Source organism: Notechis scutatus, chromosome 3, assembly GCF_049901735.1.
Source record: "Notechis scutatus isolate UNSWTSFEM ecotype Mainland chromosome 3, rNotScu1.2, whole genome shotgun sequence".
NCBI lineage: Eukaryota > Metazoa > Chordata > Lepidosauria > Squamata > Elapidae > Notechis > Notechis scutatus.
The window spans coordinates 170,348,813-170,471,170 of record NC_142011.1 but is presented as its reverse complement, the minus strand read 5'-3'; the positions used below and the strand labels follow the sequence as shown (position 1 = coordinate 170,471,170).

Here is a 122,358-nt window from a genome sequence, read left to right as displayed (position 1 = left end):
AGGAACCTCTTAGTGCTGTGCTTGGATGGAGCGCCGAGATTCAAGTGATCCCGAGCGAGGGCGCGGTTCCCAAAAAGTTGCTCGGCCGGCATCTTTAGCGGCGAGGGAGAAACAATGGGAAATGACGCCTCACTCTCGAAGCGCTTGAGAGATGCAAAGGCCCAGGGAAGGCTCCCCGCTGGTCTCTGAGGTTCGATAAATTAGTTTGATCTGAAAAAAGGGCTTTTTCCTCTCGGGCCGCTGCAGCTTCGGAAAGGGCTGCCAGACTCCATTATTGCAGCTTTTAAGGAAGCCCTTTCTATCTCTTCCTCTCAAGTCTTTCATTGCTATTTCCTGTTCCTGGCAGAAACTTTCCATCTGTGGAAATTGCAGGTTTTATTTATGTTTGTATGCCTATGATTTTATCTGTCAAAATTGCCTTGAACAAGTTTCTGCCTACCAATATTTTAAACTCGAGTGAAAGGGCATCCTGGTTGGGGATTATGGGAGTTCATATGCAATACCTCTGAAAGCCTTGACCCGCTTCTGAGTTAAATATAACTTTTTTGCAGTTGTGGTCTCCCTTGACAAATTCGTGGAATGTGGACAATTTTCAGGATATGGAAATAGCTTGATACCTATTGCAACAATGACAGCTACTTAATAATTGTTGCATCCAGGGCCAATGTTAAGAAGCTGTTTTTCTATCCCATTGCTTTTTTAGTTTTAAACAGAAGAGAACTAATATGAATTCATTTTCTGTTGGGCAAGACAATCTGACCTGGGTCATGGAATTACTGAACAGTATCAATATGTCTCCACATAATATCATAAACGGTTTCACGGATTACTCAGCATACTTTTTCTGGGTGTCAGTACTGTTCCTACTTCTCTTTTCTCCTGTTTTAATAATTCTTGGTTTTATTTATTTTTCTAATTTTCTCTTGCATATTTACAAGAGAAAAGTTAACTTAAAGGAACATTATCTCAGTCAATCATGGGACAATGGACGGAGGGCTGTGGCTCACCTTTGGGACATGTATGGTACAGTGTGGCATGGTAAGTTTAATCTGCTTGATCTACACGTTGATATGGCTTTGTTGACAATACCACAGTGGTTTATAATAACTTTAAATGGCACAGGAGAACAACATGCAGCAATCATGTGATCTTCAGAACCCTCCATAAATGTCATGCATTGTTTAATTATGTGTGGGGAATAATCATATCACTGCACTTAATGTGAAATATTTAGATAATGTAAGTGCATTTACAACATACCATACCAACCAAGTATTGTTATTTTGCAAAGCACAGAAAAGTAATAAGAAATAATAAAAACTGCACTGCATGTGACTTATTGGAGGAATGCAGGTAACAAGATGTTGGCTTGCAAAAAAAAAAAAGACCAGAAACCCTATCTTGTTAGAAAAGCATGAACATGCTTGTGGTAAAATTGTTTTGGTTGACTCATACCAGAGGTGGTATTCAACAGGTTCTGACCAGTTCTGGAGAACCGGTAGCAGAAATTTTGTGTAGTTCAGAGAACCAGCAAATACCACCTCTGACTGGAGATTTTACAGTATCCTTCCCCTGCCACGCCCACCAAGCCATGCCCACAGAACTGGTAGTAAAAAACTGGAATCCCACCACTGACTGATACCACCATATGCTAAAACTGATCAGTACTTTTCTTATTCTTAGCGGAGAGTGCTGCAGAAAAACAACTGAAACTGCTTTTTTATCTTGCTAAAATGTGTAGATAATATCAAATTTAGGTTTTGCTCTGGATAACTCCCTTTCAATGTCCAAATCCACTTACTTTTTGGCATATGTTTTAAAGTCCAATGCTACCTTTGGCCTGAAAAAAAAAGTGAAGAGAAATAATGATTTATTGAAGGCTCCTTGGTTACAAACTAGTGTATATTTCTTACAGATTTCAAGGGACTGCATTGCTTCATATCTGAAACCAGAAGTTTTGGAATAGGCATGTGTGTATATGCATAACTGTTGGAGTTTAAGAAGGTGCATTTTTTCCTGGGCTCATAGATAATTGTGCAGGGCCAGGAAACAATGCATTTGACTTAAGGAGACACTAGTAAGTAATAACGAAGTGCTTTGTGGGATTGGCACCAACTTAATTCAAAGTCATATTTTCCTTTCATGTGTTACTATTACTGCTACTATTTCCTGAATATGGGAATATTTGCTTATGGGGTTCCCATAGACATAGATACTTTTGAAATGAGCATTTGGCGCATAACCCAATGATCATGGGGTAGCTGTTGTATGTTATGTTTTATTTTAATTTTGGGTTGATTTCCATAGGAACTTTAAATGTATTATTTAATTATTTATTAACAATAATTATAGAAACACAAATCTGCATGAATCTGTGTGATGGATTAATATTCAAAAATATATACTTCCCAGAATAATCTGAATAGCTAGAATAGAAATTTACAAAAAAATAAAAAATAGGGCTGACTAATGCTTATTATATTTCTGAATGTTATGAAATGCCACTGTAGTGCCTTCTTCAATAATGTTTACTGATTGAAGACTTCCGGTTGCAAGGCTTCGGCGGCGGCAGGAATCCGCTTCTCTGCGGGTCCCTGCTGCACTCGCCGCTGAGGTACCCCCGATCCAACTGGATTTGGGGGTTGTCGCTACCCCGAAGGGGCAGCGGAAGACAGAGGAGATCCGGGCAGGGGTCTGGGGATATCGCACCCCCTTTCCCCAGCCGGCTAGACTCCTTTTTCCTGAGGCAGTGGAGCGGCTGTCAGAAATGGCAGCCACAAAGGAATCTTCAACTGGATAAGACTGTGCAGGAGGAAGAACCAGAAGGAGAAGTTTTCTTGGCTGAACCGGGACATTAAGTTACTTTTAAAACACCCTGGAAACCTGACTTTTGGATTGATACATTTGTTTCCAAAAGAAGTTGTTACAGCTGCGAAAGTGCTGAAAGGAAAGTTCACTCCCCTTCCTTACGGAGAAAGCAAATGAGCACAGAAAAACCTCCTTCTTTAAGGTAAAAATAAGCTAAAAAAAATCTTTAAAAATTTGTTCGAGGAGACGCCTTGAAGATTATAAGATCAGCAACCAACTGTAATACGGCTTTAAAATATATTTGGGATTTTGCCCCAGGAGGAAAAATTGCAAAGAGAAGAAGAGGAAATAATTTCTGTCTGTTTGGATTGTTTGATAACTTTGACATTTGGAAATCACTTTAAGATTAAAAACATCTGGGTTGTTCTTAAAAATTGACAATGGCACTATCTGTGAATGAATTAAAAATGGAATATGAAAAATTAAAAGAAAAAACAAAAAGGCAAGGATTCTTTGGGAGCTGTCTTCCACTTTTTAGAAATGGCGGTTTCTACATACCAGCAAATACTCGAGGAAGAAGGAGAAGGAGAAGAAGAAGAAGAAAAGGAAGAAGCCATTTTTAATGGACAAAAAAGTTCAATTAAGAAAGAAAATAGGAAGAGAGGAAGGAAAAATGAGAATTTAAGATTCAATAAAGCAACCAAGAAAAAGAAAAATAAGGTGAAAAAAAGGTACAATGTTAGAAAGCAATTGAAAAGAGAAATACAACAGAGAGGGGAAGTTAAAAAGGTGGAGGTTAGGAGGGGTGGGGGCAAAAAGACCAGACTGGAGAAGAAACGGAGAGAAAAAGGGGGAAAAAGCCACGGTCTGAAACAAGATGCCAAAAAGCAGATTTTTTTTTAGAGATAAAGGATAAAGGATAGTGTATAATTAAAGAAAGATTCTGCAAGAGTACATAAGATAGTATTGTAGTATTTTCATTTGAAATAGTTTACTGGAATATTATAAGATTTAACAAAATATTAAAATATTAAAATGTTTAATAATGATAGATCTCAATATTTAATAAAATATTAAATAGAATGTGTAAAATGATTAATGTTTAGTTATAGTTTAATTCGTTATTGTCTTAATGTTATTATAAACTTTCTATTTCATTTTCTTATTTTAAAATAATGTATGAATTAGAATTAGACTAGAATGGAAATTATATACTTAACTATATTATAAATTTATTATTCTTTTATTTTAAAATGCAACATGTAGAATGTACTAAGCAGAATCAGGACAGAAATTATGTATTATTTTAAGTGTTACTTTAGGGGAAAGATAGAAAGGCGTCACACTTTAAAAGTGATTACAGGGGAACTTTTTTGTTAAAGAGAAGAGATAAATAGACAATTGGAAAAGAACGGACAAAGGATACAAGCATAATGATTTTAAAATAAGATGAAATAAACAAAATATAATTAAGAGAGTAAAAAGAAGGGAGAAGTTATATAGAAAATATAGAATGGTTAATAAGATATGAATGGTATATAAGGTGAGCATGAATTTGATTTAGGTCTGTAAAAAAAGATGTAACCCGGGGCTAAGCCACTTTTCAAAAGAAGTTTTATGTTTTGTGTTTTGGTTAGCTATGTTTGATTGAGAATTAATAAAACCTTGGAGGAATAAAACTAAAGGGAGAGAAAAGACATGTACAAATGATAACTAAGGAGGTTTTATCTTTTTATGTCTTGTTTTATGTTTTGTATTTTGTGTGTTTATGTTTGATTGAGAATTAATAAAACCTTGATAGAAAGAAATATAATTGAATAAAAGTGAAGGGAGAAATAATGAGAAATTTGGAAAAAATATATAGGTGTTTAAATGGAAATGTGATAATTTGGAACTATGTTGTATAAATGTTTATATTCGATTGAGAATTAATAAAACTTTGATAGAAAGAAATATAATTGAATAAAAGTGAAGGGAGAAATAATGAGAAATTTGGAAAAGATATATATGTGCTTAAATGGAAATGTGATAATGTGGAACCATGCCTTAAAAAATAATGTTTTATTTGCCTTGTTAAAACTTATAAGTAATTTTTAGAAAGGAGGTTTTATGCTTTTATGTCCTATGTTTTGTTTGTCTTCAAAAAATCAATAAAGTTTGTTTTAAAAAAAAAATGTTTACTGATTGTTGTATAAATACAGAACACAGATTTCTGTGGTAGCATGATTCATTTATGAATATTCTGATATCCATTAAAGTAAAAGGCTGGTTAGCCAGTTATGTGATTATTACTATATGTGAGAGACCACTAGGAAATTCCAGGGCTATAGGCTGGATAAGTTCTTAAAAGTCCAAAAAAAATGCAATGGCAAACTTCTGCAAAAACTGATATGTAGTATAAGTATGTGCACTCACCAGAAGTTGAGTTAAATTTGACAGGGACTTATTTTATTACATTATTACTAAGTCCTTCCTTATGTGATAAATTAACTGTCTAGTCTAGTCTATGCTCCAGTCTAATGTATTGCTGTCAGCTGAAGTAGAGAATGCTTGTTATCATAGCAGAATTAACATTTATCTAATAATCTGTCATTTGGTATATATAAACCGAGGAAGACTGTCAATTTTACCTTTAGCAACAAATTGATCTCAACTGGCAAAAATCGATATATAAAGCTCATGTAACTAATGACTATAAAATAGAATAAAAAATGGTTTGGAATGATGTAGTGCTATAATAGAGAAGATACATAGCTCAGGGTTGAATTGTTGGGTTCTGAGCTTCTATTCTACACAAGCTTCATTACCAGGCTAGCTAATATCAACAATGCAGGGGAGTAAAGTTTGCTGGGTATTTATATATGGTAGCTTTGTTACCAGTGTTGATTGCCCTTGGGGTGAATATTGTTTCATCTTTGATCTTGTTTCTCTGCTATTGATTTCTTCTTATTTGGGTGTTGATTAACATGTTTGAGGTGAGGAAAGATATGTTACAGCTCTTTGTGTTTCCTTCGGCCTATACAGGGAATATTTGACCTATGACCATTTGTCCCATGAATTAGGATGGCACTGAATGAATGGTGGGTTACAACCAATCCTTGGAGTTCTGGCTATCCCAACACTACTGCAGTCATCTGAATGTCCTGCAATCATAACATCACCATTTGCAATCTTCCCTGCCAATTGCTCAAGAAAGTCAGTGGGACAGCTGTAGGACAAGGAAGATTGCAAGTTGCTGTGGTAAATCTTCCCCACTTGCCTCTCTGTCTCATGTACCCTCCCCAAATCCTTTGTACTCATGCTATGCTGGCCACTCATGCACCCCCATGAATTCTCCCAGACCCGCATTTCCCTTTCATCTCCTCAGACCCTCACTCACCCACCCTGACCCATGCTTCTCATGCATTCCTTGCAGCCTGCACAACTTCCCCAACCCATGTCTATAATGCACACTCTCTAGCATACCCCCTTACAGCCCTGTGTCCCCTTCCCAACCTGCATCAAGCCTCTCACACAGCCTCCCCAACCCACACATCTCATGCACCCTAGCACACTCTTCCCAACCTACACTGCATCTCTCATGGACCCTACTGCATTGCTCCCTGAAGTGTGATGTGCTTGTCCACATTTGCACATCCTCTCTAATGCTCTGTTGCACCCACCCCTGCACAAGTCTTGCTCCCTTGCCTATTTGACAGCACCTTCTATTCTACCTCCCAGCCTGGGGCTTTCTGCAAGCTTTCCCACTGACATTGCTTGTAAAAAGCCATCAGGAAATTGCCTCACCTTATGATTGTGGGATTCATTTAATGGGATTGTAAGGATTGCCATTGCTAAATGCTTTATGATCGCATCACTTAGTGACCAAAATTCCAGTCCCATTGTAAGTTGAGGACAACCTGTAGCTGCTTCCTTTCTTGAATATTTTGTAGATGGAACTTATCTCAGTGAATCTTCTCACAATTTTCTGCCTATTTGCCTAACCTAGGGATTTTCCGAGATCTTGCATCTGATATTGCATAGTTGTCTGTTTTATCCTCTTAGCTGTGTGCACATTGTTTTATGATGCTACCTAGTAACCATGTTTCTCATATAATAAGGCTGGGTCTTTTTTTTTTTTTTTGAGCCCTGAAAAAATGGCTAGGCCGTCTTTTCGGGGGTGACTTAATTCCCCCCCTTGCATCTTTGGGTGGGTGGGTGGCGACGGCTTGGATGTTGACCTCGGCGTTGGTGGTGCACTTCGTATCGGGGTCAACACAGGCAGCACCATATCCGGGTGTGCAACAAAAGTACTTCCTAATGGCAAGCCCCCCCACCATTCCCCCCCATTTCGCATGTTTTAATATAGGCCTTAATTTGGGGGGAGGGGCTTAATTTCATTTCATGCCTATAAAACCTGCTGGGACTTCCTATTGGGGGAGGCCGTATTGTTGGAGAAACAGGGTATATAAATTGTTGTTATTTTCTATTATGATGACTGTGTCCAAGAAAATCACTTTGCTGCTGTAACTATTTTCTTCTCTTGTAAATCTGATTCCATGAAAGCTGTTCATTTATCACCCACGTAAGAGATCCATATTTTGGACTATATCTCTGAGAGGACTATTGCTTCTGGAGGTTGCACTACTTTCTGTACTGTGAATCCTGAGATGGGCTTGAAAAGCTTAATCCTCTAATCTGTTTCTATATTTGTTCACCAAATTGGAAGTAGGTGATGAGGCTGAGATCTATCAGTCCCACAACTTTTGATATTTTGACAGTATAAATGCTGAAGAGGATTATAGGAAAGAGTTTAGCCTTGAATCAGTTTTTTTACCTCAACAACTATGCTTATATTGACTGCACTTTCTTCTAGGAGCCACTCTAATTTTCATCTTCATTGTATTAAAGCAATACTGAAATTCTTATATTTTATCCTTTAAACAGGTTATGAGATACATGGAATGGATAAAATACCAGAAGGACCAGGGCTTATCGTATTTTACCATGGAGCCTTTCCTCTAGACTATTACTACTTTGTATCTAGATTATATTTAAGAACAGGCAGATTTTGCTGCACAGTGGTTGATTACCATTTTTCCAAAATACCAGGTAAAATATATTGTCCATGCACAAACACTGTATTGCAAACCTTTAAAACAGACATAATTACAATTTATTTAAAAAAATTGCATAGGTCTTCTAAAATGCAGACTTATCTAGCTTCTTGAATTATCAATCAAATCTTGTAGCCTTTGACATTTTGATTGTCACTGAGTGTCACCATTTTTGTAGCCTGAGCCAGAAAAGCTTAGGTCTGTTACAATATTATTATCATCTTATTTTTTACACGCAACTTAGATAAAATATTTTTTTGGTTGGTTGAGAATGAAAAATGTTCAAGCAAACTATTGAACATTTTATGTTTCTCTTTGCTATATAATCAGAAAAAAATTCTTTATTTTAAATGATCTTCAAAACATACAATTTTCTATTTATACTGTTCCGCTCATTCAAATATCGTCTAACAAAATGCTTCCTAAAAATAAAAAGGTTTTCTCCTGTTGGTTTTGTCCAGATTTTTTAATTCCTCATCTATTGGGGAAATATCTTTTACAAATTTGTCTGCTTTTTGTATACTTTGTATCAATGCTTTGACTGAAAAACTAGTCTACTAGAAATGAACATCCTGCTCTGTCACAAAAATTTTACTGACAGTTATTTTAACCTTCTGTTAGTTATTATCTAAAGTCTCCATTCAGTAAGGCAGGCTGAATGTTGTATGGCAATAATGGGGAAATTTATTTATGTATTTATTTGTATCCCAATACAAATAATATACAAATAATTCAAGGCAGTGAACATATCCAACACATCTTCCTCCTATTTCCCCCATAACAAGCCTGTGAGATGCTCTGGGCTGAGAGAGAGTGACTGGCCCAAAGTCACCCAGCTGGTTTTCATGACTAAGAACCTAAGGTCTCTTGGTTTCTAGCCTGGTGCTTTAACCTCTAGATCAGGGATGTCAAACTCGATTTCATTGAGGGCTGCATTAGGGTTGTGTTTGACTTCAGAGGGCCGGAGGGGAATGGTAATGATGGGCGTGGCCAGCTCTACATTACTCATGTTGGGGGCACCTGTGGTGGCCAAGTGCTAAGGCAGGGCATTCCTGAGACCTTTCCTCACTCATTACAATCTTCCTTCCTTCCTTCCTTCCTCCCTCCCTCCCTCCCCTCCTTCCCTTCTTTTTCCTTCCCCTGATTCCTTCTTTTTCCTTCCTTGCTCTCTACCAATCTTTCCTTCTTTTTCTTTGTCTTCCTCTTTCCCTTTCTCCTTTCCAGTCCCTTTGTGCATGCTCAAATGTAAAAGGGGAAACATTCTGACACCCTATTTTCAGCTGAAAATGGGATGAAGGGTGTGTGTGTGCATGCTGCCCCTCTGAGCTTCATCTTTACTGACAAAGTCACCGTGAACTTTTGCTGTTTCTAGGCTGGCCCCACTGGCCAGATCTAAGCAACCTATGGGCTGGATTCGACTTGCGGGCCTTGAGTTTGACATCCCTGCTCTAGATCAAACTGGCTCTCTCCGTGCTATTCATAACAAAAGTGTAATGAATGATGTTAGTGCAGCAGGACATTATCTGTATCTGAATATGTGTAACTAATTACAGATATATTAGATAAGGTGCAGCTTTCTACTATTCCAGTTTTATATATTTTTACAGTCAGCAGGGTAATATAAGTCCTGCCAAACTTGTTTAATATGTATACTCTTTCTGACTATAAACGAGATGATGTTCTATTAAACATGTTGCTGAATATGCATGCAGAATTTTAGGTCCTATCATTTTAATCGAAATTTATTTGTAAATTATGTTTGGATCTGTCAGCCTTATGCAATGGACCAAACCAGGAAACCAATCCCACGGAGAGACTAGAACTTTTTAACTGCATTAAGATAGGCTATAGTAACAGAATCTTTCCAACCTGTCTAGAGGGGCAAGCCAGAACCTTGTAATACCACTTCCTTTTCCAGGATTTCGGGAATATGTGTGCCCTTGTTTCTGTATTGGTTTATGAATATTTCTTTCAAGGCCATCTCCATGGCTCCATACAGCATCCAAAGAATACATTGAAGTTTGGCTCTTTGGTAGAAAGCTATATTTAATAAGTAGCATTTCAGACAAAAATAAAATTATATACATATTGTAGGAAGCATTGCATGATCATTCAGAAGCACAGCAAGGCAGCTACATTCTTTAATAATTATGTTAAAAACAGTTATCAATATGTGTATATAATATTTGTTTCTTTATGTGCTCTCTTGACCATTGGTTCACAAGGATTTAATTTTATATATGATTTACAAAAGAGAACTCAAGAGAGGAATACCTTTATTTGTGTGTGTAAAGGATTTTTAGGTATAATACTGTATATATTCTAAAGATGCTTTTGTTGGTATCTTGTACAGGTATAAAACTGTTTTATAACGTGGAAGGCCTTACACATAATGGAAGGAGAGAATGTGCTGACATTCTGAAAAGGGGATACTTATTGGGAGTTTTACCAGGTGGAACCCGAGAAGCACTGTTTAGCGATGAGAACTATGACTTTTTATGGGGTAGCCGGACAGGCTTTGCTCATGTGGCTAGAGATGCAAAAGTGGTGAGTAGCTTTCTGCTATGCATCTAAAACATAATGACGGTTGCAATGGACACTGGATTAAATAGAAATCTATTTCAGCAGTCATTATTTCATGATTTCATATCATTTACATAATTCCAGCCATTGATCTAAGTTTTCTGCAAAACCACCTCCCCAAACAAAACAAAACCTGTGGATAACTTGGATGAATTGTGGAGTAAAAATTTTTGCCTTCTGGATAGTTGTGATTCTGGGCAACTTATACTTTAAAACAAACATAAAAATGGACAAACATATAGATCTCCAAAAGAGAATAGTAACTAAATGAAACAACAAAAACAACTTATAGGGGGTCAGCAGGCATACTATTCCAAGGAAAACAGTCAAGTTTTTGGAGTTGTATGAAACATCATTATGGTTGGGAGCCATATAGATCTCTTTAGAGGGTGTCTTCCAGAAGGCAAATGCCACAACAGAGAAGGCATGATATCTAGGTCCTGAGAAATAACATTGTTTAATTGAAGGAACCTGGAGGATGCCCAGGTACTCTGCTGATCTTACTAGATGGGCAGAAATGATGGAAGATAGTTCTGATAGTATGCCAGGAGGGCTTTAAACAAGCACCTTGAATTGCACCCCAAAGCCCACCCATCAGCAACCATTGAAGTTTGTGGGTAGCCCATTGGAATGCATTCCAGTAATAGCTTCTGAGTGGTCTTCAAAGGTACTTCATAATCAAAGGTGATGAGAACAAAAATGACCAACTAAAGAGTGATCTATGAGTAGGATGGTAATCTAATCACCAGGGCAGATCTATTAAATGTCTTTGCTTTCAAGAGAAAGTTTTTCTCAGACTCAAACCTAGGCTTCAGTTGGCAGGTTTTCAAAGCCCGGCCTAGGCTGTCAGCTGCTGCTGGTGAATGCTAAATTAGTCTGTAACAATGCTATCTTGATTTATGACTTAATTGTTGAAGAAAAGGCTGATTTGGCATGCATCATTGAAACTTGGCTGGGGGAAGAGGGTTCGGTTCCTCTCTCTGACATCTGCCTGGCTGGTTTCCACATTTGGCCAAAATCCCAAGGATTTTGAGGTAGAATGGCAGGATTGTCTGGGATCCTTGGCAAGCATTCAGGGTCTTGTTCCACAAATTGTTGGATGCGGGATGCTATTTCTTAAGTTGGGCACCAGGACAGGTCTATTAGCCTGTTGATGTTGTCTCAGCATCCCTATCTGACTTTCATGGCTGGGCTGGCAGTGGAATTTCCTAGATTTATGGTGCTGGGAGATTTCCATCCACCATCCCTAGGTGCAGGTCAGAGGTATTGGGAATTTATGGCTGTCATGGAGTTATGGACTTGACACAAGTCATCCAGGGCTCAATTCATAGTATTAGTAATTGGGGGAAGTTTTGATTTCTCCCTGCCATAAACAGACCATTCACTGGTGATCTTCAATTTTTCAGATGCTACCTCCCTCCGCAGGGAGACTAAGCTTATTGGATCAACCCACACCAGAAGAGTAATGAAACTAATTCGGTTCCAGAGGGAACTTGGGGTTATTCCAGAAACACTAATGTTCAGTCCAATTAAAACCTTGGTGGCTGCTTTGAATAACAAAGTGGCAGCGCCCTTAAATCAGATTGTGCCTGAGCAGTTTCTTTGCACCCAGAGTTCCTGAAATTTCCCATGGTACATGATGGAATAAAAAAAACATAAGTGGACTAAGAGATACCTAGAATGTCACTGGTGATGATAGTCAAACACAAGCTAGAGCCACTATTAAGGACTACCTCATGGCAATAAGGGTCGGGAAAGTACTTCTCTGCCATTATTGTGTCTGCTCATGGATGCTAAAGGCTCTGTTCTTGGTGACTTGGTCCCTCCTTGGAGAGAAAAATGCCAAAGTCTACCTAAAGGGTTACTATGAAGAATATACTACACATGCAGTGCAAATCAGCTGCATTCACTCTACGCTGGACTCCAACTTGAGAGCAAAGTCTATGGAGGCGATGGTGACCACATCTTGCAAAGTAATCTGTGAAGAGTTTGAGCCTGTTGAACCTGAAGAGGTGGGCAGGGCTCTCAGGTACTAATTTGATCACTTGTATGTTAGATCCATGTCCCTTCTGACTAAAGCCTTGCAGTGTTGAGTGGGTTTGGGTTAACTTTTCCTTGAGAGAGGAAGGGTGTTGCCAGCTTTTAAAGAGGTAGTGGTGCACCCCTTCCTCAAAGGACCACTACCTGACCAAGTAGCCTGGATAGTTTCTATACAGTCTCCAACCTGAACAGAGTGGTTGCATGGCAACTTCAGAGAACTCTGGAAGAAGCAAATTACTAGACCACTTTCAGTAGGGATTCAGTCCAGGAATTTGGACCTGAGATGGCATTGATTATGTTCATAGATGACCACTTGTGGGAGCGGATGGAGGTAATGCATCCATCCTGGCTTTTCTTGACTTCAGTGGCACTTGATACCATCAATCATGGTATAATTGCGTGCTGGCTTCAGGAATTGGTGGTAGGTGGCACTGTATTGTACTGGTTCTCCTTCCAAGGCCAGTTGATAGAAGGAGAAAAATCTAGACCATATGTCAGGGTTTAATCTCTCTTTCTATTCAATATTTTCATGAGGCCACTGGGTGAGGTGATCCATTGGTTTGTGGTGAGATATCATCAGTATACACATGACACCCAGCTTTATATCTCTGCCCAGGCCTGTTGAGTGATGCTCTGGACACCCTATCCCAATGTCAGAAGACTGTTGGGGATTGGATGGTAAAACGAGCTTTGACTCAACCCTAGCAAAATGGAGTGGCTGTGGGTATTTGGACTCCCCAGAGACATGGTTCTTCCATCTTTTCTGGATGGGGTTGCCGTGCCCCAAACAGACTTAGTACACAATCTGGAGCCCTCCTAGACTCACTGCTCCTGCTCAAAGAGCAGATGACAGCAGTGGGTAGGAAGGCCTTTGCACACTTCTGATTGCACCTATACCTGGACCAGGAGGCCTTGCTCACAGTAACTCATGCACCCATGTAACCTCCGGGTTAGACTAGAATGGGGTTTTCCTTGAAGGCTATTCAGAAACTCCAACTGGTGGTTGTTCAAGTAGTAAATGATGCCAGATATATGGCACATGTAATACCACTCTGGTTTGAGCTGTGCTGGTTATTGGTGTCTTTCTGGGTACAATTCTGGGTGCTTGTGGTTACCTGTAAAGCCTACATGGCTTGAGACTGGGGTACCTGAGGATTGTCTTTTTTCAAGAGTCTACCTTTCCAACTAGGTCAAGCAGAATGAGCATGCTGAAGATCCCATGAGCCAAAAAATGGCCCCTGCCTATATGGAATATCCTCTCTTCAGAGATCAGAATGGCCTTTACCTTGTTAGCCTTTCATAAGGCCTTAAAAACCTGGCTGTGTTCCTGAACTTAAGGTGTTGAATGTGCCAAGGGCCCAGTTTCCTGGCTATATTGCTAACCAGGATAAATACATTGCTCTTATGTATCTTAAACCGGATGTTTTTATTGTTTTAAAAGTTGTTTAAAATTTTAATATATGTAATATAAAATGTGTAATATATTTTATGAATTGTAAGCCACCAGAATCATTGACTGAAAGGTACAGCCATAAAAATTGAATTAATAAAATATGTAAATAGAAAAAAATCTAAAAGGCAAAAAACAATCCTCGGCCATAGAAAAAAATGGAAAAATAGTCACATAAATGGACACCAAAAGACAACTTCTCTGGTAAATAAATTTGTTAGGTAAAAAACATACTTCATATACATTACTGTTCAATAGTCATAATTTAATGAAACAAAAGAACCTTTATATTTCATTGATTTTTATGGGATGGTAATTCTTTCCCATTGAAAATCCTTGAGATTTACAAAAAAAAAAAAAATGACTTTAGGAAAAAATCATGTCTTATAATAACTGAAATATTCTTTTCCACCCAGAGTTGTAGTGTTAAAGTGCATGGTGATTCTGATCCATACCTGTATTACCACATGAATCTTTATCTCATTTCTTTATTTAATAAAATTTATATTTAAGAAAATTTATATTGTAAATTTTCATCTTGCCTGAAAAGTCCATATAAAATAGCTACACCATTATTTTAAAAACTTCTTCCATTTTTATAGCCATGACATAGTTTAAAGAAAAGGAATGGCTAAGTTTAAATTATGCTGAAATGCATTTTATTCTTGCATTAATAATCCTAAAATCCTTAGTGAAAAGATTAGCAGTTTTCATTTCCACCTCAACAAAAAGTAGGATATACTTATCTTTATAAAGTTGTTAGCTGCAATTCTGATTATTGAAAAGACAACATCAAAGCTCGAATTATGAATTGACTTATTTCAATAAACTATTGATGAATTGCCCCATTTCAGATTTAGATTGATGCTAAATTCAAGTGAAAGCTTAGAACTGCTACATTATGAATCTCCAGACATGAAGGTAGAAAGAGCCTATTCATTTCCATTGAATATTGTAGTTGAATTAATTCCTCAATTTCAGGTGGTTTTTTTCATGAATTAGATATTATGTGTTTTATTAGAAAGAGTTTTTAAAATGAGGTATCTTAAGGTATAATTTCCTTTGTGAATGGAGTTAATATTTATTGTATTAATTGTTTAATGCATGATGCTAATGCATGATCTTTAAATTGTAGAGGCTGAAATGCTGCCCTAATTCTGGCTACTTTTCTCCCACCTTTCTCAGCCTGTCATTCCTATATTTACAAAAAATCTACGAGAAGGATACAGAACACTTGGGAAAATATGTAAGAAAAATTCAACTTGCATCTATTCATTGTGCTGAAGCATATTTTATGGAAGAAAACCATATTGATTTCAACTGGATTTCTATCTAATTGTGTTTAGACTGTAGATCTTGGATTAAAAATATTCTAATTTTTCTGTTTTCATATATCCATCTATTTCTCCATCTCTTTCATTCTTGGCTTTGGACTTCAATCAAATTGACTTATCCTATTATTTTATGTTCTTATGTCTTTGCTGCTCTTTTTTATTTGTGATTCTTTTTGTTGTGTTTTCTTTAAATTTCTTCAGGTGTACAATAGTTGTGTGATAGATGCAGCTTTACTTTAGCTACAATTTAGTTGCATTTTTGTGAATTTATACTGATGGTAATTGACAAGACATAATGGCTAATTCTGTATAGAATTAGGACCTTGACATTTAACTGCATAATAACTGAGGCACACATTTCTATACAATTAAGATGCAACTGCATGGACTCCATTTTTTTTCTAATCAGGGCACTTTGAATACTGTTCAGCCCACCCCATGTTGTTGTTGTCGGAACATGACCATATTTTTGATTTTGCACACAGGGCCATTCAAATGGTTGTATGAACGTACCCGATGGCCAATTGTTCCTATATATGGTGGATTTCCTGTGAAATTTTGCACATATATAGGAGACCCCATTCCTTACGATCCAAATATATCAGCTGGAGAATTAGCTGAAAAGGTAATTTAAATGAACTGCAGAAACGTCAATTACAACACTTGTCATTACTGATATTATTATTTGTGAGTCTTTATACAGTATGTCCATGATAAAGAAAGTTTGTGACAGCAGGCACCCAAACCTCTGAAAAGAAGCTTGTTAATCTTTCTGTTCAAAATATCATAGTATACAATACTTTATACTTAATAATGTTTACATTTAATATTTACCTTTGGATTATATTCATTGCTTGTGAAATTACACCTTTTAAAAAATAAAGGCAAATATAATTAAAGTATAAATCCAGTTACAAATGTGATATTGTTCACTTCAGGACTTCATTGTTCACAGTAGCATTTAAAAAGTATAATATAAATGTAGCTTACATATTTTCCAGAGAAAGAAAATAAGATAATATAATTTTTTCTCTTGTTCTTTGCTCTTTTACAGACCAAAAGTGCAATAAAAGATCTCCGAGATAAATACCAAGAAATACCGGGTAGCATACAAAGAGCACTATTGGAAAGATTTGAGAAACACCTAGAGAAATGATGCCTTTCTGCTTGAGAATATGTAGACTCCATTTGCCCCCACCAAGAAATATATTGTGCTAGTGATTTGAGGTTTTTTTTTTAAGGAAAAAAAAAGTTCACTTCAGTCACTAAATTTTAATATACGTGTATTAAATATGCAAGTGGAATATCTGTTGCTTGTTTGCAATTTTAGATGTTAGATTTGTTGTGTATATTTTGCATATAGAAAAGAGATATAGGTTTGGTGACCTGAACTTCTTCACATAAATATCTTTAGTGAAGGCTAACCTTTTTGATGTATTTGCAATCATTTAATAAATATTGTTCTACTTAAAATTGAAAAAGAAAATATGCTCGAACTTCTTATCTTAGATTCAGTGGTGTTCGACTTCTTTTTATAGCACAGTAATGTGCAAATTCATACAAGTTCTAATTCATTATTCATATATAAGATTCTATTCAGATGTTACTCAGATTTTAAACTAATTCAGAATTTAATTGGATCACAGATTCAACTATAGGCTATAATGAAGAAATATTAAAACTCCTGCAGCTACTTCATATTTAATGATTAGTTAATTAGGCAGGAGAAAGAGAAAGACTTAGCAGAATAGAAGGCAGATGGCATCTGCTGCCCACTTGCTGTCTTCTTGTGGGCCATAAAGAAACAGACAGAAGCTCAGATTTGGCCTGGAAGCCATAGTTTACTGACCACTGCTATTAACATGGTATTTAAATCAGAACAAAATAAAAAAAATACAAGCTGTCAAGCACCCAAATTTTGCTCATGTGACCATGGAAGTGTTACAATCACATTAATTTCAGGGACTGAGCCTAAATTGCAATTGCTCAGTGCCATTGTAACTTCAAACAGCTGCTGAATAAGTCATCTAAATTTGAGGACTACTTTTTCAAACAATAAAATCACGGTTAACCACATACTCTAAATGAGCTATCCTTGAAGAGATTCTGTAGCTTCAGCATGTGCAAAATGCACTAGCACAACATTCAGATGTGTTCCTCCTGAATTATACCACCTCCACATGTTATACCTCTGCTCTGTGAACTGCCTTGGTTACCAGTTTGCTTTCAGGTTCAATTGAAGATGCTAATAACAACCTATAAATGTCTTTATGTCATGGGTCTGGATAATTTGAGGGCTTGCAATATCCCTAGTTACAGCTACTCATCCTATCAGATCTGGTAGAAAGGATGTATTATGTGTTGTGTTGGAAGACGGACACACCAGGCAGACACGGAGTTGAAGAATAACGTTTCTTTTATTTGAAGAGTAACAGGTTATCGTGGCTGCCCAGCTGGGCTGGCAGCCAGCTGGCTGGAGCAGCTGATGCCGTTTGACAGCTCCTTTTATAGTCTGCTGTCAAACGGCACCAACCAATGGGAACAGTCGGTGCTCCCGCTCAGAATGCGGACCAGATTGAAGACTTAGCTAGTCAGGGACACTACATTATGGATCCTTTTAGACAGGCCTTTTCTCTCATAGCCCATGTCCTTTGGGACATCATTCTCCTCAGACCGGTACTACTTGCTTTTGAAAAGGTTTAAAAGCAAGAGTTCCTAAATCTTTTGCCATCCCAGCTCTTAACCCTAACCCTTAATGTACACATCTCCTTTAAATATCAAAACAGTAAAATGGACACAAAAGAACAATGAAAACAATACAAAACTTTGGGAATAATGGATTTATTATGACCATGTTACTAAAATTTCTTCAATCTTCCTCCTGTCTTTGTCTACCTCATCTCACAGTTTAGGAAATACTGCACTTAAGACATGGTTGCATCAACAGGTCTGGGGATCTGGTCATGGTTTAGACCAGTGGTTCTCAAACTTTTTCAGTCCATCTCCCCCTTGGTGCTACAAACTCATCCTCGGTGCCCCCCACCCAGGGGTGGGATTCAAATTTCTGTGGGCATGGCCTAATTTGAGGGTGTGGCTTGGTCACGTGACTGGCTGGTGTGGCTTGCTGGCTTGCTGGTCACATGATGGGGTAGGTGTGATTTGGTGGTCATGTGACTGGGTGGGCGTGGCCAGGTGACACCGTCCCCTTGGTGTTACAAACTTATCCTCGGCACCCCCTACCCAGGGGTGGGATTGAAATTTCTGTGGGCGTGGTCTAATTTGAAAGTGTGGCTTGCTGGTTACATGACCGGGTACGTGTGGTTTGGTGGTCATGTGACTGGGTGGGCGTGGCCAGGTGACTGGCAAACCAAATACAAGTGGTCCTCACTTAATGGCTGGTTGTTTAGCAAGTGTTCTAATTTATGACTGGCCTCCCCAGAGATACTTGGAATTTTGACAGCCATGCACACACATACACACACACTCCCTTCTAACCCTGCTGGAGCAGGTCATTGCACTAGAATCGGCAAAGCATCTCTGATTAGATTCTAGCAGTGAATAAAATCTAATCAGAGATGCCTTGCTGATTTTTGTTGATTTGTTTTATTTGTATCTTATTATTTTATGTTGCTGAATTGCATTGACGTGTGTCCCTTCTTGTGTGCAACCCAGAAGCTTTTGTGATTCTTTGCAGCAAAAATGACCGACCTCTGGATTTGCTCTACTTTTCAAACATGCCGACACTGCTGCGTTCTAGGTGCCGGCCCCACAAGTCCACCCCATTGAGCCCACTGCATTGGAGGGACCTGCCCAAGCAGGTCAAGTCAATGGGGTGAGCCTGAGAGGAAAGAGAGAAAAAAAAGAGAGAGAGAGAGAAGGAAGAAAAGAAAGAAGAAAGGAAAGGAAAGAAAAGGACAAAGAAAGAGGGAAATGGAAGGAAGGGACAGAAAGAAAAAGAAATAAAGAGGGAGGAAGGGGGAGGAGAAAGATAATGAGATGTCTATTCTGGTCCAATCACCTGCTCCAGCAGGGTTAGAAGGTGTGTGTGTGTGTGTGTGTGTGTGTGTGTGTGTGTGTTCTCCTTGTAATTTACCAGTACATTTTGGTTTTGCCTTCTTCAGAATTGGCACTGTAATACATTGGGGAAAAGTAATTTTTAGGGTGGAGATCTGGTCCAATGGATCCTGTTTAAAGCCTCAACAAAATGTGTGAACTTCCTGATTATCTTGACCATGTTTTGTCCACAAAACCTTTAATAGAAGCCAAAGAGGTTTCAATGTGCTGGCAAAGATGTTTCAATGTGAAAAAGGGCCTCAGTCTAAACTAGGCCTCATTTCAATCAGATGCATCAGGTCTCTCTCTCTCTCTCTCTCCCTCTCCCTCTCCCTCTCCCTCCCTCCCTCCCTCCCAGACTGGCTTTGTTCTACTTTCCCAATGTGCCTGCGGGGCTGGCGCTTCAAACATGGATGGATGGATGGAGAGAGAGAGAGACAGACAGACAGAGAGAGACAGGTAGGTAGGTAGGTAAATAGACTGGTAGATAGATACCGTGTTTCTCATATAATAAGGCCAGGTCTTATTTTTTTTTGAGCCCCCCCCCCAAAATGGCTAGGCTGTCTTTTCGGGGTGACTTAATTCCCGCCCTTGCATCTTTGGGTGGGCAGGCAGCGGACGGCTTGGATGTTGACCTCGGCGTTGGTGGGGCACTTTGTATCGGGGTCAATGCAGGCAGCACCATATCAGGGTGTGCAACAAAGTATTTCCTAACGGCAAGCCCCCACCATCCCCCATTTCACATGTTTTAATATAGGCCTTAATTTGGGGGAGGGCTTAATTTCATTTCATGCCTATAAAACATGCTGGGATTTCCTATTGGGGGAGGCCGTATTGTTGGAGAAACCGGGTAGGTAGATAGGCAGGCAGGCAGGCAGACCTTTTGGATAAATGTGTGGATAGGTAGGTAGGTAAGTAGATTTGTAGATAAGTAGGTAGGTAGGTAGATCTATATTGGTAATAGGTAGGTGGGTAGACAGAAAGAGAGGTAGGCAGGCAGGTGAGGTGGGTAGGCAGGAAGGCAGGCAGGCAGGCAGACAGACATTTTGGATGGATGGATGGATGGATGGATGGATGGATGGATGGATGGATGGATGGATAGATAGATAGATAGATAGATAGATAGATAGATAGATAGATAGAGATAGATAGATAGATAGATAGATAGATAGATAGATAGATAGATGATAGATAGATCGATCTATATTGGTAGATAGATAAGTGGGTAGGTAGATAGGTAGACAGAAGGCAGGCAGACAGCCAGGCAGACCTTTTGTATGTATGGATGGATGGACAGAGAGACAAAAGAAAGAATCGACAGCGGTGGCACTTTGAGAAAGTAGAGCAAAGCCAGAGTGGGAATTGAAGTCCACACAAGTTGCCAAGGTTGAGAAACACGGGCTGAATATATCAACCCAGCCATTCTGGTTTAGAGTTTAGCATGCTGTTTGATTCCAGCTTAGTCAATGAATAAACCATGGCTAAGATCTTCCTGCCGCTCCCTGCAGCTGCCCTTCTGCCCCTTCTCCAGCCCCCTGCAGCTCCCCTCTGCCTTCTCCAGCCCCCTGCAGCTCCCCTCTGCCCCTTCTCCAGCTGTCCCCGCCCCTTCTCAGCCCCTGCAGCTGCCCCTCCGCCCCTCCTCCAGCCCCCTGCAGCTGTCCCTCCGCCCCTTCTCCAGCCCCTGCAGCTGCCCCTCTGCCCCTTCTCCAGCCCCCTGCAGCTCCCCCTCTGCCCCTTCTCCAGCCCCCTGCAGCTCCCCCTCTGCCCCTTCTCCAGCCCCTGCAGCTGTCCCTCCCCCCTCCTCCAGCCCCTGCAGCTGCCCCTCTGCCCCTTCTCCAGCCCCTGCAGCTCCCCCTCTGCCCCTTCTCCAGCCCCTGCAGCTCCCCCTCTCCCCTTCTCCGGCCCCCTGCAGCTGTCCCTCCGTCCCTCCTCCAGCCCCCTGCAGCTGCCCCTCTGCCCCTTCTCCACCCCCTGCAGCTCCCCTCCGCCCCTTCTCAGCCCCCTGCAGCTGCCCCTCTGCCCCTTCTCCAGCCCCCTGCAGCTGCCCCTCTGCCCCTTCTCCAGCTCCCTGCAGCTCCCCCTCCGCCCCTTCTCCAGCCCCCTGCAGCTCCCCTCCGCCCCTTCTCCAGCCCCTGCAGCTCCCCTCCGCCCCTTCTCCAGCTCCCTGCAGCTCCCTCCCCCTTCTCCAGCCCCCTGCAGCTCCCCCTCCGCCCCTTCTCCAGCCCCCTGCAGCTGCCCCTCTGCCCCTTCTCCAGCCCCCTGCAGCTCCCCCTCTGCCCCTTCTCCAGCCCCCTGCAGCTGCCCCTCTGCCCCTTCTCCAGCCCCCTGCAGCTGCCCCTCTGCCCTTCTCCAGCCCCCCTGCAGCTGTCCCTCCGCCCCTTCTCCAGCCCCCTGCAGCTCCCCCTCCGCCCCTTCTCCAGCCCCTGCAGCTCCCCCTCCGCCCCTTCTCCAGCCCCCTGCCGCTGTCCCTCTGCCCCTGATCCAGCCCCCTGCAGCTCCCCTCCGCCCCCCCTCCAGCCCCCTGCAGCTCCTGCCCCTCCGCCCCTTCTATCCAGCCCCCTGCAGCTGCCTCTGCCCCTGATCCAGCCCCCTGCAGCTCCCCCTCTGCCCCTTCTCCAGCCCCCTGCAGCTGCCCCTCTGCCCCTTCTCCAGCCCCCTGCAGCTCCCCCCTCCGGCCCCTTCTCCAGCCCCCTGCAGCTCCCCCTCCGCCCCTTCTCAGCCCCTGCAGCTGTCCCTCTGCCCCTGATCCAGCCCCTGCAGCTCCCCCCGCCCCTCCAGCCGCCTGCAGCTCCCCTCCAGCCCCTTCTCAGCCCCTGCAGCTGCCCTCTGCCCCTGATCCAGCCCCTGCAGCTCCTCCTCTGCCCCTTCTCCAGCCCCTGCAGCTGCCCCTCTGCCCTTCCAGCCCCCTGCAGCTGCCCTCTGCCCCTTCTCCAGCCCCCTGCAGCTGTCCCTCCCCTTCTCCAGCCCCCTGCAGCTCCCCTCCCTTCTCCAGCCCCCTGCAGCTCCCCCCTCCGCCCCTTCTCCAGCCCCTGCAGCTGTCCTCTGCCCCTGATCCAGCCCCTGCAGCTCCTCCGCCCCTCAGCCCCTGCAGCTGTCCCTCCGCCCCTTCTCCAGCCCCTGCAGCTGCCCCTCTGCCCCTGATCCAGCCCCTGCAGCTCCCCTCTGCCCCTTCTCCAGCCCCCTGCAGCTGCCCCTCTGCCCCTTCTCCAGCCCCCTGCAGCTCCCCCTCGCCCCTTCTCCAGCCCCCTGCAGCTCCCCCTCCGGCCCCTTCTCCAGCCCCCTGCAGCTGTCCCTCTGCCCCTGATCCAGCCCCCTGCAGCTCCCCTCCGCCCCTCCAGCCGCCTGCAGCTCCCCTCCGCCCCTTCTCAGCCCCCTGCAGCTGCCCCTCTGCCCCTGATCCAGCCCCTGCAGCTCCTCCTCTGCTCCCCTTCTCCAGCCCCTGCAGCTGCCCCTCTGCCCCTTCTCCAGCCCCCTGCAGCTGCCCCTCTGCCCCTGATCCAGCCCCCTGCAGCTGCCCCTCTGCCCCTTCTCAGCCCCTGCAGCTCCCCTCCGCCCCTTCTCCAGCCCCCTGCAGCTCCCCCTCAGCCCCTTCTCCAGCCCCTGCAGCTGCCCTCTGCCCCTGATCCAGCCCCTGCAGCTCCCCTCTGCCCCTTCTCCAGCCCCCTGCAGCTGTCCCCTCCGCCCCTGATCCAGCCCCTGCAGCTCCCCCTCCGCCCCTTCTCCAGCCCCCTGCAGCTCCCCTCCGCCCCTTCTCCAGCCCCCTGCAGCTGCCCCTCTGCCCCTGATCCAGCCCCCTGCAGCTGCCCCCTCTGCCCCTTCTCCAGCCCCCTGCAGCTGCCCCTCTGCCCCTTCTCCAGCCCTCTGCAGCTGCCCTCTGCCCCCTTCTCCAGCCCCCTGCAGCTCCCCTCCGCCCCCTCTCCAGCCCCTGCAGCTGTCCCTCCCGCCCTCCTCCAGCCCCCTGCAGCTGCCCTCTGCCCCTTCTCCACCCCTGCAGCTCCCCCTCCGCCCCTTCTCCAGCCTCCTGCAGCTGCCCTCTGCCCCTTCTCCAGCCTCCTGCAGCTGCCCCTCCGCCTCCCATTTCTTCTCCAGCTCCATTGCTGCAGCTCCCCTCATGCCCCTTCTCCAGCCCCCTGCAGCTGCCCCTCTGCCCCTTCTCCAGCCCCCTGCAGCTGCCCTCTGCCCCTTCTCCAGCCCCCTGCAGCTCCCCTCTGCCCCTTCTCCAGCCCCCTGCAGCTCCCCTCCCGCCCCTTCTCCAGCTCCCTGCAGCTGTCCCTCCAGCCTTCTCTCTCAGCCCCTGCAGCTCCCCTCCGCCCCTTCTCCAGCCCCCTGCAGCTCCCCTCTGCCCCTTATCCAGCCCCCTGCAGCTGCCCCTCTACCCCTTCTCCAGCCCCTGCAGCTGTCCCTCCCCTTCTCCAGCCCCCTGCAGCTCCCCTCCGCCCTTCTCCAGCCACCTGCAGCTCCCCTCCGCCCTTCTCCAGCCCCCGCAGCTGTCCCTCTGCCCTGATCCAGCCCCTGCAGCTCCCCCTCCGCCCCTTCTCCAGCCCCTGCAGCTCCCCTCTGCCCTGATCCAGCCCCCTGCAGCTCCTCCTCTGCCCCTTCTCCAGCCCCCTGCAGCTGCCCCTGCCCGCCTCCAGCCCCCTGCAGCTGCCTCTGCCCCTTCTCAGCCCCTGCAGCTGTCCCTCTGCCCCTTCTCCAGCCCCTGCAGCTGCCCCTCTGCCCCTTCTCCAGCCCCTGCAGCTGCCCTCTGCCCCTGGTCAGCCCTGCAGCTCCCCCTCTGCCTCTCCAGCCCCTGCAGCTGCCCCTCTGCCCCTTCTCCAGCCCTCGCAGCTGCCCCCTCTGCCCCTTCTCCAGCCCCCTGCAGCTCCCCTCTGCCCCTCTCCAGCCCCTGCAGCTGTCCCTCGCCCTCCTCCAGCCCCCTGCAGCTGCCCCCTCTGCCCCTTCTCCCAGCCCCCTGCAGCTCCCCCTCCGCCCCTTCTCCAGCCCCTGCAGCTGCCCTCTGCCCTTCTCCGGCCCCCTGCAGCTGCCCCTCCAGCCCCTCTCTCAGCCTCCCTGCAGCTCCCCTCCGCCCCTTCTCAGCCCCCTGCAGCTGCCCCTCTGCCCCTTCTCCAGCCCCTGCAGCTGCCCCTCTGCCCCTTCTCCAGCCCCCCTGCAGCTCCCCTCTGCCCCTTCTCCAGCCCCTGCAGCTGCCCCCTCCGCCCCTTCTCCAGCTCCCTGCAGCTGTCCCCCTCCGCGCCCTTCTCCCAGCCCCCTGCAGCTCCCCTCCCCCTTCTCCAGCCCCCTGCAGCTCCCCCTCTGCCTTAATCCAGCCCCCTGCAGCTGCCCTCTGCCCCTTCTCAGCCCCCTGCAGCTGTCCCTCCGCCCCTTCTCCAGCCCCCTGCAACCCCTCCGCCCCTTCTCCAGCCACCTGCAGCTCCCCCTCCCCCTTCTCAGACCCCTGCAGCTGTCCCTCTGCCCCTGATCCAGCCCCCTGCAGCTCCCCTCCGCCCCTTCTCCAGCCCCTGCAGCTCCCCCTCTGCCCCTGATCCAGCCCCTGCAGCTCCTCCTCTGCCCCTTCTCCAGCCCCCTGCAGCTGCCCCTCTGCCCCTTCTCCAGCCCCTGCATGCCCTCTGCCCCTTCGTCTCCCAGCCCCCCTGCAGCTGCCCTCTGCCTTCTCCAGCCCCCTGCAGCTGTCCCTCTGCCCCTTCTCCAGCCCCTGCAGCTGCCTCTGCCCCTTCTCCAGCCCCCTGCAGCCCTCTGCCCCTTCTCCAGCCCCCTGCAGCTGCCCCTCCGCCTTCCACAGCCCCCTGCAGCTGTCCCTCCACGGCCTTCTCCCAGCCCCTGCAGCTGAACCCCTCTGCCTTCTCCCAGCCCCTGCGGCTCCCCTCCTCGCCCCTTCTCAGCCCCCTGCAGGCTCCCCCTCGCCCCTTCTCAGCCCCTGCAGCTGTCCCTCCGCCCCTCCTCCAGCCCCCCTGCAGCTCCCCCTCTGCCTTCTCCAGCCCCCTGCAGCTCCCCTCCGCCCCCTTCTCCCCCAGCCCCCTGCAGCTGCCCCTCTGCCCCTTCTCCAGCCCCTGCAGCTGCCCCTCTGCCCCTTCTCCAGCTCCCTGCAGCTCCCCTCTGCCCTTCTCCAGCCCCTATCAGCTCCCCCCTCTGCCTTCTCCCAGCCCCCTGCCTATCCCCTCCGCCCCTTCTCCAGCCCCCTGCAGCTGCCCCTCTGCCCCTTCTCCAGCCCCCTGCAGCTGTCCCTCCGCCCCTTCTCCAGCAGCCCCTGCAGCTCCCCCCTCCGCCCCTTCTCCAGCCCCCTGCCCAGCTGTCCCTCCGCCCCTGATCCAGCCCCTGCAGCTGTCCCTCTGCCCCCCTGATCCAGCCCCTGCAGCTCCCCCCTCCGCCCCTTCTCCAGCCCCTGCAGCTCCCCTCTGCCCCTGATCCAGCCCCTGCAGCTGCCCCTCTGCCCCTTCTCCAGCCCCTGCAGCTCCCCCTCTGCCCCTTCTCCAGCCCCCTGCGGCTCCCCTCTGCCTTCTCATTGCCCCCTGCATCTCCCCTCCGGCCCCTTCTCCAGCCCCTGCATCTCCCCTCCGCCCCTTCTCCAGCCCCTGCAGCTCCCCTCTGCCCCTTCTCCAGCCCCCTACCATCTCCCCTCCGCCCCTTCTCCAGCCCCCTGCAGCTGCCCTCCATGTCTCCAGCCCCCTACAGCTGTCCCTCCGCCCTTCTCCAGCCCCTGCAGCTGCCCTCTGTCCTCCTCCAGCCCCTGCAGCTCCCCCTCAGCCTTCTCCAGCCCCCTGCAGCTCCCCACCTCTGCTTCTCCAGCCCCTGCAGCTCCCCTCCGCCCTTCTCCAGCCCCCTGCAGCTGCCTCCTCCGCCCTTCTCCAGCCCCCTGCAGCTCCCCCTCCGCCCCTTCTCAGCCCCCTATCAGCTCCCCCTCCAGGCCCCTTCTCCAGCCCCCTGCAGCTGCCCCTCCGCCTATCTCCAGCTCCTGCAGCTCCCCCTCTGCCCCTTCTCCCAGCCCCTTCAGCTCCCCCCGCCCCTTCTCCAGCCCCCTGCAGCTCCCCTCCGCCCCTTCTCCAGCCCCCTGCAGCTGCCCCTCTGCCCCTTCTCAGCCCCCTGCAGCTACCCCTCCGCCCCTTCTCCAGCCCCCTGCAGCTCCCCTCCGCCCCTTCTCCAGCCCCTGCAGCTGTCCCTCCGCCCCTGATCCAGGCCCCTGCAGCTGTCCCTCTGCCCCTGATCCAGCCCCCTGCAGCTCGCCCCCTCCGCCCCTTCTCCAGCCCCTGCAGCTCCCCCTCTGCCCCTTCTCCAGCCCCTGCAGCTCCTCCTCTGCCCCTTCTCCAGCCCCTGCAGCTGCCCCCTCTGCCCCTTCTCAGCCCCCTGCAGCTGCCCTCTGCTTCCCCTTCTCAGCCCCCTGCAGCTGTCCCTCTGCCCCTTCTCCAGCCCTCACAGCTGCCCCTCTGCCCCTTCTCCAGCCCCCTGCAGCTGCCCCTCTGCTTCCTTCTCCAGCCCCTGCGGCTGCTCCCTCTGCCCCTTCTCCAGCCCCCTGCAGCTGCCCCTCTGCCCCTTCTACCAGCCCCTGCAGCTGTCCCTCCGCCCCTTCTCCAGCCCTGCAGCTCCCCCCTCTAGCCCCTTCTCCAGCCCCCTGCAGCTCCCCCTCCGCCCCTTCTCCAGCCCCCTGCAGCTGTCCCTCTGCCCCTGATCCAGCCCCCTGCAGCTCCCCTCCGCCCCCTCCAGCCCCCTGCAGCTCCCCTCCGCCCCTTCTCCAGCCCCTGCAGCTGCCCTCTGCCCTGATCCAGCCCCTGCAGCTCCCCTCTGCCCCTTCTCCAGCCCCCTGCAGCTGCCCCTCTGCCCCTTCTCCAGCCCCCTGCAGCTCCCCTCCGCCCCTTCTCCAGCCCCCTGCAGCTCCCCTCCGCCCCTTCTCCAGCCCCTGCAGCTGTCCTCTGCCCCTGATCCAGCCCCCTGCAGCTCCCCCTCCGCCCCTCCAGCCGCCTGCAGCTCCCCTCCGCCCTTCTCCAGCCCCCTGCAGCTGCCCCCTCTGCCCCTGATCCAGCCCCTGCAGCTCCCCCCTCTGCCCCTTCTCCAGCCCCCTGCAGCTGCCCCTCTGCCCCCTTCTCCAGCCCCCTGCAGCTCCCCTCCGCCCCTTCTCCAGCCCCTGCAGCTCCCCCTCCGCCCCTTCTCAGCCCCCTGCAGCTGCCTGCCACTGATCCAGCCCCTGCAGCTCCCCCTCTGCCCCTTCTCCAGCCCCCTGCAGCCCTGCTCCCCTCCGCCCTTCTCCAGCCCCTGCAGCTCCCCCTCACGCCCCCTTCTCCAGCCCCCTGCAGCTCCCTCCTGCCTTCCCCTTCTCCAGCCCCCTGCAGCTGCCCCTCTGCCCCTGATCCTTCCCCCTGCAGCTCCCCCCTGCCCCTTCTCCAGCCCCTGCAGCTGCCCCTCTGCTCCTTCTCCAGCCCTCTGCAGCTGCACCCCTCTGCCCCTTCTCCAGCCCCCTGCAGCTCCCCCTCCGCCCCTTCTCCAGCCCCTGCAGCTCCCCTCCGCCCCTTCTCCAGCCCCCTGCAGCTGCCCTCTGCCCCTGATCCAGCCCCCTGCAGCTCCTCTCTGCCCCTTCTCCCAGCCCCCTGCAGCTGCCCCTCTGCCCCTTCTCCAGCCCTCTGCAGCTGCCCCTCTGCCCCTTCTCCAGCCCCCTGCAGCTCCCCTCAGCCCCTTCTCAGCCCCCCTGCAGCTGTCCCTCCGCCCCTCCTCCAGCCCCCTGCAGCTGCCCCTCTGCCCTTCTCCAACCCCCTGCAGCTCCCCCTCCGCCCCTTCTCCAGCCCCCTGCAGCTGCCCCTCTGCCCCTTCTCCCAGCCCCCTGCAGCTGCCCCTCCGCCCCTTCTCCAGCCCCCTGCAGCTCCCACTCCGCCCCTTCTCCAGCCCCCTGCAGCTGCCCTCTGCCCCTTCTCCCAGCCCCTGCTCCCCTCTGCCCTTCTCCAGGCCCCCTCCCGGCTCCCTCCTGCAGCCCCTTCTCCAGCTCCCTGCAGCTGTCCCTCCAGCCCTTCTCCAGCCCCCTGCAGCTCCCCTCTGCCCTTGTCTCCAGCCCCTGCAGCTCCCCCTCTGCCCCTTATCCAGCCCCCTGCAGCTGCCCCTCTACCCCTTCTCCAGCCCCCTGCAGCTGTCTCCCTCCGCCCTTCTCCAGCCCCTGCAGCTCCCCCCTCAGCCTTCTCCAGCCACCTGCAGCTCCCCCTCCGCCCCTTCTCCAGCCCCTGCAGCTGTCCCTCTGCCCTGATCCAGCCCCCTGCAGCTCCCCTCCCGCCCCTTCTCCAGCCCCCTGCAGCTCCCCCTCTGCCCCTGATCCAGCCCCCTGCCAGCTCCTCCCTCTGCCCCTTCTCCAGCCCCCTGCAGCTGCCCTCTGCCCCTTCTCAGCCCCTGCAGCTGCCCCTCTGCCCCTTCTCAGCCCCCTGCAGCTGCCCCTCTGCCCCTTCTCAGCCCCTGCAGCTGCCCCTCTGCCCCTTCTCCCAGCCCCTGCAGCTGCCCTCTGCCCCTTCTCCAGCCCCTGCAGCTGCCCTCTGCCCCTTCCCCAGCCCCCTGCAGCTGTCCCTCCGCCCTTCTCAGCCCCCTGCCCCTTCTCCAGCCCCCCCTGCTCCCCTCCGCCCCTTCTCCAGCCCCCCTGCAGCTCCCCCCTCCGCCTTCTCCAGCCCCCTGCAGCTGTCCCTCCGCCCCTCAGCAGCCCCTTCTCCAACCCCCTGCAGCTCCCCCTCCACTTCCCTTCTCCAGCCTGGGCTGCCTCTGCCCCTTCTCCAGCCCCCTGCAGCTGCCCCTCTGCCCCTTCTCCAGCTCCCTGCAGCTCCCCCTCTGCCTTCTCCAGCCCCTTCAGCTCCCCCTCTGCCCCTCTCAGCCCCCTGCAGCTCCCCCTCCGCCCCTTCTCCAGCCCCTGCAGCTGCCCTCTGCCCCTTCTCAGCCCCACTGCAGCTGTCCCTCAGCCCTCCAGCCCCCTGCAGCTCCCCTCCGCCCCTTCTCCAGCCCCCTGCAGCTGTCCCTCCGCCCCAGCAGCCCCTGCAGCTGTCCCTCTGCCCTGATCCAGCCCCTGCAGCTCCCCTCTGCCCCTTCTCCAGCCCCCTGCAGCTCCCCCTCTGCCCCTGATCCAGCCCCCCTGCAGCTGCCCCTCTGCCCCTTCTCCAGCCCCTGCAGCTCCCCCTCTGCCCCTTCTCCAGCCCCTGCAGCTCCCCCTCTGCCCCTTCTCCAGCCCCTGCATCTCCCCTCCGCCCCTTCTCCAGCCCTGCATCTCCCCCTCCGCCCCTTCTCAGCCCCCTGCAGCTCCCCTCTGCCCCTTCTCCAGCCCACCTGCATCTCCCCCTCAGCCCCTTCTCCAGCCCCCTGCAGCTGCCCCCCTCCGCCCCTTCTCCAGCCCCCTGCAGCTGTCCCTCCGCCCCTTCTCCAGCCCCCTGCAGCTACCCCTCTGTCCCCTCCTCCAGCCCCTGCAGCTCCCCCTCCGCCCCTTCTCCAGCCCCCTGCAGCTCCCCCCTCTGCCCCTTCTCCAGCCCCCTGCAGCTCCCCCCTCCGCCCCTTCTCAGCCCCCTGCAGCTGCCCTTCCGCCCCTTCTCCAGCCCTGGCTCCCTCCGCCCTTCTCAGCCCCCTGCAGCTCCCCTCTGCGCCTTCTCCAGCCCCCTGCAGCTGCCCCTCTGCCCCTTCTCCAGCCTCCTGCAGCTCCCCCCTCTGCCCTTCTCCAGCCCCTTCAGCTCCCCCTCTCTTCTCCAGCCCCTGCAGCTGCCCCTTCTCCAGCCCCTCCCCTCCGCCCCTTCTCCAGCCCCTGCAGCTCCCCTCTGCCCCTTCTCCAGCCCCCTGCAGCTCCCCCTCTCCCCTTCTCCAGCCCCCTGCAGCTGCCCCTCCGCCCCCTTCTCCTCAGCCCTGCCCCTCTGCCCCTTCTCCAGCCCCCTGCAGCCCCTTCCGCCCCTCTCCAGCCCCCTGCAGCTGCCCCCCCGGCCCTGATCCAGCCCCCTGCAGCTCCCCTCTGCCCCTTCTCCAGCCCCTGCAGTCCTCCCCTTCTCCAGCCCCCGCCCCTTCTCCCGGCCCCCTGCCTGCTCCCTCTGCCCCTGATCCAGCCCCTGCAGCTCCCCTCTGCCCCTTCTCCAGCCCCTGCAGCTCCCCCTCCGCCCTTCTCCAGCCCCCTGCAGCTGCCCTCTGCCCTTCTCCGGCCCCCTGCAGCTCCCCTCCTGCCCTTCTCCAGCCCCTCCAGCTGCCCCCTCCGCCCTTCTCCAGCCCCTGCAGCTCCCCCTCCGCCCTTCTCCAGCCCCTGCAGCTGCCCCTCTGCGCCCTTCTCCAGCCCCTGCAGCTGCCCTCCGCCCCTTCTCCAGCCCCCTGCAGCTCCCCCTCCGCCCCTTCTCCAGCCCCTGCAGCTGCCCCTCTGCCCTCGTCCAGCCCCCTGCAGCTCCCCCTCGCCCCTTCTCCAGCCCCCTGCAGCTGTCCCTCCGCCCCTTGTCCAGCCCCTGCAGCTCCCCTCTGCCCCTTCTCCAGCCCCTGCAGCTCCCCTCCCCCCTTCTCCAGCCCCCTGCAGCTCCCCCTCTGCCCCTTCTCCAGCCCCCTGCAGCTCCCCTCTGCCCCTTCTCCAGCCCCCTGCAGCTGTCCCTCTGCCCCTTCTCCAGCCCCCTGCAGCTGCCCTCCGCCCCTTCTCCAGCCCCCCTGCAGCTCCCCCTCCGCCCCTTCTCCAGCCCCTGCAGCTGTCCCTCTGCCCCTGCTCCAGCCCCTGCAGCTCCCCTCCTGCCCCTTCTCCAGCCCCCTGCAGCTCCCCTCCGCCCCTTCTCGGCCCTGCGCCCCTCTGCTTCTCCGGCCCCTGCAGCTCCCCTCTGCCCTTCTCCAGCCCCTGCAGCTGCCCTCTGCCCCTTCTCCAGCCCCTGCAGCCCCTGCCCCTTCTCCAGCCCCTGCAGCTCCCCTCCGCCCCTTCTCCAGCCCCTGCAGCTGCCCCTCTGCCCCTTCTCCAGCCCCCCTGCCCCAGCCGCCTCTGCCCCTCCTCCAGCCCCCTGCAGCTCCCCTCCGCCCCTTCTCCAGCCCCTGCAGCTCCCCTCCGCCCCTTCTCCAGCCCCCTGCAGCTGCCCCTCTGCCCCTTCTCACAACCCCTGCAGCTCCCCTCTGCCCTTCTCCAGCCCCTGCAGCTCCCCCTCCGCCCCTTCTCCAGCCCCCTGCAGCTCCCCTCTGCCCTTCTCCAGCCCCCTGCAGCTCCCCCTCCGCCCCTTCTCCAGCCCCCCCCAGCTGTCCCTCCGCCCCTCTCCAGCCCCCTGCAGCTCCCCTCTGCCCTTCTCCAGCCCCCTGCAGCTCCCCTCCGCCCCCCCTCCAGCTCCTCTGCCCCTTCTCCAGCCCCCTGCAGCTGCCCCTCTGCCCTTCTCCAGCCCCCTGCAGCTCCCCCTCTGCCCTTCTCCAGCCCCTGCAGCTCCCCTCTGCCCCTTCTCCAGCCCCCTGCAGCTGCCCCTCTGCCCCTTCTCCAGCCCCCCTGCAGCTCCCCTCTGCCCTTCTCCAGCCCCTGCAGCTGCCCCTCCGCCTTCTCCAGCCCCCTGCAGCTCCCCTCCGCCCCTTCTCCAGCCCCCTGCAGCTGCCCCTCCGCCCCTTCTCCAGCCCCCTGCAGCTCCCCCTCCGCCCCTTCTCCAGCCCCCTGCAGCTCCCCTCTGCCCCTTCTCCAGCCCCCTGCAGCTGCCCCTCTGCCCCTTCTCCAGCCCCCCTGCAGCCCCCTCCTCCGCCTTCTCCAGCCCCTGCAGCTCCCTCGCCCCTCCTGCCCCCTCCCCTCCAGCCCCTCCAGCTCCCCTCTGCCCTTCTCCAGCCCCCTGCAGCTGCCCCTCTGCCCTTCTCAGCCCCTGCAGCTCCCCCTCTGCCCCTTCCTCCAGCCCCCTGCAGCTCCCCCTCCGCCCCTTCTCCAGTCCCCCTGCAGCTCCCCCTCTGCCCCTTCTCCAGCCCCTGCAGCTCCCCTCTGCCCCTTCTCCAGCCCTCCAGCTGCCCCTCTGCCCTTCTCCAGCCCCCCTGCAGCTGTCCCTCTGCCCCTTCTCCAGCCCCTCCAGCTGCCCCTCCGCCCCTTCTCCAGCCCCTGCAGCTCCCCTCTGCCCCTTCTCCAGCCCCCTGCAGCTCCCCTCCCTCCGCTCCCCTTCTCCAGCCCCTGCAGCTGCCCCTCCGCCCCTTCTCCAGCCCCCTGCAGCTCCCCTCTGCCCCTTCTCCAGCCCCCCTGCAGCTCCCCTCTGCCCCTTCTCCAGCCCCCTGCAGCTGCCCCTTCTCCAGCCCCCTGCAGCTGCCCCTCTGCCCTCCTGCAGCTCCCCCTCTGCCCCTTCTCCAGCCCCCCTGCAGCCCCCTCTGCCCCTTCTCCAGCCCCCTGCAGCTCCCCCTCCGCCCCTTCTCCAGCCCCCTGCAGCTGTCCCTCCGCCCCTTCTCCAGCCCCTGCAGCTGTCCCCTCTGCCCTTCTCCAGCCCCTGCAGCTCCCCTCTGCCCCTTCTCCAGCCCCTGCAGCTCCCCTCTGCCCCTTCTCCAGCCCCCTGCAGCTGCCCTCTGCCCTTCTCCAGCCCCTGCAGCTGCCCTCCGCCCCTTCTCCAGCCCCCTGCAGCTCCCCTCGCCTTTCTCCCAGCCCCCAGCTGCCCCTCCGCCCTCTCCAGCCCCTGCAGCTGCCCCTCTGCCTTCTCCAGCCCCCTGCAGCTCCCCTCTGCCCCTTCTCCAGCCCCTGCAGCTCCCCCCCTCTGCCCCTTCTCCAGCCCCTGCAGCTCCCCTCCGCCCCTTCTCCAGCCCCCTGCAGCTGCCCTCCGCCCCTTCTCCAGCCCCTGCAGCTGCCCCTCTGCCCCTCCTCCAGCCCCTGCAGCCCCTCCGCCCCTCCAGCCCCTGCAGCCCCCTTCTCCAGCCCCCTGCAGCTCCCCTCCGCCCTTCTCCAGCCCCTGCAGCTGCCCCTCCCCCCCTTCTCCAGCCCCTGCAGCTGCCCCTCTGCCCTTCTCCAGCCCCCTGCAGCTCCCCTCCGCCCCTTCTCCAGCCCCTGCAGCTCCCCTCCGCCCCTTCTCCAGCCCCTGCAGCTCCCCTCCGCCCCTTCTCCAGCCCCTGAGCTCCCCTCTGCCTTCTCCAGCCCCCTGCAGCTCCCTCTGCCCCTTCCTCCAGCCCCTGCAGCTCCCCTCCCCCTTCTCCAGCCCCCTGCAGCCCCCTCCGCCCTTCTCCAGCCCCCTGCAGCTCCCCCTCCGCCCCTTCTCCAGCCCCCTGCAGCCCTCCGCCCCTTCTCCAGCCCCCCGCAGCCCCCTCCGCCCCTTCTCCAGCCCCTGCAGCTCCCCTCCGCCCCTTCTCCAGCCCCCTGCAGCTCCCCCTCCGCCCCTTCTCCAGCCCCCTGCAGCTCCCCCTCAGCCCTTCTCCAGCCCCTGCAGCTCCCCTCCGCCCTTCTCCAGCCCCCCTGCAGCTGCCCCTCTGCCCCTTCTCCAGCCCCCTGCAGCTGCCCCTCCGCCCCTTCTCCAGCCCCCTGCAGCTGCCCCTCCCCCTTCTCCAGCCCCCTGCAGCTGTCCCTCCCCCTTCTCCAGCCCCCCTGCAGCCCCCTCTGTGCCCTCCTCCAGCCCCCTGCAGCTGCCCCTCTGCCCCTTCTCCAGCCCCTGCAGCTGCCCCTCTGCCCCTTCTCCAGCCCCCAGCTGCCCCTCCGCCCTTCTCCAGCCCCCTGCACTGCCCCTCCGCCCCTTCTCCAGCCCCCTGCAGCCCCCCTTCTCCTCTCGCCCCTCCGCCCCTTCTCCAGCCTTGCAGCTGCCCCCGCCCCTTCTCCAGCCCCTCAGCTGTCCCTCCGCCCTTCTCCAGCCCCCTGCAGCTGCCCTCTGCCCCTTCTCCCAGCCCCTGCAGCTGTCCTCTGCCCCTTCTCAGCCCCCTGCAGCTGCCCCTCTGCCCCTTCTCCAGCCCCCTGCAGCTGTCCCTCTGCCCCTCCTCCAGCCCCTGCAGCTCCCCTCCGCCCCTTCTCCAGCCCCCTGCAGCTGCCCTCCCCCCTTCTCCAGCCCCCTGCAGCTGCCCTTCCCCTCTCTCCAGCCCCTGCAGCTGTCCCTCCGCCCCTTCCTCCAGCCCCCTGCAGCTCCCCTCCGCCCTTCTCCAGCCCCCTGCAGCTGCCCCTCTGCCCTTCTCCAGCCCCCTGCAGCTGTCCCTCCGCCCCTTCTCCAGCCCCCTCACTGCCCTCTGCCCTTCTCCAGCCCCCTGCAGCTGCCCTCGCCCCTTCTCCAGCCCCTGCCTGCCCCCAGCTCCCCTCCGCCCTTCTCCAGCCCCCTGCAGCTCCCTCAGCCCTTCTCCAGCCCCCTGCACCTGTCTCCAGCCCCTCAGCCCCCTCCGCCCTTCTCCAGCCCCTGCAGCTGTCCCCTGCCCCTTCTCCAGCCCCCTGCAGCTGTCCCTCTGCCCCTTCTCCAGCCCCTGCAGCTCCCCCTCTGCCCCTTCTCCAGCCCCCTGCAGCTCCTCTGCCCCTTCTCCAGCCCCTGCAGCTGTCCCCCTTCCCCTCTCCAGCCCCTGCAGCCCTCCGCCTTCTCCAGCCCCCTGCAGCTCCCTCTCCCCTTCTCCAGCCCCTGCAGCTCCCCTCCGCTCCCTTCTCCAGCCCCTGCAGCCTCCCTCTGCCCCTTCCTCCAGCCCCTGCAGCTCCCCCTCTGCCCCTTCCTCCAGCCCCTCAGCCTTCTCCTCCCCCCTTCTCCCCTCAGCCCTCCCCAGCCCCCAGCTGTCCTCCGCCCCTTCTCCAGCCCCCTTAGCCCCTCTGCCCCTCCCCGCCCCTTCTCCAGCCCCTGCAGCTGTCCCTCCGCCCCTTCTCCAGCCCCTTCAGCTGCCCCTCCGTCCCTTCCTCCAGCCCCCTGCAGCTGCCCCTCCGCCCCTTCTCCAGCCCCGCAGCTGCCCTCCGCCTCCCCTGCCAGCCCCCTGAGCTCCCCTCCCCCTTCTCCAGCCCCCTGCAGCTACCTCCTGCCCTCTCCAGCCCCTCCAGCTCCTCCGCCCCTTCTCCAGCCCCTGCAGCTCCCCTCCGCCCTTCTCCAGCCCCCTGCAGCTGTCCCTCCGCCCTTCTCCAGCCCCCTGCAGCTGTGCCCTTCTCCCTCCCTCCGCCTCCAGCCCCTGCAGTACCCTCCTGCCCCTTCTCCAGCCCCTCCAGCTGTCCCTCCTGCCCCTTCTCCAGCCCCTGTAGCTCCCCTCTGCCCCTTCTCCAGCCCCTCCAGCTCCTCCTACGCGCCTTCTCCAGCCCCCTGCAGCTGCCCCTCCGCCCCTTCTCCAGCCCCCTGCAGCTGCCCCTCGCCCCTTCTCCAGCCCCTGCAGCTGCCCCTCTGCCCCTTCTCCAGCCCCTGCAGCTGTCCCTCTGCCCCTTCTCCAGCCCCCTGCAGCTGCCCCTCCGCCCTTCTCCAGCCCCTGCAGCTGCCCTCTGCCCCTTCTCCAGCCCCCCTGCAGCTGCCCCTCTGTCCCCCCTTCTCCAGCCCCCTGCAGCTGTCCTCCGCCCCTTCTCAGCCCCTGCAGCTGCCCCTCTGCCCCTTCTCCAGCCCCCCTGCAGCTCCCTCTGCCCCTTCTCCAGCCCCTGCAGCTGCCCCTCCCGCCCCTTCTCCAGCCCCCTGCAGCTGCCCCTCCGCCCTTCTCCAGGCCCCTGCAGCTGCCCACTCCGCCCCTTCTCCAGCCCCCTGCAGCTGTCCCCTCTCAGCCTTCTCCAGCTCCCTGCAGCTGTCCCTCCAGCCCTTCTCCAGCCCCTGCAGCTGTCCCTCCTTCTCCAGCCCCCTGCAGCTGCCCCTCCGCCCCTTCTCCAGCCCCCTGCAGCTGTCCCTCAGCCCTTCTCCCAGCCCCCTGCAGCTGCCCCACTCTGCCCCTTCTCCAGCCCCCTGCAGCTGTCCCCTCACCGCCCCTTCTCCAGCTCCCTGCAGCTGTCCCTCCAGCCCCTTCTCTACAGCCCCCTGCAGCTGCCCCTCCCGCCCCTTCTCCAGCCCCCTGCAGCTGCCCCTCCGCCCCTTCTCCAGCCCCCTGCAGCTGTCCCTCATACCCTTCTCCAGCCCCCTGCCGCTGCCCCTCCAGCCCCTTCTCCAGCCTCCTGTGCCCCTCCAGCCCCTTCTCCAGCCCCCTGCAGCTGCCCCTCTGCCCTTCCTTCCAGCCCCCCTGCAGCTGCCCCTCCGCCCTCCCTCTCCAGCCCCCTGCAGCTCCCCCTCTGCCCCTTCTCCAGCCCCTGCAGCCCCTTCCCTCCCCCCTGCAGCTGTCCCTCTTGCCCTTTCTCCAGCCCCCCTGCAGCTGCCCCTCCAGCCCTTCTCCAGCCCCCTGCAGCTCCCCCTCACGCCCCTTCTCCAGCCCCCTGCAGCTGCCCTCTGCTCCTTCTCCAGCCCCTGCAGCTGCCCCTCTGCCCCTTCTCCAGCCCCCTGCAGCCCCCTCCCCTTCTCCAGCCCCCTGCAGCTCCCCCCTCCAGCCCCTTCTCCAGCCCCCTGCAGCTCCCCCTCACGCCCTTCTCCAGCCCCCTGCAGCTCCCCTCCGCCCCTTCTCCAGCCCCCTGCAGCTGCCCTCCGCCCTTCTCCAGCCCCCTGCAGCTGTCCCTCCGCCCTTCTCCAGCCCCCTGCAGCTACCCCTCCGCCCCTTCCTCCAGCCCCTGCAGCTGCCCCTCTGCCCCTTCTCCAGCCCCCTGCAGCTGCCCCTCCGCCCCTTCTCCAGCCCCTGCAGCTGCCCCCTCCCCTTCTCTCAGCCCAGCTGCCCCCTCTGCCCCTTCTCCAGCCCCCTGCAGCTGCCCCTCCGCCCCTTCTCCAGCCCCCCTGCAGCTCCCCTCTGCCCTTCTCCAGCCCCCTGCTGGCTGCCCCTCTGCCCCCTTCTCCAGCCCCCTGCAGCTGTCCCCTCTGCCCCTTCTCCAGCCCCCTGCAGCTCCCTCCGCCCCTTCTCAGCCCCCTGCAGCTCCCTTCTCCAGCCCCTGCGGCTCCCCTCTGCCTCTCCAGCCCCCTGCAGCTGTCCCTCCGCCCTTCTCCAGCCCCCTGCAGCTCCCCTCTGCCCCTTCTCCAGCCCTGCAGCTGCCCTCACGCCCCTTCTCCAGCCCCCTGCAGCTGTCCCTCCGCCCCTTCCTCCAGCCCCCTGCAGCTGCCCCTCTGCCCCTTCTCCAGCCCCCTGCAGCTGCCCCCTCTGCCCCTTCTCCAGCCCCCTGCAGCTCCCCTCTGCCCTCTCTCCAGCCCCCTGCAGCTCCCCCTCTGCCCCTTCTCCAGCCCCCTGCAGCTCCCCCCTCTGCCCCTTCTCCAGCCCCCTGCAGCTGTCCCCTCTGCCCCTTCTCCAGCCCCCTGCAGCTGCCCCTCTGCCCCTTCTCCAGCCCCCTGCAGCTCCTCCTCTGCCCCTTCTCCAGCCCCCTGCAGCTCCCCCTCTGCCCCTTCTCCAGCCCCCTGCAGCTGCCCCTCCGCCCCTTCTCAGCCCCCTGCAGCTCCCCCTCTGCCCCTTCTCCAGCCCCCTGCAGCTCCCTCTGCCCCTTCTCCAGCCCCCTGCAGCTGCCCCTCTGCCCCTTCTCCAGCCCCTGCAGCTGCTGCCCCCATTCTCCAGCCTGCTCAGCCTGTCCCTCTGCCCCTTCTCCAGCCCCCTGCAGCTGCCTCTGCCATGCCCTTCTCCAGCCCCCTGCAGCTGCCCCTCTGCCCCTTCTCCAGCCCCTGCAGCTGCCCTCTGCCCCTCCTCCAGCCCCTGCAGCTCCCCTCTGCCCCTTCTCCAGCCCCTGCAGCTCCCCCTCTGCCCCTTCTCCAGCCCCCTGCAGCTCCCCCTCCGCCCCCTTCTCAGCAGCCCCTGCAGCTGCCCTCTGCCCCTTCTCCAGCCCCCTGCAGCTGTCCCTCTGCCCCTTCTCCAGCCCCCTGCAGCTCCCTCTGCTCCCTTCTTGATAATCAATAATAGCCCCCTGCAGCTCCCTCTCTGCCCCTTCTCCAGCCCCTGCAGCTATCATTATGCCTCCTGCCTTCTCCAACCCCCTGCAGCTCCCCCTCTGCCCCTTCTCCAGCCCCCTGCAGCTGCTATCTCAGCCCTTCTCCAGCCCCCTGCAGCTGTTTCCCTCTCGCCCCTTCTCCAGCCCCCTGCAGCTGTCCTCTCTGCCCTTCCTCCAGCCCCCTGCAGCTGCCCCTCTGCCCCTTCTCCACTCCGGCCCCCTGCAGCTGTCCCTCTGCCCCTTCTCCAGCCCCTGCAGCTACCCCTCAAGCCCCTTCTCCAGCCCCCTGCAGCTGCCCTCTCCCCTTCTCCAGCCCCCTGCAGCTGTCCCTCCGCCCTTCTCCAGCCCCCTGCAGCTGCCCCTCCGCCCCTTCTCCAGCCCCCTGCAGCTCCCCCTCGCCCCTTCTCCAGCCCCTGCAGCTCCCTCTGCTCCCTTCTCCAGCCCCTGCAGCTCCTCCGCCCCTTCTCCAGCCCCCTGCAGCTGCCCCTCCAACCCCTTCTCCAGCCCCCTGCAGCTCCCCCTCCCCTTCTCCAGCCCCCTGCAGCTCCCCTCCGGTAATGTCCTTCTCCAGCCCCCTGCAGCTCCCCTCCGCCCCTTCTCCAGCCCCTGCAGCTCCCCTCTGCCCCTTCTCCAGCCCCCTGCAGCTCCCCTCCGCCCCTTCTCCAGCCCCCTGCAGCTCCCCCTCCGCCCCCTTCTCCAGCCCCCTGCAGCTCCCCTCTGCCCTCCTCCAGCCCCCCAGCTCCCCTCTGCCCCCTTCTCCAACCCCCTGCACCCCCTGCTCATTCTCCAGTCCCCTGCGGCCCCCCGCCCCTTCTCCAGCCCCCTGCAGCTGTCCCTCCTCATGCCCCTTCTCCAGCCCCCTGCAGCTCCCCCTCTGCCCCTTCTCCAGCCCCTGCAGCTCCCCCTCTGCCCCTTCTCCAGCCCCCTGCAGCTGTCCCTCTGCCCCTTCTCCAGCCCCCTGCAGCTCCCCCTCTGCCCCCCTTCTCCAGCTCCCCCTCCTGCCCTTCTCCAGCCCCTGCAGCTGCCCCTCTGCCCCTTCTCCAGCTCCCCCCTGCAGCTCAGCCCCCTCCGCCCCTTCTCCAGCCCCCTGCAGCTGCCTCTGCCCCTTCGGCATCAATTTTGCAATGCCAACCTCCCTGGGACAGCGATGCAGCTGAGCTCACCCTCTTTGCTTCAACCCAAGGTCCACTTCCATCGGGCCAAGCAAGGGGAGGTACTCTGTACACGCTCAGAGACTCCCAACTTCAGTGAAGCGTTCCGCCCATCTTTATGCTCCGCCCGGGAAGCGGAAGGCATACGGAAGCAGCCCAGACCAGAGGAGGTGGAGGGGACGGTCGCTTGGAAACTAAGCAAGCAAGCAAGCAAGCAAGCGCAGGGCTCAGTCAGAAGAAATGGGCTTCAGAGGGAGGCTAGGTTCTAGGTCCGGGACGGCCACGTAGAGCCAAACGAACCGAGCAACGTGCCTTGGAGAGCCGCAGCTGCACCCACCCGCATCCTGCATGCAAGCCCAGCTGGCTGGAGAGGCGGAGGCCGGGCAGGTGCTGCACACTCCCCTGTTCTCCAGGGAAGGGGGCCCTAACGCCAGACCATCCAACCCTTCCACTGCGTACCTTGGGAGGGTTTTGCTTTCGGGCCTTCTGGCGCGCCTCTGCCACTTCCACTGGAGAGGGCAGCCTGCAAGCTAAGAGGTCCTCTTTCCACCACCTCCCACCTCTCCCCCCCAGGCTTGGCAAGGCTCACCGCATGCGGGTTCCGCATTCAAGGCGCCGGCTAAGGAGTGATGAAACAGTCAATGGGCTGCATAGCCGGCAGTCAGTGAGCCTGCGGGGCTGGCACCTCAAACGCTCCCCTGCCACATCTTAGCGACCCCCTGGCAGCCCCCTTGCTTCTTACCGCCCCCCCAAGGCATCCCACCAACCCCCAGGAGGCAGTACCGCCCACTTTGGGAACCCACTGGTTTCGACTAAAACCTGCCAAATGGCTATACTGATTGATCCATGACTTGCACTTGCCTAATTTTTGTTTCTTGGTTTTAAGATGGATATTTTAATTGCATTTTCAATGTAGAGCAGGGATGTCAAACTCATGTCATTATGGTGTTACATGACATATAATCACATGACATATCACAACTTCCCCTCCTTGCTAAATTGGGTGTGGGCGTGGCCAGGGTGTGACACATACGATCCGCAGGCCATGAGTTTGACAGCCCTGATGTAGGGGGACAATTGTTTTTTATTTATTTTTTACTAATTTCACTATTTTATTTATGGTTTGTGTTATTTGGTTGTTTTCAATTATGTGAGCCTATTTTATTTCTTTCTCTAACCTTTAGATTAATTTGTATCATCGTTTCCATTATTTTTAATGCCCAAATATTTTCTGAAATTTTAATGGTTTGTATGAAACGTGTCTTTGTGATTTTTTTATGATGATTTAGTTGGTCTGAGTGCAAGATGTAATTCTGGTTTTAGGTTAGCTATAAACTGTATGTATGTATGTATGTATGTATGTATGTATGTATGTATGTACCATATGTATATATAATAAAATATATGCTGAAGGAAAGTAATTCAGCTATTGTTTTAACAGTCACATATGCAGTCATGTTTTGTTAAATTCTGTCAAATGCCCCAATACTAAATATGCTCATAGACTCTTTCACAAATATACTCATGATAGCTTGGACCCTAGTAGACTTAGGATACTATAATTTCACACTGTTTCGGGACATTGTTTTAACTCAGCTTTTCTCACATTGCTTCTCATTGGATATGCTGTGTTTCAAATGTTAGGAATTCTACTCAATATGACAAGTTATCACTGCTGCCCAATACACTGAGTGCACCAAGCTGAATTAGGCTATTCTAACTTGATGGATCATAAAAGTTGAAAGTAAGTTAAAAGATTAGCTGATCAATGCAAGATTTATTTAGAAGAGTATTTCTTAATCTTTTCTCTCTCCCAGAAATGCTTTACACTTTAAAATTTATGGAGGACCTCAAAATTTATGGAGGACCTTATATGAGTTATATTTATTATTCTCTTTCTTTCCCTACCTCAACAAACCAAGGACTTGGGGGGGGGAATAAAAGGGGTCCTAACTATTTACTGTTATGCATTTTTATTTCTTTTTTGTTCATTGCTAGATCAGGATATATTGCAACACAGATATCTCTGTATTTCCATGTTATGTAGAGGGCTCCTATTCACACTAGTACTAACTTGTATTGTGGTTAATCTGTTTTCAGAAACTGTAATAACCATACCGATCCACTAGGGCTCAGTATTGTATATAAATCATACAATTGTGTCCTAGCCAACAAATTATAATTAATTTTGCCTGAAGATGATGTATGAATATGAGCAACAATGCTTATATAACAATGGATGTTAAATATGTTTCTGTAAATTATATCTTACCGTATAGTTTATGGGAGAGACACTCTCCATCTGTCTTCTCTGCAGAGACCAGTCCAGGATGGTTGAAGGTCTGGCATAGCTCTCGTGTTTGTCAGAGCAAACAAGCCCCATAACCACATCATATTTGTGCCTCACTGGGAGAATATTCTAATTTACCCAAAAAAGTGAAATCACAACTGCCAGTTCTTCAGCTTGTGTTGACCTTCATAACATCAAGTCCTTCCCAAGGACCTAGGAAATCATAATTTATCAGTATAGTAACTCAAAATAAAATATCTTTCCCCCCCCGTTTTTGACCCAATTTTGCAATAAAATGATTATAGTAAAAACAGAAATAGTTTGACACAATTATTTGTTATTTGGAAGTTACAACTGGTACAGAGTGTAGCAGCATGGGTTGTTTCAGGATAGCCTCTGTAACACCACTGCCCCATGAGCTGCATTGGTTACCAGTCTTCTTCCAGGTGCAATTCAAGATATTGGTAACCACCTTTAAAGCCCTTCATGGAATGGGTCCAGATTACTTCAGGGGCTTACTACTGGGCTTGGCCTACACCACTTGTGTCGGCAGGAGGCTCGATCATTCTGACTAGTGGGGTCCAGGTGGACGGCCTTCTCTGCTGTTGCTCCTCTGAAACATCTTGCCCCACCATGTGAGGTTGGCCCCAATCCTCCTATCTTTTAGTAAGAGCCTTACAGATGTGGCTTTTCCTGTCAGCTTGGGGCCCGAGTGGGAAACAGTACAACGGTGATGCTTGATGGTATAATAACATATTGCACTTAACCCCCCACTTCACCTCCACCCTCCCCATTTGTCTTTGGTTTTAATGTTTGTTTTTAACTTTTTATGTTTTAGCTTACATGTAACTATAAGCCACCCCAAGTTACCTTATGGTAAATGGACAGCCAATAAATTATACATAAATAAATAAATGAAAATTGAGGGAGAGAAAAACAGTAGGGCAATAAAGCAATATATCGAATTAAAAGATTTGCACAGTTGTATAATATGGTGAAGATATTTGTCCACCTGATATATGAATGTAAGGTTAGCATTCCTTAAAAAGAAACAATAAAATAGACATAAAATTTATCTGTATGGGTCTCATATTTTAAGATGTTGGAGGTGATCAGACCACACCTTGGGGTGTCGTCAGGGGTGGGTTTCAAAATTTTTAGCAACTGGTTCTTTGCCCGGTTGCTGGGTAGTGGTCATGGCCAACTGGGCCTCCTGCACCACAGTGGGGGAGGGGGGGGCATTTTTTGCCCTGCCTGGGCTCCAGAGACTTTCCTTGAGCCTCCAGGAGGGCGAAAATGGGCTTCCTGAGCTCCGGAGGCCCTCTGGAGGCCCAGCTTCTGGACCTTCCAGGAGGCCCATTTTTTGCCCTCTCCGAGCCTCCATGCGGGTCCTGCACTTACCTGGCATCCGAAACGGGCTGCGTGGAGACTCCTGGGAGGGGAGGGGTGAAGTGGAAGGGGCCAGCCAGGGGTGGGATTTGCTAGTTTGCCGAACTGATCATTTCAAATGATAAAATTAACTACTAGTTTGCCCAAACTGGGGCAAACTGGTAACAGCCCAGCCCTGGGTGTCATAGAAAGGACCCCGTATGAGAACATAAATGAGAATTTCTATTTCCCTGTATCCACAAGGGCAAAATCTTTGCAGATAAGGAGTTCCATGAAATCTTCTTTTTAGAGGTGATGGGAGGCCGCATAATGGACTCTGGAAAATGCCCATCTGTATTTGCTTAGGTAAAGTACCCTGCAGTAGAAGGCCTCTGATCGTCTTACATTTGGCAATAGAGTTCAGGGGCACTGGAGATTTCATTTTGATTATCAATATCCCTGATTCTCTCTTTTACTATTAATTTGGACTTCTCTAGGGTCAATTGGCCTAAATATTCGTGAAATAGGCCAAGACTGCAAAGTTCTGCTGCAGAGACAGCAATTCCAATGAAATTGATCATTCTATGGCAATAGCAGAGCCATCAGGCCTGTAAAATCATGGATGGTTTTAAATCCTGAAATTAGAATCGTAGTCCAGGCCTGAGCCTAAATATTTGGCATAATATTTTTTTTTAATGTGGTACTCTGTGTGCTGATAACCATGGGGCCACAATAGGCAACTAAGGCCATTATTGTTCAGCTTTGATTTTCAGATCTTGATACTTTGGGATCTTCTCCAATTATTCATTTCTTCTTCCTCCTCCTCCTGATCCTCCTCCTTCCTCTAATTCTAATAATCCTAATTCTTATTACTGTATGTAGTTAATCTACAGTTAAATTCAGAGCCTAAGACTATAGAAACTTAATAATTCAAGTCCTAACCAAGAATTATTAAGGTAACATCTAAGAATATAATTAGTTTCAAGCAGGGTGGGTTTTGTTTGCTTGCCTCATATTTTCCCCAAAACAACGACCCTGAGAGATGGGGTCAGAAACTGCCAGAAAGAAAGTGTCTGACCCCAAATAATCTTGACTGCTTTCATGCCTAAAATGATACCACAATCTCTGCTTTCTACCTCAGCACCTTCATCACTGCACCCAACTGGTTCTAATATGCTACTATGGTTCTCTTAAGATTTTCATTGTAAGAATATGACTATTTTACAAAACCAAAATCATAAGAAGTTAAAAGTGATCTAAACACCAGATGTTTAAGACATGAAATGCAATAGCCAGATTTACATATTACATAGTTAGAAAATTCAAAGAAATGTATTTCATTCCATGAATCAAGATGACACAACTTATAACTATTCAATACAGGCTTCAATTAATAAGATGTCTGCCCTCCCCTTTAATTATAACATCAGCTGTTTTCCTTTTTTTAGTGATCTCATCTCTGTATTCTACATGTCTTCAAATGAAATTCCATGTGATCTCTGCAACAAGAGTGAATAGTGTCCCAATTTTGGTTAGCAGGAGGTGTATCCTTACAAGAATTAACAATTTATGATTGATAGGAAAGAAAAATAAATCTAAAAATATATCACTATTTTTCAGAAAGAAGGCAAAGAATATATGATTAACTAAAAATAGGAATTCTTTGGCGTGTCCCCACAACAATCCAGGGAATCTACCCTATTAATAAAAAAGAATATTTGTAGGGTTATTCTGTGAAATCCTTGGTGTTCTCTGAGCTTGGTTGTTTTCTTGTGGATGTTTCATTACCAAACTAGGTAACATCATCAGTGCTAGATGTTTGCTCTCATTTAATGTACTAATGGTTTGCCCTGTTAGCATTGGTGGGAGTGAATTTGGTGGTTTCTTGATTAGGCTGTTGCTTACTTTAGCTTGTTTGTCTGAGTTAGTAGCTCCTTAATTGGGACACTGTTTAATTTTTTATTGTTGGACTAGCGTTAATCTTGATGTTAATTTCTGCTCATCTGGATTTTAGTTGCTGGTGGGAAGGTGTTTTGGTCTTTTTGTTTCCTTTTTGATGCTTTGATTGTCTCTTGAATAGTATGTAGATGTTGCTTATCTTTATGTGCCTGCTTATGCCAATCTGTCTGAGTGCCAAGCTTCTAGGCATTCTTTAGCCTTTTTGGACGTGTCTAAGATTCTCACAGTTGAAACTATGTTAGTGTATCCATATGTTGTATCTGTCCTTAATGCTGACAGGGAAAGCCACTAGTATATCCACAAGAAATCAATCAAGCTCAGAGAGCACCAAGGACCCCAAAGTTACCATATCTAAGTCACACTTTTCTTACAAGAATAAAAACTCAGGGCTCACAACATGTGAATACAAGGGTTTAAGAGAAAATTTCAGGAAAGAAAAGGAATCCAGCCTAAACTTAAAGTCCAATCCCTTACAAAGTATATTACATTCTACTTTCTAACATTTACAAATACAACTCCATCCTTCTATGTGAATGGAGAAAGTGCCCTCATTTCTATGAACAAAAATCTGTTATGTCTGAGACTAGGACAGGAGCTCTTATGCTTATAACAAAAATCCATTATCCTAAGAAGAAATTGAGAGAATTCAGGACAAATGATCTTCTACAGCTGCAACCAGTTTTTCTTGCTTGGATTGTTGGTTTGCTTCCCTCCCTCCTAAAGTTGGCTCTCAGCCATTGAGCTGAGCTTGATTGCTGGTGAATACATAGTTATCATAAGTGCAATTACAAGTATCACCACTCCCATAGTCTTACTAACACCAGAAGCAAGGATAAAATTTCCACATCCACTATGCAGATTGCAAATCATAGTTTCTGTTCCACTAAACCTGATCATCTAGAAACCTAAATGCCTCTTCAAAATGAAGCAACAAAACAATTTCATAACATTCTCTATGCAGGCCTACTTAGAAATGATTCTATTAGATTTAGTGCCCATAGTATTGTCTAAGATTCCAGTTTATGTAGAATTATGTAATAAATTCAATATAAAATATACAAAATAACACAGCAGCAGATTCTTCAAATCCACCTCCCACTTCTTTTCCCTATCCTACACAACATTTTTGATACAAAACTCATTTTCCTTTTGATGGATATGATAAATCACTAAACATTTTATAGAGAAAAAGTGTGTTTCAGCAGATGGAGTTATTTTGCATATTGGAGTCCCGTATGTGGTTATCATTATGAGAGTGAGCTTTCTAAAGAGAATTAAATAACAGAAGCAAACAAAACTCTTCAGCTAATGGTGAAAAAACATTTCACAGGAAATTCTAAATTTCCTTAATTGGAATGTACACCTTGGTGATACCAATAGTTTGATAACCTCCTGACATAAGTGATTGAAAAAGCAATCGCAAAATCTGAGTTATGATAAAAGTTTCAAGGCATTACTACATTTGAAATGTTCCCATCTTCATTTTAAACAGCACAACTTAAGATTCCTTTCATTTCCTATGCATATCCAGTGCCATTTGTCTTTCTTCCCCTTTTTGGTCAGAAAGGAAAAAGATGAAAAGGAGACCACTAATGAAGCACATAGAATATGGCAATATATTCACCAATTCAGAGTTCACAGCCTTATGGCAATGGGTTAGGAATTAGGTTACAGAATGTAAGGCAGCGTTGGGCTTCAGACTTTAAATGACTGTGGCCTGAACAACAAATTTTCTGACATCACATGTAGCCTTCAACTTACAATTGAGCCCCAAATTTATGTTGCTAAGTGAGACATTTGTTAGGTGACTTTAGCCCCATTTTATGACCTTTTTTGCCACTGTTGTTAAATGAATCACTGCAGTAGTTAAGTTACTAAACACAGTTGTTAGGTGAATCTGGTTCCCCATTGACTTTGCTTGGCAGAAGTTCTCAAAAGGTAGTCATGTGACTCTGGGACACTCCAACCATTACAAATATGAGTCAATTGCCAAGTGTTTGAATTTTGATCCTGTGACCATCCACAGGATGCTGCTGTAATGGTCCTAAGTGTGGGGGGAAAAAAGTCATATCACTTGTTTCAGTGCCGTAGTAACTTTGAATGGTCACTGAACAAACTATTGTAAGTCGAGGGTTACCTATATTCTGGTAACTGTGACCGGCATCTTCAGAGCCAAGTTGGTCTGTTCCTGTCATCTAAGTCAGTCCCTGTTCAGTTGCCCGTGGTTTGTTGCCCAACATTGCCCAACAGATGTTGAATGTGAAAGCCTATACCAGCATAGCTTACATAATGTTGGAAAAGGAATATGTATATTTCGCCATTGATTTCTCAGTAGTTATGTTAAGATGTGGCCTTCTTATTGCTTTATCTTTGTTCAATTGGTAAGATGAAATATTCATGTGTTCTTGTTCCACAATATTTGGAAATTATCGCTTCTATTCTCTCTGAATTTCATCACAGAGAGATTCATTATATAATACTAATGATACGTTTGAAAGATAGACATATTGTTCCTCCCAACCCTAACCGTAGCTATCGCTTACAGATTTTAGAAGCTCCCTGAAAGGGAATTAATAGAGGTTAAGCTGTAAAAAATAACCAGTCTGAGAATAATTAGCCTCAGACTGGGAAAACCTTAATTTCTTAGGTCTTCAGACTTTCCAGTAATAGTAATTCTTCCTTAAACCAATCTGACACATCAATAGATAAAGTTTTCACAATCAAAGGTACAGCTAAGTTTATCTGCACATATCTTGCCTCACATATTTTGTTAGCTTTGCAGTTAGTAAACTGCAACATATATTTTTATATTCCACAAACTCTTGGACACTGCAACTGTCATAAATTTGAGTCAGTTGTCAAGCATCTGAATGTAAATCACATGACCAAGAGGAGGCTGCAACATCATAAGTATGAAAATTGTCACAAGTCACTGTTTTTCAGTGCTGTTGTAACTTCAAATGGCTACTAAATACTGTTGTAAGTATAGGATTACCTGTAAATACTTTCAATGCATAATTTAGTAGTTAAAAGGCAGGGCAGGGCATGTTGCAAGCATCTAGTCATTAATCTCCAGGTCTATGCAATAACCAAGGATGTAGCTGAAATTACTGTTGCTCCATCAAATCCTATTTCATTCCATTTATGGCACATTGCATAAATAGCCAAATAAGTTTTGTCCAGCCTTTTCAGAAGCATTCTAGTTCATTGTTTGTGAACATTATTTGATCATTTTAGATATTCTTATATACTGAAATTATCAAGATCATATCTTTCCAGAAACAAAGAAAGAGGAGGTGAATAACTCTGGCACATGAGTATTTAGGATATTGCATGAGGGGCCTCCGATAACTCAGAGTCAGTACTGTGAGGGCTCTTATCTCAAGCAATTCCATCTTCCAAGAACACCAACCCAATTTCAGGTCCCATTGTGTATTTCTCCTGAGGTAGCAATAGACTTTTCCAGTAGGGGCAGTAAAGAAGGCAAGGCAAGAAGTCACAAGTTTCATCTAGCACTAACTAATCCACCTTCAGCACTATATTTATTTATTTTTTATTTTGTTATTCATTTTGTCAAACGCTTACAATATAATAGAAATAAGAATAAACATAAGTTTAAAACATGAAATAGGAACTAATAATTGGGGACAATGGGACAGGCACGATTTTGCACTTATGCACGCCCCTCTTAGGAATGGGGTGAGGTCAATAGAGGTTAGTTTGAGGTAAAAGAGTGGGGATTTGAGCCTGTGATAACAGAATCAGGTAGTGAGTTCCAGACATTGACCACTCTGTTGCTGAAATCGTACTTCCTGCAATTGAGTTTGGAGTGGTTTACATTTAGTTTATATCTCTGTGTGCTCTTGTGTTGTTGCGGTTAAAGCTAAAATATTCATTAACTGGTAAAGACATTGTAACATATGATTTTATGTACTATTGTTCTGACCCAAACCCTTTTCCAATAAAACAAACATGAACCAAAGGGAACAGAAACCTTTTAATGATTCTTATGAATCCCCGGTTAAAAGGCTGCTGCAAACTAATTAACTTTGATAAGCACGAGCTTTGCCAAAACTGTGTGAGACTGCCAAGAATAACAGATAAGAAATATTTCACAACACAAGAGTCTTCAAATACCAACTTAAGATATTGTAATGTCCACAAGTCTGAGTTTCAAAAGGTCTTTGCTTCCTACAAAGAATGTTCGCTTCACAGCTGGCTTTTATCTTCTTAAAGGAGGGGCCATTACCTTGCAGCCTTACTGCAACTGCTCTTTCCTGCGAGCAACCCTGCGTGCACGTGCACTTGGCACAGGCTCCCCGGGAACCTCTTCATTGCTGCTGCCAGCCCCCACAATCTCTGAAGGCTGCAGTCCACTCGCTATGGTCCTGGTCCCTCATCTGAGTCTTCGCTCAACTCAGCCGTCCGCACCTGCTGCCGGCTAACCACAACAACTATGCTTAAGTCCAATCTTAGCTGATGTAGTTGAAGGTTGTCTAAGCCTAGAATCTCAAGTCTGGTGGTGTAGGGTATTCTGTTGCAAACAGAGAAGTGTAGTACTCTTCTTGTAAAATACTTCTGGACTCGTTCAATTGTATTAATGTCTGATATACAGTGCATATTCCAGACAGTGGAGCTGTATTCAAATATTGGCCTAGCAAAGGTTGTGTATGCCCTAATTTGCAAATCAGTACTACCAGTGGAGAAGCTGCGTAAGATCAGATTTAGAACTCATAAAGCTTTTTTTGCGATGTTGTTGCAGTGAGCTCTGGTGCTTTGGTCATTCGATATGAGAACTCCAAGGTCTTTGACAGAGTGACGGTCATCAACGAGGTCATATCCGCCTAGTTTGTATTTGGTGTATTGATTTTTTTTACCAATGTGTAGGACAGAGCATTTGTTGGTTGAGATTTGGAGTTGCCATCTGTTTGACCATTCAGACACATAATCAAGGTCACTTTGAAGTATGGTGGCATTGTCAGTGATGTTGAATAGTTTTACATCATCAGCAAAGAGGATGCAGTCACTTATAAGATGATTACAAAGGTCATTTATATAGAGTGTAAAGAGTGTGGGTCCTAGAACGCTTCCTTGGGGAGACCACTGTTAACTGGTGCAGAGTTTGATAAGGCGTTTCCTATTTTTACTAATTGTTGTCTGCTTGACAGGAAGGCAGAAATCCACTTATGAAGGGATCTGGAAATGCCGTAAGATTTCAATTTTAATAGTAGTTTGTCATGTAGCACTGAGACAAAGGCTTTGCAGAAGTCTATGTAAATTACATCTATTGCTTTGCTCTGGTCAAGTAATGTAGTCCATATGTTTTTGCAGTGTAGAAGTTATAAAATGCAGGACAATTTTTTTCTGAAACCAAATTGTTTGTTGAAGAATAGATTGTTTGATTCTCAGTGGACGGTAATGCATTGATTAATAATTGATTCCATAACTTCATACGTGACACGATGAGATTGGTGTGTAGTTTTCAGTCAGGCAGGGGTCACCTTTTTTGAAGATAGGGATGACCGTTGCTAAAGACCATACGTTTGGTAATGAGCTGGTTCTGAATGATATCTCATATTTTTTTTGCTTAGGGATTCTGCTATGGCAGTGGAGAGCTTTTTTTAAAGAAGTATGCACATAAGCCATCAGGGCCAGTAGATAAGGATGATTTTAGGTGACGTAGTGCATTTTCTACATTATCTTCAGTAAAGTCAATATCATTGCAGATACTTGTGGTACGATTAGGAAAAGTGGGCATGAGCCATTACTATTTACAAAGACTGAACTGAAGAATGTGTTGAAGAGGTTTTCCTTAATGGCTTCATTGCTATAGTATTTCCCATTTGGTCCTTTTAGGGGTGGGATGGTTTTTGAGTCTTTAAGTTTGGTGTTTACAAAGTTATAGAAGGCGTGGGTGGATTTTGTGCGTAGAAGGTTTTCCTCTTGGTTGCAGTGGTAATTGGTGCATTCTGCCTTTATCTGTTGGTTTTTAAAGTTAGTTACATATTTACTTTTGTTTTTATACCATAAGGATTTTTTTTAGATTTTTTTTGTTTTGGGGGTTATTAAAGGAACATATAGTTTAATGATTCTTTCGAGTTCAAAGCAAGAAAGCGTTATAATGTTCTTCTGTAGTATTACATCCAGAATGTGCCAATCAAGAGATGATAATCGGTGGCTATGAGTTCATAATTGACTTTTTTAAAATTGTATTTTGGGGCTCCATCACTATGATCCTCTTTGAGATGTTGCAGATGATGAGGTCGAGGCAGTTGTTTAGACTAGTGTTGTTATATACTAATTGATGCAGTCCCAGTGTGGTAACGGCATTGTACAGGGTTGCAGGAATGGGTTCGGATATACATTCCTTTAGTGTCCAATTTGATGTCACCAAGAAAAATAAGAGGGGGTGGGCAAGAGGCAGTCCACATCAGTAGTGAGGTTAGCTTGTTTGCATGAATTATATCATAGTCAGGGGCTCGATAGCATAGTAAGAAGCAGATTGAGTATTTAAAGAGAGTTCACAGATGATAATCTCAGGAAGAGCGAGCTCTTGTATAATTTGAATCTTTTTTAGATTTAGAGACTTTTTATAGAATATAGCAACTCCACCTCCTCTATGGATTTCGTGATCAGACTGAGAACGTGATATTCTCTGACTGTGGTAGTGGAGTCGGGGAAAGATGCATTCAACCACATCTCACAGACAAACGTAATGTCGAATGTGGCTGTGTTTAGTAAGATGAGGAATTCATGCATTTTATTTGTGAGGCTTCTTGCATAGAGTAGTTTGCATTTAAGATATGAAGTAGTGGGTCTGGAGAAGTAAGGGGCATGCATCCCTAAAGTTGGATGTTTGGGTGATGGTTATTGGGATGTAGGTTGTGGCTCTTGCTTTTGATACAATCTGTACAGTAGTCAATGTATAGATTAGTATTATCTAAAATTTGATGAAGTAAGTCGTTATTTATATAATTTCTATGATATGAGCTCAATAAGGTTTACTTGACAATTGAGGGATCAAAGAGGAAATCTACTTCCTGCAATTTAGAAACTATATTTCTGTTAAAGCAGCTTAAAATTGTTTTTGCTTTCTGTTGTCTCAGTCTCTTGAACTACAATTCGATCCCCCCCCATTTAAAGTATTATTACTGGTCTAGGTATTTTATAATCCTATTCTTATGCATCTGAATTATCTTTGATTGCATGCAGTTGTATTAATATACGCTAAAATGTCATTTTCTGCTATTTCTGTACCCTATTAAATTTTTGTGAATTTGGTTTGTGTTTTTTAGATATGAATTATCCTACCCAGTCTTGAGATATCTGTAAATTTGTTAAAACATCCTTCATATAAGTTATTTATTAAATTGTTGAAGAGTACAGGATTCACAACTGAATATGATGTGATGCTCTGTATTTGATAAATGATGATAATTCTTTGAGGATAATTTTCAAGTCAACAGTGCACTCAATTAATCATCACGTAACCTATACATTAATATCCTGCTGCGCAGAATAAAATACTCTGTCAACTGCTTTGTAAAGAAAGCAAGATATATTAACTTCACAAAATTCCTACAGTCTACTAAGGAAGTTATCTAAAAATATTAGATAAGGCAAGTAATTGTTTTCAAAGTGTTTAATTATAAATCTTTTTATGATAACAATATGCAGTCTTACATTTTTCAAAGCATCGACATCAGAGTAACTGATCTATATTTATTTATTTATTTAATTTATTTTGTCAATCACTTACAAGATAATAGGTATAAGTATAAACATAATTATAAATACATGAAATAGATACATACAAGAAAAATAAAAAGAAACGAAAGGACAGGGACAGTAGGCACTTGGTGCACTTATGCATGCCCCCTACAGACCACTTAGGAAAGGGGTGGAGGTCAATAGTAGACAGTCTAAGGTTAAAGTTTTTGGGGTTTGGGGAAGAAACCATAGAGTCAGGTAGAGTATTCCAGACATTGACCACTCTGTTGCTGAAGTCGTATTTCCTGCAATCAAGTTTGGTGAGGTTTACCTTGAGTTTTTATCTATTGTGTGCTCTTCTGTTGTTATGGTTGAAGCTGAAGTATTCATTGACCGGTAGGACATTGCAATGTATGATTTTATATACTATACTTAGATCGGACAGAAGGCGGCATAGTTCTAAGTTTTCTAGGTCTAGAATTTCAAGTCTGGTGGCATAAGGTATTCTGCAATGAGTAAAGGAGTGGAGAACTCTTCTTGTGAAATATTTCTGGACTTTCTCAACTGTGTTAATATCAGATACGTAATGTGGGTTCTACATATTGTATATTGTATATATATTTTATATTTTATATATTGTATATGTTGCTGTGTTTTCTTTTTCTTCCTTTCTGAAGATTAGAATAACAGTTGGTCTTATCCAGTCATCTGCCAGTTCACCAGGATTTCTCAAACATAATTCATAAGGGTTTGGGGGGGAAAAATTATGCAATGCTGTTGGGATTTTAGGATGCAATTAAATCTGGTGTTGGAGACTTAAACTTATTGAAGAAACAAATGTTTTCACCCCATCTCAAACTTGCTCCAACATTTTGTTTTAAAAAAGTGCCTGATGGAACACATTGACTATACATACACATATATTAGCTACATATGCACATGTATTATCCACAGAGATTGTTGATGTTATATTACTATTTATCTTTGTTATGTGCTTCAAAACGTTGCCTAAGAGCATGCAATATGCTTCCTGGGATTTTCTGGTGTTTGTCCCGTAAATCTTCTATTGCCCTTTGAGCCTGTTGGAACAAGGGAATGGCATGCGGTGAGATGGAATGGGGGGCGGGGCGGGAGGGGGAAGACGGAAAAATGATTTAATTTATATTTATGGTTCAGGAACTATTGAGATAATATTCCAGAACTAAATATACAGTATATGGACTCTTTAATAGAGGATACTACATATTTAAACACATATGTATATGTGTGTGTGTGTGTGTGTGTGTGTGTGTGTATATATATATATATATATATATATATATATATATATATATATATATATATATATATATATATATATAATTCTAACTTGCTCTTCATTACAGTCTTTAACATACATTTGAAAACCAATGTTATCTTTGATTTTCTCTTATGGCAAATATTTTTCTCTCTCTCTTCCTACTCATGCTATACCATTCATAATCAGATAAATCACATTTCCTATAAATCTGTAAATATATGGTGTACAAGAGAGATGGTATTCAGTAGGTTCTGACCAGTTCTGGAAAAACAGTAGCAGAAATTTTAAGTAGTTCAGAGAACCAGCAAATGCCACTTCTGACTAGAGATTTTACAGTATCCTTCCCCTGCCACGCCCACCAAGCCACACCCACAGAATGGTGGTAAAAAAGTTTGAATCCCACCACTGGTGTACAACCATCCTTTTGTATACTGTTACCAACAGTAAATTCATATGGGTCAGAATAAAACCATGATAAATGGAGTTGAACATTTCCAGCAATGTCTAGTTAAAAAAATCCCTCCTTTGCACTGTGAAAAAACAAACCTTCATCCCTTTCACTTTCTTAGAAATGCCCCTGCAGAAGAGTTGGAATTCTGTAGTATGGCTAGAGATGTTGTTCAAGCCCTCTTCTACATACTCTCATCCTGACCTAGGCTAGACTGTCTGCTGCACACAGTAGTATAATTAAAAAGCAGAAAGCATGCTAATGCCTCTTATTTAATTTGCTCCTGACTGTAGTTTGTTGAATAAACCATAATTGGATGAATTGACCTTTTACTTGAAAATATAAACTTATTGGGTAAGAAGAGATTGAGCCTTTGGCCACTCCATGATGAAGCTTTAGGATGAGATATATATTTGATGGATATTTTTATTTATGTATGCTGTTAATTTATTTCTTTATTTATTGAATTTATATTGTGGCCTATTCACCCATGGCGACTCAAGGTAGCTTACAGAATATAAAACCACATTTAAAACAATAAAAACTAACAAAAGAATCAAACAATACAGTACAATATAACAAAATCAACCCCCATATCCCACCCACCCTGCCCAGGTGATTACACAAACCATTTAATGGGCTCTATCCTGCTCTGGGTTCCCCAACGTAATCATATTGTGTACTTTGAATAAGCTCTGTTTTAACAGTAAGGGATGGATGAATTATAATCTTACATTAACATTTATGTACCAAACACTCAACAATATTTCTGCACATCTAATTAATGTATTTTAATAACTGTTATTATAGTTATTATAGAGCTTAGGTAAAGATGAAAATTCCCCTCGCACATATGTGCTAGTCGTTTCTGGCTCTAGGGGGTGGTGCTCATCTCCGTTACAAAGCCAGTGCTGTCCAAAGATGTCTTCGTGGTCATGTGGCTGGCATGAATAAACACCGAAGGTGCACAGAATGCTGTTACCTTCCCACCAAAGTAATCCCTATTTTTCTACTTGCATTTTTTACATGGTTTCAAACTGCTAGGTTGGCAGAAGCTGGGACAAGTAACAGGAGCTTACTCAGTGCTAGGGATTCGAACCGCTGAACTGCCGACCTTTCTGATTGACAAGCTCAGCATCTGAGCAACTGAGCCACCCTGTCCCTTTTATAGAGCTTATCATTTCATAAAGAATGAAGTTTTATTTTCAGTGGATATTTTCCCCTTACAATAGAAATACACTTACCTTTTCAGCTAATTTTTCAGGAGTTATATCCGGATCATATGGAATTGGTTTTCCAATATGGGTTATAAGTTTAATTGGAAACATTCCACATACCGGAAAGGCTAGCCATCGGTTTCGCTCATATAACCATCTCATTGGTCCTGCGTACAAGTTTTAGAAAATCTCAGATATGCATATTAGCAGATTGCCAAGAATTTCATATTTGACTTTGTTAGAAGCCTATATTTAAATTCAATAATTAATACCAGCACTGGAATCAGCTAATGGAAAGTTTTTGCAGTGTACAGATACAAGAAAATAAGCCATCCTGTTTGGAGCTTTACAGTTTGCAAAACACAATTTAGACTAAAAAGTTGTGAAAAAATTAGAGTTAGGAGAAGCAAGCTAATCTTGACACATAAATAGACCCGCAAATACAAGTAACCTGACAAACAGCAGGCTGATAGCTGAGTAGACAGATAAACAGACAAGACAGGCAATATTTCCAGGAAAAATACCAATTCATTTACAGAATATGGATAACTTTACTGAATTTCCATAATTTCTGATCATAATTTGTAATTCCATGACATTATGTCAGTTATGGGAATTGTATTAAATAACCTTTTTCCACCAAAGCTCTGAGTTCTGGAGTATGCATGTATGCATCAGTGGTGCGAATCAATATTTTTTACTACTGGTTCTGTGGACGTGGCTTGGTGGGCATGCCAGGAGAAGGATACTGTAAAATCTCCAGAGGTGAAATCTCCAGGTTTGTCGGTTCTCCGAACTAATCAAAATTTCCGCTACCGGTTCTCCAGAACTGGTCAGAACCTGATGAATACCCCCTCTGGTATGCATGTATATGTACAGTATATGTGTATGTATATCTGTACATTTGTATGTCCATATCTGTATATTTATAGAGATAGATGGATATAAATATAGGTAGATATCCGAAGAGAGAGGATATATCGTCTTTTCTCATTGTAGAAGAAAACTCATATGTACCACCTCTTAAACAGTTTTCCTAACAATAAAATGAAAATAATCCCAAATTAATCTACCTCAATTATATTTCTATTTTACTTAGAACCCAGATTTAGCTATTCTTACTTGAATCATTCAAATTAAACATGGTAAGCAAAGATGCCCATGTACAAATTTATAGCATTAAATAAATAACATTCTCAAAAATACATGAAGTTTTACTTACTTGTATCTACATATGTCATATATCCTTCTCTAATATTTTGTGTAAACAAAGGAATGATTGGCTAGAAGAAATAAAACAAACAAATAATGGAATTCTTTTAGTTACAGTACATAAAAGGAATGAAATGTATTGGTTGGACATAAAATACACCAATTAAAAGGTTATTTTGATAAACTAATATGGACAATATATTGTATAAGATCATTGTACTGTTATGACGTCCTAACTGTTATTTTCAGCAGCTTTATTCTTGTACTAAATGTAGTTCAGCTACTGACATGCTGAACTTCTTTCCTTAGTGCTGAAATTTCATGCTCATGCATCCAAAAGATCCTGATTTATAAACTAATATTAAACTTCAGTTTTATTTTTCACATAACTAGTATGCCAAAGAAAGACAAAGGCAAGAGTTGAATGAAACCATAATGATTCTTTTTTTTTGTTGACCTTTACTACACTGTCCTATAACTTTGCCCGTATTTGTTACAGATAAATTGACTCCTTCAGATTAGTTATTGGCATCTAGCATCCTTGGGCAAATGCTGAATTTCAGTGTTCTCCATAAGACAGGGATCATCATGTGAGCTTCATTCTGCAACTTTTCAACTGTCACTTGGTTTTTCATACTTCTAGGCAAGGGAATAGTGTGACCATCTGTTATTTAAGATTTTGGTGGGAAATAGGTTATTCCTTCACGGAGTGGTAATTTGAGTGTTTGGCTGATTGCTTGCCTTAGTCGTGGCTTCAGCCATGAAGAATGAGTATGTGCACATGCTCTCATTTTTATATATTGTCATAAATCAAGGTATAATGCATATTTTATCTAGAAATGTATACCTTGTATTTTGGATTTTTTTAAAAAGTTCCTCACAGTCACATTCAAGATCCATGGATACTTAGATGCACCAGACAGAGCAGGGATTGGCAGGTAGATGGTGATTTCTGGCAAGTGAAATTTCTCCAGAAAAAGGAAAGAGCATGAGATTACTCACTTGCACTCAAAACAGTTGCTTCTTGTAAACAGACTGTAGGAACTGAGATTTTTGTGGTTGGCTAAAGTGTTTGAGAGATACAGCTAAATAGAGATTTTTTGAGTGGCAAAATAAAAATTCAATTGGTAAATTATTATGTTGTTGGGATTACAAAGGATTAAGAGGAGCAAAACCTTTTTAAGACTTACATTTTTTTGGCAAAAGTTTAATAAGCAGTCCATATAAGAAAGTTTAAAATGGATAAAGGGGGCAGGTATGGTATTTTGTAAGATTTTTTTGGTGGGGTGGGGGGGAATGCTTGTGAACAAATTGGAATTAAATTAGATTAATGACTTAGACCTTTGGGAGAAGGTGATGATTCAGAGGCAGAAACTTTCCAATGAGGTGGAAATTAACTAAAATTTCCATTTTTTTCTGCATTGCAGGTGCATTAGGGTTGAAAAGGTAGCTAGACGTAAGATCTGGACAACCAAAACTCTGTCTGGAATCGAGATCTGGAGTTTGCCCATATGTACACCATAAAACTACTTTTTGGGCAGAAATTGTCATTTTTGTAGCTACTTGCAATCAACTGGGAAGGTTCCATAGTGACTTGAACTGTAATGTAGCCTTTAAGGGTCTTCGAGGTTTGATAAAACCTCTTCTTTTTAATCATTTTGGAGTTTTACTGTTTATTGTTTCCAGGGGTGGATTCAAATTTCTTAACAACCGGTGTTGTGGGCATGGCCTAATCTGTGGGTGTGGCTTGGTGATCATGTGACTGGCTGGGCATGGCTTGTATGTAAATATTATAAATATTTATGTAAACATTGAATTTTTTATAAAAAAGAGCAACTTTTACCTAAAATCAGGCAAAGCAAGCATATTGGGTTGTTCACAGAAGCACAGATTCACTTAGAGATCTATGTTTCTGCAATCTGCTACCTGAGTCTATTACATAAAATTTGCTTGCAAGCAAACTCACAAAATGACAAAACTCACAAAACTCACACACCATGAATGTAAATAATGAATTTTTTATAAAACGAGCAACTTTTACCCAAAATCAGGCAAAGCAGGCAGGCAGATTGAGTTGCTCACAGAATCACAGATTCACTTAGAGATCTATGATTCTGCAATCTGCTACCTGAGTCTGCACTGAAAAATAGAAGCTTCAGTCCTAAGGAATGTTGAGCTCTGCTTTTAGATTAGCTAGAAAGCAAGAAATCCAACTATTTCTTGCTTTCTAGCTAATCTAAATCTCCCGGCACAGCAGAACAGCTGATGGTTGAGGGGGGGAGACAAATAGCAACTTACCAAATGCAGGCAAATTTGATGGCACATGCCAGGTAAAGAGTAAGTGGGTGGGGAGTGGAGGGGTGAGGTCAGCAAGTTGTGCGATTTGCCGGTTCTCCGAACTAGGCAGAATCATAACAATTCTATAGAACCGGACTGACCAGGTAGAATCCCATCCCGATTGAAAATCCTTCAGCACTTTAAGTTTACAATTTGCTGAATGAGTTAATCTTTAATCAATTTAAAAAGAAAAAAAATATTTCTTTCCAGCTTTATGAGATCTTTATTTGTTTGCATTTTTTTTCAACATACAGCAAAGTTGTGATTTTAGAGTCTTTTTGAAAAGTTTTTAAAATGTAAATATAGTAAATATAAATGTAAATATAGCGGCTAGGGTTTTGGTGCCATTGAAGTCGATGCTAGCACCAAAACCAAAACCCTAGCCACTATAGGAAACCCCAGCTACAGAATTATCAGAAAAGCCATAGAAGCCATTCTGGCACAGCAGTAGGCTAGCACCAAATTTAAAACAGAAACGGCTATGAAAGTCTGACTCACAGACGAACACAATACAGAAGCCTGATGAGGGCAGATGAGATTCTGCCGAAACGTTGCTACAACTTTAAAAGCACAACTATAATCACGTGGGAAAATACCCGAGCAAAGCTGAATACCAGATAGATAGATAGATAGATAGATAGATAGATAGATAGATAGATAGATAGATAGATAGATAGATAGAGAGTGTATTCAGCTTTGGGTATTGTTGTGAATCAATAAAAGTTGATATTCTAAATGCAAATCAGGGGTTGAAAACCTGCAGACTTGATTGGCCCTTGTACAACAACTTGGGATTGGGCCAGAACTAGACCCTGATTGGCCACTTTGGGAATACTTCTTATTGGTTAGTAGTTTGAACCTGTTGCAAGTTCATTGGTTAATAAGGTAGCAGCTAACCCTATAAAAGGGTTACTGCTGCCCATAGCTTTGCTCTGTTCCATTCTGATTCCTGTTATTATTAAAGAGTTGAAGTCACTGGTCAGATGTCTGGTCTCCTTATTCTCCAAACATAACACTGGCGACGAGGATGGGATACGGAGACCGAAGAGCTGACTAAACCTACAGAGCAACCTACAGAGCAAGTGGTCGAACACGCACCATCAACGGCAACATGGCCAGCGGTGCCGTACCACCCGCTCCATTCAACCCAGAAACCGAAGACTGGGAGGCCTACATGGATCGGTTCCAGATGTTTCTGGAAACCAACAATTTGAAAGATGCAACAACCGGCAAAAAAAAAAAAGAGCTATCTTTCTAACTCATTGTGGACCAACCATGTTTAAGATGGCAAAGTCGCTTGCCAAGCCAGCAGAGGTAAAAGAAATGGACTGGGACGTCCTCGAGCCGTTACTACGGGCTCACTACGCGCCCACCGTACCAACCCTAGTAAGAAGACACGAATATTACCAGAGGGACCAACGGAAGGGCGAAAGCCTTGCCAATTACATTCGCGGACCTCCGGAACCTAGGAGGCCTCTGCGGGTTCACAGACTTAGAAGAAGCCCTCCGGGACCGCCTGGTTCTGGGCCTAGAAGACGGCGCTATCCAGAGCAAAATTATGGCTAAGGGGGACATCAGCCTCACCGATGCCCTTAAAGAAGCCTCGGCAGCGGAGGCGACAAAGAAGTCGGCAGCCCAAATGCGCCGCACCAACGCACCGCTACGTAAACTCGCCACTGATACCTCGCCCGCTCAGAGAGACACCCGGTATCAACTCACCACGAAGACCTAGAGTCCCGTCCGACAGCGATGAGGAAGAGGTCAACCGACTTCGAACGGAGAGAGACCAATCCATACAACACTCATTTCGACCGTGTGCCGGCTGTGGAGCAAATCACCCACGATCCGGTTGCAAATTCCTTGACGCACTTTGCCGACATTGCGGGAGACGCGGTCACATCGCAAAGGTTTGCAGAAGCAAACAGAACTCCAAACCCCGACAGGCCGAATTCCAGTCTTCAGGATTCTTCGGCACACACCGAGAAAAATTGAACCACTCCTACAGAAACAAGCCGTCCACCACTTCCACCAGGCGTGAAGAAACCAGGCGGGAAGAGACCCACCAAACAATCACCATAGGCCACGCTACATCCCTTGATGCCGGGAAAATCCGAGTGAAGGTCGCCATCGAAAACAAACCTTGCGTGATGGAGGTAGACTCGGGATCTTCCCTCTCGATGGTGTCGTGGAAAACGCTCCAACAGCTCATTCCCGCGATCCGCCGCCAAGACCTTAACCCTCAAAGGGTTATAATCAAAGATTATCAGGGAAACAGAATTCCCATTATCGGGTCCCGCAGATTCCAGGTCTCATTCAAGGACCGCACCGTCGCACTACCACTGACTGTTGTGGATCGAGACAGGCCTAGTCTTCTAGGCCTTCAATGGTTCGGGCCGCTCGGAATCACTGTAGCCGGAGTCCACAAGGCCGAAAGCGTCGATTGGGAGGAAGACCTCGTGCAAGAATTCCAAGACGTTTTCGCGAACGGACTAGGCAAGTATAAGGGGACCCCAGTCTTGTTTAACTTGAACCCTGAAATAGCACCCATCCGCCTTAAGCCGCGTCGGGTGCCATTCGCCTTAAAGCCTAAAATCGACGAACAACTCGATAAGCTGATAGCGCAGGGCGTACTGGAACCCACCGACCACGCCCGTTGGGAAACCCCAATAGTGACGCCTATCAAGCCTGATGGGTCCTTAAGAATTTGCGGAGACTACCGGGCTACATTAAACCACGCACTACAGCAAAGTGCTTATCCAGTACCGGTAGTACAACATTTGCTCCATTCCCTGGGCGGCGGGAAAGTTTTCGCCAAACTAGATCTAGCCCAGGCATATCAACAATTGCCGGTAGACCCAACCACAGCTGAGGCACAAACGATCGTAACACATAGGGGCGCATTTAAATGCAACCGGCTCCAATTCGGGTAAGCGTCGCCCTGGAATCTTCCAGAGTTTAATGGAAAGGTTGTTACAGGGGATAAAAGGCGTTGTCCCATATTTCGACGATGTACTCATCGCCGCCCCTAACAGAGACATTCTAGAAAAAAGACTCAGAGAGGTTTTACGAAGATTCCAGAATGCAGGCCTCAGAGTAAAAAAGGATAAATGCCAGTTATGTACCGAAGAGTAGAATTTTTGGGATATCTCCTGGACAGCCAAGGAATTCATCCCACCGAAGACAAATTACGAGCAATTAAAAGGCACCCACTCCAAGGAACAAGGCAGACCTACAGGCGTTCCTTGGACTTATCAATTTCTATAATGTTTTTTTACCTCACAAAGCAACAGTAGCTGAACCATTGCATAGACTATTAGACAAAAAAGCAACGTGGGTTTGGGGGCAACGAGAACAACATGCTTTCCAACAAGTAAAGAAATTGCTAACTTCGGATTCAGTACTTATGCAGTACAACGAGACTCTGCCGCTCACTATCACGTGTGACGCGTCGCCTTTTGGGGTTGGGGCAATCCTGGCCCACGTGTTACCAAACGGAGCGGAAGCCCCCATCGCTTTTTTCACTAACCTTAGCTAAAGCTGAACGAAATTATAGTCAGCTGGACAAAGAAGCTTTAGCTATTGTTGCTGCAGTTAAAAGATTTCATGAATATGTTTATGGCCGTGCATTTACAATAATCACTGATCATAAACCGCTACTGGGGATCATTGCGGGTAATAAACCAACCCCGTATATATTGTCCCCCAGAATGACCCGATGGTCCGAATTCTTGGCGGCCTACAACTACCCCTTGCAACACCGCCCAGGGAAATCGATTCTCCACGCTGATGCATTGAGCAGAACACCGCTTCCAGACTCTGTTGTGGATCCAGCCCCAACCATCTCAACGCTCCAGATCGAAGCTCTACAGGCACCACCCTTGACGGCTAGAGACATTGCTTGTGAAACGAAACGCGACCCAGTTCTGCGACACATACTCCGCTGGGTTGAACGGGGGTGGCCGACGGACCAAATAGCACCTGAATGGGCGCCTTTCAAAGCCCGCCAAACCGAGCTGTTTTCCCCAAAAGGCTGTATCTTGTGGGGCGATCGAGTCGTAATCCCTGACAAATTGCAACAGACTGTTTTGGCGGTATTGCATGAGGGACATCCGGGTATTGTGCGGATGAAATCACTCGCACGCAGCTACGCTTGGTGGCTGGGAATCGACAAAAGAATCGAGGCCTGGGTCGCTACTTGCCAACATTGCCAGGACGTCAGCAACGCCCCACCTAAAGCAAGCCCAACCGAATGGGAAACGCCGAGGGGACCGTGGTCCCGTATTCATATTGACTTTGCGGGGCCTACCAAAGGGCACACTTTCCTGATTACTGTCAACGCCTATTCTAACTGGCTCGAGATTCAGCGAATGCACACAACTACAACAGACTCAGTTATTAATAAATTAAACAGACTATTTGCCACACACGGGTTTCCGGACGTGTTGGTCTCGGACAACGGCCCTCAGTTCACTGCATTGCCCTTTGAGCAATATCTTGCCGATCGGAGCATCCGCCATGCGTTAACCTCGCCCGCGCACCCTGCGGTGAATGGACGTGCAGAACGCATGGTACAATTCGTAAAAAAGACCCTTCACAAAATGGAATTTGGCAACATCGACGAGAAAATCAATCGAATTCTCTTGTTGCAACACATCACGCCTCACAGCGTGACCAACAAAACGCCCGCTGAACTTCTTATGGGGCGGAAACTCCGATCACACCTTGACCGGCTCCACCCCGCTTTCGCACCAGAAAAGCCCTTCGGTTCCAGCAGCAAATGCCGGGAATTTAAGGTAGGCGATTTAATCTTTGCCAAAAACTTTTCCGGTGACCCGCTATGGATACCCGCAACCGTTACCCACCTCACCGGGCCTAGATCTTACCGCCTGCTTACAGACGATGGGAGGGTGTGGAAACGCCACATAGACCAGCTCCGGTCGAGATTACCACCCAGCGGTCATGGCCCCCCGGGTTCTCCAACTCAAGGGGGAGGAAGCATCGAGGAGGGTGACTTTGATACAATCAATAGCGGGCCAACGGAGGCCCTACAGCCCAGCGAAACACCGGAGCGTGAAGCGGGAAGGGAGTTGACTTTTCCAGGGAACTTTAATACGGGGGAAACTGAACTGCTAAACCCCGAAGAAACACGGAGTAGCAGAGACAACCACAGCGAATGCAGCACGGAATCGCCGTGCAGTGAAATAGACTTTAATAAAGGTCATCCAAACGCTCCACCGGAACCGGACATTAGACAAAACCCGGTGGAGCCTCGGAAATCATCCAGGCAGACCAAACGGCCTGCCTATCTTGAGGATTTTATTACAGCTCCCCTCAAACGGAACCCAAGGGGGAGGGGTGTTGTGAATCAATAAAAGTTGATATTCTAAATGCAAATCAGGGGTTGAAAACCTGCAGACTTGATTGGCCCTTGTACAACAACTTGGGATTGGGCCAGAACTAGACCCTGATTGGCCACTTTGGGAATACTTCTTATTGGTTAGTAGTTTGAACCTGTTGCAAGTTCATTGGTTAATAAGGTAGCAGCTAACCCTATAAAAGGGTTACTGCTGCCCATAGCTTTGCTCTGTTCCATTCTGATTCCTGTTATTATTAAAGAGTTGAAGTCACTGGTCAGATGTCTGGTCTCCTTATTCTCCAAACATAACAGGTATTTTCCCACGTCATTGTAGTTGTGCTTTTAAAGTTGTAGCAACGTTTTGGCAGAATCTCATCTGCCATCATCAGGCTTTTTTATTGTGTTCGTCTGTGAGTCAGACTTTTACAGTGGTTTCAGATTTAAATTTGGGGCTAGCCTATTGATGTGCCAGAATGGTTTTTTCTTCATCCTGATTGGTTGGGAATCTTGGTCTGTGTTTATTGGTCTTGGAGTTTGTTGCGTTCTGCTTGATTGGTGTTTGTAATATCTTCTGTCTGTTTTGTGGCTCTTTTTGTATCTTGATTGGCTGGCAACATTGTGTTCCTTTATTGGAGGCCTTTAGTGCAGCTTGGCTCGGGGTAAATGGACAGCTATCATTTGTTAGGAAGCTAGGTTTCATCTGGGTGCCTGGTTGGGGTGTGTTTGAGCTGGAGGTATCAGGGGGGATCTGTTTGTGCCCAGGTGTTTGCCTGGCTAGTGGTGTGGCCATTCAATATATATATATTGAATAAAGTTTATTTTAAAATTAACAAGAAAAAAGAAATGAAGACAAATGGCTTACCACTTTGGCATCTATAGCTATATGTGCAAATCCTTTACGTTTTCTCCATATTATTTTATACAGGTTATTTCCATAGTTTTGCTCTCGTAGTCCTCCTGGTGCAATTCCAAGTAAGTGCCCTTGTTTCAGAATGTTTATACACCTTTCTCTTGTAGAACAATCACAGTGATGAACAGAAATGAATTGTTTTAGTCCTGCAAAAGCAGACCTAAGAAATAATTCTGTTCTTGCATAAAAGAAAACAGAATACATGTATTTCCATTATGACATAACTCAAAACAAGACTTTGAAGAAGAAAAATTGGACTTCACAAGTTAGTGAATCAATTTTATTAACCCTTCCCCACCAAAAAACCCTAAACATAATAATTTTTTTACCTGGTAAAAGTGAGAAAATATTATCTATCACAGAATAGCAGTGTTTCCCAGTGAGTCTATACAATCTTGCTACAAAACAGTGATAGTCAATTGGAAAGGCTCCATGATAATAGACAAGAATCGCTGGTCCTTTGGATAAATTTTCTAATCCAGAAATCTCATAACCTGTTAATGGGAGAACATTGAAATGGCTTCAGTTTTTTCCCCACAAGAGTTTCCTATAGAAGATCACAGAAAAATGGCATATTTTTTGTTATCAAACTAAAAAGTTTAAATCAAATGTGCTTTTTGGAACTATCATATTGATCATCAAAATAAAAGAAAATGAAAAAAAATAGAACCTTCTGAGAAATCAGTGTTTCTGCTTTTGTGATCCCGCACCTTCGGTCTAGTTTCCTATAAGTTACTTAGATTCATGTTACTTAGTGATATCAAACCTTTCCCACAAGTATCTATGTGTTCAGAGATTTTATCCATTCTAAAACCTCATTTTTAAAAAGACAGTTTTGACGCTCTGTTGACACTTTCCCAAATTCTTACAAACATATAGAATGTATGGGCCTCAGATATTGTAGCTTCTTCCAGCTTTAATCCAAAGGTATAGTTAATGGTAATGTTTAACCGACTAAGTACAATTTTGGGGGGGAAAGTTTAAATTAAAACAGCACATTTGGAGTTTAATATTAAGGGTTAGGATATTAGGATATTAAGGCACAGGAAAAATGTACATGGTAGAGGCAAGGATTAGCAGAAATATTCCTGATATAATCTGTTACTGTCAGACTTCTAGTTATTGGGCTTTGCCTATGAAATAAAATTCCAATTATTTTAATTGTCCAAAAGACAAGAACTACAGAATACTAAGTTGGATGTCTATTTTGTGCCAGGCCAAAACCAGGACAAATTATGTCTTAGCATAAAATGTAAAGCCAATGTGCTTCTAAGCAACTGAAACCTTAGAACAAAAGATAGTACAGGTAGTCATCTTCTTGTGACTATAATAGGAGAAACCATATGACCGCTTCATTCAATGACTGCTTTCCAAGTTACAGTCATTCAACAGAGCACTGGGGAGAAGGCCAGGTCTTTCTGGGGTTGCTACGCCAGTGAGGAGAGGCACATGCCTTCCCCTATACAAGGGAGATCCAGGGCCTGTTCCCTGCCCCACTAGGGAGAACATTCGCTAGTGTTTTTGCTAGAAGTGAGGTCATGTTCCTCCAATGTGCTAAATAATTTCTTCTTGGATTTTTTTTTACTTTTCCTAAGATGATGATATATTGTTTTTTATTTTTCTAATTCTGAATTTTTAGGAATATAATGATATGAAGATGTATATACCTAAATATTTCTGGTATTTTATGGTTAGGTAGCTCAGTGGCTAAGACACTGAGCTTGTCGATCAGAAAGATCGGCAGTTCGGTGGTTCGAATCTCTAGCACTGCATAATGGAGTGAGCTCCTGTTACTTGTCCCAGCTTCTGCCAAGCTAGCAGTTCGAAAGCATGTAAAAATGCAAGAAAAATAAGGACCACTTTGGTGGGAAAGTAACAGCGTTCCGTGTGCCTTTGGCATTTAGTCTTGCCAGCCACTTGACCACAGAGATGTCTTTGGACAGCGCTGGCTCTTTGGCTTTGTAACAGAAATAAGCACCACCTCCCTAGAGCTGGAAATGACTAGCACGTATGTGCGAGGAGAACCTTTATCTTTTACCTTACAGTACACATAAGGTTTATCTTATTATTATTATTATTTTAAAATTATGCATGTATGAGACTAAAGATGAAAAAGGCACATGCAGTGTGGACAAAAAGCCAGGAATCATGTCTTCTAGATTATAGAATCATAGAATCATAGTGATAGAAGAGACCTCGAAGCTCTTCTACACCAATCCCTCTTCTTCTCCAATCCCTATTCTACTCCAATCTCTTTTCTACTCCAACCCCCTGGCCAAAGTATGAAACATCTCAGTCAAATGATTTACCTGTTTATTTTTGAAAACCACCAGGAAATAGATAAGAAGGAACTAAGTTTTTAAGGAAACAAATACAAAAATGTCACCGGAATCAGACAAAAGAAGTTGGGTTGAGCACATGGAAAACCTTTCCCAAATCCCAGCAATAGCTATCAGATTTGAAAATCAACAGGACAAAAATAGCTGCTAGTCCTGAAAATCAACAAACCAAACACTTTGGGGGATGAAAGGGGTCCTAAGGCCTATGCATTCTTGAATTAAGTTTGGATCTATAATTGGTGGCTGCCATCCCTCTGACTAATACCTGGCAGCCTAGTTGAGAAGGATGTGACAAATGTGGATAAGTATCTGCATGCATGTGAGAAAGTGAAAATGTACATTACAAAACCAGTAAAGTTTTTCTCTTACTTTAAATTCTTCAGGTCTCTGCAAATTCCAAAGAACCAGCTGTAACCCAGTGTTTGGTTAAAAATGATTTAAGTATGGCTATTGACCTGGGCTGTGAGTGTGTGAAGTGATTGACCATAAGCAAACTTGATATTGTGTGTAATATCTGCAGTTATTCTCTTAAATTGAGGTTAAGACAGCTCCTTCATTCAGTTCTGCAGCCTTAGAGATTAAGGGAGTTTCTGGACAAATTGCAGAAGCATTTTTAAAAAGCAAATTATATATAAATTGGCAGGATGCAGCCTCAGTTTTCCCTTTATTTTCTACTATATTCTGATGAGGTTCCAAGATACAAATGACTGCAGATAAGGATTGGCCCCAAGAATTGATGTCTATGAGTGAAAATAAATTCCTTATCTCTGCCTTAAAGAATTAATGAAGAACATTTTACTTACTGTGTAGTATCTTTCCATACAAATCTGATATCAGTGAGTAAATTTTCCTTGGCACATCCCATTGTTTGCTATTTGTATCTTCTGGCAAATTACCAATTTTTTTCCACACATAATATATTAGACTAGTGGCATAGAACCAAGAAAATGCAAAAATAAGTGGATAATATAACAGTATCACTATCATTAAAACTGTTATGGGATATACCATAAAGCCTGCACATTCTTCCAAAATGTAAGTTGGCCAGATGGAATATTCTTTTCCAGGGGTATAGTATATATTTTCTGTAGTCATGTTTAAACTCGGACTACATGAATAAAGTCCAAAAATTCTTCCTTCCTGAAAAAAAATACAAATATGCTTTAATATAATTACTATTTGCAATATTGAGCTTTTAGAGAACAGCAGAATATCAGAATGAATACATTGTAATGACACTTTCAAATAGCCTTATGGAAAAGATTGGGCTGAGAGATGGTAAAAGAAATCAAAACTTAGTACAATCAATTGTACAACAATACTATTGATTCTTTTAATGAAATATTACTGGTGTAGTTAGAGGCTCTGATTAATCTTGTTTTTTTTAACCAACCAAGAAAGAAAAGGTTTGAATGGCCAGCCAAAGATGTCTATTCAGAAGGGAGACCTTGATTTTTGAAACAACTTGTGGTTTTTTTGTGCACACAAGACAAATCTGGAAATCCTTTGTTAAAAATCCGTCATGAAAACTTTTTCTTCTGGCTGATGTCCATTCTCTCCCTTAGCTTCTATCCCTCTCCTTTATTTTTACTACCGTGTTTCTCCAACAATACGGCCTCCACCAATAGGAAGGCCCAACATGTTGGCCCCGCCTGCCAAGCGAAAGAGCCGGGCCGACCCAAGCTTGGCTTCCTTCCCAAGTCCCTCCAGCCTGAACCTGAAGGGGCCACTGGGAGAGGCCGCCTGAGTTAGGGATAGCGCCCGAGTTAGTGATAGTGATAGTGATAGTTATAGGACAGGGATGCAAGGCGACGACCTGCGCCGCATCCTCCTCCGAGCTGAGCCCCACTGAGTCAGTGCCTCTGCCTGATGCCCATTCCGCTGCAGCGTTTGGAGCTGCCGGTGCAATTGGAGATGCGTGGGGATGGGGACGGGCTGGGCGAGGGGTGGAAAGGACGGGTGGCTTCGGGTTCTCTCTGCCGGCCAGGGAAGCAGCGCTGCCATCACCTTGCCTCCCTGACTGCAGATGGGTGGGTGCTATCACTGCCTCGGGCAGCCTCTCCCGATGGTCCCTTCGGGTTTGCGCTGGAGGGACTTGGGAAGGAAGCCAAGCTCAGTTCGGCCTGGCTCTTTTGCTTGGCAGGCGGGCACGCACCCGTTGTTCGCTTTCCTGGCTCTGCCCAGCCCGCACGGCTCTGCCGCGGCCCTGGTGGGATGAGCGGAGGGTCCGGCGGGGAGGCGCTTGCTGCCTTGGTGAGAGCTCTGCTGCCGGGAAGGAGGGCCTGCCTGTCAGCTGCGCTGGGCGCCCCAGGCGAAGCTCTTCGCGCTCTGCCCGGCGCCAGGCGCGGGATGGTGGCTGGTCGCTTCTCCTGAGGTGGGCTGATCCTGTGCTGCGGCCCCGGGAGATTCTCCTCCCCACGTGGGGTTGGACTGCCCTCTCGGGCAGGGGAGGCTTTGTTGTAGTAGGGCATCATTTTTAAAAGAATTGGATTTGCCTTTGAAGGCAAAGGGAAGGCGGCGACAGGAGCACCTGAAGCCGAGTGTCTCCGCCAGGCTCCGGTTGCAGGGAGGAGCTCTGGCTGGCCACGAGTGGCTGCACCAAACGTCACGGCATTGCTCTAAACACCGCCGCAGCAAGGGAGAAGGGAAAGCAATGGTGGCGGAAGGTCTCCCGATACGAAGTGCCCCACCAACACTGAGGTCAACATCCAACTTGTTGCTGTCCACCCACTCGAGGATGCAAGGGGGGGAATTAAGTCACCCCTGAAAAGACGGCCTAGCCGTTTTTTCGAGGGTGAAAAAAAAAAGGCCCGGCTTTATTTTGTGAGAAACATGGTAGAAAGGGATCAATTGTAGACTGCTTTGCAAGAAACCCGCCTTCTGTTAATCCCTTCTTCTAGAACCTGTTTCATTATAATAAGCATCTCCAAGGCAGAATGCAATTCAGGCAGGGATGGTAGTTCTGTTTGAGACACTAAACTTCAATTGGCAAGTTAGCTTCAATTAATACAAACAAATACTGAAACAGATTTGTGTCTGAGGACATTAATCTTCAGTTGACAAGTTAACTTCAAGACTTTCATCACCATAAATTCAAAAATACTCCTCTTGTAGTTGTTCTGCAGCTAAAATATCAGGGATGTTGTACAGCAAATCAGTCTCCATAGAGAATATAAAAACACTGTGCTACTCTAATGTAGCAAGTGTTTTACTGCCATTTAATATAGCTGTTCTTAAAAAAACATTGGTTACAAATCTAAACATTCTATAGCTTCTGAGTATTGGGGTTTGAGGGGAAAAATGTGTATGGAATCAGCCAGGACAGATGCCAAAGCAGCCATATAAGTGTGGAAAAAGGCACCACCTCTTTTGTCTTTTGCAATCTTTTGATCTTTTGCAATCTGTTAATAAGGAAACTCTCTGATTTACTGATAGAATGAATAATAAATTCATAATTCAGAATATAATTTTTCATTGTAGTAGTAGTAGTAATAACAAATGGAAATAGTAGAGAAAAGAGCAAAGAAGATGAAGAATTGGTCAGCGCCGGGTGAAGATGACCTGCATGGTTTTTGGTTAAAACATCTAACTGGTTTATTCCCACTCATTGCCAAGCAGCTTAACAACATAATACAAAGAGGTGAAATTGAAAAGTGGCTAACATCTGGCAAAACGTACCTGATAATGAAAGATCCACCAAAGGGCCAGCACCATGCAACTAAAGGCTAATTACCTGCTTACCAACAACTTTCAAATTGTTAACTGGTGTGGTAGCTGATGCAGTCCAATAGCATCTAGTTGAAAACAATCTTTTTCCAGCTGAACAGAAAGGAAACCACTCCAATAGCAGAGGAACAGAAGATCAACTCCTAATTGACAAAATGATTTTGGAAAACTGCAAGAGAAGGAAGACCAACCTGAATGTGGCATAGATTGACTACAAAAAGGCATGTGACTCTCTGCCACATGACTGGATAATCAAGTGCCTAGAAATAACAGGAGTCAGTAGAAACATCAGAAGCTTTGTGCAAAGATCGATAGCACAACAGAAGACATGTCAATAATGAGAGATTTGGAGAAAGTTAATATCAAGAGAAGAATATTTCAAGGGGATTCACTATCACCATTTCTATTTGTCATTGCATTGTTTCCTCTGTCAACAATACTGAATAACTCAGGCCATAGCTATCAAACATCAAAAACAACTGCCAGACTACCCCACCTCCTTTACATGGGTGATCTGAAGCTGTATGGAAAAACACCATCTGAAATAGAAGTGCTACTAAACACTGTTCATATATATATATAGCCAAGATATTGCAACGGAGTTTGGATTGGACCAATGTGCTACACTCATTATCAAATAAGGAAAAACAATGAAAACTGAAGGAATCAAGATGCCCCATGAAAATAACATTAAGAGTCTGGATGAAGATGATTACTACAAATACCTGGGTATCTTTCAAGCTGACACCATCAAGCACACTGAAGTCAAGAAAAAAAATAGAGGTGAATATATCAAGAGAATGAAAAAGATCTTAAAGTCCAAACTCAATGGAGGAAATACCATCAAGGCAATCAACACCTGGGCAATACCAGTCATTAGATATACAGCTGGAATAGTGAACTGGACTCAAACAGAATTAAAAGCAATGGATAGGAAGACCAGAAAAACAATGGCAATGAATCATGCCCTTTATTCTCACAGCGACTTTGACAGACTCTACATAGAAGGCAAATAGGTGGGTTGCAAGTACATCAGATAGTTGAAGAAGAAAAAAGGGCATTGGAAGAATATCTGAAGGACAATGAAGAAGATGCATTGAAGTTAATATGCCAGGAAGGCTTGCTGACTACCAGAGAGATCAAACTGGACTACAAGAAAGACCAAATGAAGAAGAGAATGGAGGCATGGGAAGACAAAGCACTACATGGACTCTACAGACGATAAAATAATAGCAGGAAAAGTAGATAATAACAAAACCTGACAGTGGCTAAGAGCAGGAAAGTTAAAGTAAAAGACCAAGAGATTAATTCTGGCTGAGCAAGACCTAGTCTTAAGGACAAATGTGTACAAAGCCAGAATTGAGAAGACAGAAACAGACAGTAAGTGCCTATGCAATGAAGCTGAAGAAACAGTGGACCACCTGGTAAGCTGCTGCAAGGAGATTGCACAAACTAACTACAAGCAGTGGCATGACAAAGTAGCAACAATTGTGCAATGGAAGATCTGCAATAGATATCATTTGCCTGTAAGCAAGAACTGGTGGGACCATAAAATAGAAAAAGTCACAGAAAATGAAAAAGTTAAATTACTCTGGGACTTCAGAATCCAGACAGACAGGCACATGACACCCCGGACTTAACAGTTGTCGATAAAAGACTCGATAGGTAGACAAAAATGCAAAACCCAGTCTGAACATTTTATTTTATTTTATTTATTTATTTGATTTGCCAATTGTTTACAAGATAATAAGTATAAATGTATACATAGTTGTGAATACATGAAATGGTTACATATAAGAAAAATAAAAGAATAAGAGAAACAATAGGACAGGGACGGTAGGCACGTTGGTGCGCTTATGCACGCCCCCTAATAATAATAATAATAATAATAATAATAATAATAATAATAATAATAATAATAATAATAATAATAATTTCATTACAGTACAGTTCTCTGACATGGTGTATTTCTGCCGCTTCTGAGGTTGTGTCACAACTACCATCTGCCTGTAGCAAAGAACTGGTGGGATCATAAGCCTGAAAAAGTGGTCAAAAATGAGCACGCAAAACTACTGTGGGACTTCCAAATAAAGACTGACAAAGTTTTGGAACACAATACTCTGGATATCATGATTGTGGAGAAGAAAAAAGTGTGGATAGTCGACATTGCCATAGCTGGTGACAGCAGAATCGACGAGAGACAACTTGAAAAAGTCACCAGATATCAGGACTTGAGAATTGAACTGCAGAGACTTTGGCATAAACCAGTGCAGGTGGTTCCAGTGGTAATCGGCACACTGGGTACTGTGCCTAAAGACCTAGGCAAGCACTTAAAAACAATTGGTGCTGACAAGATCACCATTGGTCATCTGCAGAAGGCCACCTTCCTGGGATCTGCTAGCATAATCCGCTGATACATCATGCAGTCCTAAACACTTGGGAAGTGTTCGACTAGTGATTTGTGATATGAAACCCAGCATGCTTATCTCGTTTGCTGTGTATACTGTCATCATCATCATCATCATCATCATCATAACAATAATAACAACAACAACAATTTATTGATATCATTGTATCCGGAGACACCAGAATCGAAGAAAAAGAACTAGAAAAAATCATGAAATATTGCAACCTGGCCATCGAAACTACCCGATTATGGATTAAACATGTGACAATGATACACATTGTCATCGGGGCACTTGGCACTATGTCCAAGAATTTTACACAGTACATCAAGAAATTACAGCTTCCTGCAATAATACCAACAGAACTACAAAAAACTGCGCTATTCGGAACATCGTCTATTTTCAGAAAATACTTAGTTGATACCTAAGATGCTGCAGCAACCCGTATCAACCATCAGTGCCAGTTAATAATATTTGTGATACATTTTTAATCAAAATCAATATAATGATGGTAAACAAAAGGGAAGAGGAAAACGACAGAGAAGGGAAGCCAGTAAGGCAGAGGCTAGAAGAAGGGGGGGTAGAAAGGTTTGTTGGGAGAAGAAAGAAAGGGAAAAGGTGGAGAAAAGCTACAAAGTTTTGAAATTAAATGGGAAAAAAGGAATCTTTTTTAGGGATAAAGGATAAGTATAATTTTTGCAAAGAGATTTTGCAAGGTACATAAGATGATATTGTAGTATTGTATTAGAAATAGAAAACTTAAATGGCTTAAGAGTTGATAAGAGATTAAAATGTTGAAATGTTAATAATGATTGGTTTTAAAATTTAATAATATGGGGGGAGATTTAGAACATTGAGCTTTAATTAAAGAGTTTAATAAGATTATGGTATTTATGTTATTATAAAATTTTTATTATAGTATTTGTTTTTAATATTTAGATTTATTGTTTAACTATGTATTTAATTATTCTGGATGTATTATTCAGTTAGAATGTACCAAGCAAAATCGGATTGGGTATTGGGTGTTATTTTAAAGATTAATTTGATTAATTTAGTGGGGAGATAGAAAGGCATCATACTCTGATTAGTGATTTCAGGAGAAATTTCTTTTTTTTTATAAGGAATGAGACAAAGGTATAATAAAGAATGGACAAAAGATACAAATATAATGACTCAAATTAAGATGATTAATTAAGATAGAATTAAAAAGAGTGAAATATGGGGAGAAGTTAATATAGAAGACTTAGAATGGTAAATAAAATAAGTAATGATATGTAATATGAGCATGAATATAGTTGAAGTCCATGAAGAAAGAGATACCTGGGTCCAAGTTACTTTCCAAAAAGATTTTTTTTAATGTTTTGTGTGTTGTGTATATATGTCTTTTTTTGGGGGGGAGAATTAATGAAACCTTGCAGAAATATAGAATGAGAATAATGGTAACTAAGTCAGAAAGAAATAGATGAAATAATAATAATAAAATGGAATAAGAGTAAAGAGAAATAAAGAGAAAATGGATAAGAGGTTTTTGTATGTTTATATGGAAATGGTTTAAAACAGAATTATAGTTCATCTGACTTGTTAAATTTATAATGGAAAAAGGTTGACTTGTGTGTTTTGAAAATTAATAAAACTTGTTTTTTAAAAAAAAGAAATTACAGCTTCCTGCAATAATACCAACAGAACTGCAAAAAACTGCGCTATTCGGAACATCGTCTATTTTCAGAAAATACTTGCTTGATACCTAGGATGCTGCAGCAAACCGTATCAACCATCAGTGCCAGTTAATAATATTTGTGATACATTTTTAAATGTTCAATTGACTGTGTTAATGCTTAATGAATAAAGTAAATAATAATAAATAAACATTTCCTGTCTTTGTTTTCTGTAAGCTAACCTGCTCAAAGAACTTCTAGCAGAACAAGATAGATAGAAGCAATAGCATAACACTATTCCATGCGCACCCTGATAGCTGGTATCACTATTAGCCTCTCTTCTTGGCTTTGTTCATAGATGGAATGATATAGCACTAATATTTCAGATTCTACAGATATTTGAGAAGCAACCTCAGAATGATCACAAAATCTTGGAACAATATTCAGCTTTCTGCAAAATGACCCTTCTAAGACCCTTCATCTGATGCCCAAAATCACTTAGAAAAGGTGATGAAAATAGATAATTCAACTAACCCATCACCACCCAACTTTTCTGCAATGAAAATATCACACTGAGGACAGTATCATAACATTAATAGAAAATTTGTAAATGTATAAAGAATCAGAATATTATTGATTAAAAATAGAAGGGACCCACCTCTCCTGGTATTCAAAAAAAGGAGATGAATTTCACGCACATACACAATCATTACCTCTTTCAAACAGCTTGCTTGGAAAATCAATTTTACTCTGATGAAAGATGGTTTTAAATGAACAAATGTTACATTCTCCTCCCCCAGAGGGTGGAGTGACAACAAACTCAATTTAATACCTAGAATTAACCATTCTTTTAGCCAGTGTCATCTAACATTCATCTTTAAGTGACGAATAAGCAGTTTAAGAAATGAGAATTAAGTCTGCTTTAATTGTTCTCGTGGTGCCTGTGTTTAATCAACCTTAGATGATTCCTGGTTTGGTGTTCTGCTGAGGCTGACATTCCATTTGGTTCAGCAGGAGCAGATTCATCTGAGTCCTGGGCCATGATACCATTTTGGGTCTATGATCTGATCTTATCTAATGCAGGAAGGGATTTTGTGGGGATGTTAGTTCCCATAATCATAGAACATCCCATAATCAGGGGAATGAGTATTTTCTGTTGTGACATCTACCCTTTGGAATTTCACTCTCCCTTAAAGAAAACATGTGCCGTCTCTTTCATTCAAGGATAATTGCATCAGTGTTCTTTTTATACACTTGCAAATTTTAACATTTTTCACTTGAAGTGCCTTGCCTACCCGTCTCTCAGCAGGAAGTCAGAACCAATCAGCATGATGGTGTGCTCTTCCACATAACATGCCTTTGGGATTTGGAAGGTATTTGCATTGGTCTGTCTGCAGCTCTTTGCAACTTCTGCTTATCTATCAGCCCCCTTTCAGCATAGGTTTGTAGCGATGGCTACTGGCAGTTGTACAACTCTTAATCAGCCTAGAGTCAGATTGGCTCCAATTTTGTGGCCTACCCGAAGGTTCCTGAAGACATGGGTTTTCCATTTAGCCTGGGATTTGGGCATGAGTATATGGCACCTGCAAAATGGCTGCATTGGTAGGGAAATTGAGTGCACCATCCAAAAGATTCTGTGGATTTAAAAAATGTTTCAAACTGAACTTTGTTGTAATGTATTTGGTCATTGTTATAATGTTCTGTGCCACTGAAAGTCACGCAGGTGAGATGGCAGCTAAATAAATTCAGCAAATAAATAAATAAGGAACAAGAAAAAGAACATTTGTAGCATAGAATAAGAGCCTCTACTGATGCCCGTTTATCCATAGAAGGGCAAATCTTCCTTCCTTCTTTCCTTCATTCCCCCTTCCTTTCTCCCCCCTCCCTCCCAAGAAATAATGTAATTCTTCTGAAAATGTAGATACCGTTCTCCCTCTAGAAATGAATTAATCTATTGATTTAAGAGCTGTTTGAAAAATATTTAACTTTAAATTTCAATATACATGACAGTAAATATGCAACTGGAATACATAACTGATTCTTGTTTACAAAGTTAGATTTGTGGATTTTTATTTGTGTTTATTTAGCATACAGAAAGGGATATGGACTTTATGATTTCTTCTTCAGGTAAATCTATTTAATGATGACAAATCTTTCTGAGGCATTGGCATCATTTAATAAAGTCGGGCTTTTTAAAAAATATTATAGAGATGTGCAAATCATACAAGATTTAATTCAAAATTCACATGTAAGGTTCTATTCATATGTTACTCAAATTTTAAACTGATTCAGAATTTGATTTGATCACGGATTCAATCATAGGGCATAATGAGGAAACATTAAAACTCCCACAGCTACTTTATATTTAATGATTAACTAATTAATTATGGTGGGGGGAGAAAGAGAAAGACAGCAGAATGGGGTGCAAATGGCATCTGCTGCCCACCTGCTGTCTGCTTGTGGGCCATATAGAAACAGACAGAAGCTCAGATTTGGCCCCAAAGCCATAGTTTGCTGATTTAGGCATTAAAACCAGAACAATGAATAAAACAAACAACAAGCTGTCAACCACCAAAATTTTGCTCATGTGACCATGGAGGTGATGCAGTGGCTGTAACTTCAGGGACCGAGCCTAAGTTGCATTTGCTCAAGACCATTACAACTTCAAACAGCTGCTGAATAGTTGTCTAAATTTGAGGACTACTTGTATAAACAATAAAATCACAGTTAATCACATACTCTAAATGGCTATCCTTACAGATGATCTGTAACTTCAACAGGTGCAAAATGCAGTGGCACAACATTCAGGTGCACTCTTTTAGTGCACATTACATCTCTGCTCTGTGAGCTGTGTTGGTGACCAGTTTGCTTCCAGGTTCAATTGAGGATGCTAATAATAACCTATAAGGATCTTTATGACATGGGTGTGAATTATTTGAGGGACTGCATCTCTCTGGTTACACGTGGCCATCCTATCTGGTCTGAAAGAAAGAACCCTATTATAGGGCCTGTGTATTATGGAGGGTTATTTGATGGGACCCAGGATGAAAGCGTTTTCTGTCATGTGCCCTTTGGAACATCATCCTCTAACATCACCAGGGGTTACATTGGCCCAACAGCATTTTTGGAATTTGTATTTAAGCTTTCTGAATAAAATAAATCTTTCTTAAAAAAGAAAATAATAAATTGAGGGAGAACCAACTAGAACTCTTCCTATACACTGAAAACAAAGTATAAGAATTGCTTAATAAAGCTAATATCTATAGAGTGATTGTTTAAGCTATATAATCTTAATGATGTTTTCATGCTAAAATGAGTTTAGTCTTTTGCTTCCTAGATCAGCACCTTTACCATAACATCAAACTGTCTCTAATAGGTTATTATGGTTCTTTTAATTTGTTACAGTTTTCATTGTAAAAGTGTATGACTTTATGTGAAAACAAAATCCAAAACAACTTGAAACTGATTAGTTTAAACCATGGAATGATTTACACATATGAATTGTACTAGAGCCAGTCATTGTTGATAGAAAATTCAGACAACTGCATTCTATTCCATAAACCAAGATAATAGAATTCATGACTATATAACACAGGCTTCAATTTGTTTGCTTGATGTACAGTAACGTCTTCCCCCTTCGGGTTCTATACCACACCAGTTGTTTTTCCTTTTTCAGGGATCTCATCCCAGTCTTCTACATGTCCTCACATGAAATTCCATGAAATCACTGCAATTTTGAATGGCAGGTGATTAACAGTTTGTGGATGATATGAAAGAAAAACAAAGTCTAAAAAATTCACACATATTTTCAAGTGGAAAGCAAATAATATGGAAGTTAATTAACAATTAAGAATTCTATAATGTGTTCCACAACAGCTTAAATTCATCCTAAACTCAAAATCCAACCTCTTACAATGCCTGTTACATTCTATTTCCTAAAATTTATACAACAGATACATCTCCATCCTTCCACATGTGGTACTGCCCAGTAAAGGATGAAATCCTACGAGTAAAGATTCATTGAGTTAGCCTGAGAAGAATAGACGCTCCCATATCATAGGAAAAACGCATTAGCATAAGAAGTACTTAGGAAAATTCAGGGCAAAAGCTCTCCTCCAGGTGTAACTTGTTTAGCTTGTTTGTTCCCTTCCTCCCTTTATAAAAGTTGATCCTCAGCCATTCAGCTGGGTTTAATTGCTGGTAAATACATATCACTTTCTCAATTGTCTTACTAAGACCAGAAGCAAGGGTAATATTTCCTCATCCACTATGGAGGTTGTAAATCAAAATTTTTGTTCCACTGAGCTGGATCATCTAGGAACCTTTCTCCTAAATATCTCCTCAAAATGAAGCAACAAAACCAATTTCATAACCTTCTATCTGCAGGCCTACTTATAAATAAATTTACGTGTACTACATTCAGTGCTCATAATATTGTCTAAGATTACAATCTTATTAGAAAGAAAGAAAACACAGCAGCACATTCTTCAATTCTGCCTCTTACTTTTTCCTGTCCTACACAAAATTATCCATACAAAACTGGGTTTCCCTTTAGAAGGATATGACAGAGAGAGAGAAAAAAGAGAAAGAAAATTCACAGAAAAGTCTAAACTTCCTTAGTTAAGATGTACAGTTTAGCCATATTCATTATAATCTGACATAAGTGATCATAGGCAATCTCAAAAAATGGCTTATCATCAAACTTCCAAGGCTTTTCTACCTTTGAAGCTTCATATCTTCCTTATAAATAGCACAGCTTAGGGCACAGGGACCCAAGTGATATGAAAAGTGGCTCTGCCTGCTCATACAACAATTTCCAAGGCTTATCCAGTTCCATTTGCCTATGATTCTCTGTTGGGGCAAAAGGGGAAATGAGAAGAAAAGGAGACTGCTAATGAAACACCATTAGAAAGTATCAGGTGGATCAGTGGTGTGCCAAACCAATCACACAGCTCCAGAAAACAGCAAAAATATCCAACTAATACTAGCAGGAATAAAAACTTATTCTGCAGGGACCAATCCAAAAATTCAGAGCTCCAGATGGCGTTGAACTCCTGTAGCAAGCTATAATGAATAAGGTAATATCTTCACAAATTCAGAGTTTGCAGCCTTATTGCAAAAAGTAGTGTGTGGAAAAGAAAAGGTTATGGAAAAGAATCAGTGTTGAATTTCAGGGTTTAGTGAGTGTGGTTTAGACCAGCGGTCTCTAACCTTGGCAACTTTAAGCCTGGCGGACCTCAACTCCCAGAATTCCCCAGACAGCTTTGCTTAAAAGGAATAATATTCCTGAGAATACATAAAGTTTTACTTACTTATATTTCCATATGCTATATGTCCTTCTCTAGTATTTTGTGTAAACACAGGGACGATTGGCTAGAAGAAATAAAAGAAAAAATAATGAGACCATTTTAGTCACTGTACATGAAAGGAATGAAATGCATTGTTCGGACATAAAGTAGATATATTAAAAGATCATTCTGAAAAAATTACATTGTCAATCTATGTTACTCAGGTCATTGCATCTTTTGACTTCCTATCAGATATGTGCTTCTGAGATTGCAAACACTGCAACAGTTGCACTATCTTACTAAATGTAGTTTGAACTCGGCTTCTGACATGCAGAACTGTCGTCCTTCATTCTTTCTTCAGTGCTGAATTCTCATGCATCTAATCGCACTCAGAATCCTTCAGCAAATGCTGGTTTTTACAGTTTCCTATAAGAGGTGGGATCATCATGGATCAACTTTCCAAGTGTCACTTCCTCTTTCACAGTTCATTCTAGGAAAGTGACATCGTGTGACCATCATTTAATTAAGATTTTGATGGGGAATAGGTTATTCCTTCATGGAGGAGAAACACAAGATGCCCACTTGCACTCCCAAAATCTTCTTCTTATGAACAGACTGCAAGGACTGAAGATTTTGTGACTGGCTTAGGAGCTGAAGTGGCTGGAAGTTGAGACAATGCAGTCAGGCTTAATCTCCCTTAATTTATCATATATGGACGCAAAGTTCACACAAACCTCATTTCTTAACCAATTCCAGATATAATTTATTTACAGCTAAAGAGAGAATTTAAATTCCACTTGATGAGTTATTACGTGGTTTGGAATGCAAATGACTAAAGGAGAGAAATGGTTTTAAAGACTTAGACATTTTTGGCAAAAGGTTAGAAAGAGTTGATAGAAGAGAATTTAATACAGATAAAAGGAACAGCTATTCCAAAATATTATTTTGTGGGTGAAAATATTTGTGAATAAACTTAAATTAATTAGATGAAGGAATTGGAATTTGTAGGAATTTGTACGAATGACATCTGCTTACAATCAACTGGAAATCAGAGGTTCCATCATTTTCCAAACCATAAAATCAGCTTTTAATGCATTTTGACCAAATCACATTTTTTAAAATCGCAATGGAATTTTACTTTTTCACTATTTCATTACGATTGAAAACCTTCAGAACTGTAGTCTTACCATTTTCCAAGTGAGTTAATCTTCAATCCATTTAAAAGGAAAGAAAACTATTTCTTCCAACTTTGTAATATATTTCGACTTTGCAATATTCAGCAAAGGCATGATTTGTATTAGAATTTTGCATGAAAGAAAAGAGGATTTTGAGTATAGAGATTAAAAAAGAACGCACTTTAATGGAGCAAATTGAATGGTATGAATTTTTTCTTTTGGTTAACTGTGTTTTCAATCTGTTCAGAAGGAAAGGGAAATCCTAAAAATATAAATAGGAATTGGACAGGAGTCAAATGAAAGTGTCACCGCAGACTACGCCAATCCAACATGCGCAAGAGGAAATTGAAAAAGATGATATTGAGCTAAGTATTACAGATATCAATTTTTCTAAACCTTTGGCTTGATTATATACAGTATTATAAATGCTTAATGTGGAATATAAATAGAGCAAATGTTCCTCATAAGAAAACACACACTGAAATAATTAAAAATATTTTTTTAAAAAAGAATTAAAGAATATATGGAAATAAGAACATAAATGTAGATCTAAAGTTGTCTAGAATTTAAGACACTAGAGCACTGTGAGTTCTAGTCCTGCCTTAGGATGAAAGCTGGATGGCTGACTTTGGCCAGTCACTCTCTCTAGACCAATTCACTTCACAGAGCAGTTGTGCAAAAAATTGGAGGATGAAAGAGTATAGAAATATTCAGCTAGTTGAATTATTTATAAAAATAATTAATGTAGTTTTAAATGTAAAAATCTTTATAAACATTTATTTTAGCAAGAAAAAAAAGAAATGGAGGTTTTTTGTGTATAAATATCCAACTAAAATTAAAACTTTTATTAAGGTTAAGGTAAATTTGGGGTGGAAAAAGCATGGAAAAAGGCACCAATCCTTTAACAGTCCAATATAAGTGGTTGATACAGGCTTCATTTAAAGATTTTCACAACATCACAGAGTAATGCACAATAAGAGAAAGAATAGCTTGTCTCACAGTCTAAGAAACTCTCTGATCTGCTGACAGAATGAGTATTTCCTCTCGTTGTTTTCTGTAAGCTAACCTGTTCAAAGAACTTCTAGCAGAAAGAGATTGAAACAATAGAGTATTCCATGTACTCTCTGACAACTGGTCTCACTATCAGTCTCTCTTCTCGGCTTTGCCTGTCAATGGAAGGAAAATAGTTCATAGCTTAGATTCAACTACCTAGATTCAATAAGTCCAAAACTAAGGTAGCTGTTTCCAGGAAGAAGTCGGCTAAGTATAATTGGAGCATGGGATAGAAATCATTATGAGCAAGTCAAATCATGTTTATAATTAGGACTTATTTTCACAGAAACAGGTTCCTGGCTCCCACATTTTAAGAGGATTTATTTAAGGGCTCCAAGTTTATGCCAATGTTATAACACAGTTCACCAGCGATAAAAGTATATCCCTGGAGTTCCATTTGAACAAAGACCGTGCATTTGTGCAGCACCAGCCTTTGAAGAAATTGGATAGATTCTTTTTTACTTCAAACTGTACTCTGCAGAAAGGGCTGCTTACTTAGATTTTTTTACTTCAAAACTAAAAAATACTGGGGAACCCAGGGGAAACTTTGCAGGGGAGCAACCCTCATTTGGTTAATGAGATTGCACTCTTTATTTCAAAAGCCATTTCAAACAGGACAAAGTATTTGGCTCAGATTGGGCTTAACTGTTGGGGTAAAAAAAAAATTATGAACATGTACTATAGTTTATTTTTAAAATATCTTTTCCTATTTTACAGATAACAGATAATCAGAGTTGGAAGGGATCTTGTAGATCATCTAGTCCAACCCCCCGCCCAAGCGGGAAACCCTACACCATTTCTGACAGATGGCAGTCCAAACTCTTCTTGAAAGTCTCAAGTGATGGCGCTCCCACAACTTCTGAGGGCAAGTTGTTCCATTGGTTGATTGTTCTCACTGTCAGAAAGTTTCTCCTTGTTTCCAGGTTAAATCTCTCCTTGAGAGATTTAACTCTCCTTCTACTCATTATTCCTTGTCTGGCCTACAGGCGCTTTAGAAAATAGCTTGACTCTTTCCTCCCTGTGGCAGCCCCTCAAATATTGGAAGATCATGTCTCCATGAAGATCATGTCTCAAATACTGCGGACCCGCCGTATTTAGAATGGCCAAGGCTTTGGCGAAACCGGTGGATGTTAAGGCAATGGACTGGGATGACCTTGCACCCATCCTCCGTAGCCACTACGCTCCAGCCGTAGCAACCCTCATTCGCCGGCACGATTTTTACCGACGAGACCAGCGCGAGGGCGAGAGCGTAACTTCTTGCCAGGGCTTTCATTCGGACGATGGCCGGGTGCCCTTCATGCAGCATGTTTAGCACAGTTTTTTGCAAAGTTTCTGGTATCACCACCCGATCTGCCCAAAGTATGCACCCTTTTTGAGAAAAAAGTTCAGTTTGTCGGTTTCTGAAGGCTTTAAAACGGTCGTCCTTGTCATTTTCCGGCCAACCCCGTTCTACCCAGCTCAATACTCGCGCCAGTTGTTTATCCTTTTTTGTTTCGCGGGCAATGTCTGGCGCAGTGAGGAGTGGGCTGAGTAAGGCCTCGATTTGAAGGACTTGTGTGGTGGGTGCTGGGTCATCTTGCACGTCTGGAAGGGGTGAACGGCTTAAGGCATCGGCGTGCAAAATGTCCCTACCGGGGCGGTGTGTGAGCCAGTAATTATAGGCGGCCAAGAACTCAGACCACCGAGTCATGTGAGGTGACAGGATATTTGGGGTGGCCTTGTTGCCCGCCAATATGCCTAGCAGGGGTTTATGATCAGTAATGATTGAAAAGGTCCTACCGTAGATATATTCGTGGAACCTTTTCACTCCGGAGACGCTAGGGCTTCTTTGTCCAGCTGGCTGTAGTTTCTTTCCGGCTTGGACAGGGTTCGTGAAAAGAAGGCGATGGGTGCCTCTTTTCCATTTGGTAAGGTATGACTGAGAATTGCCCCCACTCCAAAAGGGGATGCGTCGCATGTAATTGTTAGTGGTAAGGTTTCACTATACTGGATGAGGACTGCGTTGGAGGTTAAGAGGTTTTTTATTTGTTGAAAGGCATTTTCCTCTCATTTTCCCCAAATCCAGGAGGCGGTTTTGTCTAAGAGTCTATGCAATGGTTCCGCCACGGTCGCCTTTTGGGGTAGGAAAACATTATAAAAGTTAATGAGTCCTAAAAATGCCTGAAGTTCCGCTTTGTTTTTTGGTCTGGGGGCTTCCTTGATGGCTTTGAGTTTTTTGTCGGTGGGGTGAATTCCGTGTTTGTCTAGGAGGTACCTCAAGAATTCGACCCTCTCAGTGCATAGTTGGCATTAATGAAGATATTGAAGAGTACTGGGCATAAGACTGAACCTTGTGGCACCCCACTGCTTACTTCCCTTCATGTAGATGTACACCCATTAAGGACAACTCATTGAGTACGGTTTGTCAGCCAGTTGCGAGTCCATCTAGTGGTAGTGCTTTCTATTCCACTTTTTTTCTAGCTTACTAAGAAGTAGATTGTGGTCTACTTTATCGAATGCCTTGCTGAAATCTAAATATATTATGTCCACAGTATTTTGCTGGTCTACTAATTTAGTCACTGTGTTGAAGAATGAAATAAGATTGGTTTGGCATGATCTGTTTTTAACAAACCCGTGCTGACTGCTAGTTATTACTTTACTTTTTTTTTCTAGACATTGGCAGATCTGGGTTTTTTTAATTATCTTTTCCAGTATTTTCCCGGGTATTGATGTTAGGCTGATTGGTCTGTAATTTCCTGGGTCTGTTTTTTTTCTCCTTTTTTGAAGATGGGAACCACATCAGCTCTTTTCCAGTCCTCCGGTAGTCTCTGGTGCTCCAGGATTTTTGAAAGAATGTTGCAGTGGTTCTGAGATGACCTCTGCCATCTCCTTTAAAACTCTGGGATCAGGCCCTGGTGAACTGTGTTCATCAAGATCAGACAGGTGTTCTCTTACTATCTTTTTGCTTATTTTAAGTTTTATTTCTGGTCTGTCTTTTACAGACCAGACCCTTTTGTTTTTGGTGGGTTGAGCTATAGTTTCTTTTTGCGTGAAGACGGATGCAAAGAATGAGTTAAGCAGTTCTGCTTTCTCTCTGTTGCCTGTTACTTCCTTGCCGTCTTCTCCCTTTAGTCGACCGACTGTTTCCTTGATTTTTTTTCTTGTTATTTATATGTTGGAAAAAACTTTTTTAAAATTATCTTTGACTTTTGTTGCAAGTCTTTGTTAGTTCTGAGCCTTTGCTATCCTGACTTTGTCTTTGCAGATTCTGGCCATCTGCTGATATTCTGCCTTATGTCCTTCTTTCCATTTTTTTGTATTTGTCCTTTTTTTCTTTCAATTTGCCAGAGAGATCTTTGTGTAGCCATGCTAGTTTCTTCTTGGATTTCTTGTTTTTCTTTCTCAGTGGTATTGTGCTGGTCTGGGCTTCTATGATCATACTTTTCAGAGTTTCCCAAGATTCTTGAGTTGTTTTCCCCTTTAGGATTTTCATCCATGGAATCTTTCCCAACTTCTGTCTGAGTTTATTAAAATCAGCTCTTTTAAAATCCAAGATTCTGGTGTCATTATATTCTATTGCTTGTTAATTGTCATTTCTTAAGCTGCTTGTTCTTCAGTTAAGGATGAACATTATCAGGCATTGGATAAAAGGATGGTTAGTTTAAGGTCATGATTTATTTGAACTGTTTGTTTTCACTCCACCCTCTGAGGGAGGAGAACATTACATTTGTTCATTTAAAACCATATTTCATCAGAGTAAAACTGATTTTCCAAGCAAGCTGTTTGAAAGAGGTAATGATTGTGGCATGCAGAGGAAATTTGTCTTCTTTTATTGAATGGAGGGGGATGGACGAGGCTTTCTATTTTTCTATTTTTAATCAATAATGTTCTGATTGTTTATAAGTTTGGGACTTCCCCATTAATAATTTTGATACTGCATTGAGTAATATTTTTATGGTTGGCTGATGAGAGATTATTAATATTTAACTTACACTTTAAAAAGATGTTTTATGTTTTTATGTTTTATGTTTTGTTTGTTTATGTTTGTTTTAAAAATCAATAAAATTTTCAAAAAAATAAAAATAAAAAAATAATAAAAATGAGCATGAATTTGAATTGGTGTCTGCACGAAGAGATGTAACCCGGATCAGGTTGCTTTCAAAAAGATGTTTTATGTTTTTATGTTTTATGTTTTGTTTGTTTATGTTTGTTTTTAAAAATCAATAAAATTTTCAAAAAAAATATTTAACTTACACTTTCGTTCTGAAGAAAATTCAGTTGAATTGCCCATTTTCCTCAACACTTCTAAGTGACTTAGGGCATCAGATGAAGTGCTGTAGAATAATTTTTCAGACAACTGAATATTATTCCAAGGTTTTATGGCTTTTCTGAAGAGGCTCCTCAAATAGCTGCAAATCTGAAATAGTACTGCTATTTTCCTTCCATTTACAGGCAAAGCCGAGAAGAGAGACTGATAGTGAGACCAGTTGTCAGAATACATGGGTTATTTTATTGTCTCAATCTCTTTCTGCTAAAAGTTCTTTGAACAGGTTAGCTTACAGAAAACAAAGAGAGGAAATACCCATTCTGTCAACAGATCAGAGAGTTTCTTAGACTGTGAGACAAGCTATTCTTTCTCTTATTGTGCATTACTCTGTGATGTTGTGGAAATCTTTAAATGAAGCCTGTATCAACCACTTATATTGGACTGTTAAAGGAATGGTGCCTTTTTCCATGCTTACGTGTCTGTTTCGGCATCTGCTCCTGGATGATTCCATACACGTTTCTCCTCCCTCCCTTCAAATTTCATGATGTTAGAATGTCATGTCACAAAGGGACTTTTTCAAGAGGAAACTGGACTTTCTGGTGTTTCTTTGCAGACTTTTAACTTCTCATCCAAGAAGCTTCTTCAGCTCTGTAGAATGTCATGTTTATAGCCAAGCTCATCTTTAAAAGAGTTTTATTAAGTGGAAGTAAAAACACTTGCTATGTTTAAAAGTAGCACAATGGAAGTTCTTTGGAGACTGATGTGGTATGCTTTACTCATCCCTGATATTTTCTCTGTAAAAGAACTACAAGAAGAGTGTTTTGAAGTTCTTGGTGATGATGGCCTTGAAGTTAATTTTCCAAAATTTTAGAAAATTAATGTTTTCAAATAGAACTAGTGCCCTGTTCTCTTCATCCCAATCAGCCTGCAGATATAACAGCTGTTGGCTTGGAGATGCCAATCAAATTGACAGAGGGAAAAGGAAAGTTGGTTCCCTGCAAAGAATCTACAATTGATTTCTTTTTAATAAAAATAAAGGGCAGTGAAGTTTAAGGAAAATAATGGACATCAGCAAGGAAGACTTGCCTGATTTTAAACAGGATGCCCAGAATTGTCCGATGTGCACAATAACCAACAAGTTGTTTCTAAAATCAAAGACCCCCTCCTGAATAGACCTCTTTGGCTAGTCATGTAAACCTTTTCTTTCTTGGCTGGTTAAAAAAAGCCTCCAACCAGGCTAGTAATAAATCTACAATTGATTTCTTTTTAACAAAAATAAAGGGAAGCAAAAGGATAATAATCTGATTGATTGTACTAAGCTTTGATTTTTTTAACCATCTTTCTGCTCAGACTTCTCCATACGGCTATTGAAAGTGTCATTATCTTGTATGTAATGCCATCCTGATATGCTGCTGTTCTCAAAGAGCTCATAATAAAGAATGCTTGTATGTTTATTTTTCTTTTCCAGAAAGAAATACTTCATTTGTGAATGGATTTCTATTTATGATTTCAAACATGACTGAGGAAAATATATATTATACCTTAGGAAATGAATTTACCACTTGGTCAACTTGCATTTTGGAAAGATGTGCAGGCTTTATCGTATATCCCTTAACGTTGATAGTGATTTTGATAATTTTATATTATCCCCTTGTGTTTGCATTGTTTGAAATGTATGTCCTCAGTGCAATACTTTTTGTATGGAAAAAAATTGGCAATCTGCCAGAAGATATCGATAGCAAAAAATGGGACAAACCAAAGAAATTTTTGACACTGGTAGCTAAGTGGCATGGAAAAATACTGCACAGTAAGTATAATTTAATTCATTCTTTAGGCAGGGATGAGGAACTTACTATCACACTTAGACATCATTCTTCTGGCCAACCATAACCAGAAGTCATGTGCATCTTGGAGCTGCAACTGAATCTAATAGAATTTGAACAGAAAACTGAGGACATAAAGTGTCGATTTATGTATAATTCATTTTTGTAAAAATGCTTCAGCAACTAGTCAAGAAACTCTCTTATTTCTGTGGCTGAAAAACTGAATGAAGGAGTTGACTTAATCCTTTGCTCAGCAGAGTAATTGCAGACATATTTTTAAAAATTAAAAAGAAAAACTTATATATAACCATAGACTACCAGAAAATTTTAGGCATGTACATGTTGGGATCATTATATTCCTAAAAAATAACATTAGAAAAATAGAAATGAATAATTTTCATGTCTAATGTTACAAAACATCAAAAAGCAAATATGAACATTCCCGAGAGGAAAAATCCTTTAGCGGGATACAGGAATGGCCCTCCAATCTTGGATAAACAATATTACACACCAATGTTCTCACCTGTGGTATAAGGACCAAGCCCAGGACATCTGGTTGTATCCCATTGTTCCCAGGAGGCTCAGGATCTCTTCCCAGCACTCAAGTTAACAATTTCTGTAATCACTTCATAACCACAAGTAGGAGGGTTAGGATTATTGTCATGGGGAGAAGTGGTACTTAACAATTGCTTCACTCAACAACTGAAATTTTGGGTCCAATTCTGATTGTAAGCGAAGGATTACCTGTACAGTCCAAAGGTTTCAGTCTGTTCAGTAACTCTTTAAAGCTGATGCCTTTATGTTTTATACCAACCCATCATTTATCATGGTTTTGGCAAGGCACAATATAGACATCATACATTTTCTATGCGTGTTAATGATTCTGGGAAAAGTAAGCAGAATACCAAAATTTTCTTTTAAAAATGTTTTACAATGGCTAAAATATCCTAAGATTGTATTGAAATATTTAAGATAAAAGATAAGCTGTTGTGTCACTTTAGTTGGTATGACTTATGGGAAATTAGAAGGAATACGCAGGATCATAATGGTAATAACACCCAAATGTCAGGAGATTCTGATTGATGTTGATATTCTGATTGATCAATGCGACAGCATGTTGTTCCAGAAATTACATATGAATTAAAATATTTAGCTTCAGAAGTAAGCTAAGAAGGCTAAGAAAAAAGTGATTTTTCAATACAATCTTCTTTTCTTCTAGAGGAGACCCTTGTGAAACAATATTGAAGCCATTTCATTGTTCTACTGTTAACAGGTTATGAGGTTTCTGGAGTAGAAAATCTACCAAAAGAACCAGCGATCCTTGTTTATTACCATGGAACCCTTCCATTGGACCACATTTTTTTTCTCCATAAGATTTATAGACTTACTGGGAAATTCTTCTATTCTGTGATACATCATTTTCTTTTTTTTATACCAGGTAAAAAATATATGATATGTTTAGTTTTAATGATTTTTAAAAGATATTGATTCACTGACTTGGGAAGCCCAAATTTTCTTCTTTAAACTCTTAGTTGAATTATTGTGGTGGAAAATATGTTTCTTTTACAAGCAAGAACAGAATGATGTTTTAGGTCTGCTTTTGCAGGAATAAATCTGTTCCTTGCACTCCATTACACTGTTCATACTACAAGAGAAAATATTGTAAATCTGCTGAAACAAGGGCACCATGTGACAGTTGCCCCAGGAGGACTGCGAGAGCAGAACTATGGAAATAACCATTACCAACTAATATGGGGAAAACGGAGAGGATTTGCTCATGCAGCTATAAATGCAAAAGTGGTGAGCCATTTGTCATTACATCCTTTTTCTAGTGTTGCTTTTAATTGCACTATGTATTTGTAAATGCTATGCTTCCATTTCATATAATTCATTTATTTTTTTACCTATTTTCAAACAAACAGAAAGGTGAATGCAACTAACAGTCAAATTTGACAGAGCAAGAAAATCAGTCCTCTATAATGCTCCAAAAATTTGGTTTCTTTACACATGCTTCTATTATCCATATCTGTCACATTCATATAATATTTATGGATTTTTTTCAACAAATAATATTTATTTTTCTTTTGAGGAACATTTGCTCTGTTTATATTCCACATTAAGCATTTATAATATATCATCAAGCCAAAATTTTAGAAAAATCGATATCTGTAGTATTTAGTTCAATATCATCTTTTTCAATTTCCTCTTGCACCTGTTGGATTGGTATAGTCTGCTTTGAGACTTTCATTTGACTCTAAACCTACATTGATTATTTTTATAAATAATTCAACTAGCTGAATGGTTGTGCTTTTTTGAACAACAACTGCTCTGGTGAAGTGAATTCGTCTGGAGAGAGTGACTGGCCAAAGTCGCCCAGCCAGCTTTCATCCTGAGGCAGGAGGACTAGAACTAACCATCTTCTAAGTGTCTTAAACACTAGCCCAGACTAACTCTATATTTATATTCTTATTTCCATATATTCTTTAAATCTCTTTAAAAATATTTTTAATTCTTTCTTTTAATTTTGTAAAACAGTGTTTGTTTTCTTTTGAGGAACATTTGCTCTATTTAGGTTTTACATTAAGCATTTGTAATATCTAGTCAAGCCAAAAGTTTAGAAAAATTGATATCTGTAGTACTTTATTTTATTTTATTTTTTTGATTTGTCAATCACTTACAAGATAATAGGTATAAGTATATACATAGTTATGAATACATGAAATGGGTACATATAAGAAAAATAAAAGAAACAATAGGACAGGGATGGTAGGCATGTTGGTGCGCTTATGCACGCCCCCTACAAACCTCTTAGGAAAGGGGTGAGGTCAATAGTAGACAGTCTAAGGTTAAAGTTTTTGGGGTTTGGGGAAGAAACCACAGAGTCAGGTAGAGTATTCCAGACATTGACCACTCTGTTGCTGAAGTCGTATTTTCTGCAATCAAGTTTGGTGCAGTTAACCTTGAGTTTGTATCTATTGTGTGCTCTTGTGTTGTTATGGTTGAAGCTGAAGTATTCATTGACAGGTAAGTCATTGAAATGTATGATTTTATATACCGTACTTAGATCAGACCGAAGACGGCATAATTCAAGGTTTTCTAGGTCTAGAATTTCAGGTCTGGTGGCATAAGGTATTCTGCAATGAGTAGAGGAGTGGAGAACTCTTCTTGTGAAATATTTCTGGACTTTCTCAACTGTGCTAATATCAGATACGTAATGTGGGTTCCAGACTGATGAGCTGTATTTGAGTATTGGTCTAGCAAATGTTTTGTATGTTCTAGTTTGTAATGTGATATTACCAGAGAAAAAGCTACGTAGGATTAGGTTGACAACTCTTAATGCCTTTTTGGCTAGGTAGTGGGCTCTAGTACTTAGATCATTAGAGATGAGTATTCCAGGGTCCTTTACAGAGCTTGGATCATCAACAAGGTCTTGACTATTCAGCTTGTATTTTATTTTCTGATTTTTTTTTGCCAATATGTAAGACAGAGCATTTATTTGTTGAGATTTGAAGTTGCCATTTGTTTGACCATTCTGATATATAGTCAAGATCTTTTTGAAGGGTAGCAGTATTGTCTGTGGTATTGAACAGCTTTACATCATCAGTGAAGAGAACGCAGTTGCTCTTAATATGAACACAGAGGTCATTTATGTAGAGTATGAAGAGAGTTGGTCCTAGGACACTGCCTTGGGGGAACACCACTATTGACAGGTACAGAATTTGATAGGACACTCCCATTTTTGACCATTTGTGGTCTGTTTGACAGGAATGATTCTATCCAGTTATGCAGTTGTCCAGAGATATCATAAGATTTTAGTTTTAGGAGTAGTTTGTTGTGTACCACTGAATCAAAGGCTTTACAGAAGTCTATGTAGATTGCTTCTGTTGTTTTGCCCTGATTGAGTTGTGTAGTCCATATGTTTTTGCAGTGTAAGAGTTGCAGATTACAGGATAGTTTTTTTCTGAAACCAAATTGTTTATTAGAGAGTAGGTTGTTTGTCTCTAAGTGGAGGATAATGGATTGGTTAATAATTGATTCCATGACTTTACGGGTGACACAGCATAAGGAGATTGGTCTGTAATTTTCAACTAGGCTGGGGTCTCTCTTTTTGAAGATGGGGATGACCGTGGCTTGTGACCATCAGTTAGGCAAGGAGCTGGTCCTGAAAGATTTTTCAGTATTGCTTCCAGTGAATAGAGATTGCCAATCAAGCGAAGAGAGATCGTTGTCTATAAGATCATAGTTGCCTTTTTTGAAGTTATAATGGGGGATTACATCATTGTATTGATTTTTGTGTGGGCGTATGTTGAGACAAAAGTCAATCATATTGTGGTCACTGTTGGAAAAGCGTTCTTTAATTTGTACTCCATAAATTAAATTCAAACTATTGCAGAAGATGAGATTGAGGAAGTTGTTAAGTGTAGCATTGTTGGTTACTAGTTGTACCAGTCCCAGATTTGTAATAGCATTGTAGAAGGTTGCATGTTTGGGTTCAGTTGTACATTTGTTAATATGAGGTAGATTGAAGTCACCAAGAAAGATGAAAGTGTGTGGGCAGGATGTTGCCCATGTTGGTTGCGAATTTAGCTTGTTTACATGTTCGATGTCATAATCAGGTGCTCTGTAACATAGTAAGAATTGAAATGTGATATTTAAGGATAGTTCACAGTTCAACTCCTGGGTAACTTGGATGTTTTTTAGATGTAAGGACTTTTTATAGATGATAGCAACACCACCTCCTCTATGAATTTCATGATCTGATTGGTAAACATGATAGTCTCTTACTGTGGTAATGGAGTCAGGGACAGATGCGTTGAGCCATGTTTCACAGACAAATATGATGTCGAATTTAGCCATATTTAGTAAGAGGAGAAATTCAGGTATTTTATTCACAAGGCTTCTTGCATTGAGTAGCTTGCATTTAAGGCCAGCTGTAGTTGGAATTGAGGTAGTTAGGGGCGTACGTGCCTAGTCTTGGGTGATGGTGGATTGGTTGAGCTAGGGTTGTGGTTGAAGGTTAAAGCTGAGTTGTGGGTTGTGTGACTTACTTTTGATACAGTCAGCATGGTAGTCAATGTACAGGTCCTTCTCTCCATTGTCTAGACGTTTTTTGAGTTCAGTGTGGAGTACACAGGAGCAGGTACGTTGAGTATGGTTAGGTCAGGGCGAGAAAGGAGGTTCTTATGATTGGTGTTGCTTTTGGCAAGTGAATTTATAGTACAAATGAATTTACGTTTGCTTGATTCATTTTTGCAAATGACGCTGCAGAAGCGTATGGCCACAGAGCCGTCCCTGTTTTTGAGCTCTCGGCCAATGTGGGAAATGTCAAGTATTTCATCAGGGAACATGGTTGATGCTTGATAATCACTGATGATGATACTTAGTTCAATATCATCTTTTTTCAATTTCCTCTTGCACCTGTTGGAGTATTGGTGTAGTCTGCTTTGACACTTTCATTTGATTCTCACTCAATTCCTATATATTTTTCTAGAAATTCCCTTTCCTTTTGAACAGATTCAAAACACAACTAAGGAAAAGCAATAATTCATACCATTCAATTTGCTCCATTGAAGTGTGTTCTTTTTTAATCTCTCAATCAAAATTCTCTTTTATGCAAAATTCCAATACAAATTTCTTTAAGAACAATTAATCTGTGTTGTCAATCTTCAATCTTGTATTAAAATGCTGCATCAAAACGTGATTATCTATCTTCTTTCTGACAGATGCAGCATACCTTACTCACATCTCTTATTCTCACAAATCTTCTATTTATTCTATATATTTTATCAATTGCTTCCTCTGTATTTTTTTTCAGTATTTTTATTAAGAATTATATTTAATAGATAAAGTTAATGTAAAAATATATGTGGAAACTTTTTTAAAAAGAAAAGAAATAGTAGAATAAAAAATATAGAAAAGTGTTGGGAAAAGAAAGAAAGAAATTTCCCTCCCAAAGGAAATAGAAAAAGAAACTTCCACTTTGATCCCCAGAAATATATTTGACATTAATAAATTTATCACTTAAAATACAACCAAATTCATTTTCATTCTCCATATCACGTGTCTTTTTCTATTAACTCAGATCTAAACATTCATTTCTTCTTATTAATCAGAAAATATGTGCCTTTGGCTAGTCCTGATCCAGCCCAACTCACATCACAGGGTTGTTGTTGGGAGGGAAATAGGAAAAGAAAGGAGTCCTTTTTAATTTTTAAATGATCCTCCAATTAATTTCCAAATGCAGTATTTCCATGTCTTATAGGTTGGAATTTTTAAGTCTATCTTAAAGTCTGTTTTGGTTAGAAGTTCTTTCTAATTAATTTCAAAGTCTTTCTTTAAATCAATTTCACAAAGCTTCACATTTAAACATTTTTCAAATGCAACTCTAAAATCATGCCTTTGCTGAATATTGCAAAAGTCTAAACATATTACAAAGTTGGAAGAAATAGTTTTCTTTCTTTTTAAATGGATTGAAGATCAACTCACTTGGAAAATGGTAAGACTACAGTTCTGAAGGTTTTTCAATCTTAATGTAACAGTGAAAAAGTAAAATTCCCTACTGATTAAAAAAAAAGAGATTTAGTCAAAATGCATTAAAAGCTGATTTTATGGTTTGAAAAATGATGGAACCTCTGATTTCCAGTTGATTGTAAGCAGCTGTGATTGCCACCTACTCACAAAAACCAGCTGTCTGGAAAATATATGGGCAATTCGAGATCTTTTTTATTACACAGTTTTGGCAGTCCAGAACTTAGATCCAACTCTCTTTCAAATCATAACACCTCTTCGATCTAGAAAGAATAGAATAGAACAGTACAGAACAGAATTCTTTACTGGCCAAGTGTGATTGGACACACAAGGAATTTGTCTTGGTGCAAATGCTCTCAGTATACATAAAAGAAAAGAAATAGGTTAATTTGCTTTGCCTCATTGGAAGCCGATTTCTGCCTCTGTATTCTTATCATTCCTACAAATGTCCATTCCTTCATCTAATTAATTTAAGTTTGTTCACAAATATTTTCACCCACGAAATAATATTTTGCATTAGCTGTTCCTTTTATCTGTATTTTATCTGTATTAATAATGGTAATATTGCCTAAAATGTCTAAGTCTTTAAAACCATTTCTTTCCTTTAGTCGTTTGTATTCCAAACCACGTAATAACTCATCAAGTGGAATTTAAATTCTCTCTTTAGCTGTAAATAAATTATATCTGGAATTGGTTAAGAAATGAGGTTTGTGTTTACTTTGCGTCCGTATATGATAAATTAAGGGAGATTAAGCCTGACTGCATTGTCTCAACTTCCAGCCACTTCAGCTCCTAAGCCAGTCACAAAATCTTCAGTCCTTGCAGTCCATTCATAAGAAGAAGATTTTGGGAGTGCAAGTGGGCATCTTGTGTTTCTCCTCCATGAAGGAATAACCTATTCCCCATCAAAATCTTAATTAAATGATGGTCACACGATGTCACTTTCCTGGAATGAACTGTGAAAGAGGAAGTGACACTTGGAAAGTTGATCCATGATGATCCCACCTCTTATAGGAGACTGTGAAAACCAGCATTTGCCCAAGGATGCTGAGTGCGATTAGATGCATGAGAATTCAGCACTGAAGAAAGAATGAAGGATGACAGTTCTGCATGTCAGAAGCCGAGTTCAAACTACATTTACTAAGATAGTGCAACTGTTGCAGTGTTTGCAATCTCAGAAGCACATTTCTGGTAGGAAGTCAAAAAATGCAATGACCTTAGCAACATAGATTGTCAATATATATTTCTCAGAATGATCTTTTAATATATCTACTTTATGTCCGAACAATACATTTCATTCCTTTCATGTACAGTGACTAAAATAGTCTCATTATTTGTTTCTTTTATTTCTTCTAGCCAATCGTCCCTGTTTTTACACAAAATACTAGAGAAGGATATAGAGCATATGGAAATATAAGTAAGTAAATGTCAGCCTCAAGAGATATTCATCCCTATCTATCAAGATATCTTCGCCCCTAATTATGGCTTATTTGTGGCTATGCTCTTTACTTCTCTTTCGGCTGTCATGAAATGGTGGGAGGGGGGAATCTTGGAAGGGAAGAAGGCAGGAGGTGTTTTGCATTCCTTTGCTGGGTAAAGAAAGGGAGGGGATTCTTTGTTGTAACTTTCCATTTCTCACTAACCTCTGTCCTTTTTTATGCGCAACTGCGAACTTTTATCAAAATATGTCAAGGTCACTGACAGTAGCCTCATCATCACCTAGAGATGACCACATGATCCTATTCAGAAGTTTTAATTGGAAGAATCATTTGATCTCTGGAGGGGGAGCAATTCTATCCCTTTGTATATGCATTTTACCCGCCAATATTTTAGTTTCGGAATTGATTCTGTTGCTACCATTCATTTTCCAGTAAAAGATAAATTCTGCTCTACACCATGGAGTCTGAGTATTTCTTTCTTGGGATTTAGAAGGAGCACAGTCTGACATTATTCGAAACTCCAATACATCAATCCACCCGGAGAAAACAGCAACTTTTCTTCCGAGGGGTTTCATCTCATGTCGTCTCCAGCCAGCGATGAAGAGGACCAGGGAGCTGTGGGGGGCAGCCGTTGTTACTGCCAGAGATGCCGGCTGCTGATTTACTGGCCGACCTGACTCTGGAAGAAACCCCAGCTGAGATGCCCAGATGGTCGTTGGGGTTGGTTGGAAAGATCGGGACGACCCCCTCCTCCCAGAATCACTGTAAGACGAAGAGGTGCGAAAGAACGGCTGTGGCAGGAGGGGAGGAGATGGAATGCAGGCTGGATCAAGGCGGCAGATTCCTTATGGATGCTTCTGAAAAGCCCGGCACGCTCAAAGGTATGAGGGGAAGAGGGAGGCGAAGTCAGCCCGGAGAAGTCGAGCCACCCCCACCCCCTAGCCCAACCTACGCCGGTGCAGCCACCCGCGGCCGCCTGGGGAGCCCCAGCAATAGGTGTGCTTCCTGGAAGGCGCCCCCTGCCTCCCTTAGATGTGAAATTTGGAGGAAATCCCAGAGACTTGGGGTTTTTCCTGGTGCAAGTGGGAAGCTACATGGCAGAATTTGAAAGGGAGTTCATTTCTGAAGCAGCCAAAGTGAGATGTGTCACCAGGACCCTGGAAGGGATGGCAGCAGACTGGGTGGTGACTTTGTTCAATGATAACTCACCCCAACTGCGAAACCTCGATGTTTTCATGACTGCATTGAGGAGAAGATTTGAGGATCCCTTGGCAGAGAGAAGGGCTAGAATCAAAATGAAAACCTTAACCCAAGGGGGGAGATCGGTTGCAGATTACACCCAGGAGTTCAGGCAGTTGGTCTCCTGTCTCCGAGGCTGGCCCCAAGAGGCCCTGGTGGAAACCTACAAAGATGGCTTAAATGAAGATGTATACCACATGTGCATCTCCCGGAAGGATCCACGTGATTTGCAGTCGTGGTACTTGCTGGCGGAAGAGGTGGATATTGATCTGGCTCGAAACAGACGCAGAAGGGGCCCTGGCTGGAGAAATCTAAACCCCCACGCCCCCAAGAGGCCTCCACTCCCCAAAGAGGAGGGATGGCAGCAAGAGCCAAGACCACAGCCTGTTTCCGTTGCGGGAAAGAGGGCCACCGGATGGCGGAGTGCGAGTCAAGTTGGTCCCACCAAAGACGCAGGGTCCAGGGACGAAGCCCGGTAAACCCTCAACCAAGCCCCGCGAGACCGGACTGAAGGCGAGGGAGGTTGTAGAGGTCGCCCTTCCGGCGGGGAGGAGCTGGGACCTCCAACCTTACTCGACGAGACCGATTCGGAGGATGACGCCTCGGTAAGTCCTACCCAGGGGCCCATGACCATCCCGATAAAGTTAAGGGACCCTACATCGGGGACCGAGGAGAGATGTTGGCCTTGTTGGACTCGGGGTGCACGAGGTGTGTAATTAACATGAAAGTAGTTAAAAATATGGGCATCGGACTGAGAACTTTGAAAACGCCCATAGCTTTCTGTCAATTGGACGGATCTGTGGCGGGAGGTAGCCCGGCGAGCTTTATAACGGAACCCTTAGAAATGACCATGGGAACTCACCGCGAGATCTTGTGCTTTATTGTGGCCCCTGGGATGGAACAGCCTTTAATATTGGGACTACCTTGGCCGGAAATGGAACCCCCAAATAAACTGGAGGGAAGGGTGGATACGCATCCGCACCGATCGCCCACCGGAAGGGGAGGAGCCCCACTCTCAGGAGGGGAGGAGAAGCCCCATCCGAAACCCCAAGTTCCGGCCGAGGCAGCTTCCGCAGGTGTCGAACGAGTGGATGGGGAGGAGAAAATCCCGAAGGAGTACTGGGACTTAAGAGAAGTGTTTAGTGAAAAAGCCTCTGACGAGCTCCCTCCCCATCGATCAACCGATTGCAGCATCGAATTTCTACCGGGGTAACGCTCCCGAAACCGAAGCTGTATCCGATGACACCGGGGAGCTGGAAGAACTGAGAGCGTTCATCAACAAAAACCTGAAACGTGGTTTCATCACGCCTGCCAGACCTCGAGTGGCGGCCCCTGTAATGTTCCGCGAGAAGAAAGATGGCTCAAAACGTCTGGTAGTTGACTATAGAAACTTAAACGCCGTGTCGGTGGAGAATGTGTACCCCCTCCCCTGATGAAGGACATGCTAGCCCACCTGGCGAAGGGGAAGATTTTCACAAAGTTGGACTTGAGGGAGGCATACTACAGGATCCGAATTAAGAAAGGCGATGAGTGGAAGACTGCGTTCAACTGCCCGATGGGTTGCTTCCAGTTCAACGTTCTTCCTTTCGGCCTACAGGGGGCACCCGCTGTTTTCATGCAAATGATAAATCAAGTGCTTCACGAACATCTACACAAGGGGTTCTGGTCTACCTTGATGATATTCTCATCTACACGGAGAATAAAGACGAACATGTGAAACTCGTACGCTCGGTGTTGCACAAGTTGAGGGCAGCCAAACTGTACGCCAAACTGTCCAAGTGTGAGTTTCATCAAGAGAAAATCGACTACTTGGGATATCGTATCTCTCCCGAGGGCATCGAGATGGATCCAGAGAAAGTGCGAGCTGTATTGGAATGGCCCCCGAGAACCCGGAAGCAACTTCAAAGTTTTCTTGGGTTTGCCAACTTCTATCGGCAATTCATCCCGTCTTTTGCAAAAATAGCAATGCCCATCACCAACCTCCTGAAGACAAAGGGAAGCGAAACCAAAACCCAGCCAACCGTTGAACTGGTCCATGGAATGCCAAGCCGCATTGAAAAGCTTAAAAGACTTTTCGCTGCAGAACCAGTATTGAAACACCCGACATGGATGCCCCTTTCGTGATCCAAGCTGATGCAAGCGATGTGGCGGTGGGGCGGTTTTACTTCAATTAAACGAGAAGGGGACACTACAGCCGTGTGCTTATACCTCCCGTAAATTGACTGACACTGAAAGGAGATGGGCCGTCTGGGAGAAGGAACATTTTGCAGTCCGTTGGGCTCTACTAGCCTGGAGACAATTTTGGAAGGAGCGAAACATCCATTTGAGGTATGGACGGACCATAAAAATCTGGAAGCTTTAAAGACTCCTCAAAAGCTATCTCCTAAGCAGGTTAGGTGGGCTCAGTTTTTCAAGCGATTCAATTTCTCGTTGAAGTATATCCCAGGGGGAAAAAATTTTATGGCGGATGCTTTGTCTAGAATGCCTCAATACAACAGTATCCGAAAAGAAGTGGTAAGACCAATCGTGTCCACTACACAGTTGGCTGCTCCTGTAATTACCAGAGCACAATAAAGAGATCAGGAGAGGGATCTGTCCACTGACCTGATGGAACGATTTAAGGAGGCTTTGAAAACAGATGAGTGGTTCCTAGCAAATGCGAATAATTGCACCATTCGAGATGGTTTAGCCTGGATAGGTGCAAAATTGTATGTACCCCAAATCCTGAGAAGCCAAGTTTTACAACAAACTCATGATTCTAAAGCGGCTGGTCATTTTGGGTTTGTGAAGACTCTACATTTGGTGAAACGGCAGTTCTGGTGGCCTTCGCTGAAAAAGGACATTGAGACTTATGTGGCGAGCTGTCCAGTTTGTGCTTCAGCGAAAAGGCCGCCTGGTAAACCACCAGGTTTGTTGCAGAATGTGGCCAGGCCAACGGCACCTTGGAAGGAAATTTCCATGGACTTTATAGTAGATCTACCGAGAGTGTTGGACACACTGTCATTTGGGTAGTGACTGATTTGTTTTCCAAACAAGCCCATTTCATCCCTTGCTCTAAGATTCCTTCAGCGAAATCATTGGCCAGAATGTTCATTATACATGTCTACAGGTTGCACGGCGTTCCTGAGCGTGTAGTTTCTGATCGGGGGTCCAATTTACCTCGAACTTTTGGAGAGAATTCTTGAAGTTGATAGGCTCCACCCAGAGCCTAAGCCGCCCATCCCCCAAACTAATGGAGCCTGTGAGAGGACAAACGGGGTGTTAGAACAGTACCTCAGATGTTATATAAACTATCAGCAAGACAATTGGGTGGATTTATTGCCTTTTGCGGAGGTGGCGTATAATAACTCTGTACACAGTAGTACGGGGTTTACTCCTTTCAAAGTAGCCACGGGACAAGATTTTGTGCCCATACCTGAACTGCCTCGAGAAAACCCACTGTCCAATCGTTGGACGATTGGATATCTAAACTTCAACAAAATTGGCGGTCGTTCGCAAAGCTCTGGACGAGGCACACCAATCTCATAAGAAATTTGCTGACAGAAAGCGAGCCCCACAGATGATGTATAAGGTGGGCGATAAAGTTTTCCTCTCAACCAGATATTTGCAGACTACTCAGAAGTCGAAGAAGTTGGGTCCTAAGTACGTGGGACCTTTTCCCATTGAGAGGATTGTAAATCCGGTGACTGTTCAACTGACTTTACCAAAGACTCTTCGTCGTATTCATCCAGTTTTCCACGTCAGTTTGTTGAAACCAGAACATACCAGTACTTTGCGGCCGACCCAGCCTGATCCACCGGTACCCCTGTTGATCGAGGGGAACAACATTTCGAGATTAAAGAAATTCTAGATTCTAGGAAATGGAGGGTCGTGTCCAATATCTTGTAGCGTGGAAACATTTTCCTCCTTCCCAGGCTGAATGGGTTAATGAGAAAGCGTTAGGGCCCTGACTTGCTTAAGGAGTTTTATGCCAAATATCCTGATAAACCATAGAAATGTATGCCAATGTTAATACATCATTGTTTTCTCTTACAGGGACTAATGTCCTTCTTCTAGGGGGTCCGAATGTCAGCCTCAAGAGATATTCATCCCTATCTATCAAGATATCTTCGCCCCTAATTATGGCTTATTTGTGGCTATGCTCTTTACTTCTCTTTCAGCTGTCATGAAACGGTGGGAGTGGGGAATCTTGGAAGGGAAGAAGGCAGGAGGTGTTTTGCATTCCTTTGCTGGGTAAAGAAAGGGAGGGGATTCTTTGTTGTAACTTTCCATTTCTCACTAACCTCTGTCCTTTTTTATGCGCAACTGCGAACTTTTATCAAAATATGTCAAGGTCACTGACAGTAGCCTCATCATCACCTAGAGATGACCACATGATCCTATTCAGAAGTTTTAATTGGAAGAATCATTTGATCTCTGGAGGGGAGCAATTCTATCCCTTTGTATATGCATTTTACCCGCCAATATTTTAGTTTCGGAATTGATTCTGTTGCTACCATTCATTTTCCAGTAAAAGATAAATTCTGCTCTACACCATGGAGTCTGAGTATTTATTTCTTGGGATTTAGAAGGAGCACAGTCTGACAGTAAAACTTTATGTATTCTCAGGAATATTATTCCTTTTAAGGCTATAAATCTATGCATCTGCATCTTTGCCTACCATGTTTAATTTCAAAGATACTGTAGCTCAACTATCAGAGCTTTGCTGGAAAACTGATTCAGTACATTTCCCACAACTGACATGATGTCATGGGATTATATGACCCAGGGCTGACCCAGAAATTATGGAAATTCAGCAATGTTGGCATATACTTTAAATGCATTGGTGCTTATTGTAGGAAGTCTGCCTACCTGTCTGTCCATCCATCAGCTTGCCTTCTATCAGTCTTGAGAAATCTATGTGTATGCTTTTCCTAATTCTAATTTTCTAACGCATTTAAAATTTAAGTTGAACTTTGCAAATTGTAGGGCTCAAACATGGGAGCTTTATTTTTGTCTTTCAACTGGAAAACCTTTACTTAATAAGTTCCAAACTGCTACTAAATATTGCTAGTATTTAAATATAGGCTCCTAGAAAGATTAATACATAACTCTTTGCAGGCTGCTAATATGCGTTTTTGAAATTTTCTAAATCTTGTACGCAGGACCAATGAGATGGTTATATGAGCGAACACGGTGGTTCACCTTTCCGGTATGTGGAATGTTTCCAGTTAAACTTATAACCCATATTGGAAAACCAATTCCATATGATCCAGATATAACTGCTGAACAATTAGCTGAAAAAGTAAGTGTATTCTATTATAGTGGAATAAAATATATATTCAGATTCACACTTTGTTCATGAAATTATAACTCTATAGTAACAGTTATTGGGATACATTATTTCGATATGCAGAAGTATAGTTGAGTGCTTGGTACCTAACTGTTCTTTACTCAACAAGCCAGCTTCTATTTTGTTTTTTAAATGCAGGCAGAGAAGTCATTCTACACTGTATATATACCATATGATTTAACCGAAAAGAAAAATGTGATTTATCTGATTATCTACAGTATGGCATGAGTAGGAATAGAAAAAAAAATTTTTTTTCTGAAACGTAACTCTAATTATATGACCTTTTTTCTTTTCTTTCCGCATCCCACCTCACCTCTCCAACAGACTCAAAAGGCAATAGAGGCTTTACGGGACAAACACCAGAAAATCCCAGGAAGCATATTGCATGCCATTAGGCAACGCTTTGAGACAGCTAACAAAGAAAAACAGTGATATAACAACAATAATCTGTGTAGACCAGGGGTTCCCAACCTGGGGTGCTCGCACCCCCTGGGGGTGCGAGGCAATATTCCAGAGAGTGCGAGAAAAGTCCAGGTAAATAATAGGATATTGGCTAGATGTTGGCATTTTTATTTATTATTTATTTCAGGGGGTGCGAGGTTCGAGTGAAATTTCTTTAGGGGTGCGGGGCGAAAAAAAGGTTGGGAACCACTGGTGTAGACAATATATATGTATGTTTAGATAATATATGTGTATGTGTGGTTTTCTGTTCACCGAAGTACTTTTGTTAAAAAAAAAATGAAGACACAAGATTGAGATGCATGTTAATTTCAATGTGTTTAAATCTCCAACAGCATATTAAATTTCATTGGAAAATGATCTTTCCACACTCTTATGAATTATATTTGAATAATCCTGGTCACATCACACTTGTGTCAGAAGCACTGAAGTGCTTCTGGATTGAAAAGATTAGTTGAAGAAATCACCGTTGCCTAGGGGACGCCCAGATGAGGACTCTTTCATGTTCCTGGTCTTGAATGCAGGCTTGCTAACCTCCAATCCAGTGAGAACCACTGTTTTCCAACAAATCCCAGTGAACCGCAAATGACTGGAGGAGATTTACTGGTATTCAAAAAGGAAGAAAAGGAAAATGGAAGAAATATAAACCAGTCACTCTGATTTCCCTATTCTGGAAATTTTTAGACTTCGTGCTGTGGGCATAAAGAAATTTATCATTCAACATAACTACAAGAAACCTGACTTGCCTTATTTATTTTTTTCGGACAGTAGATTGTAAGAATTTTATAAAGATAATATATCTTGATTGTTGTACAAAGCAGCTGACAGAGTATTTCATTCTGACTAGCAGATTACTAATGTATAGGCTGTATAGAAACTAACTGGCTGCACTGCCAACTTGAGAATTGTACATCACTCATCAAACTTGAGTGAAATATTGAACAGGAACATACAAGATTTAATTGGGACTCCTGTACTTTTCAATGTATTAATGACTTAAGATGAAGAGTGCTTGTCAAATTTACAGATAACCCAAACTGGATAGGATAATTAATACCTAGAAGACATAAACAAATTTCACAACAATAAAGTACAGAAATAGCTGAAAATGAAATTTAGTAGATATTAATACAAATGTATGCAATTAAGAAACAGAATTCACAATCACAGCCTACCTGGCATAGTAATAGTAATTAATTCTTAAAAAGGAGTGGACAGATTGCATTTGGTTACAAAGTGACTGCAAGACAAAAAAAAAAGCAAATGAAACTTCAAATTGTTTTAATAGAAGTATAGCTTCAAATTTTTCTCTCTCAACCCAATTCACCTCATAGGGTTGCTTTTCATGGGAAAATAGTAGGAAGTAATATTCACTGCTTTGACTGGAGATTTTACAGTATCCTTCCCCTGCCACACCCACCAAGCCATGCCCACAGAACTGGTAATAAAAAAAGTTTGAATCCCACCACTGTAATCTAAAAGTATGTACTGGGATCTAGAAAATGTTTGTAGAACACAAGCTGAGGAATCTAGATGGTAGCGTAATCCTTGGTTTACTTACAGCATAACTTCTGTTCTGTGGTTTCATGCTAATTGCAGAATCAGTGTTCACACATTCCCTGACAAAGCTGAGGCAGCCGGAGGTTCCAGGCCTTGGGGTCCCGGCCCCCGACTCAAGGTGAAGGGTCAGTGAGCGGAATGCATTGCTTACCTTTGGTGAGCTGGGCTGACCGGGCATCAACAAGACAACTGGCGAGGCAATTAGCTGGGCCACGTGGTGAAGGCAATATATATAGGGCAGGGGTGGGCGGGGCGTGCATCAAGCAACTGGAAAAGGTATTGAGCAGCCAGAAGGGGTGAGTGAATGGGTCGTGGTTAACCAGAAGTCACTACTGGTTTGGCGACCCAGGCCAAATTGTTGCTACCAGTTTCCCGAACCAATGAAAACCAGCTGAATATCACCACTGGCACCCACTAGGGCTCAATTTTGTATATGAATCAAACAACTGTCTCTTAGGCAACAAATTATGATTAGCAGTTCTGTCTGAAGATCATGCATGAATAGAAGCAATGATGAATTTTTGACTTGATTTTGAATAAGATCAAAGGGAATAAGCATCTATTTACTCATCTAAATCTTAGGAAGAGTTTGAAAATTTTGAAAGCTAAGATATTTTTATAGATACAGTATTTTGTTTCTTCAGAAAAAATGAACCTTTCATTGTAGGCCACAACAATAGGATTTTCGTGCACTAGTCTTTCCATCCATGCATCATGCAGCATCCATCCATCCTTGTTATTCACAATATGAATCACAATAATTCAAGAACTACAGTAAGTGCTTATATATGGTTTATTGAATTAATTTTATTCAATTGTCTTTACATAACCAAAAATCTTCAAACCAAACAATCTCCATTATCACTTAGCATATGTTATGTTAGCAACTTGAATCTGGCTTAGAATTCCTATAGGTTTGAATTTCCTGAATGAAGCTTGTTTACAGTTTAGTTTATGATTAAAGTATTTATCGCTCTGCACTTTGATTTCTTTTTTTCTTCATTGCTAGATCAGGATATATCACAACACAGACATCTGTCTATTTCCATGCCATGCAGTGGGAAAATTCACAAGACACTAATACTAAAATGTAATGTGATTTATCTGTGAGAATTGTAATATCCATACTAGGGCTCAATATTGTATATGAATCAAACAACAGTGTCCTACCAAGGCAACTAATTATGATTAGCAGTTCTGTCTGAAGAGCATGTATGAATAGAAGCAATGATACATTTTGACTTGATTTTAAATAAGATCAAAAGACATAGACTTCCATTTACTCATCAAAGTCTTAGGAAGAGTTTAAAAATGTTGAACCGCTAAGATTTTTATAATTTATAATTTTACAATTGATACAGTATGCAGTGTTTGTACATAAGCTACAATTTATTACTCAAACAATATGCCAAAAGAAAGGATTTTTTAAACAATGGAAATAAAGTTACAGCAGTGGTTCCCAAACTTTTTCAGTCCCTTGGTGTTACATATTTATCCTTGGCGCCCCCTACCCAGGGGTGGGATTCAAATTTCTGTGGGCATGGTCTAATTTGAGGGTGTGGCTTGCTGGTTACGTGACTGGGTGGGCATGGCTTGCTGGTCATGTGACGGGGTACGTGTGGTTTGGTGGTCATATGACTGGGTAGACGTGTCCAGGTGACTGGCAAACCAAATACAAGTGGTCCTCACTTAATGGCCAGTTGCTTAGTAAGTGTTCTAATTTAGCTACTTGATCTGTTTTTGGAGTTTTGACAGCCATGCACATACATACACACACACTCCCTGCTGGAGAAGGTCATTGGACTAGAATCGGCAAAACATCTATGATTAGATTCTAGTAGTGAATAGAATCTAATCAGAGATGCTTTGCCGGTTTTTGTTGATTTTTATTTTATTTCTTTAGTTTATGTTGCCGAATTGCATTGACATGTGTGTCCCTTCTTGTGCACAACCCAGAAGCTTTAGTGATTCTTTTTAGCAAAAATTACCAACCTCTGGCTCTACTTTGCTCTATTTTTCAAACGTGCCGCTACTGCCGCATTCTAGGTGACGGTCCCACAGGTCTACCCCATGGAGCCTGCTGCACCGGAGGGACCTGCCCAAGCAAGTCCGAGAGGAGCGGTGCACCAAGTCAATGGGTTGAGCCTGAGAGAGGGAAAGAGTGAGAGAGAGAAAAGAAATAGAGAGAGAAAGAGAAAAGGAAGAAAAGAAAGAGAAAAGGAAAAGAAATAAAAAGGAACAGACAAAGAAAGGTGGGGGTAATGGAAGGAAGGACAGAAAGAAAAAGAAATAAAGAAGGAGAGAGGGAGGGAGGAGAAAGATGAGATATCTATTCTAGTCCAATCACCTGCTCCAGCAGGGTTAGAAGGGAGTGTGTGTGTTCTCCTTGTAATTTACCGGTACATTTTGGTTTTGCCTTCTTCGGAATTGGCACTGTAATACATTGGAAAAAGTAATTTTTAGGGTGGAGATCTGGTCCAATGGATCCTGCTTAAAGCCTCAACAAAATGTGAGAGATTCCTGATACTCTTGATCATGTTTCATCCACAAAACCTTTAATAGAAGCCAAAGAGTTTTGCTCTGCTTTCCTGATGTGCCTGTGGGCCCGGCGCTTTGAACATGGATGGATGGAGAGAGAGAGAGAGATGTAGGTAGGTAGGTTGGTAGATAGATAGATAGATAGATAGATAGATAGATAGATAGATAGATAGATAGATAGATAGATCTATATTGGTAGATAGGTAGGTAGGTAGGTAGACAGAAAGACAGGCAGGCAGGTAGGTAGGCAGGCAGGCCTTTTGGATAGATGGATGGATGGATGGACGGATGGACAGACAGACAGACAGAAAGTGACAGCAGCAGCACTTTGGGAAAGTAGAACTACTTTCCCAATGTGCTGCCACCGCTGCATTCGACGCGCCGGCTCCGCAGGCTCACCCCATTGAGCCCCTTGCACTGCTCCGGTGCAACAGTCAATGAGGTGAGCCTGCGGTGCCGGCGCCTTGAGTGCCCTCTGCCACCTCTTAGCGCCCCTCTGCCGGCCCCCTTGGGGGTGCTAAGAGGCAGCAGGGGGCGTTTGAGGTGCTGGCACTGCAGGCTCATCCATTGACTGTTGCACCACTCTGGAGCCGGCGCCTTGAATGCGGTGACAGCGGCTTTTCCCAATGTGCTGCCGCATTCGAGGCACCTGTTCCAGAGCAGTGCAACAGTCAATGGGGCGGGCCTGCGGAGCTGATGCCTCGAACGCCCCGCTGACACCTCTTAGTGCCCCTCTGCCAGCCCCCTTGGGGATGCTAAGAGGCTGCAGGGGGGCGTTTGAGGTACCAGCACCGCAGGCTCACCCCATTGCCTGTTGCACTAGAGCAAGGGGCTCAATGGGGTAAGCCTGCAGAGCCAGCACATTGAACGTGGCTGCGGCGGCACGTAACGTGCCACCACTGCTGCATTTGAGGCACCGGCTACAGAGAGGTGCAACAGTCAATAGTATGAGCCTGTGGGGTCAGCACCTCAAACACTCCCTGCTACCTCTTAGTGCCCACCTGCCAGCCCCCTTGCCTCTTGGCACCCCCTTAAGGCATCCCACCACCCCCCAGGGGGTGGTACCACCCACTTTGGGAGCCACTGAAAGCCTAAGATGTAACTCTTTGCAGGCTGCTAATATGTGTTTCTGAAATTTTCTAAATCTTGTACCTAGGACCAAAGAGATGGTTATATGAGTGAACACGATGGTTCACCTTTTTTATATGGAATGTTTCCAGTTAAACTTATAACCCATATTGGAAAACCAATTCCATATGATCCAGATATAACTGCTGAACAATTAGCTGAAAAAGTAAGCCACTTGCGCGTGGCTCACTCTTGCGTGCGGCGCACTCTTGCACTCAGGTGGCACACTCTTGTGCATGGCACACTCTTGCGCATGCCGTATTCTTGCACACGGTGCACTCTTGCACGTGGCACACTCTCTCAAAACAATTATCTTGTGTGGAACACATGCGTTTCATAATCGCATCTTGCCGTACTGTACAGAGCCTTAACAAATCATCATGTCAAATACAAATACATCACATCACACACAATGGATCAGATCGGCATCGATCAAATACGGAGATTTACAGATTAGTCTTCAAATACCAAAAAAGACGACATGTAGGAGGACACTTTTTGAGAGATGACAGAACTCACAAAAGGAGGACTGTTCTCCCTAAAGGAGGACAGTTGATCACCTTAGAATTATAGAGAGAACATTTCAGAACTTTAAGATATTGACTCTTCCATAGAAGAGGCCACATATTTAAACATAATGTATATGTAAAATTCCAACTTATGGCAAATATTTTTTTTTCTATTCCTACTGATGCCATACTGTACATACTGCACAATTTTCCTTTGGATTAAATCATATAGTACCTATACAGTGTAGAATGGCTTCTCTGCTGCATTTACTATAAATTAAAAAACAGAATGGAACCTGGATGCCATTTGTTTAATTTGGTCCTAACTGTGGCTTGGTGAGTAAAACACAATTGTCTGAAATGGATTTAGCTTTTACTTGAAGATGTGAATTTCAGTTTAGATGCCACAAAATCTGGTTTTTCAGAACATGCATATTCCAAAGGACTTTGATGACTTTATAGGCCATGTGACCCTATCAATCTCACAGTTGAGCTTCCCTCTTGTACTCCATGTCCAGCCCATTTTTTCCTCTAAGGAAAAGATACTCCTTTCTATTGATCAGAGAAATAAAGAGGCAGGGCATATAGAAAGGTGCTCTAAGGGCTATAAAATGCTATAAATGTGACTGAGTTGAATCACTTTATCATTCAACAATCTGGGACCTCAGATCATTAATGCAGTGATATTTACCAGCATTACAAACTGCTCGGATTTGTTGAAGGACTGGGAGGAGTTAAGACTTGAATCCTAGCAAGGCAGATTTATTATTAAACTGATATCTGATTACATGAAAATCTTATCTACTGATATTGACTTGTTTGCAGTCATCCAAAAAAAGTTGGTATGCAATTGGGATACTTGACTCAAAGCTTCTGCTCAAACAGGACACTGAAGCTGTGCCCTAAACAGTCTTCAACATATATGAAAGCTGTACCTATTCTTGGACTAGTCTTCAGACATTGACTCCTGCCTTTGTCATTTCTCAAAATGTTTTCATTTATTTTATCTGAAGCTGCCATTGAAGATAACCTAGAAGGTGTAGCTGTTTGTTGCAGTTCTTAAGGTCTTAGTATGATAGTTATTTGATAGATATTTTCATTAAGCATGCAGCTTGCCATGTTGAATAGTTTGAACAAGTGATGTTTAAACAGGAATGGATGGATGGATGGATGGATGGATGGATGGATGGATGGATGGATGGATGATAGTCTTACACTTAGATATCAAGCATTCAACTATACTTCTGCATATCTAAGTAATGTCTTCCAATAACTGTTACTATAGAGTTATAATTTTATGAACAAACTGTGACTCTGAATGTATATTTTATTCCCCTATAAGAGAATACACTTACTTTTTCAACTAATTGTTCAGCAGTTATATCTGGATCATATGGAATTGGTTTTCCAATATGGGTTATAAGTTTAACTGGAAACATTCCATATACTGGAAAGGTGAACCATCGTGTTCACTTATATAACCATCTCATTGGTCCTGCGTACATGATTTAGAAAATTTCAGAAACGCATATTAGCAGCCTGCAAAGAGTTACATCTTAGGCTTTCTAGGAGCCTATGTTTAAATACTAGCAATTTTTAGTAGCAGTTTGGAACTTAAAGTAAAGGTTTTCCAGTTGAAAGACAAAAAAAAAAAAAAAAGCTCCCATGTTTGAGCCCTACAATTTGCAAAGTTCAATTTAAATTTTAAATGCATTAGAAAATTAGAATTAGGAAAAGCATACACATAGATCTCTTGAGACTGATAGAAGGCAAGCTGATGGATGGACAGACAGGTAGGCAGACTTCCTATAATAAGAACCAATGCAGGAAAAGACAAAGACAAACTTTATTTGAATTTTACATATATGTGTGTGTGTGTGAGTGTGTGTGTGTGTATGTGTATGTGTATGTGTATATGTATATGTATATGTATACGTATATGTATACGTATATTTATTTACTCCTTTGTCTCTTTGTAAAATTCATTTTCTGGTTCTCTTTGTTAATTATTCCTACCATCTAGATTTTTTTTTTTAATACAGCTGGTTTCGGGTGGACAGCAATCAGCTTAGCATGCCACCTGTCCTTGTGACCAACCATTTTCCCAGTGTGGTTATTGAGGTATTGGATTAGAATTTGGAGATAAAGGGGTTGATCACTGTCAGGCATAGAAGCTCTCAGGGTTATTCTTTCCCAAGCAACCAATCTCACAGTCTTGTTTTTAAGGGAAATAATAAGAAAGGGAAAGTAATAAGAAAACTATTTTGAGTTTCTGGTACAAAAAACAGAATATACATCTAATGAATAAAGAAACGTAAGGGACAAGGGGGACTGAACACAAAGAATCTACTCATTATCTTAATTGTTTTTAATAGTAATGCATAATGTTTGGGTAACAAGCAATGTAAATTGTATGCACAAAGTCAAGTACCATATAATACAGATAACTGAAGTGTGGTAGGATAAATCCCACCAATGGAATCAATGATGGGTACACAATTATTTCAGAGGACACACAATACAAGAGAGGAGGTTGTGTAGCATTGTATATCAGGAATAAAGGTAATTATACAATGATCTATTGGACTAAACACCTGAAGGTAACTGGAATATAGAACTCAAATAGGTTAAGATAGAAAACATCTTGAAAGGCATCTATTGTATACCACAAAATCTATCAGCAGAGATGGATAAAGATTTATTAAACCAGGAACCTAAAGCCCTCAAAGCACAAGAAGGTTGTAAAGGAAGATTTCAAGCATCAAGCATTTGTTGAAGATTAATTCAGCAAAATACAAGAAGCTGGATAGTTTTCTTTCTTGTGTTAGTGAATGCAAGTAAAGTGAACATAAACTCTTATATTTGTTTTCAGGTCATTTTTGGTATCTGTATTGAAGATTTTCAAGTACAATCTTTATGTATTAAATACAGAGGAACAAGGCAGTATAAAGTCAATATGTTTTTTTAAAAAAAACATACATTGCCACAGCTGTATTTGTAATGAAAGAAGATTTTTTTTTAAAAAAAAATGAATTACTAGGTGAATGTATTCTCAGCTGCAGAGGCACAGAAGCCAATTTAAATGTTGCAAATAAAGATTAAACCCACAGTGAAAGCAGCAATCATGAACCTTGTTTACTGTCATCCCATCTACGAACACTTCCAGACAACTGGTTGTCCTATTATTGTCTATTTACCTTCAAAAACATTTGCCTATTATTTCACTGTAATTAATCTTCTTGTACTCAAGGCTGACTTAGCCTTCCATTGTTCTGAAGTCAGTAAAATGAGGTCTCAGTTTATTTGGGACAATATACTGACTTTGTAAACTGCTTAGAGAGAGATGTAAAGCACTGTGAAGCAGTGCATATGTCTAAGTGCCTTTTGAGCCACATTCTAGATCAGTGGTCATCAACTAGAGGGCTGGGGAGCATTGGTGGTTCACAAAAAAAATTTGGTGGTCCGCAGAGAAATGTCACCCCCAAAGCACCCCCAAGCAATTAATGTGGAGTGTGAAGGATGTGTGTTTGTGTTTATTTTCATGGTCATGATGTGCACTGAAGATGGTGTTTAATTTTGCTGTACAAGGTACAATGACAATAAAGTAAACTAGCTAATTAATCCAGGCTGCATGGGAACACAAGGCTGCGCTGCCCACATGGCCCGCAGGAACACTAGGCTTGTGTCACTTGCATTGCAAACCACACAAGGTAGTGAGGGGAAGGGGGAAAGGGCACAGTGGGGAACTTGCCCCACTCGCCCCATGCACCTCACTGGGCCATGCAAGGAAAGCAGCAAAAGTCTTTCTCTCCCCCAAAATTAGGAATATTATTTGTTTCACTGGCAGATCAAAAAAAAAAAAAAAAAGAGATAGAGCAAAGAAAAATAAAAGCAATACAAATTTATGCTGATGATAGTGGTAGAATATTAATGATAGAAATTAAAATTCAACAAAAAAAATTATTAGTAACAATTTATGCTCCAAACAATAGTCAAAAAGAATTTTATAGTAGAGTTCATGAAAAAAATAATAGAATCAGGACAGAAAAATATCAGTGATAAACCTCAAAAGGGATTACAAAAGTAACAAAAAAAAGGAAAATACTACTGAAAACTTTTTTTTTATATAGCTCACGAGTTAAATTTAAGAGATAGTTGGAGGGAGTTAAATGGGGAAGAAAGCAGATATACATTCTATTCAAATCCACACCAATCGCTGTATAGAACAGACATGATTTGGATGAATAAAGAATTGGAAAATGAGATAAAAAATATAGATATATTGTTCAATACTTGGGCAGATCACAATCCCTACAACTAATTTGGAAAGATTATAATAGAAAAAATAGAAGATGGAGATTAGATATACAGATTCTAAATGAAAAAGAATATACACAACTTATTAAAAAAGAAATGGAACTTTTCCTTAAAGAAAACAACAATGAAGAAATGAAACTACAAAATTTATGGGACACCGCAAAAGTCTACATAAGAGGAATAACAATTGCCTATATAGCCAGACAAAACAAAGAAAAAAGGAAAAAACAAAACGAATTGGAAGAAAAATTAAAAAGAATAGAAAAAGCCCTACAGGAGAACCCACAAAATTATAAAAATAAAAAGGAAAGAGAATTGATTAAACATAAATTAAATTAGGAAGAGTATGCAAAAAAATTGAAATCAATTAGGCAGAATTTTTTTGAATAAGCAAGCAAGCCAGGAAGATGGTTGGTCTACAAATTAAGGAAGGAAAGGGAAAAGAAATTAATACAAATATTACAAGATGATAAGGGGAATCCACAAAACCAAATTGAGGGGGGGGGGAGAGGATTATACAAAACTACTATGAAAAACTATAAAGTAAGAATAAAATAGAAGGGGGAAAGATAGAACGGTATCTAAAAGAGAAAAACTTACCTCCAATCTCAGAAGAGAGTAGAGAAGTATTAAATAAAGAAATTACCCAGATAGAAATGAAGAGAGCCGTTGATAAACAGAAAAACAAGACACCAGGACCAGATGGGATTCCAGGGGATTTTTAAAAGATTGTGTTTGAAGCTATGGAACCATTGTTGCTAGAGATGAAGCATTATTAGAAGCCAAATTACCCAAATTGTGAGCAGAATCATATATAACTTTGATACCGAAAGAAGGTACCAACCATTCCCAAATTCAATCTTCTTGCTAGATGCCGATTATAAAATACTGATGACAATCATGGCAGAAAGAATGAAAATAATTCTGAATGGAATACATGTAGATCAAAACAGTTTCCTCTCTAAAAGACAAATTAGAAATAACATTAGGATGGTAATGGATATACTGGAATATTATGAAGCACATCCAGAGAAATCAGCAGCATTGATTTTTTCTGGAAGCACAGAAAGCCTTTGATAATTTAAATTGGGAATTTTTTTACAGCAAATAATAGAAATGAAATTTGGACCAACATTCAAAAAGATGGTAGCGGAAATCTATTCCAGCCAGAAAGCAAGTGTAATAAATAAGGGTAATTTTACCAAAAGACTCAGTATAGCGAAAGGAGTGAGACAGGGATGTCCAATGTCACCTCTGATGTTTATTCTTGCAATAGAAATCTTGTCAACACAAATTAGGAAGAATGAGGAAATTATAGGAACTAAAATAAAGAAGGAAGAATACAAAATACAAGCATTTACGGACGATATGGTATTCTTCATAGAAAACCCAAATGAGAGCGGGAAAATTTTATTAAAAGAAATAGAATTTGGCAAGGTAGCAGGACTCAAGATTAATAAAAATAAGACCAAAATGTGAGTTAAAAATTTGACTGACCACCAAAAGAGGGAATTAGAAAAGGAAATAGGACTGCAAATTATGAATAACATTAAATACTTAGGTATTTGGCTGACATCAAGATGCTCGTCATTAAAAGAGAATAATTATGACAAATGAATGAGTCAAATGAAAAAAGATTTAGAAATATGGAGTAAATTACAGTTATCTTTAGCAGGAAAGATTGCAGCAATAAAAATGAACCTATTAGGTGGTTATATTTATTTCAGAAGATCATTATAAAATTAAATAAGAATTTTTTTTAGGAATTGAATAGAGTAGTGACAAAATTTATATGGGAAGGGAACCCCCCCTCCCCCCGCTTAAGGTTAAAATTATTGCAAGAGAATAGTTTCAGTTTGTATCTATTGTGTGCTCTTGTATTGTTATGGTTCTTGCTGAAATATTCATTGACAGGTAGGACATTGCAATGTATGATTTTATTTACTATATTTAGATCGGATCGAAGACAGTGTAGTTCTAGTTTTCCTAGGTCTAGAATTTCAAGTCTGGTGGCATAAGGTATTCTGCAACAAGTATAGGAGTGTAGAACTCTTCTTGTGAAATATTTCTGGACTTTCTCAACTGTGTCAATATTGGATACGTAATGTGGGTTCCAGACTGAGGTTTAATGATGTGATTACCCAGTTTATGACCATCATGACTTACAACTAAAACTGTAAGTCATTGTACAATTGTAAGATTATCTGCATAGGATTTCAATCTGCTCGTCCCAGTCCACCCAAATATTAACTTTGCAGCAAAAAGTTTCTAATACAGTTTAGGAATCTGATTCCTCTATCCAGGACAGTGAATCTACCAAGCAAATCTTTGGATTAATGGTCACATGCATCTTAATTAATATTAAAGACTTACAATAGAAAATAAACTTTATGTGGATACCCTATTGCCATAGGACAGGAGTGTCAACTCAAGTCCCATGGGCCGGATCCGACCTCCAGGGTGCTTACATCTGACCTGTGGAGCCAGCCTGGAAATAGCAAAGGACCAGCCCACAGTGCCTCTGGCAGCCAAATCAGGACCATTTTGGCCCGCAAAATGCTGCAGGAGGCCCTCCAGGTCGAAAATGGTCTCTCTCTCTCTCTCTCTCTCTCTCTCTCTCTCTCTCTCTCTCTGTGTGTGTGTGTGTGTGTGAGAGAGAGAGAGAGAGAGAGAGAGAGAGACAAAGTGCTTCAGGAGTGCATCCTATCTCCCCCCACCCACCAGCCTATAGAAGAGAAGTACAATGCTGAAGAAATCCAGTTTGACACTCCTGCTATAGAAGCTGTTTTTCTCTAAAGACTGCAGCTTGATTTGCTACTAGGTGAAAGACACAAAAGGAATAAGATCTCCTTGAAGGAAGGTTTGTTCCTTCACTTATTTGGGCAAAAGAAACACACACACACACACACACACACACACACACACACAAAGAAACATGGCAAACACATTGGCAACTCTGCATGGGAACCTCCAGCCACTGTAGGACAAAAAGTTTGGACAAAAACTATGAAAAGCACAAAGAAATCCTTCCATCGCTTTTCACTGTTAACCTGAGGGAAACTCTAGTTCATCATTACTAATTACATAAACTGATCTGTGGGAATGACGTTGGGAAACAAGGGAAGAACTGCACCCAGGAAAAGAATCACATAAACAGCAGCTTAGTGTGCAGCAGGAATGTGTGCATGGCAAATAGCTCAGAAGGGATCTTCCCTAGCTTCTTTGGTTGTAAATATGATGGGAAGAAATGTAGCCTTGCAACATTCTGTTGATGTAACCTTCAAAAAAGTAAAATTAATTTATCTTCACATGTCTTACAAGGCGGACATCATAAGATCTGGCCTAATGTTCTCCTGCTGGCTGTGATAATTATCAACAAACTTAACATCTTAAGTGTTCTAAGGTGCTTAAAACACTTTATTATTATTTATTTCTTAACTGCATTGCATGTAATGTATTAGAATATGGGACCAAAGTAGATTAAGCTAATTGGTTTAAATAGATAGGTTCCACACTTTGCAGCTTACCTCACCCTGATGTTTTAATCTGGGTGATAAATTGTTCCAGACAATGAAAACTTTTTGTCCTATATTAGTTGGCTGCTCCCATGCAGAGATGCCAATATGTTCATCATGTATACTTCTTTTACCTGGATAAGTGAAGTCACAAACCTTCAGAATTAGGTCACCTTTGCCCATCTTCAGTTGATGCAATATCTGCAGTTGTACCTGGATCAGGAAGACCTTGTTGTTCTGATGGTTGGCCTCACCACTGCCTCTCTGGAATACACTCTACAGGTGAAACTCAAAAAATTAGAATATTAGAATATTGTGCAAAAGTTCGTTTATTTCAGTATGCAACTTAAAAGGTGAAACTAATATTTGAGATAGACTCATTACATGCAATTCAAGATAGTTCAAGCCATGATTTGTCATAATTGTGACGATTATGGCTTACAGCTCATGAAAACTCCAAATCCACAACCTCAGAAAATTAAAATATTACATGCAATCAATAAAACAAGGATTGTACATAGAACAATATCGGATCTCTGAAAAGTATAAGCATGCATTTGTACTCAGTACTTGGTTTGGGCCCCTTTTGCAGCAATTACTGCCTCAATGCGGCGTGGCATGGAAGCTATCAGCCTGTGGCAATGCTGAGGTGTTATGGAAGACCAGGATGCTTCAATAGCGGCCTTCAGCTCTTCTGCATTGTTCGGTCTCATGTCTCTCCTCTTTCTCTTGGCAATGCCCCATAGAGAATCTATGCGGTTCAGGTCAGTCGAGTTTGCTGGACAATCAAACACAGTAATCCCACAGTCATTGAACCAGGTTTTGGTCCTTTTGGCAGTGTGGGCAGGTGCCAAGTCCTGCTGGAAAATGAAGTCAACATCCCCATAAAGCTCATCTGTGGAAGGAAGCATGAAGTGCTCCAAAATCTCCTGGTAGACGGCTGTGTTGACCCTGGACTTAATGAAGCACAGTGGACCAACACCAGCAGATGACATGACTCCCCAAATCAACACAGACTATGGAAACTTCACACTGGACTTCAAGCATCTTGCAGTGTGTGCCTCTCCATTCTTCCTCCAGACTCTGGGTCCTTGGTTTCCAAATGAGATGCAAAAGTTGCTCTCATCAGAAAAAAGGACTTTGGACCACTGAGCAACAGACCAGTTTTGTTTTTCTTTAGCCCAGGTAAGATGCTTCTTACGTTGTTTGTTGTTCAGGAGCGGCTTCACAAGAGGAATACGACATTTGAGGCCCATGTCCAGGATCCGTCTGTGTGTGGTGGCTCTTGATGCACTGACTCCAGTCTCAGTCTACTCCTTTTGAAAGTCCTCAAAACTTTTGAATAGCCTTTTCCTGACAATCCTCTCCAGGCTGCAGTCATCCCTGCTGCTTGTGCACCTTTTTCTTCCACACTGTTCCCTTCCACATAACTTTCTATTAATGTGCTTTGATACAGCATATTAGGAACATCCAACTTCTTTTGCAATTACCTTTTGAGGCTTTCCCTCCTTATGGAGGGTGTCAATGATGGTTTTCTGCACAACTGTCAGGTCAGCAGTCTTTCCCATGATTGTGATTCCTATTGAACCAGACTGAGAGACCATTTAAAGGTCCAGGAACCCTTTGCAGGTGTTATGGCTTAATTAGCTAATTAGAGTGGGACACTTTGAGCCTAGAATGTTGAACTTTTTCACAATATTCTAATTTTCTGAGATTTTGGATTTGGGGTTTTCATGAGCTGTAAGCCATAATCATCTCCATTATGACAAATCACAGCTTGAACTATCTTGCTTTGCATGTAACAAGTCTATCTCATATATTAGTTTCACCTTTTAAGTTGCATTACTGAAATAAATGAACTTTTGCACGATATTCTATTTTTTTGAGTTTCACCTGTATATGAAAGCCACTAAGAAGCTTTAGAAGTAATCAACCCCCAACTTGTATGTCCTGAAAGACACCCACAAAGTATAACTGAAGAAGATACGTCTTTTCAGTGGCAGCAGATAACTTATGAAAGAAGTGCCCCTTTGGAAAATAAGGTTGGCAAACATTCTTTCCATTTAAAGTTGTTAAACATTAAAGTGTTTCAGACACTTATGTGAGAAATAGGGTGCTATGATTGATTACATGTACTTCATTATGATTGTTGTGAGTTTAGTGATTTGTATGTATTAGTAGGAACTGGATTTTTTAAAAAAAATATTCTCAGTTAATGTAACCTGCCAAGGGTACACTTGATTGTAGTGAGTATAAATTTGATTAAAAGATCAGTAAGTACTAAACATAGTTTGTCTCCTGTCTTCCATTTTGCCTCTTAGATCAGTGGTCCCCTACCTTTTTGTACCAGGGACCAGTTTCACGCAGAAACACTTTTTCAAGGACCGGGGAGGAGTCGAGTTTGGGGTTTGCTTGCAGACGTTTCATTACCTGACTAGGTAACATCTGATGTTGTTACCTAGTCGGTAATAAAACATCTGCCAGCAAACCACCAAGTTCAGGAGCGCCAATGCCTCCTCATTGCAACCCTGAGCGACAGATATTCTCTTCTATTGGGACATTTAAACGCAGGGTTTCAGCTGCAGATTCAGCAACTGCGCCGGGCTGAGGAGCGCCTTCAAAACTGAGCACTGAGTGGTGGCGGCCCACGGCTGTCTCCGCGGCTCAGGACAAGTCCCTGCAGGACGGCTGAGAAGCCCCACCTCTTGGCCCTGCCTCCCTCAGCCTCATCCCTCAGGTGTCTGCCTCGTCCTCTCTCAGTAGCTCTCTCGCTCCTCATCAGCCCAGGAAGAAACTGCTTCAAAGAAGCCGGCAGGGTGGCTTTTCCTGTCGGCGCAGCTCCTCCGAAGCGCCCATTCACCCCCACCCCGCCACCCGCGGTTTAATCCAGCGCTCTGTTCTGCCTGCCTGCCTCGCTTCTGGTAGTTTCGGAGCAGCTTCGCTGAGAATTATAACTATTCGCTTCTTTTCAGCCGAAGCTGCTCCGAAACCACCAGAAACGAAGGCAGGCAGGCAGAACGGAGCGCTGGATTGAACTGCAGGCGGCGGGGTGGGGGTGAACAGGCGCTTCGGAGGACCTGCGCCGACAGGAAAAGCCACCCTGCCGGCTTCTTTGAAGCAGTTTCTTCCTGGGCTGGTGGAGGAGCGAGAGAGCGACTGAGAGAGGAACGAGGCGGGAGGAAACCGAAGCCACTGAGCCAGAGAGTAGGACAGGCTTTGGTTGCTTCCTCCCTCCCCTTCTTTCATTTGTGTTCTTGATCCCTGATCCCAGCAGCATTCACTGAAGGCAAAGAAAGCTGCCATTTTTATTTTATTTTTATTTTCTTTGTGGCCCGGTACAAAATGATCCACGGACCGGTACCGGTCCGCGGCCCGGTGGTTGGGGACCCCTGTCTTAGATAATTCAAAAATATTATCTATGAAAGATAGCAGACCTAGGAAAAGAAGCTGGAATTTCAAACCCATAATATAGGTTGAGTTGTCATCCCACTCAAGCAGAATATTCATGTAGCATCTTCAAGTATCATAGCTGGGTTTTTGGTTTTTGGGTTGTTGTTGTTTTTTGTTTTGTTCCAAGACAGTGTTCACTCCTGACAACTGCCTGGACAAGTCCCTGCAATTTTGTTGGTAAGGTTTTTCAAAAGCAATTTGCCATTGCCTCCTTCCTACAGATGAGGGAAGATTAGGTCACCCAATGGCTTTGTGCCCAAGTTGAGACTGGAACTCACAAATTCCCAGTTTCTAACCAGATACCTTATCTATTACACTAAACCAGGGGTGTCAAACTCGACAGGGTTGTGTTTGACCTCAGGAGACTGGGGTGGCTATGGCCAGGGTGGACATGGCCAGCTTGGCATCACTAGTGTTGAGGGTGTGTGTGGTGGCCCAAGCACTCTGCCAATGAAAATGGGCTCCCAAGCTCTATTTTTGGCTGTGCCAATGTCCTGCAACCCTCTGTCAGCAAAAATGGAGCATGCAGCCCTCCAAAACTCTGTTTTTGCTAGCAGAGGCACTGCGGGTTGGTCTTTCGCTGTTTCCAGAGCAGCCCCACAGGCCCGATCTAAGTACCCTGAGGGCTGAATCTGGACTGTGGGCCTTGAGTTTGACACCCTGCACTAAACCGACTGTCATATATTATACTATATTACCTGCAATGATTATATTTAAATAAGTAACCATTTTGTTGCAGAGATCTGATTAATATTTCAGGTTTCACACAGCATATTGTTTCACAGAAATAGTGGACAATCTGTGAGTCACACAAAATATAGACCCTGGATGGAAAACACTGTGTGACCTCTTGACAATCTTGTGGTGGTTTAAGGAATTCCTCACTTATCATGGCATATTTTTTCATATAAATTCCCAAAATTTGCTGTTTTTTTTCTTGGTTTGTTCTATAATTCATGAGAAACATCTTCAAGTATGTGATCTTTTTCCTTGCAAATGTAAACATAAAATGTCATACCATATAAAATTTTAAAAGGCCTGCAAATACAGGATATATAAGTAGAAAAATGACTAAAATAACAGCAGAGGCTGAAGTAGAGTTCATAGACCATCCAAGTAAGCAAAAGCATCTGACATAGTAGATTTCCTTTCATTTCTGTCAGAGAAGCAGAAAAAAGAGAGAAAACAAGAATCGTGATTTATTTTGTAGAAGAGAGGCACTGTACTTATTATCTTGTCTTAT

The 122,358-nt window shown here is 44.1% G+C and overlaps 3 protein-coding genes and 1 pseudogene across 10 annotated transcripts in view; 3 read left to right on the top strand and 1 right to left on the bottom strand.

Moving 5' to 3' along the window:
- Positions 1–16,782, top strand: part of LOC113430036 (DGAT1/2-independent enzyme synthesizing storage lipids-like) — a 16,999-nt gene extending 217 nt beyond the window's left edge. Inside the window, exons 1-7 of one of the 5 annotated variants that reach the window (XM_087961738.1) lie at positions 1–190; positions 939–1,038; positions 7,735–7,899; positions 10,258–10,451; positions 15,163–15,223; positions 15,797–15,936; positions 16,366–16,782. The exon at positions 1–190 is cut by the window's left edge and continues 214 nt beyond it. In XM_087961738.1, coding sequence (XP_087817864.1) covers positions 152–190; positions 939–1,038; positions 7,735–7,899; positions 10,258–10,451; positions 15,163–15,223; positions 15,797–15,936; positions 16,366–16,467 — 801 coding nt within the window. In that variant the 5' untranslated portion in view covers positions 1–151 and the 3' untranslated portion in view covers positions 16,468–16,782. Of the gene's footprint in view, positions 1,039–7,734; positions 7,900–10,257; positions 10,452–11,893; positions 12,461–15,112; positions 15,224–15,796; positions 15,937–16,365 lie in introns of those variants that run through there. The other 4 variants (XR_015748899.1, XM_026692539.2, XR_015748901.1 and 1 more) reach the window with 4 other exon arrangements.
- A 35,749-nt stretch (positions 16,783–52,531) lies between these two features.
- LOC113431316 (DGAT1/2-independent enzyme synthesizing storage lipids-like) lies at positions 52,532–76,318 on the bottom strand. Of its 4 annotated transcripts, none has more exons than XM_087961756.1 (7): positions 76,230–76,317; positions 68,534–68,870; positions 65,721–65,885; positions 65,344–65,537; positions 56,799–56,859; positions 55,604–55,743; positions 52,532–53,690 (listed from the first exon to the last, which is right to left on the bottom strand). In XM_087961756.1, exons 2-7 carry the CDS (start codon positions 68,823–68,825, stop codon positions 53,586–53,588), a joined length of 957 nt encoding a protein of 318 aa, XP_087817882.1. In that variant the 5' UTR covers positions 68,826–68,870; positions 76,230–76,317; the 3' UTR covers positions 52,532–53,585. The 4 variants fall into 4 exon arrangements, with proteins under 4 accessions (XP_087817882.1, XP_087817883.1, XP_087817885.1 ...); XM_087961757.1 differs by having other exon boundaries at positions 76,175–76,261; XM_087961759.1 differs by lacking the exon at positions 55,604–55,743 and having other exon boundaries at positions 76,230–76,318.
- LOC148131472 (uncharacterized) lies at positions 72,159–73,870 on the top strand (annotated as a pseudogene).
- Positions 76,319–88,769: 12,451 nt separating the features above from the next.
- Positions 88,770–104,071, top strand: LOC113431177 (DGAT1/2-independent enzyme synthesizing storage lipids-like). Its single transcript, XM_087961761.1, has 6 exons — positions 88,770–89,085; positions 90,375–90,539; positions 90,708–90,901; positions 96,986–97,046; positions 103,452–103,591; positions 103,964–104,071. Exons 1-6 carry the CDS (start codon positions 88,782–88,784, stop codon positions 104,069–104,071), a joined length of 972 nt encoding a protein of 323 aa, XP_087817887.1. The 5' UTR covers positions 88,770–88,781.
- Positions 104,072–122,358: the final 18,287 nt, after the last annotated feature.

Coding starts and splice junctions, on each gene's coding strand:
- LOC113431316 (XM_087961756.1), bottom strand. CDS start 68,825: ATGACTACAGAAAATATATACTATACCCCTGGAAAAGAATATTCCATC. Junction 65,538..65,720: donor TATTTTCTCACTTTTACCAG/GTAAAAAAATTA, acceptor CTGCTTTTGCAG/GACTAAAACAATTCATTTCT. Junction 56,860..65,343: donor TAGCTATAGATGCCAAAGTG/GTAAGCCATTTG, acceptor TATTTCTTCTAG/CCAATCATTCCTTTGTTTAC.
- LOC113431177 (XM_087961761.1), top strand. CDS start 88,782: ATGATTTCAAACATGACTGAGGAAAATATATATTATACCTTAGGAAAT. Junction 97,047..103,451: donor TAGAGCATATGGAAATATAA/GTAAGTAAATGT, acceptor TCTTGTACGCAG/GACCAATGAGATGGTTATAT. Junction 103,592..103,963: donor CTGAACAATTAGCTGAAAAA/GTAAGTGTATTC, acceptor CCTCTCCAACAG/ACTCAAAAGGCAATAGAGGC.